At 42.0% G+C, this 144,179-nt stretch overlaps 2 protein-coding genes across 2 annotated transcripts; one reads left to right on the forward strand and one right to left on the reverse strand.

Moving 5' to 3' along the window:
- The first annotated feature begins 36,661 nt into the window (after nt 1-36,661).
- LOC147432601 (uncharacterized) lies at nt 36,662-38,244 on the forward strand. Its single transcript, XM_086492476.1, has 2 exons — nt 36,662-37,112; nt 37,536-38,244. Exons 1-2 carry the CDS (start codon nt 36,783-36,785, stop codon nt 38,019-38,021), a joined length of 816 nt encoding a protein of 271 aa, XP_086348602.1. The 5' UTR covers nt 36,662-36,782; the 3' UTR covers nt 38,022-38,244.
- Nucleotides 38,245-43,342: 5,098 nt separating this feature from the next.
- On the reverse strand, nt 43,343-88,188 carry LOC147432602 (putative serine/threonine-protein kinase PBL7). Its single transcript, XM_086492477.1, has 6 exons — nt 87,992-88,188; nt 87,752-87,847; nt 87,024-87,223; nt 86,230-86,419; nt 85,757-86,148; nt 43,343-44,430 (listed from the first exon to the last, which is right to left on the reverse strand). The coding sequence occupies exons 1-6, from the start codon at nt 88,026-88,028 to the stop codon at nt 43,996-43,998; spliced, it is 1,350 nt and encodes a 449-aa protein (XP_086348603.1). The 5' UTR covers nt 88,029-88,188; the 3' UTR covers nt 43,343-43,995.
- Nucleotides 88,189-144,179: the final 55,991 nt, after the last annotated feature.

Genomic DNA, 144,179 nt, shown 5'->3' on the forward strand with positions numbered 1-144,179 from the left:
AGATGTGGATGCTTGTGGAGACTCCATCGATTGTCTTGACCTAGGAGGATAGCCTCTTGGTTTATAAATTTTGGTTTGTTATGAACATGAGCATATTTTTGTCCATCGTATAATGATTTTTTGTTGGTTTCATAACATATGATGGCTATGTAGCATCATCTATGCTAGTCCAATGAGGATGACCTTCCCCAACATGTGCATTACTCTTAGGTTCTCTTGCATATATTTGGACTAGGTCTTTGTAACATGAAGTTGGTGTGGTGACATTCTTTGATTTGCAAGTGGTTTTACAAGATGTATGTATCTCATGATCTCTTGATTCTCTTGAGGTAAAGGAGATTTTTGGCCTAAAACTGGTTGAGGCTTGTCTCCCCTTTGGGCTACGGAGTTGCTACCTATTTGGTACCTCTGTGGTGGTGGTGGCGATGGTTGCACCCCCGGAGGTCCACATGGCACTGCCCTCTTGTTGTAAAAACACTCATTTGTTTCATGTTTGGTCCATTTTTTTCTCAATCACACACCACTTCAAGATGCGTGGTGTATTTGCTACTGCTAGTCTTGGTTGAGTGTTACACCATGGGGTGGGATGATTGTTATCCATGTGTAAAGATGACTACAAATAGGATTCAATAGTACATCATAACACACAAATAAGGTACAAGAGACCAAATAGAATCAATATTACTTATATCATCATTCTTCTCATACTACATCTTCATCATTAGATATAGCTACATAGAATGCAAAGCATGTCTATCTTTATAGCTCTGCATGAACATAACGGCGGTACAAAAGTTTTGTACCGTTTCTAATCAGCACTGGACTGCCAATTCATACAATAATTAAGGTTTCCGGAGGCCTAAAATTTGGCACACATGAAGCACATGATCCCACATACAAAGAAAATAGTCCTCCTCATCAAAATAATCAGGCTACAGAGGAAAGGGGGGAGGCGGGTTAGGGTTGAGTCGTTGACATAGGGCCGCAAGGCAGCAAAGGGTTGATCACTTGAATAGTGCCACCTTAATAGGTGAGAAGCTTCTTTCCACCAAGGTGGAGCTGAAGGATTATAAAGACTCAAAGAGTAAGCACATTGATTGAGTAAAAACGTAGTACGTCAAAAAAGAGCTTTATATTTCACCACGCTATTCTTCTATTGAGCCACTTCCTCTCGTAGCTACCCTCCTCCTCCTTGCTTAACATCAATTGGATTTTAAAGGTTTCTAGCTTCACCTCCAACATCCAAAGTGCCATTTTCATATTTTGCAACCGATTAGTATTTTGAGTTCTCCACATCAGATACAGGGTTTCTAAAAATAGAAATTTTCCAAATTCAGTCAAAATCATGAGCCTTTTTCTTACCCTGATCCATCAAATCAATAGATGACCCACTTGGTTGATCGTCTAGTGTGGGCAATGATGGAACTCCAAGTGTCAGGACGCCGTCAAGGCCGGACTAGATGAGGCAGGGCCGGGCTAGGTGGTGTGGAACAGGGAGTCCAACTAGGGCAGAGGGCCAAGGGCATGCCTATATAAAGGGTGGTTGGGTGGTGGACTCTCAAGCTCTAGTCACCCCTGTCTTACATTGGTATCAAACCATGGTCTTTTTTGGGCAGGAGGGCCTGGAGCTTTTTGCATGCTCCTCTCTTTGAGGGCGTGAAGAGCTGCCTGCTAAGGGGGACGACGAAGTCCCACTTTGTGAGAAGCACCGCTTGTGCCGGCGGGAGGGAGGCGACCTCGACCTCCACCATATGCGGTGTGGCTTAGCCCGGTGGATGCGTGCTGCAGAGGGGAGGGGTTTACGTCACTGGAGCGACGCCCATAATGCAGCCGACGGGCAGTTCTCTCTCTCCCTCGCCCTCGCGGCACTACCATGGTCGCCATAGCCGACTGCAGAGGTTTTTTTTCACACACAAGGCGCCCAAAGGCCTTTAGCCTTGGGCAATTCATCCAAAAAATCTCAAGCTAGGGTGCATGCCCACCCGGGCACACACCCCATACACAAGCTAGGGTGTTCGACGGTTGTCGGCCAAGATTCGACAAGAGCATAGGCAAGGGGCCACCAAATTCTAGGCAAACTGTCAAAATTACAGAAATTGCAGAAATCGATAGAAGGTAAAGTTTGACGAAGTTGAAGTTTCGAAAGAATATCTATTGCAATTTCTTCCTTCGGGAAGATTCAGTTGTGAACGACGTTTCAAGCAGTACAAATTTTTGTTGGCATCGTCAAGCATAGTTGATTCAACTATCAAGAGCTTGCGGAGTTCCATATACGGCGGACTACTATCAATTTTGACGGAGTTAGCATGGCTACTCTACTTTGCGAGTGCTCCCAATATCAGGTATATTTTTTGAGTACTTCTTTCACCGCACTGTGTAGCCATGGATTCGGATATCAATATGACATTCTATTTTGAGCAGAGTACTCCTGATTCTACCAATGATGGCCCGTGGCTAGATCCTCTCAAGGAGAGTAATCGTGATGCTATGGCAGGAGCAGATACTTATGAGTTGCTTGATATTCAAGAATTTCGTGCACTTTAGACACGCATGACATTCATGGATAAAAATTTTAAAGCTTTAAATGAAAATGTTACTAAACTTTCCACATTAGCAATTCAATTAACGCATCAGCAGTCTAAGAGTCCTACTGACACCCACATGCATGAGCACGTTGGCACACAAGGGCAAGGCCCAATTAATGATACGTTGCATACTCTCACTGCCAAAGAGGTGGATGACTTGTTAAAGAACTTTAAACCACTTGTCTTTAAGGGCAAAGACCGAGACCGCAATAAGGATGCAGTGAACATCTTTCTCAGCAAATGGGATGGAATTCACACCTTACGGCATACTCCGGATGCAGTCAGAGCTCTGCAGACGAGATTAACTCTGGAAGGCAAGGCCTACAAATGGTGGATGTCTCTCAAGGAGAAGAACGTCATAACACAGAGTTGGGCAGCCTTTGAAGCAATGTTTAACAAGGAATTTTTGCCTACAAACGAGGCCGATCGAAATTGGACGGCTTGGGACACATGTTCCATGCGCCAATACCCATCACTCCTTGAATATATCTCTCACTATTGGGACGTTATCCTCAAGTTGGAAGGCTTGGATACCTTTCAACAAGTATGAAGGTTCATATGAGGTCTTACACCTGATCTTAAGAAGTATGTCAAGACCCAAGACCCTAAAACACTTGAGGAAGCCATAGTGAAAGCACATATTCATGATGACCCTGATGAGAAGAAAATACATAATAGTAACGTGCCTACTACATGGTAATTCACGCACTCAGTATGGGCACAATAAAAGAAAATTTCTCATTGCTAATTCAGATGCATCTTAAAAACCCAAGGGGTCCAAGGGTCCTCTTTCTCCTGAGGATTTTGATAAATCCAAGAAAGAGAAGTTATGTTTTCAATGTTTAGGGAGAGGTCATGGAAAAAAGGATTATCCCAAGGGGAAATCTACTACTCAGGGGAAGGAGAAAGCAGTGCACACGGTGCAACTACTACCTCTTGAGTCTTCCTCGAAATTCTCCACAGTGGAAGTAACACACACTGAGGTGGTGCATGAATGCAGTCTCACAGCTTCCATGTGGCAACAAACCTTTGGACCACATGAGTTAGTACGTATGCACGGATATCCGCAAGGGCACAAGGTGCGCATCTTGGTAGAGACAGTGCTACTCACAATTTCATCAATTATGGATTGGTGAAAAAGCTCAAACTGCCTCAAACTCCGAGTACCCACCACTACAAGGTAGCAATGATGAATGGACATGATACTGAAATATGGGATACTCAATGCCGAGCTGTTCCATTGGAAGTACAAGGGTACTCTACTTGTTTGGATTTTCAGGTTATGAACATGGAAAGGGCTGATGTGGTTCTTGGTAGGGAGTAGTTGAATAGCCTAGGACCATCAGTGAAGTGTAGCTATGAGCACAATAGCTTGATGTTTGAATCCCATGGCGCACATGTGTTGTTGTTAGGAGAAAAGGATATACCTTCATCACCACAGATTTGTACCGCTGAGCTTATGCAACTCGTTTCTCATAATGAAATAGATCAGGTTTTCTTGTGTTACTCACTGTCTCATTTTCTTTCTAACATTGAGTTTGTTGAACATTCCTCAACGCCGCATGCTTCTCTCTCCTCTATTCCATCAATTGCTAATTCTAAACAAGCAAATGTTGCTAGTCAATTACAACAATAATTAAAGGAATTCCAAGATGTATTTCCTAATAATTTGCCATCAGGATTACCACTGACATGATCAGTACAGCATAGCATTGACGTGGCTGCAGGTTGTAAACTTGTTAGTAAACCACCTTACCGTATGAGTTACTCAGAGGCTGCTGAGGTGGAATGTCAGCTTTCTAACTACCTTAGCAGAGGGTTTATACAACCGAGTTCTTCACCATGGGCTTCACCAATCCTTTTAGTGAAGAAAAAAGATGGCAGTATGCACATGTGCGTAGACTACCGGGGCTTAAATGCGGTTACGGTTAAGAACAAATACCCATTGCTAAGAGTAGATGAGTTATTTGATAAGCTAACTCATGCTCGCATTTTTACAAAAACCAACTTGCAGTTAGGATATCACCAAGTCCGTATTCGGCTTGAAGCTATACCTAAGACTGCATTCCGAACACGGTTTGGACACTACGAGTTTTTGGTGATGCCCTTTGGGTTAACCAATGCGTCCGCAACATTCATGACACTTATGGATAGTGTCTTGAAGCCATATTTGGACAAATTTGTCATTGTTTTCCTCGATGAAATCCTAGTCTATAGTGCTTCTGAAGAAGAGCACTTACAACATCTCAGGCAGGTGTTTGAGTTGTTACGTACAAACAAGTTATATGCCAAGGAATCTAAATGTGATTTTCTAAAAGATGAAATTCATTATTTTGGGCATGTTATTTCAGCTCATGGCCTATACATGGATCAATCCAAAGTGGATACCATCAAAAAATGGCCTCCTCCTAAAAATCTGGAAGAATTACAGATACTTTTAGGATTTGCAGGTTTTTACCGAAGGTTCATTAAAAACTATGCTCAAATTGTTGTTCCTATGACGGATCAACTTAAAGGCAAAGGAAAAGCTTTTCAATGGGGATCCGCTCAACAGCACAGTTTTGATACGCTCAAGGATGCATTCCACACGAGATGGATGCATTAGCTACAACTCCTATACTGGCTATTGTAGATCCTTTGAAACCATTTGTTTTGGAAACAGATGCCAGTGATTGTGCTATTGGAGCAATCCTGTTACAAGACAGACGGCCGATTGCATTTGAAAGTCAGAAGCTTGATGCAGCTCAGCAAAACTATTCTACTTACGAACGCGAACTCTATGCAATAGAGTTTACCTTAAATACATGGCGGCATTATCTGTATGGTGCTCAGTTCGAGATTGTGTTTGACCATGAAAGCATCAAATGGTTTACACAACAAACAGATTTAAAGGGTCGAAAAGCCAGGTGGACCGAGATCCTTCAGTAATATGATGCCAAGCTAAGGTATCGCAAAGGTCGATACAATGTAGTGGCAGAAGCTCTAAGTAGAATACCAGAGATCAATTCGCTCTTGTTCATGAAACTTGGTAGTGAATTTTTAGATTCTCTCAAGGGCAAATATGAGCGTGATCAAGCATATTCCAAAGTGTGGAGCCATGTTCAAAAGAGGGATCCTTCTCACTCCAATGACGGTAGTGTACAGTTAACCTCCACACCTAGTTCTCCTTTATCAAGTGATGAACTACAGCGATGGAAGCATTTTACCATCGACAATGGGTACCTACTCCACAAGGGGAGAGTTTGTGTATCGACGGACACGGACATTCCACGCCAAATTCTTTATGAATGTCATGATAGTCCAAATGTAGGGCACCCGGGGATTAGAAAAACTTATGCTCTCGTACGACGACAGTTTTACTAGCCAGGTATACATGGCTTTGTTCAAGCTTATGTCTTGCACTGCCAAAAATGTCAAGTTAACAAGGCAGAGCACCTGAAAGCAGGAGGACTCTTACATCCTTTGGAGATTCCCAATGGAAAACGGAAAAGTATCTCTATGGATTTTATTGTAGGTTTACCAACCACTATACGAGGTCATGACTCAGTATGGGTAGTTGTAGACAGGTTGACTAAACTATGTAAGTTTATTCCGACCAAATCAACGGTTAAGACACCAGAACTAGCTAAGTTATTTTTGGATAATCTATACAAATTGTATGGTTTGCCAAGTAACATTGTTAGTGACCGTGATCCCAAGTTTAATAGCAACTTTTGGAGAGCTGTATTTAAACGATTGCGTACACAACTAAACCTCAGTACAGCTAATCATCCAAAAACGGATGGTCAAATGGAACGGGTTAACCAGGTGCTAGAGGATATGCTAAGAGCATAGATCAGCAAAAAACAGTCAGACTGGGAAGAATACTTACCTATCCTCGAGTTTGCCTACAACAGTGCTAAGCATGTCACAACAGGTTTTAGTCCCTTCATGCTAATGTACGGGTTTCAACCTAGGTCACGAGTTACGGTGGGGTTGGCAACCGAAAAACTCCAACAGGTTAAGGATTTTCTCCAAGACCACATGGATATGATGAAATTTGCTCGTCAAACTGTCCGGCAAGCACAGGATCGGTATAGGCACATATCTAATGAGGTAGTAGGCTCATTAGATATGAGCCTACCACCTTAGAACTGTAGAGAGTAAATCTACATTTATTTTAGCTCCAAGCCAGTTTTTAGGTACCAAAGTATTGCAGACACAATTGCGCATGTAACGCCTCTTAAATCCATTCATCCAAAATTTATTAATTGATCTATAAAGCTCCTCATATGCGGCAAAGAGGTCAAATGATGAATAAATGATCAAATGTACCATCCCTACACAAGTATTGAGTGCATTCTTAATTAGTTTGTTGCTATTTCATTTGAAAAACTCAACAAACATAACGTTGAGATGGTCCCGTTTCAAAAAATCGGTCTAATGTCTAATGAAAGATAGTTTGTACGTGTAGTAAGAAAAGAATCAGCCATTGTTACCTATGTAAGGAAGGTGGGATCTACAGAAAGGCATGGTGGATAAATTTCCAACAGGGTATCCCGAAAACATGGGTTATTAATGCTTAACAAATCATCCATATACATGTATGTATTGTTGAAGAGGCCCGTCTTAGCGGGTCTTCTAGCTGCTTAAGTATTCACTTATACTCAAAGAAGAGAAGATACAGATTACACATAACAGCAAGAAAACCCCATTGGAATATCATAAACTTGCCGAAAATAGTAGCTACCTAATTGAATAATGATGTGATTAAGGATCCATTGAATATGTTTAATAACATCATTTTTGTCAAAATGTATTGGGGGCTTTTTTGTCTTTTCTCTAATCCACTTAGGATACTTAACGGGTGGATGCATGAATAGGTGGCCCAGTTTTAACCGGTTGAAAGTTTCTTTTGGAGGCTTAAAATTTAGGGGGTATGAAAGTGGTGTTATGGGCAAGAATTGTTTGAATTAAATATTCGTGTGGAGGATACAAAATCTAAAAAATCATGTGGAGGATTCAAAAACATGTGTGGAGCCCACGTCAGAACGAATGTTCAGTCGAATGTTTTCATGACTGTGACTTCTCTGTATCTTTGTGCCTTTCTCCTTCTGCGCCTTTCTCAGCTCGCTCTACAGCCCCCTGTGCACGCTGCTTATCCTTCGCTATGGATAGCAACCTAAGAAAGAGCCCAAGGAATGCATGCAGCCTGACAAGTCTCCCCCACAAAGACCCGACATTCTCCCACGAAGGTATGTCACCTCTCTCTGTCTCTCTCTGTGTTGTGTACAGCGGACCTGTGTGTAGTAGAGTATTGAGGTGTGGATACATTGAGTAATGAGTATGGATTTATTCCTTTCAGAGACAGAAGTTACAGCCTCCTCCCAAAATCAGCCGCTTTGTTCACCCCAAGGATGTGGAGGTGCCATTAAAGGCATTCTGCACGACAAAGGAGGATTTTCACAAGGAATATGGGTTAAGTCTTGAGGGGAAAGATGTTAGGAAGTTGACAGATGCAGATGTGCCCATATCCGACTGGATGAAAGTTTTCACGTGTCTTCCAGTGAAGGAGAAAAAAGTTCCGATAAAAACAGCAAGGCCGGATCACTACAAGGCACTCTACCAGCTCTACAAGCAGGTGTACCAATCCAAACCAACAAACTATCTGCTGGGAGTCAAGTTTGCACGCGGATATGTTTATTTCGTATGCACAGGTCCGATAAAGTGGGCTGAGTTTGCATCTGAGGTGGTGAAGAATGTGACCAATGAAGGTCACTTAGATAGGAAAAGAGAACAATGGAAGTTAGAGACTTCCCAAGTATCCACAGGTACCCCAAGTGGTTCTGCCATCTTCGTAGTAAATACCCCATCCGGAAGTACACCAGTCGGAAGTGGACTTTTTGCGACCACTCAGTCTGCCTTTAGTGTTGAAGTATCCACTTCCTTGCAAGAACTTCTTATTGAGGTTAGAAAATCTCATGAAAATGTATCAGCCGAGTGTTAGAAGGCTAAGGATTCAGTGGTCAAATCTGTTGTTGATGTGCATCGTTGCGAGGGTGCCCTTGACACCATCCGAATGCACTTCCCTGATGATGCCAATGTACCAATAGGCTTGCTTGACAGCCTCCAAGAAAAATTTGACCAAGCAAAAGCCACCCTACAGCAGGCACAAGTATGCTTTTAACTCCATCTGATTGTAGTATAATACATGCAAAGTACCATACGGTATGATTTTTCATACCAGTAGGATTATATCATATTCGGTAAGGGTAGATGACAATACCGGTAGGATGTTATCATACCGGTAGGATTATACCCTACTGGTATGATTGCATCCTACCGGTATGATTATATCCTACCAGTAGGATGTTATCTTACCGGTAGTATTTAGGAGATAATCCTACCAGTATGATAACATCCTACTGGTATGGTTACATCCGACCGGTATGGTTAGATCCAACCGGTATGATAAAATCCAACCGGTTTGATGTTATGCTTCCGGTATACTGTTATCCTACCAGTATGATGTTACCGGATGTTATCCTACCGGTATGATGTTACCGGATGTTATCCTACCGGTATGATGTTATACTATCCAGTATAATAACATTATACCGGTGGGATAACATCATACCAGCAGGATGTAATCATACCGGTATGATAACATCATTATACCCATTTTCAAGCATTCATACCGATTTTATACCTGTTTGACATTGTCTGATAACAAAGGTCTCTTGCCTACAGGAAGAATTATCCAAATGCTTGGAACGTGAGGAAACCTTTGGTCTCTATGTCATGTTTGTGACAGGCATGATTAGTCAACCAATGCTACCTGAAACCATAGTCTTGCCTGCACGAGTAACAGCTCCTGGACATAGTGTTTTTCTCATTGATGTGTGCAATGCTTGTGGTGTAAGAATTCATGATCACAATCGCTCAAGCCATGTTGCTCTATTGCCTTGTTCACATGCATACCATGCATTCTGCTATGCTCACTTGGCTGAGAAAGGAAAGTGCATGCTTAAGGATTGCCTCGGAGTTATTTCTGCAGAAGACCAATCCCTTCTAAAGAAGAAGCCAGTTGAACCATGCCCAAAAACACGTGAGAAAATTGTTTCAATGGGTAATCAGGTGGTTGATTTTTGTCTTCTATGATGTTTTTTCAGGTGGTTGATTTTTGTCTTCTCTGATGTTTTTTCAGAGTCAAGCTGCTTCAGAACTACTGCCGGTAAAGACACAGGGAACGATGCAGTGACGCCTGCATACAAGACACCTGTGGAGGTATTGCTTGATGAAAATGTCCCTGGTAATGCTGAGAAACCTGTTTCGGAAACAATAGAAGAAGAACAAAACTTTGAGGTAAAGGAGCAGAGTACGACTGGTGCTGAAGAGAAAACCCAGAATGAGGAAGACGATGTGTTTCTAGACAGCGTGCGGGTGACAAGATCAAAGACCCCGAGAAAACGAGGCCAACGTGGCAAGAGTAAGTTTTTTCATTGATTATGGCTCTAATAAGTGATCTCTTGCTGCACAGCTTTCTAAAGCTGATGGTCGTGTAGATGTCAGGCTGGAGGGAAGTCCCGAGGAGACCCTTGCTCAGCATATAAGAAAGGCAAAAAGAAAAAAAAATCGAGAAGACTGGAGATGAGAATCCTGAAATGGAGCAAAAAAGACAGGAAGAGGAAGAGACCTAGGGGCAGCCAGAAGAGGAGATGGACATAGAAGACACTAAGGAGATGCAGAATACCGGCACAAGTTCTGACCCTAAACCCAAAGCCTACAAAAGATTATAGTTTGGCCCCCCATGTTTCTTTTTATGTAACCACTTCTGAAATTAATATAACTTTCTTTCCCATTCAACGTCTCTTTCATCTTGTGCCTAATTTTTGAACATTGTGTGTTTTTATTGTATGATTTCAATCTATAGATATGTCCTAATTGCATATTTAAATTTGAGTCTTGTGTAATTTTGCATCTGCAGATATGTTTTCAGTTGAAGAATGGCGCCTTGCAGATAGGTTCAGGGCTGACAAGCAGAATGGCAGGGCTGACATTCGTGCAATATAGAATTGCGTGTTGTCTCCTGCAGTGCTCGTGTTTCCTCTATGGTATAGACTAATTAAAAGAATCCCACTGATATGGCCAAGGCCACCACCTCCGTTGAGCGTCCAGCGTAGGGTTCTCATTTTGGACCTTAATGGATTACTGCTCAAGAAATTTGATGGAAAATATGGTGAAGAATTGCCCCACTGGCCAAAAATGCGGTATGTTATTGAAGGGGATACACAGTTTTGGGTAAGGCCCGATGCAGAAGTGTTTCTGAATTTTTGTTTCAGATGGTTCGAAGTGTGGATATGGAGCTGCTGCGAGTTTGAGAAGCTCAAACGCACGCTAGCGACAGTGTTCCCTAACCACCACAAAAGATTCAATAGAGTGGTAAGTCAGGCGCAGTGCACAAGGGCCCCTTTTAAATTGGGTGCGACAGATAAACCGGTGTTCCACAAGAATCTCAAAAAATTTCTTGACCTACCACCTGACACACTTATCTTTGATGATTCTGGATATAAGCTAATGTTTAATCCATTGGGGTCATTTCTTGTTTTTCCCAAGCTAGAAAAGCTGTCTAAAGAAGTGCGCGCTTGTTTTTCGTCAACCACTGTCATAAACTGGCTGGCACACTGGTTGTACTCTAAGGACAAAATTGAGTATACAAAGAGGACTGTAATTTGTGGAGACGGACAACTTGACGACACCTATGTGCGTCGTTTTTATTGGAAATGGTGGATTGACTTTTTCAAGAAGAAAGGAACAGATTTTTTATATAAAAAGAAAGCTTCATAAAGTCTGTGAAGTGGGCGACTTTTGTCAATGAATTTTTTTGTCGATGGATGTAAATGGAGAATTACTCAGCCAAAAGGCTCAATCAATGTAACAGAATTCACGTATAATACATTTACAAGCAAGTTGCATGAAAATACGTTGTATTCTATATTTGAAGTATATTGCAAATAAAAGGAGACAGTGAGAGAGAGTGTCTGATAACGGTATTATACTCGGCATGACTGGTATGATACTGAGAAGTGAGAGAGAGAGAGAGAGAAAGAGAGAGACTCGGATACAAAGAAGTGACATGTATGATACCGGTATGATTCTTTCAAGTGACTGGTATGATACAGGTATGATACTGAGAAGTGACCGGTATGATATTGAGAAGTGACACGAGAGAGAGAGAGAAAGAGAGAGAGAGAGAGAGAGAGAGAGAGAGAGAGAGTCTTATAGTGAGAAGTGACTGGTATGATACCGGTATGATACTGTGAAGTGACTAATATGATACAGGTATGATACTGAGGAGTGACCGGTATGATACTGAGGAGTGACAGAGAGAGGGAGAGGGACTGGTATGATACCGGTATGATACTGTGGAGTGACCGGTATGATACTGAGACGTTACACACACACACACACACACACAGAAAGACAGAGGAACTTTTATAATACCGGTATCATACCAATCACTCCTCAGTCTCATACCGGTATGATACTGAGAAATGACTAGTATGATGTTTAGAAATGACAGAGAGAGAGAGAGAGAGAGAGAGAGAGAGAGAGAGAGAGAGAGAGAGAGAGAGAGGGAATGTATGATATGGGTATGATACTAGGAAATGGTTGGTATGATACTGTATCATACCGGTATGATACTGGGAATTGACTGGTATGATACCGGTATGATACTGAGAAATGACTGGTATGATACAGAAATGATACTGAGAAGTGACAAAGAGAGAGAGAGAGAGAGAGAGAGAGAGAGAGAGAGAGAGAGAGGGAGAGAGGGAGAGGGAGACAATTCAGTTTACAGTAATAGGCAGATATACACAAAATTATGCATTATGCATTTCTTAAGATGGTTACAACTCAAAAGGCATACTATTGTAGATAGACTCACTGACATCAAGTGATATTGTATATAGTTTTGAGTTGCTGGGATGGGTTATCATGGGGATTTTGATTGCCCGAACAAGATGTGAATATATGAACACCTCTGGCTTTTTGTCCAAAAGCTCGTAGGTCTGCTCATTTATCATACGATAGTAAAACCCTTTGATAGCATAGGATCCTCACCCAATGATATTGCCCCAGTCATCTTCAGCGTCTGAATGAAACTCTTGAATAGCTACAGTGCATTTCACTATATAGAAATCCACTTTTTCTTCATTGTCATTTGGTGCGGGAACAACAAAATCATCGCCAACAATAAGAGCTTGACTGAGGGTGTCATAGTGTCCTTCATATGCTGCATCCTCATTTATTTCGTCGTCATCGTCTTCCCCTTCTTCTGTAGGCTCCAAAATAAGGTATGTCCAGAAAGGAACGTGTGGCTTGCTCACACATCTCCTCCACTTTTCCTGTTTACATGCACTACAGAAACAAGACAGTGAACGTGTTCTCAAAGCAGTTGTATCATGCTCTGAATATGCAGAAACAGAGTGCACTGAGCGGGTATTTTTTACAGCCTTCACATCCCAATTTTTTCCCCTTTCGACATCTCCCAATTCAATCACCCAAAAAATCCTGCTTACATAACAGGCCTGGGATGCATAGGTGGCTGTAGCACCATCTGACAAGGTCCGTCTCAATAATGCCACAACATCTGTAGCACAATCTATCTTTGGGCAATTTGGCTGCAATTGGTATTGAGTTAAAGACCTTTTTATCACTGCTCCCGCACCGTCGTGTTCTCCCTTACCATGTCTGGATCCAAAAAAGTTCCAAGACATTTTCCATCCCGTAAAAACACTGTATCTGCAATTCATTCAATGGATAGAAGAAGATTAATATACTCTTGGCACGATAAAATTACCAAAAAAAACACGTATTATAATATTACTGATGTTAGACAAGCATTTTATTACAACTTTAATGCCACTATGATAGGTCTCTATATTAAAACCACCTTCAGATAATGTTTGTTAGAACATTGTATACCTGGCAAGGAAATAGAATGGTCTTCTTGATTTGAATTGTGAAGCTGCTCCATCAGACCATACCCAATGATGTTTTATATTTAGACCAAATTGCTTTAGCCATTCCGCATGTTTCAGAAAACAGTGTTGAACAAAATGTGTGTCATGTTGCTTGTCATCTGAAATGAAGAAGTGAATTGTCTTGTGGATGTCACCTGCATAATATAAAAATCAGAAATTATTGAAGGCTTAATACAAAAGAAATAATACTGATCTAGAGTGATGTCGTTACCTACAATTCAGAAATATGTTATGTGCACAAAAATAGTTACTTGATTTGAATACCAGTGCATGGACTAAATCTCATTTTGTTCTTTGAAACTATAATTTTCAGCAAAGTCAACAACTGACACAACAACATCTTCTGGAAAGCTTTGTATACATTCCTTATATTGTTCTGCTTGCCATCTATACACAAAATTATGCATTATGTATTTCTTAAGATGGTCTTTGAACATGACTGAGAGATCCTGGCATGATATTTCCTTATGCAACAAGACTTTCCTTTTCTTCTTCAGACCGTCACGCGCAGTTCCTACTTCTAGGTCCTCAAAAATCTTCACCACAATCTTTTTAGCAATAAATGCAGCCTCTGCAACACAAAAGTCTAACTTATCCGGGCCACACCTTTTACATTGACCACTCAAGCAGGCAAGGCCATGGAAGGTGGACGTATCTGATTTAGAACACAGTATAGAGTCCAATAAGGCTGTTACACTCTTGATAAGGTTTTTTGGTGCCTTGCATCCACCATTGTCTTTGCATATGTTGCATTGACAATGGAAAGCTTTTCCATGCAGATCGAATACAGAACTTCGCATGTGATTTATGGCATCCTTTAGGAAGGACATTTGAACATGTGAAATGCAGCAGCAAGTATATCGGTCTCTCAATTTCCGCACAAAATATGGATTCATGTACTCAAACGCCCGTTGCCTTATTACAATTTCAAGGTATTGTTCTTTGAAGTTGAGAAAGAGCTCCACCTACAATGAAAGACATATATGGTTAAAGAACATTGAAGAAAACTACAGGTTTTGAGGAAAACTGTTACATTACTATAAACCAGTATTTTTATTTCAAACCACTATGTTTTTTCACTTAATTGGTTAGGTAAACCAGTATATATGAACACATGTCCTTGGTACGTACCAGTGGTATATAAGTGTCAACCAGTGCAAATGTTCTTACTGCTGACGTAAACCAATCTTTTCATTTATAACCGGTATATTATTTACCTAACCAGTACAAGTGAGCACTTAACCACGATGTATACCAGTGATAAATAAGTGTTAAAAAGAATGAACACATGCCCTTGGTACGTACCAGTGGTATATAAGTGTCAACCAGTTCAAATGTTCTTACTGCTGATGTAAACCAGTTTTTTCATTTAAAACCGGTATGTTTTTTACCTAACCAGTACATGTGAGCACTTACCCATGATGTGTACCAGTGAAAAATAAGGGTTAAAAAAATGAACACATGTCCTTGGTACATACCAGTGGTATATAAGTGTCAACCAGTTCAAATGTTCTGACTCCTGATGTAAACCAGTCTTTTCATTTAAAACCGGTATGTTATTTACCTAGCCAGTACATGTGAGCACTTAACCACGATGTATACCAGTGAGAAATAAGTGTTAAAGAAAATGAACACATGTCATTGGTACGTACCAGTGGTATATAAGTGTCAACCAGTGTTCTGACTGCTGATGTAACCCAGTCTTTTCATTTAAAACCGGTATGTGATTTACCTAACCAGTACATGTGAGCACTTACCCATGATGTGTACCAGTGAAAAATAAGGGTTAAAAAAATGAACACATGTCCTTGGTACGTTCCAGTGGTATATAAGTGTCACCCAGTGCAAATGTTCTTACTGCTGATGTAAACCAGTCTTTTCATTTAAAACCGGTATGTTATTTACCTAACTAGTACAAGTGAGCACTTAACCACGATGTATACCAGTGAGAAATTAGTGTTAAAAGAAATTAACACATGTCCTTGGTACATACCAGTGGTATATAAGTGTCAACTTGTTCAAATATTCTTACTGCTGATGTAAACCAGTCTTTTCATTTAAAACCGCTATGTTATTTACTAGCCAGTATATGTAAGCACTTAACCACGATGTATACCAGTGAGAAAAATGTGTTAAAAAAAATGAACACATGTCCTTGGTACGTTCCAATGGTATATAAGTATCAACCAGTTCAAATGTTCTGACTGCTAATGTAAACCAGTCTTTTCATTTAAAACCGGTATGTTATTTACCTAACCAGTACATGTGAGGACTTAATCACGATGTATACCAGTGAGAAATAAGTGTACAAAAAAATTTACTGGATATGTAAACCACTATTTTCCTTTCAAACAGATATGTTTTTTACCTATCTGACATGACAAACAGTACATGTGAACACTTGACGAGTACATGTGAACACTTAACCACTATGTATACCAGTGAGAAATAGGTGTTAAAAGATTTTACTGGTTATGTAAACCAGTTTTTTACCTAACCAGTTTATACATATCATACGCGTGTGAAAGTATGCGTCTGCAAACGTATGTTTCAACAAACATACGCGTATGATAAAAACTATGTTTCCATTTATATTCTCCTTCACATCCAATATTTATCTACTCTTAGTCTAGGACCAAATACAGATTCCCCTTATTTCCATTTATAACTTCCTTCATATCCGATTTCATATCTACTCTTATCAACCCATTTATAGAGAATATAGGTCATGAATGCAAATATTAGAAAACAAAAATGGATATGGCGAAGCAAGTTATTACCTGAGATTGATCAAGAAGATGCACAAGATGTTTGACATATGAATTTCTTCCAATACGCTTTCTGCACACATCCTTCTTATTGGGTGAAACACGAGTGTTAGACATCCAAAAAGAGAAGATCAACTCTTTCTCATCAAGTGTTATGAAGCCACGATCCATGGGTTGTCGAGCACACAAAGAGATTGTCAAATTGCCATCACTTGTTGCCCTCAACCGATTCTTTGCAGCTATGAAGTTCCTCTTGTGCAAATTTAGCAACTTAGATGCAGCTGAAACATTCACTTTTGAGGTAGATGTACACTCAACGTTCATAAGCATTGTGGTGATGAACCTTTTAAGAAAGAGCTCATGTCCGCTCTTGGGTAATTTGATTGCATCTATTGTGTTGCGTATGGCTTCAACGAAGGTTGTTTGTGCCCTGGGCATTTCAAGGTCTCCAAGAGAAGGATGATTGACAAACTTGCACAAAATATCTGAGCGTGATGCAACATCGAGGGCCTTTGTACGCAGATTGAAGAGCATAACAAGGTCATTGCAAAGCCTTTGACGCTTTGCATCATGAGCACCATTTTGATCATTATCTTCCTCACGTGCTACCTGCTCAAGCTTGTTCTTAGCACGCTGCTCCCTCTTTCTCCTAGCATGATATTCCTTGACCGCATCAACAGCATACCTAGCACACAGTTCACAGTGAGGCTGAGAGCAATCACATACAGTGTGAGATTCTTGCTCCATGCTAGAGAGGGAGAGATTGAGCGAGGTGATAGGCCTACAGAGAGCAAGAGCAGTATATTACAGCAATAAGATGTGTGATAGGCCTACAAAGTAAAACAGCAATCTGTGCTCCTACACAGAGAGTTAGAGAGAGACGGGAAAACGAGAGAGCAGGAAGACAAAGAGTTGGCTGACGTGCATAGTTAAGAGCTACAAAGCCGTCTTCTATATTTGAAAAAGAGACGTGGAAATAGTAATGGTGTAAAGAGCTGGCTGCGGTGCATAGTTAAAAGGTACAGAGCCGTCTTCTATATTTAACAAAAAGCTGTGGAAATTCTATATTTAATTAAAAATCTGTTCAAAAGAATATATCGAATTGAACTAATAGAGATGGTTTTATGTACCGGTTATAAAACCTCTGTCCGGGACAAGGTTTTTGGTCCACCTATTCATGCATCCACCCTAACCAAGAGATGCATTTCAAGTTATTATGACCTTTGCTACAAAATGACATGTTAATTAAGTCTATTAGAACATTAATAAGACCATAGTCACCAACTAAAGGGATGTTCTCATAGCATTGTGTGATATATGCAATAAACTTAGAATAAATGTTTTTGGGTTCGTTAATAAAGACTTTTGTTGAATTTTTAACTAACCAAAAGGGTTGTATATCAGTTCCAAGGAAGAGATGTGCATCCTGTCTTTTAAGCGCACATATATGACACATTTCTTCTAGAATCGTATTGAGGCAAGAGCTAACATTATTTGTAATATTTGTGGCAATACAGTCAGAAGCATCAAAGAATCCACCAAAACTTGTTTTTATGACTCTTTAAACGTTGGAAAGAGTATCGACAATTTACCGGTTTCCATCGTATATCCAAGATCCTTTAATCCTTCAAGGAGCATGTTAGCAACCTCTACATGATCATCCCAATTCTATAAAACTCCTTCCCATTTAGCATATTAAGTGTAGCTTCATAGGCTAATTTTTTACATATGATAGAGGCTGAGTTAGCAGTCGTGTCCAACCCAACAACAAACAATTCCTCAATCAGTAATCTTATTTGAGCTTGTAGCTCATTAATGAGCCAAGTGGTCTCATGCCTAAGCCACTGTGCTGGTAGTTTTTCTATTAACCCAAAGAAAACAATCTGGAGTCATTTTTCTAAATCCATTTGGAGTGCAGACTCCGGTTGGAGTTTCAAGGCCAAGTTGGCCTGTAACATTTAATGGCCTAGTAAATTTTGTGTAGCGGAAACTAACATGAACATAGTGAGCATTTCATTAGAATAGGTTCCTAATGATCATAGCAAGAGTGCTTGGGTGGAGAGAGCAACAAAAGGCATAACACCTAGTTAGATAGGCATGAACAATACTTCAAAAGAGAGAGAAATTAAGCTATTGACAACAATTGAGGACCGGATTTACATGGAGCCCGTACCCCCTCCAAAAGTCTTTGTATTATAGGTTTCCCCCATCAAGAGAGACATTTTACAATGCAATTCTTTGTGTTCCTTCAATAACTAGCTAGTGCAATGAAGATGGAAACTTTAAGCACTCACCAAAACACTTATAAAACACAACATCAATTCCCTCACAGTCTCAGACCCAAGACCTCACACACCTTTGAAGATGGTGAGAGCTAGCGGGGTATGAGAGTAGCTTGAGAGGAAGAAGGAGTAGTCTTACAAGAAATATGTGCATCTCCTCACATAATCACTCATATTAGCATACCATAGCTTAGTAATTATCATGGTAGAGGAGACTAGCATGCATTGAATCTTGGCTTTTGGTTTGATTTGCAACACAAAGCCAAGAGTTGTTGGTGTAGGCCTCCCTTCTCACAAGCTTGGAGTAGGTGATAAGTTTTTCATTAGAGCTTGATAAGGGGAGAGAGAGAGAGAGAGAGAGAGAGAGAGAGAGAGAGAGAGTCTTCTTGCTCCACACATGAGCTTGTGTGAGTGTGTGTGTGTGTGTGTGTGTGTGTGTGTGTGTGTGATAATGCCTTGACAAATTCAGCCCCCTTTTTCTATTGGTCGACCCCTCTTCCATTTTACTCATGCAGGCACCCCATTGGCCCATGCCAGGCTTAGCCAATGAAAATTGAGAGGCATAAGTGATAGCCTTTTGACATGTGTCCCCCTTTTCCCTTTTGTGAGAGCTTTACGTAATTAATTAATGCAACTAAACTCTCATTGGACCCCTTAGCCAATAGGAATCAGGCAAGCCATTGGGCTGCTGAATGCTCATTGGACCCCTTGGGAGACTGTCCAATAGTCTTCTAGAGAGCTTAATTCTTACTGCTTCTTTTATTAAGTGTTTTTAAGTGGATTAAACTAGATTTAGCCTAATTCTCATTGGTCCACCTCCGTGGCCATCCAATAGGATTTGAGTGCACCTTGTGGGCATCTGGGCTAGGGAGCTGACATGTGTCCCTCATTCCCTTCGTGTAAAAGAAGCTTGTGTGTGTGTGTGTGTGTGTGTGTGTGTGTGTGTGTGTGTGTGTGTGTGTGTGTGTGTGTGTGTGTTTCTCTCTCATCCCCTACTTCCAGAGCTCGCCCCCTCTTATGTAGGAACCTTTGAAGACTTTTTGTAAACACACAAAGCATCCAATTTAACTAAGCTTTGACCAATATTGGACACAACCTTTGAATTTTGAACCTTAGCATTTTGGAAGTCTTAATGGGATGAACCTTAGGGTCTTTAAATCCCATTGTTGCACATTGCTCTTTTGCATATGGCCCTCCCTTTGGATCCCTATTTTCCCTCTTGTGGATCCCTATTGTGGCCGGTCTGCCAGCTTAACCAATATTCTAGCTTTTTCTCCCCTAGCACTTCCCCATATTAAATGATCAGTTTAACATGAGAAAATCATTTAGGAGAATTAGATATTAGTTATTATGACATTACCTCTCTCTCTTGAAATCATAGTCCTCCTCGACTATGGGGTAGAGAAGATAAAGCCTATTCATTAGTCCTTTTTCTAGCGGGTAGAGGATCCCTATGTTAGCCTACGACATCATTCCAGAATGGATGACTAATCCATTTGGTGCTTGAGAACCTAAGCTGCCGCAAGCAGGTCTGCACATTAGTCTTGTCAATCTTCCATAGTAGAGTGACAAGCTCTACTTGGTGTTTGGGAGACGTCGTCTCCGCAAGCTTGATTCTAAGCATGCATACTACTTTACATTTGTGCACAATAAAGAAAAAGAGAGTCTTATAAGACAAAAACTTTATTCACTTTAAACATTTGTACATTTGCTTACTCTAGGGAAGCATTGTAATCATTGACAAGGTTTAGGTTATACTTTAATTGTATGCCTTGTATCCATCTAGCATATTCAAAAGGATAATTCTTAAATGTAATAAGATATCATCGGATAGTCTTACCGCCTCTTAATACCTTGTCTGCATGTCGGAGAATGGACTCTGGCTACAGCACCTCTTCTTGGTCCTTGATCTCCGGTGGGTCTTCAATAGTTTGTTCTTGAGGTAACTCTCCTTTGTAAGGATTTAGTAGGCTCGCATGAAAATCATTGTTTATGAGCCAATGGTTGGGCAACTTGTGTTGATAGGTCATCTTATTGATTGGCCTACGAATCTGGAAGGGATCATAGTACCTTTTTGCTAATTTAGCATAGTACTTTTGGTGTCCCATAGGATTCTTGCCCGTCGTGTGCCTTAATCAGGCCTTCGGAAATTTAACTAAGACCTAATCCTTTTCTTTAAAGGCTTGGCTCTTCTGTGCTTATTAGTAGCAGCCTTTTGCCTTTGCTATGAGATAGAGATAGCATCCTTAATCTTTTGGAAACATTCTTGTAGGTATAGGCTATACTCATCTGCAGAGCGAAGATCTTCCCGTGTACTTTAAGTAGCAGGGGACTTTTTTATCTTTCCTCAATTACTTTGAAAGGTGCTTTTCCTGTGGAAGTATGTACAGTGTTATTATAGGCATACTCCACTAAGGCTAAGTACTTCTCCCATTGGGACCTTTGATCTACTTCTGTTACATAGGCTTTTAGTAGATCAAGATTCTTAGGTTAGTTATTTCACTTTGGCCATCTGTTTGTGGGTGACAGGCCAAAGAGAAATTTAGCCTTGTCCCTAAATTCTCAAAGAGACCCTTCCAAAAATTACTGGTCATTGTAGGATCTCTATTCGACACTATGGACATTGGCAAGCCATGATACTTGAAGATTTGTGAAATGAAGAGGGTTGCCATTTGATGGGCTTTTATAGCCTTTTTAACAAGTATAAATGAGCTTGTTTACTGAACCTATCTACTATCATCCATATTCCCGTATTCCCATGGATAGACTTAGGCAATCCAAAGATAAAATCCATGGATATGCTCTCCCATGGTGAATTAGGGATTGGAAAAGGTTGAAGCAATCCAGGTTGCTTCCCTCTATCAAACTTTGTCTTTTGGCATACCACACATTTAGAAACATACTCTTGTATGTTTGCTTTCATGGTAGGCCACTAGAAATACGTTGCAATCCCTTTTAGGGTAGACTAAATCCCTCTATGCCTTGCATAAGGAGGAGCATGAGATTCATACATTACTTTCTCACATAGTGAGTTAGTAACACATAGTCTATTTGCCATAGAGAAGATAATCATCTTGTAAAGTAAATGGTTCCTCTTTCTTCCTTAGAGCAAGGGCTGAAATCACATCTCTAAAATCGGGATCAATAGCATACTCATCTATCATAGAAGATAGATCATTGTGAGTTGCTATGGAAACCGCATTCACTCTCGGTTGTCTTGAGAGTGCATCAGCTACTTGATTATGCTTGCCAGCAATGTGAGCAATATGGAAATGAAATTTCAAAATGGAAATTTGCCCACCTCATTTTTTTGTCGGAGAGCTTGGCTGCACCATGAAGTACTTAAGGCTTTGGTGATCCGTCCACAGAATGAAAGGAGTCCCCAATAAATAGTGCTTCCATGAGTCTAAGGCATGTAGAACTACGAGGAGTTCCTTTTCATATATGCCTAGAGCTTGCTCAACAGGGTTGAGCCTTCGACTTTCATAGGCTATGGCGTGCCCTTCTTGGAGCAAAATAGCTCTAAGCCAATCACCACAACAGTCACATTGGACCTCAAATGGCTTTGAGAGATCCGACAGTGTAAGCACAGGTTGAGAGATAAGCTTTTCGAAAGCATTTTTCTCCTTGGCAGACCATGTATACCTAACATTTTTCTTTGTTAGGTCATGTAATGGTCCTTCTATTAGTGAGAACTTTTCTATGAAGCGTCTATAGTATGCACACATACCTATAAAGCGTCTTAGTTCATGAAGATTCCTTGGTTTAGGCCATCCTTTTATTACCTCTAACTTTGATGGATCCATTTGGATGCCATCTTGAGAGATAATGTGACCTAAACACTGAATCTCTTGTAAGAAAAACTCAATTTTCTTTTTATTAACATAAAGTTTATTCTCTCTTAAGACTTGAAATATTACCTGGAGGTGTTTCTTGTGTTCGTCTAATGAATTAGAGTAGATGATGATATCATCAAAGAACACTCCAGTAAAGGTTCAGTGAGGCCTGAATAGCTTCTCCATCAAGCGGTTGAATGTGGTTGGTGCATTGGTCAAACCAAAAGGCATGACAATGTATTTGTAAAGACCAAACGTAGTGCAAAATGCGGTCTTTAATGTCTTGATCAAATATCCTTATTTGATGGTATCCACTTTTTAGTTCAATCCTACTGAAGTAGGTCAACCCTTGTAGCTTATCAAATAAGTCTTCTACCCGTGGAATGGGAAACCTATTTTTGATAGTGATCCTATTTAGTGCTCTATAGTCGACACACTTACGATATGTGTCGTCTTTCTTTTGCACTAGTAACACGAGTGAGCAAGATGGAGATGAGCTAGTCCTAACCATGCCCTTCTCAACTAACTCATGCACTTGCCGCATAATCTCCTCTTGCTGTCTTGAGAAACTCTATAAGGAGGTTTATTAGGCGGTGAACTTCCTGGAAGGAGTTCAATTGCATGGTCATGATTGCCTCATTTAGGAGGTAGTTCACAAGGGATGTCGTCAACAAAGACATCTTGAAACCCCTTGAGAAAATTGGATCCTTGTGGTTGTTTATATTTTCTTTTGCTAAAGTATTAGGTTCATTTTGAGAATCTTTAACAAAAATCATGTACATGGAAATAGAGCTCTTTATTGACTTATTGAAAGCTTGCGTATGTACAATGGGTATCGTGTTACCGATTTCCTTAGCATCTATGTACATATCTTTTTCCCTAAACCTAAAGTAGATACGCCTTTCAGGGAATTTAACATTGGCAGCCATGCAATCAAACCATGGTGCCCCTAGGATTACATCCTCGTGCTTGAGAGGAGAGATAAAGAAGTCCTCTTTGTCCACATAGCTTTGGACATGGAGCCTCAATTTCCCAATTAAGGGAGTGACTAAAGCTTCTTGCCCCTTGAAAGCACCATTTGCGGGTAGGACATCTCCCATCTCATAGGCTTGGATGCCTAGCTTGGTGGCCAACTCTGTGGATATAAAATTGTGAGTAGAACCAGGGTCAAATATAATAAAAGCATCATGTTCTCTTACCATTCCCCAAGCATGGCATAGAGGAGATCCTTTGTGGTGAGCTTCCTCTTCTTGGATTTTGACCAAGGTAGCTCTAGGAGGCTCATGGCGGGTATCCTTCTGGGGACAAGCGTGGTACGCATGCCCTTGCTCACCGCACTTGAAACAACGGTTATCCTTGCGATAACGCTCAAGCTCTTCAAGAGAGAGTTTGTTTCTGCCTTTGTAAACTCCCTTCTCCTTAGCTTTGTTGTTATTGGAATTGCCCTTAGAAGACTTCTTGACATTGTCCTTCCCCTTAGGCTCATTGGAACCCTTGTTTTCTGTGGGCTTAGAATTTCTCTTAGTCCCTATTTGTAAATTGATTTGAGAAGCCACCATAGTATGGTGTATAACCGCAGATATGGTGCATGGCCTTTGGGAGTTAACATACTCCGCCATTTCTTCAGTGCCCGCACAAAATTGTTGTTTTTGCTCTCCAAAATCCATTTTTTTTAAGACAGCGGATTTGAGATGTAAATCCCAAAACTTGTCTACATATTTATGAATGGATTCATAGGGAGAGAGCTTCAAGCTTCACCATTTGGTGAGTACTTTGTCTTTGGCATTGGTGGCCAAAAACTGCTTCATAATGGAAGATCTTAAAGCTTTCCATGTTCGTGGAGCTTCACTGTTTGCCCATAGGCTAGACCACCATTGCCTGGCGGACTTTTGAAAGTGCATAGCTACATGATAGCTTAGAGGACTCTGTGAAGCCCTCACCTCCAAACGTTGCATCGAATTGTTGGATAAAGTCCACGCTTTCTCACCTTTTTCTTCTCTTGCTTTTTGTCATCCCTCTTTGAATTATCATTAGGAAATTTCGGAGGTCATTTGGAGGGCCTTCTAAGAAAATGTATTTTTTGCACTCTCTCTCTAGAAAATATGGCGAATAATAGAGGTGGGTCTTTCATGGTAAAAGTTCAAAAAGTGTACTTTAAGTAGATTCTTTACTCTTCTGAACATTCGTCCGTAATGATTGAGGGATAATCTTCTTTTCAGCTACATTGAATGAACCTCGTCCACATGGAGGGAATGAGGCTAACATGGAGGGACGAAGGCGCAGCCGCTATTCACTTTCCATTAAACCTGCACATTTGTCTAATGGCGCACTTCTCAAATGGCACAAATGTTACCCAGAAACGAGCCAAATATCACCTTCAGTACGAAGTTGTCAAATGAAGGACACCATCTTGGGTGGTCGTATCCGAAAGAAGAAATTGCGCAATCTTGAAACATTGCAGGTTGCATCCGGAGGTCTCAAGAAAAGAATCCGAGCATTAAGGTGATGCTTCTTGGTTGGCTACATTGTCTTAGTTAAGTAATCTTTTTGTTTTTTCTTGTTATGCATTGTTTTCATGTGCCTAAATAGTGTTAGTGAAGAAAATTTTCTGTTATTTACTTATGCATTGTCTTCATGTAGAGAGTCAATCTATCCTGACAAGGAAAACATTGACCCCAAAGCCAATATAGGAAAGAGATTGAAGCCACTCATAAGTAGAAGCCTGGCAGCAGATATAGTATATGACAAGAAGTTTAAGGTCCTACAACAAAATGTAGTGGACCGCTTTATTTCAGAGAACTCAGTGCCTGCAAAAGAGATACAAGGCACACTTGATTCACTTGGTGTAAGCAAAAGAGGATATTCGGCTATACAAAAATCTGTCTCATCCGTCTTTGTTAAGAAGGGTATAAAATCCAAACTTTTACCATCAGCCTCAAGTGTTTGGAAAGAGAGGCTTCAGCTTAACAAGGCACAGGGAGACTATCTCGGACAGCCCTTTCATATTAAAGCAACTTACAGTGGCCACGGAGCAAACATGGCATATGATGAGTTCAATAATATTTTTATGGACCTGTAGATGTTACAGAAGAGAATGGTGGAGTTTTACAACATCACATTTGAAGAGTCACGAGGGGTATTACATTTTTTGTTAAAACTGGATGAGTGTGAGCTTGTTAAAGAGAAAAATCTAGAGCGTGTTACGATTACTTTAATGAATAGAGCCCTCTCAAAGTGTCCCAGTGATGATCCTTTGTACTTTAGTGTTTAATCAGAATCTAAAATATGGTGGCTTGGTGCGTTTGAGGTAAGCGAGATTCTCAAGTAAGCTCAAATGTTCACATCTACTTAAGTCTCATTTATTTTGTGTTGCAGGTAAAGAAAGAAGATCATGAGATTCTATATTGGGTGTTCCATCGAACAAATATTCCGGAGGTGATTGATAGACAGACTAACTAGGGAGAGGTACTACATCTAGATGGAAGGGGAGACTTTCAAGTTCAGTGGAATCTTGCAGGTGACCTCAAAACATTAAAATGCATGTATAATTGTGGAATGGGTGCAATGGCAAAGTCGTCGTGTTTGTTCTGCATGGAACCTGCAAAGGTCATGGACCCAAAGTGGTGGAGAAAAGCTCCAACACGTCACATTGAGGACCCTGCTTTTCGACCGGTTTTGAAAATACCACTTGTGAATGTCCACATCTGTACAATGCATGCCCTTTGTAGAATTGTGGAGAAATTGGTCTACTTATATATCGGGTTTGCTTGGAAGATTAAGAACTCAGCAGAGTGACAAGTAGCCCTGCAGTGCTTAGAATTGGTACTGTCGGATATGGGGCTTCATGGTGGCAATGTGAAAATCCAACCGGATGAAAAGAGATCAACTGTTGAGAAGGATGTCCCATGCAAACCATCCATCGGTGGGGTGAAGGCAGGGAGGTTTTTATCTAAACCCCAAGGTACAAGAGATCCGAAGCTAACAAAACATGGAAAAATATATAACACATCTTATGTTAGCAAGGTAGAGTATCAGAGCTGGAAAAAGCTACATATTGCAGTCAAAGACCAAGAACCAACTACTCGTAACGCGAAGGCTGAGGTTTGGCGATCAATAGACATCCTATTTTTGATGTGCGACAAAGATGATTGGTCACAAGGTGATATGAACAAGTTCAAGGAGAATCTCGACCTTCTCAAAAAATCATTCAAGACAGCATGGACAGACACCCAAATTACTCACTACATGGTATTATCATGTATTTGATTCTATTTTATGTGCAACTATGTGAGTGTAAAACATTCTAACTAATCTGTTTTCATATCCAGCACATCATCTTCAATCATTTACCATATTTTATACAAAAGTATGGGAACCCGGCAATATGGAATACCCAAGGGATGGAAAAGTCTCATTACATGGCGAGAAATGCTTATTTCAAGCACACACGACATGGTGGCTCTCGAATCAAGGCTAACACTTTGAGAGAACTATTTGAATGGTTCTATCGTAGAATCATTCATTGAATGCAGGCAAAAGAAGTCTTGGCCTCTTCAGCAACAGCACAAGCCATCAGACATTTACAACAACAAAAAGTTAAAAGATCAATGGCATACAACAACTCCGGTGCTCGTGAAAGTCAACGAAGGTGGAGAGAGACAATGGTGTATGTGAACCACAAGTGGAGAAAGATACTCTGAGTGGATGACATTGTACAAAATTTATGTAATACATGATCTTATACAATTGCTACTTGAAGTGTATCAAGATTTTGAAGGTTCAATTTTGTTTTTTGGCACATCACCCTTGTAACGAATCATGAGATGTTTGCCATACTCTAAAAGTTCATCTGGGTTTTGTCTACCAAGAGCTAGTGCCATTGCTGTGTAAGTGTAGTAATACGCTGCCCGACCACCTGTATAGCCCGAGAAGTAACCAAAACAATCTCTAGCAAACACTTTGTCCACAAGAATGACTTTATCTGCACTTTTGGGCATCACGGGTCCACCTAAGAAGCGTGATAGTGTCTTGAATGTGTAAGTTGCTATTGAACCCTCTTGTGACATGGAATTGTGAAAAACTACTATCGGTGACTCGCAAAGCTTTGAAAGGTACTGCGCTAGGGCCGCATCCCTTCCACGATACTCTCGAGTCCGCCGCCGAAGGAAGTCATCCTTGTCAGCAATCCAAGACTGCACATATCATGTCAGAGTAAGTGACACACACACACACACACACACACAGAGTTACCATGAAGCTCTCATCCTGTAGAAAGAGGTTTTCCTGCCACAGGTCTCCAGATGTAGTTGACCCCTGACCTGAATGGTTAAACCAATCCTCCACTTATTTGTTACTTGTTGATGGTCTTAGGCTTTGTCTTATTGCTTGGAAGGTGGCTTCATCAAGTAGTGTCTCCTTGTATTTTTCAGCTTTCTCAAAGCATCTTCGGAGGCATTCCATTGGATTACTGGATGTTTCCATTGCCTCATCATCACTTCTATCCTCTGAAACAAATCCACTCCTCTCCTCTTGGACTCTGGAAATGATAGCCAGGGAGAAGTCCTCCCTTAAATAAAATATGCTTTGCACATCATGTAAAAAGATATAGGTCCTGTCTCCAATCCTGAAGTCAGGCATAGCAGGCAGCATCATCTGAGCATGCTTCTCAGTGAAGTTACTGACATCCAAAGGTAGTTTGATTTCTGTGGTTTTCACAGAGAGCATCTTACTTCTTTGTACTTCAATTGCCTCAACCTCAAGTTCGACTATATCTTCAACCTCCTCGACTTCTTGTATATGTGTTGTCTCCTCGCATTCTTCATCTGGTGCTGCATCCTGCTCCTCTAACACCTCATCAGGATTCTGCATGAGGAATTCAAACAGGCTGTTCAGGTAAATCATAAATCCAAAGGATTTTTGAATAAGTTTGCACTCTTTTTGGTGCAAAGGGTAGGCTGAATGTCGGCAAGCAGGTGGTAATTCCCTATACTTCTTCAGTCCTTGTCCCTTTGCACCACACTCATTTAAATGCACAACAGTCATAGTGGGTAGAACAACCCTCCCTACCTGCACCATCACTTCAAATTTATCTCTGTAGGACTGCAAGAATTCACTATGCTGAGCTAACAGGGCTTCAATGTCAAACTTTGGGTTAAACATAGAATGAACTAGATCAAATTTGTCCCCAGCACCACAAGATGCTGCAAAATCGAACAGACAGTTGAGGAGCGGATTTACGTGTAGCCGGTCCCCCCTCCAAAAGGCTTTGTATTATAGGTTTCCCCCATCAAGAGACACATTTTACAATACAGTTCTTTGTGTTCCTTCAATAACTCGCTAGTGCAATGAAGATGGAAGCTTCAAGCCGCTCACTAAAACACTTATAAAACACAACATCAATTCCCTCACAGTCTCAGACCCAAGACCTCACACCTTCGAAGATGGTGAGAGCTAGCGGGGTATGAGAGTAGATTGAGAGGAAGAAGGAGTAGTCTTATGAGAAAGTTGTAAATCTCCTCACATAATCACTCATATTAGCATAGCATAGCTTAGTAATTAGCATGGTAGAGGAGATGATCATGCATTGAAGCTTGGCTCTTGGTTGGATTTGCATCACAAAGCCAAGAGTTGTTGGTGTAGGCCTCCTTCTCACAAGCTTGGCGTAGGTGATAAGCTTTCCATTAAAGCTTGAGAAGGAGGGGGAGAGAGAGAGAGAGAGAGAGAGAGAGAGAGAGAGAGAGAGAGTCTTCTTGCTCCAGACATGAGCTTGTATGAGTGTGTGTGTGTGTGTGTGTGTGTGTGTGTGTGATAATGCCTTGACAAATTCAACCCCCTTTCTCTCTTGGTCGACCCCTCTTCCATTTTACTCATGCAGGCACCCCATTGGCCCATGCCAGGCTTAGCCAATGAAAATTGAGAGGCATAAGTGATAGCCTTCTGACATGTGTCCCCCTTTCCCTTTTGTGAGAGCTTTAGGTAATTAATTAATGCAACTAAACTCTCATTGGACCCTTTGTCTCCTAGCCAATAGGAATGAGGCAAGCCATTGGGCTGTTGAATGCTCATTTCTAGAGAGCTTAATTCTTATTGATTCTTTTATTAAGTGTTTTTTAAAAAAATAAACTAGATTTACTCTAGCCTAATTCTCATTGGTTCACCTCCATGGCCATCCAATAGGATTTGAGTGCACCTTGTGGGCATCTAGGCTAGGGAGCTGACATGTGTCCCTCATTCCCTTTGTGTAAAGGAATCTTGTGAGTGTGTGTGTGAGTGTGTGTGTGTGTGTGTGTGTGTGTCTCATCCCCTACTTCCAGGGCTCGCCCCCTCCTATATAGGAACCTTTGAGGACTTTTTGTGCACACACAAAGCATCCAATTTAACTAAGCTTTGACCATTGGACACAACCTTTGAATTTTGAAACCTTAGCATTTTGGAAGTCTTAATGGGCTAAACCTTAGGGTCTTTAAAGCCCATTGTTGCACATCGCTCTTTTGCAGATGGCCCCCCCTTTGGATCCCTATTTTCCCTCCTTTGGATCCCTATTGTGGCCGGTCTCCAGCTTAACCAATATTCTAGCTTTTTCTCCCCTGGCACTTCCCCATATTAAATGATCAGTTTAACATGAGAAATCATTTAGGAGAATTAGATATTAGTTATTATAACACGGCGAGACAATCTCTTAGAGCCAAAAAGGAAGATTGTGGATGAAGTGGATATGTGGGGATATGATTCAAACCTTTTGCGAGAAGACATCTCACTACCAAATTGGGTATAATATGATAATCAGTGGTACACACATGCATCACTAACTCCCCGAAATCCTTAATGAACCGAGAATGACTCCAGCACTGACATGCCATAGGTTTTTCCTTTCTTGGAAAGTCATTCGAGTTTTTTTTTTTTAATGAAGTGTTTCAATATATTTCCAAAACACTAGCTTATTAAGTAAATCATGGTTTCCAAGGACCGTATCCAAACATTGGGAGATAGCCAGCCTTGGTGGAAAATATTCAAGTAATTTATTAGCAAATAAACAATGTACAAAAATATCACTGCCCAGAGCTTCAGCTTTCAAAATCATCAACTTGCCAACCTCGTTGTAGATAACTTGCAAGAAATTTGCAAAAAACTGATATGGTTGCTTCTTTGTGCCTTTTGAAGCACCTGTCAAACATGTTTGTGAAGGCTGTATTTTGGGTAAGATGCACCGTTCAAAGTTTGACCTTCCTCTCCCTCTAGCAAATCTCCTCTAGCGACCCCTTCTACCCACAAACTCAGAAGCAGAAGAAGATGGGGAGAGGAATGAAGTAAATGACGAGCTTGGAGTAGTCAGAGAATTAAGACGTTTGGGTGCTGGATGCTCCTCATCATCAGTGTTGGATTTTAGAAGCCCCAGCATGGTCTTTATACCTTTGTAGTTCTTATATATAGAAAGTAGAAGCCCATATTTTTCAGTAGCAAGCTCTCTTAATAACTCCAAAACCAGCCCCGAAAATCCCTACAATGACCGTGTAATATCTCAAGCCTTGATCTCAAGACCTATGAGGAAAGAGAGAGGCAATTGCTATCTTCTTGGAGTGATTATAGAAACTAAAGTACACCTTGCTCGCTTGTGCGCACACATGCACACACACCAAGAGATATGTGTATTTGTGTGACCCAATAGCCATGCTTTTTTGGCCACAGCAACGTGCGGGTCACACACTATATTATTTAATGTCTCATCACGTTAGTCAAGTTATCTACCTAAAAACAACTACTTTTTTATATGTTTGTTTGTAGAATTGCTAGGCTTTTTCTAGAGCCTTATAAACTTCATAGCTTATTGAACGACAACATCATGCAGCAACCTTTTGTGAAACCTACCAGATATTGATAATCTTGACGAGATAATGTGATTAAATTCTGGATGAGAAGAGCTTTTATAGATTTAGTGCAAGCTAGGTCTCCTTAGACACTCAACATAATCTTACATGCCTAAATTGGTGGTGTTCTTAATTACATCTTGTTTTTGCCAAGCCTCGTGACTTTATCACTTGTTCGTTTAACGTTTTCTTCTCTTTAAAATGTCCTTGCATTAGTCGTGATCAGGGTACTGAGATGGAAGGGCTTGCGGCGTCGGTTAAGGGTACTTTGGGGGTTTGCTTTGCTGTCAGCTAGCCCTGATCTTCTTGGCCAGGGTGTGTGTTGGATTCACCGCCTAGGAGGGAGGGCCTCATACCCGGCCACCATCGCTTTGGTCACGCGCTCAGGATCGCAAAGAGAGCTACTAAGGACGTGCTTAGGATTTGTTGCCTTGGCATCTTAGACTTGATGCAGGGTTGTTTTTCGGCACGTTTTCTATCGCTGAAGCTTCGCGATTATTATTTTTATGTTAATAATCGAGATCATTATCAAAGGCCTATGCTTTTTGGTGTTTTACTTAGGAGTATTGTTTTGCTTCTCAAAGTCTTGGTAGTATCTAGCTTGGAGTCAAAGCGATTATTATCTCCCTTGCTTTTTGTTTAAGTGCTTTAAAGCCTTGTTGCTCCTAGGATCTTGAGGTTAACCAAGTCACTTGATAATGGAACTCTATATTGTTGAATTTTCAAAGATGCTAGCGACTGGTAAAATACCCAAAATGGAGCTAGCCGTGCTGATGTGGATGAAGGCGACGGCTCGGTCTTGAGATCGTTGGATGATGCGACAATGTCGAGCCCCAATTCGCCAAAAGCTTCAACCACGAAAAAGGACAAAATTGTCTTGAAAAGTTTCCTTTGAGGAAACAAGGGAGAAAATGGCCTCAGCTCAAGGGTTCAAATTTGAGGTAAAAACCCTCAAAGACGGGGTCCCTCAGGGTCCCATCTGTATGAACGTTAATAAGGTGTCAAGTGCATCTGCAGCTCGCAGGCCAGGCATCTCATTTACTAGCATACTCAAGGGGCCTAACTCTAAGTATTATGGAAAAGGCTCATCAGAAGGCATGTCGAGTGAAGGAGATATCAAAAAAAATGCAGAATACAAGAGCTAGACTTCAGCAAGAGCTCATGGAAGTCAACAAAATAATTGAGTTCGGCCCTCACAACAACAAAAGAACGTACTCCCAAACAGACTACAATGGGCTGGTTGAAGACGGGTTGGCAGATCGGGCCTATTTTGCTTTAAGAAATCTTTGCCACAGCAGGTGGAGGTTGTCGAGGCTATTACTGTAGCAATTCCACCAACACTTATCAAAAAATAGTTAGCCAGGCAAGCTCAGCTAACGTTGGTATTTGGGTTCAATGGAAGAATCCCGAACAGGTTTGAGATGATTCAATGGCTTCAGGGCCCTCAAATTCTTGGTCATGGAGGAGCAGTTGAAAGTACTTTTTACCTAGCTAAAGGGTTTTGTTCAATGAGATTCAAAGAGGCCTCCGATGTGGAAAGGATCCTCGACAAAGAACCCCTAGTATTTAATAGGACTACGGTTTGTGTGGTGCCTTGGGAGCCAGTGTTCGACTCAGCTGAATCTCTACAAGGGTTTCATCCGGTCTGGGTTGAGTTTGTGGGACTGCCTAGCTAGTTGTGGGATAATCTCAGGATGCTCGCTAGTCAACTGGGCACTCCCGTATTTATACCTAGCAAGAGAGGGTTTGGCAGAACCTCAAAGAGGGTTTATATAGGTTGGGATGTGTCTAAAACGCCACCTAAGAGCATGGTAATCAATGTCGGAGTTGGGCTTATTACTATTCCGCTCAACTTTGGAACATACTTTGGAGCATGTTTTGAATGCAACAACTTTGGACACTTCGCCAAGGATTGCCCCTTGAAGTCTAATGGTACTGCAGCTTCGGCAGCACAGGCCATTAGTGAAATGGAAACCCAGATGGAAGGGCTGGAGAAGCAAGGAGGTAGTAACGAAGGGGAAAATGCAGGGAAGGATAAAGAAGGTATGATGGATTTAAAAATGCAAGAAAATATTGTGGAGGAATCGATTCCCATATAATGAATTTCCGAAGGTGCATGCAATAATAATAAGATCATTACTCCCGCTGCTACCCCGAAATTTATGACAGTGACAATGGTGACGGCTATTCAAGTCCCTGGTTTGAAGAGAGCCAAAAGGGTGAAGGAAGTGGCAAGAGACTCCAAAGTACTTCAAGTCGTGAGAACACTTGAGGTGAAAGGTTCTAGTCCAACCTCCACCCCATTGAAAGGAGGGGGGTTCACTGTCCCACAGCACAATCCATTTGCAGCACTGCAAGAAAAGAAATCCCCAGACTTTGAACCCTCGGATTCTTATGAGACCAAGGAGAGGGCGGAGGGGAATGATTCAGATGCTGAAGAATTCGTTCCTCTTTCCCAATGAACCCCTCATTAATGATGGAGTCTCTCACTATTCAATCTTGGAACGTAAAGGGGTTGAAAACCCGTAAGAAGAGTACCCTATTCTTGGAGGAAATAAAAAAGGGGAAGGCAGTCAACTGCTGGGCCATCCAGGAACACCACTTAGATTCCCATAGCTAAAGAAAGTAGGCGCTAGGAAAGAAACTAGTATTCTATGGAGAAGGAAGTGACGGTTTCAGTGGCGTCCTCAGCATTGTGGACAGAGAATTGAAGCCGAAGTTGGTTCTAAACCACCCATCCGGAAGAATCGTGGGGATTAGAATCAGATGGGAAGGGCATCCCTTCACCATTGTGAATGTGTACAGCCCTTGCAATGCAAAAGATAGAGCTGAACTATGGATGCATCTTAGAGATGCTCCTATTGAAGGTGAGTGGTTGTTGGTTGGTGACTTCAATATGGTAGAAAAGAGCAGGGATAGAACAGGATCCTCCAGTATGCTGGCTAGCTCAGAAAGATCTAAATGGCAAAGTTCGTGCGAAAAATGGGCGATGATCGACTTATGGGAAATCAGCCCATGGAACAACACGCCTGGGTTCACCTACACAAGCCTCCAGTATGCCCGCACTGCCTCTAGGCTAGACAGATGATATTGCTTACACCAAGCTGACTAGATATCCTCGTTGATGGAGATGAAGGTAGTTTCAACAAAATCCTTTCAGATCACATACCTCTGCACATACATTTTAAGAAGAATACAGGGGAGGAGTAGACCCCAAAACGTGGGAAAAAACTGTTAGTAATAGGGGCACACCTATTCAAAGACCCTCTTTTCAGGAATCTAACCAAGAAAAAGCACTAGGTAAGCTCAAAAAAGATGTCGACCTCAGCAAATACAATGCATGGGACCTCTTTGCTTGGAGCATCCAGAAAGCATGAGCCCGTTGGGAATCAGTTGCTCGGACGGGGAATCAAGGAGGCCTCGAATTTCTGAACCCTGTGGCCCATGCAAAAGCTTATTGCGCCAAATTTGTTGTTTCCTTGGCTAAAGAGGATCAAGTTTGGGCTGTCATGATCAAAGATATGATAGAAGCAGCTAAACTTGGCTCGAAAGGTGGAAAGTGGAGAGGGGTGGAGGTTCATGACAAGCTGTTAGCCCTAACGTGGACTACCGTAAGACTGGGGGGCAGCTCAGGAGAATTGGTAAGAAAATGCAATAGAGCAACAGGAGTCTTAAAGTGGGGGGGGGGGGGAACTAGATACTTCAAGAACTCCATTTTGCATTGGTCCCCCTGGCTTTCCAAAGTTGTAGATCCACCACAAATTCTCTATTGGATAGAGACGGCGAGGAAGCTGAATAATAAGGGTCTGAATCGACTGGGGCACTTCTGGGACAGTGACAACAAGAGTTGGAAAACCATTGACCTTCTGGTTACCCAATACCAAGTGAATAGCTTGGAGGTCTTGCTGGTTCACAAAGTGAGAAAAGAGCTTGACAATATAGTGATGCCTATCTATGATTCGAAGTTTGACTGGAATGCCTGGAAATGGCACGAAAGCAGTCTCTTATGGAAACCCCATCCTAAAGACATTTACCATACAATGATGCATAAGAAGAATCGGTATAGCCCCCTTAACAAGATATGGAAAAAACAATGGCTGGAGGAAAGGTGGGAGCAAGTAATGGAGAATATCTGGAAGTCAAAGGTTCCGCAGCACATGAAGGTATTTTTATGGAAGGTAATTTGGGGTGCTCTACCGACGGGGGTGAAGATTCAAGAAAGAGGGATTGGGTCAGATCGATGCTTGGAGTGCAGGTTGGCTAGTGAAGATATGGGCCACCTCTTCATGGATTGCCCAACTATCAAAGGCCTCGTAGGGAAAATATGCAAGTGGGTCCAAAGAACATGGAAAATTGGTTTTTACAAGACTGATCTATTCCTTGGAGGGAAGAATTCAAGTGGTCCTTCCATCCTCATCAGCACTCAAATCGTCAGGTACTTCTTCTTACATAATGTATGGCAAACAAGGAACCACCGTGTGTTTGAAGGAGGTATCGACGTGGCAAGCTTCGTAGAAATTATACAAGAAAGCAAAGTGCTAATATGGACGTTCGGATGCAAGCAACACTCGGAGGATTGGTCTAGGACTACTTGTGCCTTGTTGTCAGCAGAGGTCCCATGCTTAGGACAAGGGAAAACCTTAGCTATTGGTAATTAAAAGATCTCAGAAGAACATGATAATGGACCTTATGTATCAAGGATAAAGAGGCGAGTTGATTGGGATGGCTGTCCTGATAGCCGATGTAATTATGGTCCTTGGATGATGTCATGGCTCAACACGAGCATGACAAGACCTTGTAATTATTTGGGTTGATTAATATAATTCACTCACATTTGTGAGTTTTGTTATAATAAAAAAATGTCATTGCATTATGTACTTGCATTACGCAGATAGTGAAAAAAAAATCATAAAAAACACCTTATATTTTATTTTTGATTAATTTTAAAATAAAAATATTTTAAAAAAGTTGAATGGCGTTTAACGTTAACCAACCAACGAAAGTTTTAGTTTAAGGCAGAGGTCTAAAGAGATAGTTTTTACAAGGGGTTTTTTTTAAGCCCTTTTTGGCTTTTTAGTAAAGTGTTGTATTATTGGTGCAATGTGGCCCATTGGATAAAGCTTACCGATTAGTCCCAAGGACCTCATCATGTGTGCAAAAGAATGTTGATATATCATACGAGCATCAAAAATGGCACCGAATAAGACAAATATTAGGGATGTGGCGGATTCACAACCACGTTACACTCAAAGCAAGCCACCCACAACACACGTACACGACCTTTCTCCCCCCCCCCCCCCCGCCCCACACACACCCACCCACCCGCTCACCCCCAACAACACACACACACACAGACAAACGCGCACAGGTTTTTGCGCATACAAAGTTTTGAAAACGCCCACAAAGCATTAAGAAAAAATATGGCGCTGCTGAAGGTGATGGAGATGATAGTGGCGCACCCAGATCCTGTTGGGCTGCGTGCGGTGCAGGTTTTCAATCTGGTCGGCGCTATCAGGATGGTCTTTGCTGAGCGTCGCGGAGAAAGCATGCCCTACTCCAAATTTGCTCAGACTGATTCCATCAAGGGGCGCATATTTTCGTCAAGGACCGGCATGGCCATCATTTACAGCCCTGCTGCCCTCGTCTGTGCCTGCTTCCTCCTCACCAAGCTCTCATCCCCGGCTCCCGATCACCGCCTAGTTGTGTTTTCCACCGCCCTCACCATTCACTTCATCAAAAGGCTCCTAGAGGTACACTCTGCAGCATGTACATGTGCGCACACACACACTCTTACAGACATACATATACATGTATGTATATATGTATGTATATAATCTATCCAGCCCTGCACTGCCAAGAGGCATATGTATGTATAGATACACAAATTAGGGTGACTATGCATGTGTATGTGCGCCGGATGCACTTGATGTGCATGTGCATGCACATACTCGTGTGTGTGTGTGTGTGTGTGTGTGTGTGTGTGTGTGTGTGTGTGTGTGTGTAATCTCTCCACCCTTGCACTGTCAAGAGGCATATGTGTGTGCATATATAGATATTTGGGGGGACTATGCATGTGAGCGTACGCCGACATGCACTACATGTGTGTGCACGCATGCACGTCTTGTGTGCATGGGATCAGAGTAGAACTCCTCAATTCTTTCTTCTTTATGCAGGTTTTCTTTGTGCATAAGTACTCTGGCTCTATGGAGATGTCATTGAGCTTCACCATATCTATTTTTTATGCACTCGCATCCGCGCAACAACTGTATGCACAACATTTTTCAGTACATCAGCAACCTCCATCAATAGACCTAATGAGGTTTGGCATGGTGCTCTTTCTAGTGGGAATAGTTGGCAATTTCTACCACCATAGCTTGCTAGCTGGCCTTCGGAAGGACGATAAGGACAAAGATGGCAAGAAGTGGTATGTAATCCCTCAAGGCGGGCTCTTCACATGGGTGGTCTGCCCTCATTACCTTTTCGAGAGCATCGGTTTCCTCGGTATTGCACTCATCGGACAAACAACAACTACCTTTGTCAATGCCTTTGCTACTTTTATAACTCTTGCTGCAAGAAGTGAGTCTACCAAGCGGTGGTATGAGAAAAAAATAGAGGGATTTCCCAAAGAGAGAAGGGCTTTTGTGCCATTTCTCTTTTGAAATTCTTAATTTGGATTGAATTTCAGAGGTTGCGATGTGATAGCTAATCGCACTTGGAGTGGTTCATGTTTTGCATGTACCATACATAAATATCAAGAACATGAGTCATAAGTGTGGTGAGCCAGTTGGGAAGTTTCTAACTTGTTAGTGGCTTTGTGATTAACACATATGATTGAGAGCCCCCAAGAGGTTTTAATGTAGAGGTTCAAGTTGTAGAGATGAATGACATTCTCTTCAATTGTAATATGAAATTTGAATGTTGAAGTCCACATTAAAAAGTTACTAAATTGTCAACGTGTCTTTATGATGGACAACCACTCTTGAAAGTTGTTATCCATAAACAAGTCATGTTTTGATGAAATTTCATGAAGTTATACTAGCTTGAAGTGAAATGGTGTCTCATTACTTTAGCATAATGTTGTGACTTGCACCCTGTATCTTGACTATTGGCTAGAACCATTTTGTCGATGTGCATGTGTGGTTGGCTCTCTCGCTCTCTCTATCTATCTATCACACACTCACACACGTCTGTTGGGATTGTACAGCATCTAAAATTATCATTTTCCCTTCTCTTATGCACATAAGCCGAACACACAATGCACATGTATGTAAATTCCCAATCAAGTTAAAGACCTCCACGAGCTTGTAGGTGGAGGGGACGATTCAAAATGTACTTCAGGCCAAGAAGCAAACAATGTTATGCTTTACTCCTTGAAGAACAACTTATTGAACCAGGAAGATCTTCAAGGAGCTATACGAACCTTGGTTTATTTTATGTATTGTTGTCGGTTAATGTGATTGCAAATGTGCCAAGATTATGCAACCAATCGAAGAACATGTTTCACAACTCTTCCATCGGTTTTTGGTTTCTCTATATTAAGGTGTTTTGCACTTGGAACATTCTTGTGTTGTTGTCGGTTAAAGTGATTGCAATGTGCCAAGCTTAGGCGACCAATCGAAGAACATGTTTCACTAATCTTCCATTGGTTTTTGGTTTCTCTATATTAAGGTGTTTTGCACTTGGAACATTCTTAGTTCCTCTATTTTCAATCACTAGTGTTTTATTTCAACTAATTGGAAAAGATGAAGATGATAAATAAAACCATTGACTAATGCCTATGATAAGTATGATGGGAGAGGTGAGGTGAGAAGGGTTTCATTGCCATCTTCTTAAGCTACCCTAAAGTAGGGAACGAACCCCATGATTGATTGGAAGAGTGTGTGGCCTCTCCTCTTGTAGAGTGGTAAATTAAAGTCTCGCCTAGGAAAATAGTGCATTTGAGTCAAAATCTTTACCTAGATATTGCAAAAAAGTGTAGCTATTGATGTATATTCTATGTCAAGGCTCTAGGACTATTACAACATGAAGAGAAACAATGGATAAGAGATAAAACAAGCACCATCTTACAATTCTCCTTGCCAATAACAATTGATGTAATTAATCAATACCTAAAGCAAGTACAGCATTCAATGTATTGATGCAATTACAATACATTCAATGTATTGTAATGTGCTATATGAACAAATCAGTATGCAATGGTAAGGAAAAGACAAAGATAAGGTCACATGCTCCCCTTTTTACACCTACTTCAATGGATGGTAATGTGCTACATCAACAAATCACCATGCAAGGTAAGGAAAAGACAAAACATAAGGCCACATGCTCACCTTTGATACCTACTCCATTATTAGGATTAAAAAAAGGTCAAAGAAGCCAAGGAAAATAATGGCATATGCAAAGACGAAAAGAGGAGCTTAATGTACTAAAGCCCTTGTGTTTCCAACAAAGACACCATTCAAAGTCAAAATGTGACTAACTTGCATAATGCAGCTTTCTCACTCAAAGATCTTTGGCAAGGAGAAATTTAAGCACAAGGTCACAATTACTAAATAACATCCTTTATTATAAGGGAACCTTAGATTTCTTCATGCTTCCAAGTCACAAAAAATTCACTTGAAGACTGTGTAGTTTCGAACATGAATCAAGAAGGGATAGTTGACAATGGATGTCTATATTGCCAAGATATATGCTATAGGAATCGAAGACAACACAAGGATAAATGTACAGAACACAATAGATATGCGGAACAGAGATCTTTATTGATATGAATAAAACCTACAACAGCAAGAGACACCCCTCACGGACCACCCTCGTGCTATCATAGTTTGCATGCGTATTAACAATCACAATCTTGCTCTCAATCACAATCACATTTTCAATCGCAATCTCAAACACATCAAAGTCTCATTAGAAATAGGTGGTTTTGCTATAAGCGAAAGCAATGGCATCCAAACTTCAAAATTAGCCCCAAAAGCAAATATTTCGCTCGTGCATCAATCACTTGCCAAAATTAATCAAAACACGCAACAAAAGGTTAGAAATTTTTTTGATAACTTGTTGAAAAACGACCCTTTTCGAAAGCCAACAATTCAAAAACAAAAGAGTTAAAATCAATCTGTGAAATATCAAAATGTTCATATTTGGTAGCTTAACAACTTTTTGAGATATTCCAGGGACAAAAGCATGATCTTTCTTTCAAATGCTAACTTACAATTTCAAAATAGCTCTAAAATGGCATAAAAACATGTCAAACTACGCACCCACTCACTTTTAGAGCACCAAATTATCATGAAAACCGTAAAAACAAAAAATGCTTAAAGAGACAACTTTTTTGCATAACAAAGCAAACATTTACTCATACTAAACTTCTTCAAATTCTCACTCGAAAGTGCTCAAAGTTTATCTACAAAGTAGGTATTCAACAAAGTGAATAAATTTCATCAAAATTAAACTTTTCCCATAGACTCTAAACATCCTAAAACATGACTTAAAACACTAACTTCATGAAGATATCAAAAAAATATGAATTATGATACTAATTTATTATATTCTACTTAAGTTAAAACGAACTTTGTTTTCAAAGTTAAAAATGAGGAAACTCAAATTGCAAACTACTCAAATTTACCCAAAAGGCATCTTCTACAGGATAAGCATTTCATTTGACCACAACTTCTAGTATGTCTCTATTCTTAAGATGCTTAACTCTCCTATCCAAAATCAAGTCTAGCTCCACTCTTAACAATCCATCATCTTTTAACTAAGAGTTGTCTTGTAGAACATGATCCAAAACCAAGTCATGCTCCACTCTTAACAATCCATCATCTTTTAGCTTAGAGTTATCTTGTAGAACATGGTCAACATTAAGCGCATACCGCTTCAACAAACCGACATGAAAAACAATGTACTTTACCATGTGCAAGCAACTCAAGTTGATATGCAACTGATCCTTCTTTTGAAACTTTTAAATGGCCCAACAAAACGCGAAAAAAATCTTTTATCTTTTTCAAGTATGAGGCTAGATCTTTTTGGATTGACTTTCAAAAAAATCATCTCCGTAAGTTTAAATTCAACGCCTTTTTTTTGTTTGTCATAATACCTTTTCTTCTTCTGAGCTTCTCTAATGTGCCCTCTCGCTTTTTGCAATTCTCCTTTTTATCCGATCAAGCATCTCTTTGGATATCTCTACTTTATTATCAAGGTCACAGAAACTAACTCGAGTAGCATAATTATAACTATGCATTGCTTCAAAAGGGGTCATACAAATGGATGCATGATTAAGAATTATTATATGAAAATTTAACCAAACAAATATTCATTCCAATTATTGTAGTTTTCATTAATTTACATATGCAGCATGTCCTCCAAGACACGATTGACACTCTCAATTTCTCCGTCGGTTTGAAGGTAGAAGATAGTAGGCATACATAATTGTGTACCAATTGCTTTAAATTTGGTTTGCCAAAAGTGTGACATAAATTTTAAATCTCTATCAGACACTGTTTTTAAGCATATCATGCGACAGAAAGATTCTTCTCACAAAAAAATGTGTTAACATTCAAAGCCGTGTCAATCTTTTTTATCAAGAAGAAGTGGACAAATTTGGTCAATCTATTTAGCCCAGCCCCCCGCCCACCCGGTAGGAAGTTTAGTAATGAAGTCTATAGGTCTGAACTCTCACTTATATCCAAGGTTTGTAGTTCTGACATTTGTTTGTGCTCAATTTTAACTTGCTAACATGTGAACCACTCACGCACTTAAGTTTTTGGTTTTGTTTCATTCACGACAAAAGAAAGAACTCTTAATTGTTTATTCAACCCAGAATGACCCAAAAAAGGTGAGCTATAAAATCTAATTTCTGAAATTTGATGTGGATGAAATACAGAGACCATCAAAACAATACAATTTTCTCTTGTACAAATAAAATCTGTTTTCAAATATAACACCAAGATTCTCACGCAAAAAAAAAAAAGAAAGGGAGAGTAAGGATCAGGTTTAATTTACGCATGAATATCATCAATCAAACTTGATCCCACAACAATTTAATAGATTACACATTGCCCTTCGACCCAGAGCATCGGCAACGTTATTCTCTCTTTGCAAAATATTTCAAATCAAAATCATAGTCAGATAATATTTCAAACTCTTATGGTCGGTTTGCAATTCAAATATCACCCCAAGCAAACGATGCCTCTAATTCTTAAATGTGTGAACAACTACAATTCTAAATCATAGGTAGTATAATTAACTTCATGTTTTCTTAATTTCTTGGACTTATGCAACCACTCGTCCTCTTGCACCAACACACACCCCAACTTCTCTCCACTTGCATCACAAGACACGACAAAATGTTCACACATCTCACGCACTTTTAAAACACAATTCTCTGCAACTTTTCCTTTCAATGTAACAAAAGCAGATTTGCATTCAAGGCTCCATACAAAACCCTTTTCTTTCCTAATCATTCCAAACAATGGAATAGCAATTTTAAAACAAAAAATTACGTGTGCTCTCATTGTTTTAAACCAAGAAATTTTTCATATCCTTTAATTCCTGTGTTGGTCAATCAACGATAATTTTAACTTTAATTGGGAGGGTCAAAGTGTATTTCATCCTTTGAAATAGCTATTCCCAAATAAGCAATTTTATCTTCTGCAAAGGAACATTTACTCATTTTTACATGAAGTTTGAGCTCACGTGAAATTTCAAAGAAAAAAATGATGCTCATGATCTTTTTCACATTTTGAATAGACAAACATACCATCCAAGAAGACGAGAACGAAAACATCAAGTTATGTACGAAAAATGCTATTCATGAGATATATAAAAGTGGTGGGAAGGGTTTTTTTTTTGGGAGGGGGGAAAAGATTTTTGAAAGGTAGAAACAATGAGTGACCCACCGCTCGGATAGCACCAGCAAGGCACGACTAAAAAATTGTTTTTAGTTGACAAATTACTGATCTGCGGCACTGGACACGATTACTAGAATCAAAATAGCAAAATACTACCTTCTCAAAATACTATATATATTACACAGAAGGAGCGCCAGAATTGAATAAAGTGCATTAAATCATATATCAATAGGACTAAAGGGCAGCACCAAATACATGCATTGATGGCAGACTAAAATAATGGATTGCTATCCACCATCAATAACTGGGCAGGCTCTTACAACCTCATTACCCAAAACATGTGAAACTACACCAAGCCAATATTACAAGAGCACCTTCTTCCATCTACTCCACACCCATGTGATAACTTAAGCCCAAAACCTATATATTAATACAGGACCCTTGGAGCCACAATTTATTTACGAGCAGATAGGAGCTCACAGATGCAATGCCCCCCTCTATCTGCCACCAATCTCCCCAATTACTTCTGCAGTGGGACACCTAAAATGCAGGTCGCAAAAAAGTTCGATGACGAGCCCAGCCCACAGCTGTCGCGTCACTCATTAAGCAAAAGCAAGAAGCCTGTATTCTTCAACGATACCTCGGGTAACGAACTACACACAACCATCATCTCCTGGCACTCTGTCCTTGCCAAAGCCAATTCTGTTTTACCCCTCGGGTCAATGATAGGATTCCATCATCATCAATCTCAAGCTAATCCAGTACATTTTCTCGTATCATTCCCTTAGTTCTTTCTCCCTGACCCTCCCCGCTCTCTCCGTACTTCGGCGAGAGCACTCTCTTCAACCTTGACATGATCCTTTGATCGCCCATCAGGTGACCTACGATGTTGAGGTGATCTTAAACCTCCCTGCCTTGTTGCTTTAGGTCCAGCCTCTTCCAGTCCACCACTCCCTTTCCTCTCTCTGTCCTTTCCTGGAGTAGGGGAACCAAACCTGCTACTATGAACAGAATGAGCAGCTGGATCATATGCCTGTGATGCAAGATAGGTCAGTGCTGTAACCACGTCCCCTATCAATGGCCGATGGGCTGCCTGTTCTTGAAGGCACATTGCTGCCACTGCAAGGGCTTGGTATAATCCTCGAGTTGGGTACCGGCCTTGAAGCATTGGATCTGCCATTTGTGGGAATTTCCTACGATCTTTGAAGAGTGGGCGGGCCTGGAAAAATCATTTGTAAAAGATCACTTGGCGTAATTGGTATTGAACCACAAAACTTGCATAAAGATGCCTCCCAACAAAACTGAAACAGCAGGCCAGTATCATGCTCACCATGTATTTGGCAGCCTACAAACTTAAAAACTATGACTCTTTTTATTTTAGATATTCATTTAATTTTTATTCAGAGGAAGTAAACTAGGATAAATCCAGGAAAAGCGTAGGTTCACACTGTATAAGAAAGGTGCGGACCACCCCACCCCACCCCACCCACTCAATATTCTTTTCAGGTGATGTGTTGACCCCATCACTGGAGCCAACAAAAAGGAGCACAACTGATGTATTCGAAGGACCCACTGTGGTGAGAAGTCCTAGGCTAACAGGGCTTGCACCCTAGTGGCAAGCTTGAGCATAACCCTGGGCACTGCCGAATTTGATCTCTAATACCTCTCCTCGGCAGCCTGGGCACAAGTACCAAGGATGTGGGATAAGCCTCAAAAACCGTCTTAGTCTGTGCCCTTGGTGAGGAGGTGTCACAAGACGGGGGTGCATAAAAATATCAAATAGTGAAAGAAAGGTAAATCACTAATATAGAAGCCACTGAGAGAGAGAGAGAGAGAGAGAGAGAGAGAGAGAGAGAGAGAGAGAGGCCAGACTGAGGACCAAAATATGTGCTGGTCCCCCAGATTTATGGTGGAACAGTATACACCCTCTGTGCATCACAAAGTGCTGAGCTGGCATGACCTGACCGGACGGGAAGAAGAAAGGGACCTGAGCTGAAGGCAGCACGATTTGCGGCTTGCAACCAAGGGAAAACGCGGCCCGTTTCGCTAGTGCTGATGTGGCAGTCTGTAAACATGCTGACATAGCAGTTCACGACGCTGGGCTGCTTTGCTTTTGAGCGCCAGTTTGGGAAAAGAAGTTGACTTTGGTGCTTCAGCAATTATAATTAAAGCCGCTTTTGGGGGTTGCTTTTGGAACCATGCCTATAAAAGAGAGGCAAGAGTGCGTGGCTTCCTGAATTGTAACTTCAACTTTGGTCTTATAGAACAAAGAAATACCGAAAGGGGCAGCTAGTTGAAGAGCCAATGCTTCTGGGAGTGGAACTCCATCACTCGGTGGCTCTCGTCTACTGTGTTCTCTCGTCCAAGTTCAAGTTTGCTGTTTTGAGTTCGGTATAGTTGCAATGTTTTAAGCTTTGTCAGATGACTTGCTGAATACAATGGTGTCGGAGCTCTGGCAATTATTCTTTTTAAATAATCGGGTCCAGAACTGCAGCAACCAACTAATGAAGCAGGTTGTAGCATCTTCTTATCTTGGGGGAAGAGAAGAGAAAGAAGGTTAGGAGTATGTGGACAAGGAGATTGGGGAGAAAAATTCCTTGACGAAGTTGAAGCAGTTAAGAAGTGGAAGGGGACGCTGGGAAAAAGCAGTTCCAGACTAAGCAAGGTCTACTTCTAGATTTAGATGTCAAAAGCAACAGAATTGAGAGAATAGGTAGCATCGAGCAATCACACTTTCATAACCCTTTGTTCTTTCCTTACATTATTGAACGCAACTTTGCAGTTTCGATGGCGCTTTTTAGATACTTGAGCGAGGATCACAAAGATGAGGTAGAGAGAAAGAGAGAGGAGAAAACACACCGATGGTGCAACGTGCCAACTAAAAAGAAAAGACTAGAACATACTTTTGCACTTAAAGCAATTGAATAGAAAGAGAGAGAAAATCCACACGCGATGGCGGAGTTCCACACCCAGAGAGCACTGGCCCCAAAACCTTGGAACCCCTTTCGGTATTTCTTCATATATGCTTCAACTCGTTACTAGTGTTGGGGCTCCCTCTGCTTCCCTATAATCAGGAATGCCAGAAGGAGACCCCCAGGTTCTTATTTAAAGGCCCTTGGCCCCTAAAAGCAATTGCTATGAAAAGCTAGCTAACACAAAAGCATCACAGCCAAAATTGGCGCCAAAAACAGCCGGCGCGTTTTGCGGCATTTCCGTACATGCCACATCAGCACTGTATGCGAATTCCAGGATTGTCCATACAACCTGGCCACATCAACAATTTGCGCAATATTTGGGTCTTTATCTTCTTTTAGGTCTTAGGCCCCTCCACCATGTCATGAGTTGGGGTTTTTAGATTTCAAAACCCTAACCCATCTACTATCTGCTTCCACGTCAGCAACTTGTGACATACCCCCCTCTTGAAAGAAGAGTAATTGTTCGCGATCACACCTACAAAACTCAATCTGATTCCTTAGCTCCACAATCTGAGGTCATCCAGTCATCTCATCCCACATCGGAGCTCTTGATATTTCGGCATAGCAAAGTTAGCCATCACACCCAGATCGCGCTGATCTTTAAAGGGATATCTCAATGCACTAAGATCACATACCCAAGCAATCTCACCCAATTTGGAGGTATTGGCGCACCAGATTCATATGCTTCACAAATCATTATGCAACACAGATGATCACAGATGCAATGACAAAACATATAGACAAACTCCCCAATGAATACTCCCCCCTAGAACCTAAGTCCCGGCCATGAGATATCCAGAGGCCATATATACAACCGAATGATCCCCAGACCGTAGTCTGCGTCGCTCGGCGGTTTCCATTTAAAACTAAACGCTCCCCAGATCGCAACCTGCGTCATTTAGAGGCCATATACAACTAGATGCTCCCCAGACCACAATCTACGTGTCATCTAGAGTGTTTTTGGATAGCATTGAAGCCAGCATCAAAACCAGAATTAAGCAAACTCAATTGGCACCAAGACAAGTTCAAAACTTATAAATTCTATTTCAAACAAATTACAAATAGTAGTTTCAAACAAAGTTTAAAAAGTCTCTAATACAAAGCAATATTGAAATCATCATGGATTTGTCTTGATCAATCAAACTCAAAAGGACGACTCGCTTTTCATTTTGCACCAAAGTAATGGTTCAGTTGTGGATCTGAATGGCAGCATCGCTCTTGTCGTGCTAAGGCACGTTCAAAAGAGGGTCACAATGCCCTAACTTCATGATGTGGACGTATGCCTTGCCATGGTACCCCTGGATGGTGATCGGAAGAGCACCCATAACAGGCACAACTTTACCGGTTTGCCCTGTGGCTAGCTCAGCCTCGAGTTGTCCAAATTGATCATATTCGAAGTCTATTTGCTTGAGGAACTCTGGATGGATGAAATTCTCAATGGCTCCTAGGTTGATGAAGATCAGTGCCTTGAAGCCATTGATCTTTCCATATGCTCTGCACAATTCTTTAGAAGCACTGGTTAAAGAGATGTCGTAAATATCAAGAACAAGTGCAGTTTTGGCTCTCTTGTTTTCTCTCCTTTATTAGGACATACGTAGGAGGTGGCTTGTCTGGAAACATTTGAAGCAACAGCCTTCTTGTTGTAGAGTTTCCCGTTAGTGAAGTGTCCAACGAGAATCTCGAGAATTTGTACCTTGTTGTCGAGGATTTTTGGTTTGTTGGTTATCTTCCGTGACACATTCCAACCTTCCTTTCATAAGCTTGTAGTCGACCGCAGCATGGTCCATAAGCTCTTGGATCGTAGAAACTTGCTTGGACAAACAATATTCCTATAGAGGCGATGGCAGTCCATGGTTTATCATTCACATTGGTCCTCCAAGCTTATCAGTTTGAAGAAAGACACCAGAAGATAGATATGTAGGAACTTTTGGTTGTAATCTTCCATGGTTGTCCATGGCCAGCATTTTCAAGTTCCCTGTAACAAACTTGGACACCCCAAGTCAAGATTCTACCGCGACACAACAGAGATTCACTTCAAAACAATTCACAAAGACGGCACGGCCCGGTGTAGTTCCGTGCCCATAGGTATTGGCCCCAAAGACTGGCGCCCCTTTCGATATTTCTTTTTATACTAATCTTGGTGCAAAAGTACAAGGGAGCCGGCAGAGATTCACACTCCGACTCTACGTCCAGATACTCTGAGTAATGAGACCCAACCAACTTATTTACTCGTACAAGGGATGCCCAAAAGCAGAGCCCCAAAAGCTTCTCAGACTTAAAGATAATAATCTCCAAAATCTTGGCTCAATAATTAAAGCATAGTTGCACAAAAAGCATCTCAACGCAATTTTTGAAAATCCGTACGGCTGTCAACGTGAAAAGCGAAATGTTTGTACAATTGTCCTTACGGCCTGCCACGCCAGCATGCCAACGCTTTTTGCGGCAAATTTTCCGTTGGCTGCCACGTCAATCTGTCGACGCATTTTCAGGGGTCCGTACACGGCCTACCATGTCACCAATTTGTGACATACCCCCTCTTAAAAGAATTGTGATCGCCCTCGATTACGCCTACAAAACAGACAAAGGCCATAAATTGTCTTAGTAGACACTGACTGTTAGTACCGACGCACTAGACACGGCACATCTAGCACTTGTACAAATTGACAGTCACATCACCGGACATCACATGACAAATCACATTCAAATTCATTCCAAATCTCACACCATGATTAATCGGCAACGTATTTAGTAATCGCGTCTATATCCAATCAGGACCTCACAAATGCCCGATTAACTGATCCTTAATGCAATCATGTCTATAGAGATTTATGAGACCGAAATGCTGCAGTCATTTCATCTTTCAGTTCCTCCACTCAAAGAAGTCAAGTACAAATCAATCAGTTTCATTTTCGTGAAATCCAATTCATAAAGTCATACAGCAATACTGTCAACCCAGTAGTATCCCTGAAACCCAAAGGGACATCAGTGACTCTATATCAAAATCGGGGTAATCCGTTGACAAAGGAGCGGAGTGACTCCCCTCTTGTGCAATCCCGCTGCACTAGATTCACCCATGCTGAAATCGGGGTTCTATCGGAGTAGACTATGCAAATCGAATGCTTCAAGGTAAAGTTTTAAAATCTCAGGAGTATCTACTACGTCCTCCTCCTCCTCCATCCACTTCGCATCCAATGCAGGATAGTTCTTGAATTTAACCAAGAACCGCCTTATCGCTTTACCTTTAATCTTTCTATCCTTGTGTGTCAATATCTGTTTTGGAACGAGTATCTCCTCGCTTTCCTTCACTTCGGGTGGTTGCTCATCTGGCTCCCCATCATTGGGCACATCGCCTTTAAAAGGCTTCAAGAGACTCACATGAAAAGCATTGTGAATCTTCCAAGTATCGGACAGCTTCAATCTCTGAAGGAGACATCATTTATCTTTTCTTTTAATTGGAAAGGTCCATAATATCTCATCCTTGGAGAAGGAGGTTTCTTGATTGCCAATTTGATGGGTGGTTCTGTGGCTTTCTGCCACGTGGTGTGCACTTCTGCGATGGATTGCTAAGACAAAAATTTTGCAAATTTCGGATCCTTCGCAATTTTCATCATCTGCTTTGTGCACTCGTCAACTTGTTGTCGATGTTCCGTCTCTTCATGTTTGTACTAAGTAGGCAGAGGTGGCCCGTACTCTTCCTCTGTTTGATCATTAAAATCTTCTTCATGATCTCCTCCCACATTGGTAGATGCAAAAGAAGTCGACTGATTCTTGTTGGAATCCATAAGTGTCACAAGAAAAGGATCGAATTTCCCGGTAGAAGAGAAATCGGTCGCGCTCTGATACCACTATAACAAACTTGGACACCCAAAGTCAAGATTCTACCACGACACAACAGAGATTCACTTCAAAACAGTCCACAAAGATGACACGGCCGGACGTACTTCCGTGCCTAGAGGTCAACGTAACCGCGAAACGTTTCAAGACCGAAACATTTCACCCTGAAGCGTGGTGTTTCACCACGAAACGTTTCAGTCCAAATTTAAAGCACAATGAAACATGAGACGAAAACGTGTATTTAGCGACTTTGAAATTAAAACTACAGTAACTTGTTGTTCGTGAAACGGTTTGTGTTTCATTTGCTGAGCGAAACGTTTCAAGGCCCGAAATGTTTCACATGTCCTGACCTGTCGAAACACGTTACATGGTGACCAGAGGTATTAGCCCCAAAGACTGGTGCCCCTTTCAGTATTTCTTTTTATATTAATCTTGGTGCAAAAGTACAAGGGAGTCGGTGGGGACTCACACTCAGACTCTGCGTCCAGATGCTCTCAGTAATGAGGCCCAACCAACTTATTTATTGGTACAAGGGATGCTCAAAAACAGAGCCCCAAAAGCTTCTCAAACTTAAAAATAATAATCTCCAAAAGCTTGGCTCAATAATTAAAGCATAGTTGCCCAAAAAGCATCTCAACGCAATTTCCGGAAATCCGTACGATTGTCAACGTGAAAAGTGGAATGTCCGTACAGCTGTTCGTACAGCCTGCCACATCAGCATGTCAACGCTTTTTGCGGCGGATTTTTTGATGGTTGCCACGTCAGTCTGTCGGTGCATTTCAAGGGTCCGTACAGGGCCTGCCATGTCACCAGTTTGTGACACTCCCCATTTCTGCCAACTTAAAAGAGGGATGTCATGTAACTCCGGGAAAAAAATATTCTTGAAACCATGCCAAGTCCTTGGAGCGTGTGGCTTGGTAGTTATAGAACTCCACCACTGCATAGCAAGGGAAGCGACCGCTCGGGAGATCTTTAATTCTTCAATGTAGTTTCCTAGGGCATAGATATTGTCAACTGCTACAAGAACTGTGAGGCTTTCTTTCTATCTTTCACTTTTAAAAAGATGAAAAATTTGACTTTAGATCCACCATCCTTGAAGTCCTTGGGCTGATGCAGTGCAAGTCCAAGATGTGGATAATAGGGATAGGCATACAAGCTCCAACTGCTATACCTAGGTGGCAATGGGGAGATGGTGGCAACGGTGGTGGTAAACGCAATTGCAACGGGTAGAAATCAGATGGTTGGTAGACCATGTTCTTGAAAACTCCCTCAATCTCATTAGAAGACTGTGTAGGTTGTCGAGAGGAGGCCCTTGTGCTTTCTGGTCCCTAAAAGGGAAAACCTGAGGCAACAAAGGCGGCAACATGTAGTTTAGAAATTGTTGAAACGTGCCCGATCCGTTTGGGATTTTTTAGGTCATGCACAAAGGCCGCCTCAAAAAATCAATACAATTTTTTGACCCTTACGCACATCAAATAATTTCTCTCTCTGAACCTCACACATCAGCCTGGCTCCCTCGTCTTTACTTGTACGTTGTTGTAGCTAGCTGCCGACTTACCTTGTTCACCCGTGACTCAAGTCGTGAGCATCTAGATTTTGGTATTTCACGTCTTGACAAGTAAATTTATACGTACATTCAATGTATAGTTATAAGAACATACATATAAAACAAAACCTGTGTTTCACTTTCTTTGAGCTCCGAAACGAAACGTTGCAAAAACCTCGAAACCCCGAAACGTTTCATGTCACACTGCTTGATTCCCAGCTTTGGGTGTTCAAGTCCTATGACAGTGGTATCAAAGCACGGTCGATTTCTCTTTTATCGAGAAATCCGATCCTCTTACCGCGACACACATGGGTTCAAGCGACGAATCCCGCAAGAATCAAATGAACCCTCCTGATACTTCTAAAAAACAGGAGGCGGTACGAAAAATTTGAATGGATTTCCAGCTTCGGGTGCCCAAGTCCTCTAATAGTGGTATCAGAGTATGGTCTATTTCTCTTCTACCAAGAAATCCGATCCTCTTACCGCACGCGCATGGGTTAAAAAACAACGAATCCCGCAAGAATCAAACGAACCCTCCTAATAATTCTCAAAACAGGAGGCGGTACGGAAAATTCGAATGGATTAGCAGATCATGAACACGGGCCACCTCGGCCTACGCAACATCAGCTAATGGAGATGCAACGTCAACAACACGTTGACGAGTGTGCAAAGCAGATGCTCAAATTTGCAAAGGATTCTCAATATGCCAAATTTTTTACACGGCACCCGATTGACGAGTTGCACACTCATTGGCAGAAAGCCATCGATTCCCAAATCAAGTCAGCCCTCAAGCAACCTCCTGCTCCACAGATGTTTACTGAAGATGAACTCAAGGACGTTGTTGAAAAACGAGTCAACCAATTATTGGGGTCAAAAGAAAAGCAACTGAAGAAACGTAACAAGGGAGTTGATTACATGGGCCAAAAGTCTTCTTTTGACAATGCCAGAAAACAGAAGAAGCGTGTAAGCTTCGAAGGATTGCCCAGTTCGTCCTCATCTTCTTCTGACCGCTTGGACACCTCATCTTCTTCTGACTCGAGTGATGACGACAAAAAGGGAAAGAAACGATGGAAAGATCATATGTTTTATGCAAAAAGGAAGCAATTGTACAGAGTCAATCAGTATGATTTCCTCGACAACAAAGGCAAAAAGGCCAAAGAATTCAAAGAGGGAGGACAAGCAGTAAAGTTGAGCACTTTTCAAGGTTTCGAGATGCTCCCAAGGCTTTAGCCTTTATCCAACAGTTTGATATAGCATTTTCTGGAGGCCACTATACAGAGCACTCCAAGATCAAATGGGCCGCATCTTTTCTGAAAGGCAATGCACAGACATGGTGGTCCACTCTTTTGTTAAGGCAACAAGCACCAACAGAGACAAGCACCGACAAAGTGGTTGAAATTCAAGAAACTCTTTATTTCTTCTTGGTTGACTCAGGAGTACGAACGAGATGTGAGAACCGATTGGAACCACCTTCGGACGACCAAGGGTGACACTTTGGATGCTTACTGTGAAAGATTTTGGGATGCTTTCCATCCGACCTCTTCTTTCAAGAAAATAGTTTTAAGGAGCAAATTGAGAGGTTTTGTTGTGGACTTCCCAAAGAAATTCGAGACTATTGTCAATTTGTCTTGAGAAGAAGTCAGAGTACATTCAACAATTGATGGGACATGCTAAGGCGGATTCGCTATGCATTCGGGTAACTTGACTTACCCACCAGATGAACCTTCGACAAGTCACAATAGAAACGGACAACAAAGAGAAACACTATCTCGATTAACAGAAGAACAGAGACTGACAGAAGAACCATAGTAACAGGGAATGGTAGTTTTCATGACTCCATGCCCCGTTCCGCGTTCCCATTTCCCGTTCCGAACCACGTTTCGTGTTACGAACGTGAGTGCTCTAAACAGGGAATGGCAAATTCATGAGCGTTCCCGTTCCCCGTTCCGCGTTCCGACTGCCGTTCTTGGTAACTATGAGAAGAACAGCGAGTCCAATATTTCAAAGCAAGAAAATGTTTTCAATGTGGAGAACAAGGACATATTGTTGCACGGTGCCCCAAGAAGGCACAAGAATGAAAAGGGTTGACAAACCGGAAATAAAATGGGACGAGGAGATACTTGTTCCTTGACAGATACTAGGAAATTATACATAGCATTACTTTGCTTTACGAATAAAATAGATTTTGAAGATGATTTTGAATTTTGAATGAAACTAATGTTGTATGAAAGAACCTGCTACTCCTCCCGCAAATAACCTAAAAAGGTCCGGGCCATGAGATATAGAGGCCTTTACAACCAAACGCCCCCCAGACCGCAGCCTGCGTCGTTTGGAGGTGCTGAGAGTAACCACTGCTCAGACTTCTTAATACTCTCCCCGTAAATAACCAAAAGGGTCCGAGCCATAGTAAAAACAACACTTTTCAATCATTCAATACTCCCCCGCAAATAACCACAAGGGTCTGAGCCATGAGTATGAACAAGCATTCTAAAACTACATTTCTCACTACTCCACCCGAGAGTAAAATCACCAATCATTGAAACCAGTATTAAAATCAGAGTCAAATAATTCAAATCAGCACCAAGACAGGTTCAAAACAGATACCATCTATTTCAAACAAAGTGAGTGGATCCTTCTCTTCCAAGTGATCTTTATGGCTTATGCCCTGTAAGACATGAGCGGTGAAGATGGGAGCGCACTCGATGCACGATGAAGTAAGCGTGGGAGTAGCTAATGAGTCCGAGGTCGAGACCCGAGGATACTTCAAATAAAATTCCAATATTCTCTGGTTTGCTCAGTCTGCTCTTTTGTAGGACCAATATGCTTTCAGAAAAGCACACGCCTGATGCTCTAATACCACTGTCACAAGACGGGCACACGTGCCAATAGAAAAGAACAGACTAAATAGACTTTTAGCACTTCAATAACAACTGAAAGAGAGACGACACGCGACACGGAGTGGCGGAATTCCACCCGAGAGAGTATTGGCCCCCCTTTAGGTATTTCTTTATCATGTAACTGTTTTTTAGACCAAGGGCCTTTAAATATGTGCAGAGGGCTCATTCTTTGGCGCGCTTCAATGAGAAGGTGCAGAGCGCGAGTATCGACATTGTACTAAGTTCAAGTAATATAAAGAAATACCAAAAGGGGCGCCAGGGTTTGGGGCCAGTACTCTCTGGGATGGAATACCACCACTCCGTGTTGCCTATGCTCTCTCTCTCTCTTTTTAGTTCAGTTGTTATTGAAGTGCTAAAAGTTTGTTCAATTTGTTCTTTTCTATTGGCACATGGTGCCCGTCTTGTGACACTAGCAGGACATGTATGCTCAGGCCGATTGTCACAAATTGTTGACGTGTCAAGCCACTGAAGAACGAAGTCAACTTGCAAATCCCGGCCGAGGGGCCTAAACCCTAAGAGAAGCAACAGAAGTAGCAGAAGAAGATCCAACCAACTTAATGTTCCCGCCCGATGGGGCCTAAAGCAAAGCAGCCCACACACACACATACAAAAAAGCGTAGAAGCTGATGCCGTGGCATCCTGTACGGGTGGGGCTGAATGAGAGCTTGCTCGACCCAACAAAAGGCACCTATAAGGGCATCCATGGGGAGCGCTAGAGGAGCAGGCAGTAGGACGAGAAAGGCGAGTGTTTTCCCTTAGCTCTTCCTTAGCGCTTCAGCCCAGAAAGGCCAGTGTTTTCAGCATAGTTACCTGGAACGGAAAATCGGAACGGGGAACGCGGAACGCCAACTCGTATGAAATGCCATTCCCTATATACTCACGTTTGAAACACGAAACAGAGATTCGAAACACAAAGCTAGAATGGGAACAAGGAACGGAGGCTTCAAAATGGCCATTCCGTGTAACTATGGTTTTCAACCCAAGAAAACCAGCGTTTCAGCCCAAAACAGCCAATGTTTTCAGCCAAGACAGCCAACGTTTTCAGCTTTGAAGCACCAGCAAACTTCGGTCCTAGCCTCGTGATGGTTGCAGATTGTAGCCATCGACGTCGCTAACAATTCAACATTCAACCATAGCATCGCCGTCGCCGTGGTCGACACAGTACCCCATCACCTAGTACCCCTTGTGCCATGGCATAGCCCTTGCCTAGCTCAACATAAGGATCCACAGTACCCATCAGAACCTCGTCGTCATAGTCGTCGTCGTAGAACCATCAAAACCTCATCGACATAGAACCCATCAGTACCTCCTCCTCATCGTTATCGTCATCGACACAGAACCAATTCGTACCTCGTCGTCGTCAACATATAACCCATCTTTGTGGTCGTCGTCGACATAGAGCTCATCAGTACCTCATCGACACAAAACCCATCAGTACCCGCAGTACTTCAATAGTATCCCGCATCAGTAGCATCAGTACCCATTAGCACCAACATCTCAGCATTTGGTCATTATAACAGCATTGTGCAAGAAAAAAGAAAAGTACTTGCTCTGACAACAGAGTAAGGGGGCCCTCAAGGTTTGGGGCCCGACATTCAATGTCATCTCTTTTCTTTCTCTTGTGTCTCTCTCTTTCATTCAATTCAGTTCTCTCTCAATCATTCAGTTCAGTTCTCTTCTTTCAAGTGAAGTGTCCCTTGTGTTTCTGCGGAGTACTAGATCCGAGCTAAATCCTTAAACACTACACTGCACCTGACACTGGTATCAGAGCTCTGTGCTGTAAGGTGCAGCGGAATGAATTTGTATTTTCTCAACATTAGTGATCTTTATTTGCTCAAGGTTCCTTTTAGTTCTTAGGGAAAGAGAGAGCTTTCCGTCTTATGGAGAGTGCTATGATCACAAACAAAGTGAGTGGATATTGTACGTGCAAGTGAATGAGACTGAGAGAAGGAGAGAGAAGAGATACGACACCCGAGAGTTTGTAAAACCCTCCTCCGAAGGCCCCACTCTCGTCTGCGAGAGTGGTCTACTTTGATTGCACAAAGGTGTACAATGCGTATGCAATGGACTGATGCAACTTGGACTATGCCGATGACGATGACGGTGATGACGACGACGACTTGGTGGCTGAAATCTGAGATCTTCTTATCGCTGAATTCGAGGACTGTTTCGGTGGCTGAAAATGACTGTTTTGGCTGCGTTTTTATGGCTGAAAATGGGGGAACATCTGCAACCGTCTTGGGGGGGAATCTGCTACTGTGCATAAGGCTGAAAATGCTGTGGTTTGATGCAGTTTAGGGCTGAAAACAAAAACACTGGCTGATCTTATCTCTTGCCAAAAACGCCAGGCAGATCTGGGTCAGAGAACCAAAAACGCTGGGCCTTGGGCTGAAATCGCTGAGGATTTGCAAGGGTTATCTAGCGTTAGTAGAGCCTGCTGCTGCTGCTGGTAAAGGGGAAAACGCCAAGCACTGGGGGATGATGGCAATAGCTACTGAAGATGAAAACGCCAGGGATGAGGGAGGTATGGCGATGGATCTGATGTTGAGGGGGGTACTGCTGAGAAGTTGCCTGTTCAGCGGAAAGCTCCTGCTGCCTCTTCTGCCAGAAAGTGCTAACTTGGGTTTGCTTATATATTAACTTAGCAAAATTGCCCTACCTACTTTTGTTGGAAAGTCACTTAAAAATAATAAGTGAAAATACCAATAAATAGGAAAATAGGTTAAATGCACTGGAAAATTCCCCTAACTGATGCTAATGGATTCTGATGGGAATTCCGATGATCATGCTGTGTGCAACCGAAGGATATGCATCTATGCTAAGTGACTGGGCATGCACGGTCTACGAATAGACTCCCAGAAGTGTCAGATCACTGCTAATCTAAACTGACTGAACCCTGTTGTGGTGTAGCTTGTCCACGGACACATAGGGTTGGGATGTGTCACGTGACATCCCCTCCTTTTCAAAGTGAGGTACTGGTACCGAACTGTATGGCGTCGAGGGAGATCGCCAACAGCATCCGGAATCCTGGAAGGACTCTTCGCCGGCCCACTCTGCTGTGTGGGTCGAGTGGTACTTGAACTTCATAAAGGTCTGCAACGCTTGCTTCTTTGGGCCGCGCCGAAATCAACACAAAGTCTTCTGTGGCTCCTTCAATGCTTCAACTTTGTCTAGAGTCATACTTCTTTCTTCTTCAAGAATCTCCATGGCTGAAAATTCCTGAAACCTTTCCAACACAAAACCATGAACATACCTATTCCATGTAAAGTGAGTAGAAAAAATCTCGTCTTCGCTAAAGACTGTGTATGCACTGTAGATGAACATAGAGACGGAGTGACAACCCGTTCATCAAACACATGCAAACAATGAGGGCTAATCTTTTATGTTTGATCGAAATCAATCAAACTGTGGCAAATCACAATGAAAATACCCATGCTTGGTGTTCATACTATCATGTGCTCTTCCTACAACTATATCATGCCAAGGAAGAAACATGAAATGTGACTTCTTGACATACAGACTTTTCAAGTTTTCATGAACAATCCGCATACATTCGTGCTCATCCATGAGAGTTGAGTGGGAAGCTCATGCTGCCTCTTCTGCCAGAAAGTGCTAACTTGGGTTTGCTTATATATTAACTTAGCAAAATTGCCCTACCTACTTTTGTTGGAAAGTCACTTAAAAATAATAAGTGAAAATACCAATAAATAGGAAAATAGGCTAAATGCACTGGAAAATTCTCCTAACTGATGCTAATGGATTCTGATGGGAATTCCGATGATCATGCTGTGTGCAACCAGACGATATGCATCTATGCTAAGTGACTGGGCATGCACGGTCTACGAATAGACTCACAAAAGTGCCAGATCACTGCTAATCTAAACTGACTGAACCCTGTTGTGGTGTAGCTTGTCCACGGACACATAGGGTTGGGATGTGTCACGTGACATGTGCATGCTTCGGCTTTGCGAACTCAAGGGAAGAACCCCAAGTACCCAAGTATCCGAAGGGCATCAGAACCACCAAGAAGCGAAGCAAACTAAGAACCCAAAGAACCTCTCTCGGTTTTTTTTCCTTAAAGATCTTGTCTTTGGTGCTAAGAATAGGTGGAACCTTCTTGACACCCTCAATAATCTCAAATGGTGCCTTCCACGTAGACATATGGACTTTGTTTTTATAGGCAAACTCCACCAAGGGCAAATACTTCTTCCATCGAGTCTTCTGATCAGAGATCTACGACTTTAACAAGTCCAAGACAATGAATTGGCTACCTCCAACTGCCCATCTGTCTGTGCAGTGTGGGTGAAACGAGGACGAGAATTTGAGCCATGTGCCTATATTCTCCCAGATTGCCCTCCAAAACAAACTCGTGAAAGGGGGATCTCTATCTTAAAGGAGATGAATTTGCTTTAGATTGCTTAAATGGGATGTACACCAAATGCAATACTTCAATGCAAGACATAACTCGACTCGATGGAGGATGATAGTCCGGTAACTCTTCGAAATAAAGCACCTCCTGGGTTGTATGGATGCTCCAATGAGATACTCAGTGTAGGTTGCGGATAGCCACTATGGGGTAGATTTGGGGCTCATTTACACACCCAATCAGGAATATCAAGGGCTGAATGCTGGCTGCAAAAATGCAGATCTGAAAGGAGAAAACGCCATAGATCCGGCAACAATACGCAGTTGAAAAGTTGTGGATAATGGCTGATGATTGCAAACGATGGGTGCCTCCATGGATGCCTGGAGATGGGGTGAATGGGAGGGCTGATGACTGCAGTGGATGACATTGTTCGTTGAAAGACACTGGCAGCAAGAAAATGATAGATTTGCAATTAACCCAAGACTATATGTGCAAATTGCAAAGGGATGGTGCAAGGGTAGGGCGACAAGCACTCCAAACATGTGTTAAGAGTTTTGGAGGCCATTTCCTAGGTTTCGCGGTTTAGATCTTGCGAGTGAGGGCTTCTTTTGTGGCTAGGCCCGGCTAGTGATAAGGAAGATTTTGCCCATATTTTTCTAGTGCGCCACTTGTGGCCTTTTTGTAGGATGCCTTACATTTATTGTAACGTGACACATCCAACCCTATGTGTACGTGGACAAGCTACAGCATGACCAAGGTTCAATTCAGTCAAGTCGGTCTAAATTAGAAAGTGTTCTGGCACTTTTGTGAGTCTGTTCGCAGACCGTGCATGCCCAGGCACTTAGATTAGATGCATATCCTCCGGTTGCACACAGCATGATCATCAGCATTACCATCAGAATCCATCAAAATCCATCAGGAGCATTTTCCAGTGCATTAAACCTATTTTCCCTATTTTTGACATTTTTTGCTTATTATTATTAAGTGACTTTTGTTGGGAACTGGGTAGGGCAATTTGCATAAGATAATATATAAGGAAACCATAGCTAGCACTTTCAGGCAGAAGAGGCAGCAGGAGCACCTTGTTCAACAGGCAACTTCTCAGCAAGACCAACCCCCGCGACAACTCTGGCGTTTTCTCTCCCCAGAAGGCCTAGCGTTTTTACACCAGATCAGCCAATGTTTTTGCACTTGCAGATTCCCGACGACAGTAGACAGCAGATCAGCCCTAGCATTAGCAAATTTCCCCGAAACAGCAGATCAGCCCTAGCGTTGGCAGTTCCATCAGCAAGGACAGATTTCAGCCCTAGAACCAGTGTTTTCAGTTTTCAGCAGTCAATTACCGCAGAAGGAGTCCCGAACTCGCAGATCTCACCTTGCCGCAACAGATCCTCGCCGCACGGTCAAATCCAGCTAGTTTGCAGATTCAGCCCGAAAAACACAGATTTCAGCATCTGTGTTTTCAGCGCGTCGTCGTTGCATCGTCGCCATCAACATCGTCACCGACATAGAGTCAGAACTCAGAAGATAAAGATTTGCAGATTTCAGCCATTAGCATTTTCAGATTTCAGCCCGTCTCGTCGTCGTCCTCATCGTCATCGACATCGTCGGCAAGTCCAAGCATTGTAGAGATTTGTGCAATCAAAAGTAGACCATTCTCGCCATAGAGAGTGGGGCCTTCGGAGGAGGGTTTGACAACTTTCTGGTGTCGTATTCTTCTCTCTATCTCTCAGTCTCAGTAACTTCATTCACGGTGTCATTCACTTTGTTTGTGTCCATTGCACTCTCTCACTAAAGGAACGGAAGGCTCTCCCTTCCGTAAGTAAAAGGAACCCTTGAGCACAATTCGGAGCACTCATCTTGAGCAAAGTTCAACATTCACATCCGCTGCACCTTACATTGGTATCAGAGCTTTGGCAGTGTTCTGTATCACTCAAGGAAAGAATCACAAGAATCACAAGAAAAAAAAAAATCTTGTTGAGGTCGCACGTAACCCAAGTCCTCTTGGGCGTGTCGATTCCTAATCGTGGTTTTGAAGAGTGACAGGAAACCCAAGAAAGAAGGGCTTGTCCAGCCTTCCCTTGTGCCTCTTTTCACTCATAGAGAGCGGGGCCTTCGGAGGAGGGTTTGACAACTTGTCTGGTGTCGTATTCTTCTCTCTCTATCTCTCACTCTCAGCACCTTCATTCACCGTGTTCACCACTTTGTTTGTGTCCATTGCACCCTCTCACTAAAGGAACGGAAGGCTCTCCCTTCCGTAAGTAAAAGGAACCTTGAGCACAGTTCGGAGCACTCATCTGGAGCAAAGTTCAACATTCACTTCCGCTGCACCTTACATTGGTGATGTCACGTGACACATCCAACCCTATGTGTACGTGGACAAGCTACAGCATGACCAGGGTTCAATTCAATCAAGTCAATCTAAATTAGGAAGTGTTCTCGCACTTTTGTGAGTTTGTTCGCAGACAGTGCATGCCCAGGCACTTAGATTAGATGCATATCCTTTGGTTGCACACATTACCATCAGAATCCATCAGGAGCATTTTACAATGCATTAAACCTATTTTCCCTATTTTTGATATTTTTCACTTATTATTATTAAGTGACTTTTGTTGGGAATTGGGTAGGGCAATTTGTATAAGATAATATATAAGGAAACCAGAGCTAGCACTTTCTGGCAGAAGAGGCAGCAGGAGCACCTTGTTCAACAGGCAACTTCTCAGCAAGACCAACCACGCGCCAAAACAGTAAATTTGCAGAAAATTCAGAATTGGACTGTTTTTATGTACACAAATTGAGGTTTATGTACGCCTTTTGTAGGTTTATGCAAGTACGCATTGGGGATACTTGTTAATTGCTGAAATTTTCAGCACATTGTATGCAACGTGCGGTACATTGTGATCACTGAAAATTTTCAGATTTTGTGTAGACAATTTCTGCTGCATTTTTATCCGTACAAATGGCCTCTACTTCCTCGTCGTTTGATGCCAAGAGCTTGATGGAAATCAAGCGATTTGACGGTACAAGTTTCGACCTATGGCAGGACAGGATGCAGGGAATTTTGTTCCTCAAGGATTGTGAGGACTCCCTTTTGGCTGTAAAGCCTGAGGATATGCCGGATGAGGATTGGGCCAAGCTCAACAAGAGGGCAAAGGCCTATATCAAAATGGTTGTGACCGATGACATTCTGGTGGACATAAAGGGCTTGGACACTGCACATGCAATTTGGCATAAGTTGAAGGCCACTTATGAGAATGCCACCCCTGTGAATCAGGTGCATTTGATGCGCAAATTGGTGAACATGATGCTTGACGAAGCCAAGTCGGCTTCTGAGCACTTAAGTGCTTTCACCAGTGTTATGAGTCAGCTACAGGATACTAGGCTTCAACCTTTTGATGACAAGTTGAAAGCCATATTTTTGTTGATGACTTTGCCAGACTCTTGGGAAATGCTTGTGGTTTCTTTGAGTAATAGCCCCAACCTCACATATGATGGAGTGCGAGGCTCCATCTTAAATGAGGAAATCAGACCAAGTCTAGTGGTGGGGAAGGTGGCAGTTCTGCTTACAATGCGAGAGGCAGAAGTCAGAAGCAAAATACAGGTACCAAGACTCAAAACAGGAGCAAAAGCAAGTCTAGGGATAAGGATGTGACTTGTTACCAGTGTGGCAGAAAAGGCCATAAGAAGCCAAATTGCAGGTATTTCAAGAAAGAGCAGGAAAGAAAGAAGGAATCACAGGAGAAGAAGAAGACAGAGGATAAGAAAGGGGAAAAATCAGCAGGTACCTCCTCCAAGGATTCGGAGACTGTCAATGTATCCTCTAGTGTGGTTATCACAGAGTTATCCGACAGTGAGGAGATCTTGGTTGCAGCTTCATGCCCCTCAGATTTTGTTGTAGCAAATGCAGAAGACATGCTTATCTCACGTAGAGATGTCATTGATGCATTGCTAAGTGCAAATGATGACCTTACACAGTCTTGGATAGTAGACTCAGGTGCCTCATTTCATGTGACTCCATCTGTGGAGTGTTTTGCTTCTTATCATGCAGGCAAATATGGCAAGGTTTACCTTGGGGATAACCATGCTTGTGATATTGAAGGAATGGGCATTGTGCGCTTGGCATTAAACAATGGCCAAGAGTTTATGCTTAAAGATGTAAGGTATGTACCAGGCATCAAGAAGAGTCTATTGTCTGTTGGCCAGATGGATGCACAGGGTTATACAACCATTTTTGCTAGGGGTTCATGGAAGTTGCTTAAGAGATCAATGCTCATTGTCAAGGGATGTAAGAGTGGTACATTGTACTATTTACGTGGCAAAGCTTTGCCTGGCAAGTTTCTTGCAGTGGCCGAAGTTGCTTCTCATTTGGAGTTGTGGCACAAAAGACTTGGCCATATGAGCCAGAAGGGACTTGATGTGCTCTCCTCTTTGAAGAGGGTTGATGTAAAGGGCACCAAGCTAGATTTTTGTAATGACTGTTTGTATGGTAAACAAAAGAAGTCTTCTTATTATTCTGGTGTGTCGCGCAAAGCTAATGCTCTTGATTTAATTCACTCCGATGTATGTTCAATGCCTGTTAAGTCTTTTGGTGGTGCATCATACTTTGTTACATTCATTGATGATTGCACTAGGAAAGGCTGGGCATATTTGTTAAAGAATAAGAGAGACATTTAATGCATTTAAGAGGTTTCATGCTTTTGTGACCGCGCAAAAGGGTAGTAAGCTTAAATGTCTGAGATCTGACAATGGGGGGGAGTACACATCTGCTGAATTTCAGCGTTATTGCGAAGAATATGGGATTACAAGGGAGTTGACAGCCCCTTATAATCCATCTTCTAATGGTGTGGCTGAGAGGTATAACCGTACTTTATGTGAGAGAGTGCGTTGCATGTTGTCCACGGCTAATCTCCCTCATGGGTTTTGGGAAGAGGCTTTGAAAACTGCAGTTCATGTATGCAATCGCTCTCCTAACAGTACACTAAAAAATGACATTCCAGAGGAGGTTTGGTCTGGCAAACCTGCCTCTTATGATCATTTGAGAGTGTTTGGCTGCGAGGCTTTTGTCCATGTTCGTAATGACTTGAGGACAAAGCTAGATGCCAAGTCCATCCAAGGACTCTTCCTAGGTTATGGGGAAGAGGGTGAAATGGGCTACAGGATATGGTTGCCTCAGTTTAAGAGGATAGTACGCAGCCGATATGTAGTGTTCAATGAGGCTAAATTGCTGAAAAATGCTACATCTTCTGAAATTGACAAGAAATTGGTCAAATTTCAGCCTCTCTTGCCACCTATTGATGTTGAAAAAGAGTCTCAGGATGCATTACCGCAAGCTGAAATTGATAATCAACCGGTTAACCTTTAGCCAGAAAAGGTAGGACATGATTTAGTGTTGGGGTATAAAGCCCAATGTGGTCGCTCAGGCGAGTGGGCGGGCCGCCAGGTATGTACACATATTCTTTTGTAAAAACCTAATAAGAACTCACTATGCTCTACACATTACAGTAGAGCGAGTTCACCATATCGTCGTGCTCTTCTTCTCGCACTCTCTCTCGCGTCGCACTTCCGCTCGTACTCCTTCAATTGGTATCAGAGCTCAGATCAAGGCTCGGGCAGCACTGCAAGAGGCTAGAGTCACCAACTCAGATTGGAGTGAAATTCGACAAGCGAAGACACGGCCCCAAATCTCGTGGGTGAGCCCGAAGGGCTCGGTGTTGTCAGAATTTCATTCTGAGGTCATCTCGGCCACCATTCGGCTTCGACAAAGGTCTGCGCAGGCCATTTTCGACTACGTGGTCTCGACGGGTGCAGATCCGACTCTGCAAATTTGGGGTTTTCGGCCTACGACTGCAGGTGCTGAGGATATCGACCCTCCCAGAGTGTTGATTTGTGGCTGTCTACACATCGAAGGACGGCTCACAGTTCTTGGAGGCGTGTCACATACGACACGGGCGTATCTACACACAGACTGTAGGCGACATCCACTAGTTCATCAGGTAGCTTGTGTTTGCTGCTTGATATTCCAGATTTCATCCTGACATTGCAGGTACTTCCACATGGGATGTATTGTCAAAGATGATGTATGTCTATTGAGGGTTTGCTGGCTGTGAGTCACGCAGCAAACAACCGCCGCAGCGGTTACAGCATACAGTGGGAAATTTGTGGATGTATGACTTTGTGGGAAGTCTATGTACTGTCAAATTTACTGCAGCCTTTGTTGAGGGTCGAGTGAGGTTTTATTGAGCTGGGGGATTCTCGAATGTTGAGATCCTTTCGGTGATACAGGTCTTGGAGCGATCCCTCGAGCACCCTTAGATAGGCAGCTAGGATGTATTGACTGTGAGTTAGACAGTTGGGATTGCATCTTTGCTTTACTGCCGTTGAGGCAGTGTCGCAGTCTATGCTTACAGGACAGTGACAGGACAATCAGAGACAGTACAGGTGCAGGACACGTTTACCCACAGCTTACAGTGTTAGAGAGACAGTGGTTTTTTGAGCTGTTTTTTTTTTTGGTCTGTTTTTAGTACACCAGAGCCATTTTACAAAGGAGACTCTGCCAAAATTTCTGCAGAATCTGAAGCTTTCTTGGTTCATTTGACAGGTTGATATTGGTTCAGAGGTCAGTTTACAGGGGAAACTCTGCCGAATTTTTCCCAGGAAAGTAAACCACTGTGAAGCGTAGCTATGGATGGATCACAGGACACTGCTCTTTACAATATCAAGAGGCTGGATGGAACCAATTTCCCATTGTGGAAGAAGCAGATTTGGCACGTGTTGGTACAAAAGAAGCAGATAAAACCTATAAAGCTCAAGGGGATAAAACCAGAAGATATGGACGAAGATGAATGGAGCGAAATGGATGAATTGGCACTTTCTACCATTATGCTGACTTTGGCAGAAAGCGTTTACTTCAATGTAGCAGACGAGATGTCGGCTTATCAAGCATGGTTAAAGCTGAGTGATCTTTATGAGAAGCAGAGTGTAGCTTCACAAGTATACTGGCTTAAGAAGCTTGTTGACTTGAAGATGAAAGAAGGGACACCTATGTCCAATCATCTGAATGAATTCAACACAATCTATAGTCAGTTGTCAGCTCAAGGTGTCAAGTTTGATGAACCTGTTAGAGCTATATTCCTGTTGATCACATTGCCGGAAAGTTGGGACACTTTTCGCACAGCTTCGAGTAATTCTGCACCTTCAGATGGTTTGAACATAGCCGGTGTAGAAGGAAGTCTGCTTACTGAAGAAACCAATAGAAAGACAATGGACAAAGGCAAAGGAACAGCCTTCGTTGTCAGGGGAAGGACCAAAGAAAAGTACAAAGGTGGAAAGAGGAATCAGTCTCGTAGCAAGTCCCGCAGTGCTAAAGGCAAGAGTGACATAGAATGCTACCATTGTGGCAAGAAGGGTCACATGAAAAGAGGCTGCAGAGAATGGAAAGCAGAAAAAGGCAAAGAGAAAGCTGAAGACCATGGTGAGAAGAACAAGTCCTCAGTGAAGATTCAAGAAATAAATGTGGCAAACACTGTTGCAGAGGATGACAGTCTAGTGTCAGGAGACATCTACTTCTTGAAGAATACAATGGACTCAGCTCTTCTTACAGCATCTGATGGAAATGCACTGAGTGACTGGATTATAGACTCAGGGGCATCACTTCATGTGTCTCCAAACAAGGAGTGGTTTACCTCTTATGTGACCACTAAAGATCATGTTCGGCTAGGCAATGGGCAGACATGTGAGATTTTAGGTGTTGGAGATGTTCAATTGAAGTTCCAGAATGGCTCTTCTTTCACGCTGAAGAATGTGAGACATGTTCCCGCAATTACAAAGAGCTTGATCAGCACAGGTTTACTTGATGATGCTGGCTACGTCACCACTTTTGGACAGAACATGTGGAAGATATCCAAGGGTTCTATGACAGTAGCACATGGAGTAAAGTCTGGAGGACTTTACATGATTTAAGTATCAAATGTCTCTAAAAATGTAATCAATGTAACCGAGCAGCCGAACGTTTCTTCGTGGCATAGCCGGTTAGGACATATGTCCAAGAAGGGAATGGAAATCTTGTCTCGTTCTGGTTATTTGCCTGGCTTTTCATTTAATGATTTTGAATTCTGTGAACATTGTCTGTATGGTAAGCAAACACAGCAGCCACATAAGCATAGAAGCAGTAGAAGAGATACACAGTTGGCACTTGTTTATAGTGATTTGTGTGGACCTATGCCTAACCTATCTCTAGGGGGAGCTTCTTACTTTATGACATTTATAGATGATTACTCGAGGAAAGTATGGGTTTACTTTCTCAAGCACAAGGATGAAGCGTTTAGTGTTTTCAAAACGTTTGTGACACTTGTGGAGAATCAGAGTGGCAAGAAGCTTAAATGCTTACACACTGACAATGGTGGAGAGTATGTTTCAAAGGCCTTTCATGACTTTTGTGAGTCAAAAGGTATAAAACGTGAACTTACTGCTCCTTACAATCCTCCTCAAAATGGTGTTGCTGAGAGGATGAATAGGACCATACAAGAGAAGGTCAGAAGTATGTTGTCTAATGCACAGCTGCCAAATGGGTTTTGGGCTGAAGCTGTATCAACAGCTATTCATCTTGTAAATAGATCTCCTAGCAAGGTTTTGCAGAAGGATTCAGTGCCAGAGATGGTATGGTCAGGCAAAATGCCCTCATACAAGCATCTCAGAGTCTTTGGCTGGGAGGCATATACTCACGTTCCAAAGGAATTTAGGAACAAACTTGAGCCAAAGAGTAGAAAGTACATCTTTCTAGGCTATGGTAATTCTGGTGAGATGGGGTACAGACTTTGGGATCCCGAATCCAGAAAGGTTGTCCGTAGCAATGATGTTCACTTTAATGAATCCAAATATCATTCTAAACCAGAGAGGGTTGAGGAGATTAGAAGAGTTGTCTTCCAAGAAGATGGACCTGCACGTGCAAGACAAAATGTCAGGGCTCACGAGGAGCAAGGACAGGATAGAGTGAAACCACAGGTTGTGGCTGAGCCTGAGCCACCTATTGTGCGTAGATCTGGACGTGTCACGCGACCTCTTGATAGGTTTGTTCCATCTATGAACTATGTCATGTTGACTGATTGCAATGAGCCTTCATGTTACAAGGAAGCAGTGCAAATGAAGGACTCCGGGAATTGGCAATTGGCCATGCAGTCAGAGATGACAGCTCTGCATAAAAACCAGACATGGAAGCTAGTTAAATTACCACGGGGCAAAAAGGCTCTACCCTGTAAATGGGTTTACAGGTATAAGATCACCGCTCATGATAGTCAGCCAAAGTACAAAGCAAGGCTTGTTGCCAAGGGCTTTAAGCAAGAACAAGGCATTGACTTTGATGAAGTCTTCTCTCTGGTGGTCAAGATGACTACATTGAGATGCTTTCTTGCATTGGTTGCCATATTAGATTTGGTGTTGCACCAAATGGATGTCAAGACAGCGTTCTTGCATGGTGATTTAGATGTGGAAATTTACATGCAGCAGCCAGAAGGGTTTGTTGAGAAAGGCAAGGAAGATTGGGTATGCCAGTTGTTAAAGAGTCTTTATGGCTTAAAACAATCACCGAGGGCATGGTACCATAAATTCCACAAGTTTATGCTTTCTCAAGGCTATAAACGTAGTGAGTTCGATCACTATCTATATACAAAGAAGGCTAAGGATGGCAGTTGGTTGATCCTTATTTTGTATGTGGATGACATGTTGATTGCTGGCAAGCACTTGGAAGAAATTTCAGCTTTGAAGTCAAAGATGGCAAAATCGTTTGACATGAAAGACATGGGTAAGGCAAGTCATATACTTGGTATGCGCATTGAGAGAGACAGATCAAAGAAGTTGATTTGGTTATCTCAAACAGAGTATATTGACAAGGTTTTGCAACGTTTCAATATGGAGAAGGGAAAGGCATTGAGTGTTCCATTGCCACCATATGTGAAACTTAGCAAACAAGATTGTCCTGTGTCTGAGGAAGAACAGGCTGAAATGGATAAGATTCCATATGCGTCTGCAGTGGGTAGTTTGATGTATGCAATGATTGCTACTCGCCCAGACATTGCATTTGCAGTGGGAGTAGTAAGTCGATACATGTCAAACCCATGCAAGAAACATTGGGAGGCAGTGAAAGGAATATTGAGATACCTGCAAAGAGTATGCGTATATGCTATGGGAGTCGGGAGCTAAGTGTAAAGGGTTTTACAGACTCAGATTATGCAGGTGACTTAGACAACCGAAGGTCTACGTCAGGGTATGTCTTTACATTGGCTGGTGGAGCAGTATCATGGCGTTCTAGATTACAAGATTGTGTTACTCAATCTACTACAGAGGCTGAATATGTTGCAGCATCAGAGGCATGCAAAGAATCAATTTGGCTTAATCGACTAGTAACAGATTTGGGAATCAAAGAAGAGATGCCTGTCTTATATTGTGATAGTCAAAGTGCTATACAATTGGCTCGCAATCCAGTTTATCACTCAAAGACAAAGCATGTGGATGTGAAGTATCATTTCATCAGGGAAATGCTCGAGGATAAGCAACTTCAGCTTGTCAAAGTTCACACCACAGAAAATCCTGCTGATCTACTTACAAAAGGACTTCCCTCAGAGAGCTTTGCGCATTTTCGCAACCAGTTAGGTGTAGGGTAGTACATCACTTCTCTACATCTCTTGTATATTAGCTTGTATAGTAGCTTCTCTCACACTTAAAGTACCACATTGGACTTTAAGTGGGAGGTTGTTGGGGTATAAAGCCCAATGTGGTCGCCCAGGTAAGTCGGCGGGCCGCCAGGTATGTACACATATTCTTTTGTAAAAACCTAATAAGAACTCACTATGCTCTACACATTACAATAGAGCGAGTTCACCATATCGTCGTGCTCTTCTTCTCGCACTCTCTCTCGCGTCGCACTTCCGCTCGTACTCCTTCATTTAGATGCTCCAAATGAGGATGGACAGCCACCTGTCATGGCTGAAAATGAGTTGCCTCCTGATGTAGAACCTGTGCCTGAGAATGTAGATCATTGGGTACGCAGGTCTACTCGTGTCAGAAGGTTGATACAGGGCTTTGACCCCTCTTTGCATCATGTTATGTTGACAGATGAGGGAGAGCCTCTTACATATAAAGAGGCAAAATCATGTGGGAGCTTGCGATGCAAGAGGAAATCAAATCTTTGCATGCAAACAATACTTGGGATCTTGTGCCATTGCCTAAAGGAAAAAAGGCTCTTCCTAACAAATGGGTTTACAAGGTCAAATGTGTTGATAGAAAGCCCAAGTATAAAGCAAGGTTAGTTGCCAAAGGGTATGCACAGAAAGAGGGGATTGACTTTCAAGAGATCTTTTCTCTTGTTGTAAAGCTTACGACATTGCGTGTCCTTTTTGCTCTCGCTGCAGTGCTTGACTTAGAATTGAATCAAATGGATGTAAAAACAGCTTTTCTTCATGGTGACATTGATGAAGATATCTACATGAAGCAACCTGAGGGTTTTGTAGTTCCTAATAGAAAGGAACTTGTATGCAAACTAAGAAGGGAATTGTATGGTTTGAGGCAGTCATCACGTCAGTGGTACAAAAAGTTTGATACTTTTATGTTTTCTCAAGGCTTTAAACGCAACCATTCAGACCATTGTTTGTATACAAAGAAGGATAATGATGGAAGTCCTATAATCCTTGTGCTATATGTAGATGATATGTTGATTGTTGGGAAGCATAAGTCTACCATTGATGCTCTTAAACGTCAGCTGAATTCAGCTTTTGCAATGAAGGATTTAGGTGATGTTGAGCACATCTTGGGCATGAGAATCAAGAGAGATAGAAAGCTGAAATTGCTCTTCTTATCTCAAGAAAAGTACTTGACATGTTTAACATGGCTGAAGCTAAGTCACTTGGAGTACCTTTACCTCCACACACAAAACTTAGCAAAGCCGATTGCCCAAAGGATGACGTGGCAATGAATGCTATGAAGGGAATCCCTTATGCATCAGCTTGTGGTTCTCTTATGTATGCTATGGTTGCCACTCGTCCTTACATTGCCCATGCGGTGGGAGTTGTTAGTAGATACATGTCCAATCCCGGCAAAGCACATTGGGAAGCTGTGAAATGCATTCTGAGATACTTGTCAGGTACACAATCTAGGTGTATATGCTATGGCAAAAGTGACCTGAAGTTGCAGGGCTATTGTGATGCAGATATGGCAGGTGACTTGGATACCAGAAAGTCCACTAGTGGCTATGTGTTTGCTATTGCTGTGGTGCTGTCTCTTGGTGTTCACGACTGCAGAAAATTGTGGCATTGAGTACTACTGAGGCTGAATATATTTCAGCCACTGAGGCTTCTAAAGAGGCCATATGGTTGGGCAGACTTGTCAAAGAGCTTGGTATGCCTGCTAGTACTCCTGTCTTGGGATGTGATAGCCAAAGTGCTGTCTATTTGGCCAAGAATGCCATGTTTCATGCACGGACAAAGCACATTGATGTGCGATACCACTTCATACGACAGGTATTGGAGGATGGTCTAGTCACCTTGACTAAGATTCACTCACAGGATAACTCTGCAGATGTTCTCACCAAGAGTCTTGCTAAGGCTCAACATGAGCATTGCATACAGCTGGTGGGAGTTGGTTAACTTAAAGGCGTCATTTATGCCTTTAAGTGGGAGGTTGTTGGGTTAAAGGCCTAAATAACCCCTTTTTGTACATTTTTATACTTTGTCCAGGTTCATATTGAACCTGGACACATTTTTTTAAGGTCACTTATAATAAAAGTGGGAAAACCCAAAACTCACTTATTGAGTTTTCCCCAAAAACGTCAGCTCTCTCTCTCTCTCCCTCTTCGTTCTGCTAGCGCTTCCTCTCCTGCTGGCTTTCGCTACCCCTCTCTGCACACACACTCCACATCTTCGCGTGCTCTATCACTTGCACACACCGCCGTGCGCTCATCAACGCGGTTGCAGTTCTCGTCATCGTTGAACTTGCAAACTGACAGGCAATCTGAGATTGCCAATTCAGTGATTCTAGATTTATTGAAGTAGTATCTCGGATCGGAAGACTCGATGGAAAAAGAACTTACCTTTGGTGGAATTTTCCTACAATAACACGATACACTTTTCGACGGGGAAGACGCCATTTGAGATTGTTGAAAGTGCTACGAAGGTTCCATCCTTCCTGAGCACGAAAGATTAGATATTTGAAGCGGATGAATATTCGCGAGATTTGGATACGGCTTTTGCCAAGGTTCACGAGACTTTACAGGAGCCTCAAGAACGACAGAAAAAGGCAGCGGATCGCCATCGTCGCGACTTGAAATTGAAGGAGGATGATTGGGTGCTCTTACGTTTTGAGAAGGCACGCCTAGGAGAGAAAAAGGGAAAGGAGAGGCTTTTTCCAAAGCTTAGTATGCGATACTACGGACCTTTCCAGGTCACTGAAAAGATAAATGATGTCTCCTTCCGATTGAAACTGCCAGATACTTGGAGGATTCGCAATGCATTGCATGTGAGTCTCTTGAAACATGTTAAGGGTGATGTGTCTGATGATGGGGAGCCTGATGAGCAACCCGAAGACGAGGAGATCCTCGTTCCTGAACAGATTTTGGTACATACGGATATGAAGAAAGGTAAAGTCCAAAGGCGGTTCTTGGTTAAGTTCAAGAACTTTCCTGCATTTGATGCGAAGTGGATGGAGGAGGAGGACCTAGCAGATACTCCTCGGATTGTGAAACTTTACCTCGATGTTTTGGTTTAGCATAGTCTACTCCAAACGGAACCCAGAATTCAGCTTGGCCGGAGATCTGGTGCAATGGGATGCACAAGAGGGGAGTCACTCCGCTCCCTTGTCAACAGATGCCTCGATTTTGATACTAAAGTCACTAATGTCTCTTTGAGCTTCAGGGATACTGATAGCTGACAGTATTCTGCTGGATGACTTTATGAAATGGAATTCCTAATAATGATACTGATTTATTCTTGACTTCTTGTGAGTGCAGGAACTGATAGACGAAATGACTGCAGCATTTTGGTCTACTTGATCTCGAATAGACATGGTTGCAATAGGGGTTAGTCAATCGGACATCGATGAGGTCCCGATTGGACCTAGATGTGATTGCTAGCTACATTGCCGATAAATCATGGTCTAAGATCCGAATGAATGTTGAATGTCGTGTGATGTCTGGTGATGTCCTGTGATGTCGTGTTATGTGACTGTCGATTTTGTACATGTGCTAGATGTGTGTTCCTAGTACGTAGAACAGTCAGTGTCTGCTAAGACGGTTTATGGCTTTTGTCGGTTTTGCAGGCGTAATCGCGGTCGATTACAATGCTTTCAAGAGGGGGGGTATGTCACAAAGTGATGACATGGCGGACAGCAAAAACCCTAAAATTCCTACAAACCCTAATTTCTGACAGAAACCCTAATTTCCGGAAATCGCGAAGGCGAATTTTGCTTTTTTTATAAAAAAAAGAGAAAAAGACTCTCTAAGAGAGAGAGAACTGATGCTTTTTATTTTAAAAGCTTTTGGGGCTCTACTTTTGGGCATCCCTTGTATCTTTAATTAAGTGGTGAGGGCTTCACTTCTCAGAGCATCTGGACGCAGAGTCTGAGAGTGAAACCCTAGCCACTCTCTTGTACTTTGATCTGATTAATATAAAAAGAAATACCGAAAGGGGCGCCAGTATTTGGGGCCAATATCTCTAGGCACGGAACTCCGCCGGGCCAGTGCAAATCTATTGTGATCTATGAATTGTTTTGAAGTGGTTATTTGGTGCTATCGAGGTTGATTCTTGACTTGGAGTGTCCAAGTCTGTTACAACGTCTTGAGCTACAAGAGAGTGAGAGGAGGCACTCACAATATACAAGAGTTTGAAACTTGATTGCAACACACTTAATCTTGATTACAAGACTTAATATTTAATTAAGCGAGCTTTATTACAAGACTTGAATTACAATGCTACAGTAAGAATAAGACAAGAACTCGAAGAGGACTTACCTCGCAGGAGCCTCACAACTAGGGTTGAGAAGACTGAGAGGCTTGTAGCCCAAGACCTGTATTTATATGAGAGTTTAAAGAGGTTAGGAACCTTCTAGGTTCTTCCTCAAGCTTAAGTAGGTTAAGAATTTTCAATGTTCTTCGTCAAGCTTAACATCATTAAGAATCTTCTAAGTTCTTCCTCAAGCTAAAGAAGGTTAAGAAGGTTAAGAACCTTATATACCTAGATGAATCCAAGATAAGCCCAGATTCACCCTTAAAGGAAAGTGCAAGGTATAGACCCATGGTAGTCACTCACAAGACAATATAACCATCAGCTCCATCATGCATAGTATTGACTAAATACCACAACATCCCCACTAACGTCGTCAGTGCCCAATAGTGGGTGTAGAACTAGGTACTAACATATGCTCCCAAACACAACACACACCAACACACACACACATGAGCATACATCAACACAAAATTCAACGTACTGAGTTTGGATTTTTCTTCAAGCTTCTAGAACTTTCTAGAACTCTTCTAAGATCTCGCATCCGTGACACTTATTCAATGCACGGTAATTAGTACACATGCGTCAAGAGACATACTTCTTATGCACTAGAGCACTAGGGAGAAAAAGGGTGAAGAACGAGGTTGAATCGACCCTTTTTCTAACAGCTCCTCTACTTGGAGTCCTAACCACCTATTCGTGGACGAAAAAGGTTTGCCTTGGAACCCCAACAAACTCCACAACATGCAAATGCTCCCTGCCCTCCTGGAACACATAAGGGACCTGGTCTTGAGCCTCAAAAGGCTCTATTGGCTAAGAAAGTTGCCTTGCCTGCTGCGACATTGTCACGTGCACATCTAACCCTATGTGCATGTGGACAAGTTGTTCCTACTTCTAGGGTTTAGGTAGCCTAGGAAGTGTTATGGAAACCTTGTGAGCCTGTACGCGGGCCGTGCATGTCTAGGGCCCAAGCACTTAAGAGTGATTGCATACCCTTTGATTGCACAACCCATGATCACTAGTATTTCATTCAGTACCCAGGATGAGTCATTTAATTAATAAGTGACTTATCATTTCCAGATCGTGGGGCTCCTCTAGCACTGCTCGACCCAAGATGTTTGCACCTATATAAGCAAGGCAAGGGACGCCCAGTAAAAGCAGAAGAAGCAGACACACAAGGAGGGCAGGCACTTAGCAGACCGGCAACACCCTCAAGCATCTCTAACGTTTTCTCCAAAAGCAGCCACCAATGTTTTTGCATCAAAAGATCAGCGTTTTCAGTCCATAAGACCAGCATTTTCAGATCAGCCCTTAGCCTCGCCATACCGCACCATTCCGGTAGCAGATCCTCGCCGTATTTTCCCTATCACAGCAGATCAGCAGCGATCAGAATTCAGCCCATAAAACAGCCAGCGTTTTTCAGTTTTCAGCCATCATCGGCGTCCTCGACCACAGAGCAGCACAATAGCTTCGCCATACGAACCAGAATCCACAGCAATAGACCTAGCGTTTTGTCACAAAACGGGAGCGTACACAAGCACTTAGAAATCTGAAAAATAATATACTTTGCAAAAGGGAGAGAAGGGAGAAGATCGACACAGTATTGGGGACCAGAAGATGGGCTGGTACCCCCCCCCGTTAAGAGTATTCTTTTATTCAGGGAGAATTCTTATACAAGCACGAGAACCCGAGGAAACCCCTCCGTTCTGTAATCTTAGACCCGAGGGTCGTGCTTTCCCGTAAAGGGCTTGGGCACAAGGCCGTCCTTCCCGTAAGGGACTTAGGCGCGAAGCCGTACTTTCCCGTAAGGGACTTAGACGTGAAGCCGTACTTCCCGTGAAGGGCCTTCCCGTAAGACGGGAGATTCCTACAAAACAAACCACACAAACACACGACAACAATTCGTATGGCGAATCCACAATAGATACCTGTCGCTCTTGCGCGGGAAAAGCGACTTCCATGCTTCGTAGTCTCGCGATCTCTTTCGGCAGAGTCTTCTCTTGCTGATGTTGGTACCTTCCGTGAGTGAGGGCATGTGGTGCTTTTATAGCTCCCTGGCCACGGCACGAATAACTGCTCGCGTAGAGATGGCGGCCGGTTTGTTTTTTTTTTTTTTTTTTTGTAGCGCTGTTCTACCCGAAATAGGGAGAGAGAATTTGCTGGTTGGTTTTGTTGCTTTATCTTCTAAGTGGCTGCCCACTTATTAAGTGGGCGGCCGGCATATTTTAAAATTGGTCTGAATCTGCCCAAAAACTCAATAAAACCTTATAAGTTAAAACCAATGCATTTAACAACACTTTCGAGGCGTCCCTGGATGCAACCACATGCACGAATGCAATGCAAACATACATTCCTCGCGGGAAAGCATCTGCCTTCCCGCGATTGTTCCTGCTTTTCGTAAAAAGCTTCATTGAACCCATCTTTATTCTTGTGCTTGCGTTCTTACGCGTATTTTCTTACTCAGTTCGGATTTCCTCCTCAGCCTACGAGATGCCCCCTTACTGATGCACCCGTCACCCATCATGTGACGCATCAGGGACACTCGTAACCCGGCCCTTTCCACAGAACTTACGGAAACTCCTTCACGATGTTTACCGTCACCCATCAAATGACACATCAGAGTTGTCCGTTCTTGATGGCAGTTCCTGTAGCTACAATCTTTTAACAGTTCTTAGTGCACACAATAAAATATCCTAAAAAAGAGATTAATCATTAAAAATAAGAAAATAGTCCAATTAGCAACATCCCTCTGGCTTCTAAACAGTTGACCTCAACAGTTGACCTCAACTGTAGTGCTTGGACATATACCTCCAGTATCTCGGGATAAGCTGCTAATTCCTCCTGCGTCATCCACTGAGCATCTAGATTCGAATAGCTCTTAAACTTAACCAAATACTTCCGTGTTATCTTTCCGATTTGACAGACCGCTCCTGATGACTTACTATCTACTCCGGTTGGAGTATTTCTTCCATTTCCTCAACCTCAGGAGGTTCCTCAGCACTAGGCTGACTCGGAGGCGATCCCACATATGGCCAGAGTAAAATGACATGGAAAGCATTATGGATCCTCCAATTAGGCGGTAGCTCTAATCGGAATGTGACATCATTCACTTGCTCAGTGATCTTAAACGGCCCATAATAACGAGTGGAAAGTTTTACCACCTTCCCTCTATGAGACGCTTGTTTCTTAAGTCTTGCCTTCTCGAACTTGAGTAAGCCAAACTGTCTGACTGTTAAGTCTAGATTCCTCCTGTGCTTGTCTGCAGCTTTCGTATGCTTTTCCTGAGAGCGTAAAATAGCTCTCCTAACTTGCCCGTAGGCTATGTCCAAGTCCCGGACAAATTCATCTGCTGCAAAGATCTTATCCTTAGTTAAAAGGATGGGTGGAAGCAAAGGCTTACCATATAGAATCTCAAAAGGTGCTTTCCCCGTCGATGAGTGTATGGTATTGTTATACGCATACTCGACAAGGGGTAGATACTTCTCCTAGTCAGATTGTCTGTCTGACACATAAGCTTTCAACATATCCAATACTGTGGAATTGGGAATCTCACTCTGCCCATCGGTTTGAGTATGGTATGCAAAAGAAAAATTCCACTTCGTACCAAGATTATCCATCAAGGCACACCAAAAATTTTCTGTCATGCGAGAATCTCGATCACTCACAATAGACTTAGGCATTCCATGATGCTTAAAGATCTGTGCCAGAAAGACCCTAGCCATATGATCTGCTTTTATCGTTTTCTTGATTGGTATGAAGTGTGCTTGCTTGCTAAACCTGTCCACAATTGTCCAGATCATGTCATTTCCAGTCTGAGTTTTAGGGAGGTCCATGATGAAGTCCATGGCAATACTTTCCCAAGGTTCATTAGGCACAGGCAAAGGTTGTAGCAAACCAGGCGTCTTATGCCGATCATACTTCACTTTTTGGCAAACCAAACATTCCCTGACATACTTATCAATGTATGCTTTAAGGCTAGGCCAAAAGAAATATCTTTCCATTGCTAAGGTCGTAGGGAGAATACCCCGATGACCCGCATAAGGCGAAGCGTGTGCTTCATCCATGATCTTCTTTCTTAATGGTTCCGCCACACATATGGCCTGATGGTGATAGAGATAACCGTCCCGAATGGAATAGGGAAACTCATTCTCTCCACAATGTAGCTTTCCCCAAACGGTGGAGAAGTCTGGATCATTCAGATACAAATCCGGTAGTGCTTCTAATTCTTGATGATACACCGAAGTGATAGCGTTCACCCTTGGCCACCTAGACAATGCGTCCGCGACCACATTCTTACTCCCAGCCGTGTGAAGGATCTGGAAGTGAAACATAGACAAAAAGTTTACCCATCTCATCTGCTTCTCAGATAGTTTCCTTTGCGTAAGAAAATACCGCAAACTTTGGTGATCAGTCTTGAACACAAAATCCGCTCCTAGAAGATAGTGCTTCTAGTTGGATAAGGCGTGAATCACAGCCGAGAGTTCCTTTTCGTAGATTGATGCATGCAACTCTCCATCCTTAAGCCGTCTGCTTTCATAAGCCACTGCATGGCCTTCGTGGTTTAACACTGCTCCGATGCAATCGCCTGAAGCATCGCAGTGAACCTCAAATGGTTTCCTTAAGTCAAGCACTATCAAAATGGGTCCATGGCTTAGCAAGTACTTGAGCCGATCAAAAGCTCCTTGTTGTCTCGATCCCCATCTGAAATGAATCTTTTTCTTTGTCAAATCATGAAGTGGTCCTGCTACATAGGCAAATCCTCGGACAAACCTTCGATAATATGAACATAATCCCAGGAAACTACGTACATCATGTACCGTAGTGGGAATAGGCCAATCTTCTACCACTCGGATCTTGGCAGGATCCATACTCACTTGATTGTGAGAGACTATATGGCCGAGATAGTGTATCTCTGAGAGAAAGAACTCGCTCTTCTTTGCATTCACATGCAACTCATGCTTTCGCAATTCTTGAAACACTAAGTCCAAGTGCTTCTGATGTTCCTCTTCTGACTTAGAGAAGATGAGTATGTCGTCAAAGAATACTCCCGTAAAAGCTCGATACGGGCTGAAAATGCAGTCCATCATGCGATTGAACGTCGCAGGAGCATTTGTCAAGCCGAAAGGCATTACCAAAAATTCATATAGTCCAAAGGTTGTGCGGAAGCAGTCTTATGGACATCCTCAGGGGCGATCCGTATCTGATGATACCCACTCTTTAAGTCTATGCGACTAAAGACACTTGCACCCTGCAACTTATCAAGTATATCATCAATCCGAGGGATCGGAAAGCGATTCTTGATTGTGATCTTGTTTAAAGAACGGTAGTCTATGCACATTCGAAACGTGCCATCTTTCTTCCTCTCTGAAAGTTTGAAGTTGAGTAGGAGAAAGGTACTTAGTTCGCTTGCCAGTGCCCTCTTGCTTCTTAGCATGATCATCGTCTCTAGATGGAGGACGTTTTCTTCCTTGGCCCCCTTGGTCATCGTAGACCCCTCTTTGTCTTGCACGATAAGTGCTATGCTCCATCTTTCTGGGCGTCCCAGTTGAGTGCAAATCCTCAGCAATGATTGTTGACTCCATCATCCTCTGCAAAGTATCATGCGGATACACTTTCATACTCTTTCGAAGCTGCGGTTGGAGACCCGCTTCGAACTTTCGTTTCTTTTTCTCGTCGGCAATCTTCATGAAGGGAGTGACCTTCAGAAGAACCGACCAATACTTGTCCACATAAGTCGTTACTCTTTCATGTTCCTTCTGGGCAAGCCAGTCCCATTCCTTCCGTATGTCCTGCTCGAAGTCGGGCGGAAGAAATTGTTCATAAAATTCAGATTTGAAGCTCTCCCAAGTTCTGGCCTGAGAACCTTCCAGAACTTGGCTAACCACCAATTACTTGCCGTTTCCTTGAGGTGCATCCCCACATGGCGTAATTTGGATCTTTCTGTGAAGTGCCCATTGGTAAAGGCGACTTCAAACTGTCTGATGAAGGACAGTGCTTTGGAGATGTCTCTCCGTCCGTTGTAGGTTTCGAACTTGATGTCCTTGTCGCCCGATTTGAAGACTCTCATGCGATGTTGAGACTTGCGACCATGCTTCTTGAATCGAGGTATATCTTTAGGTTGATGTAGGGTAGTGGCAGTAGTAGCGGCTTCCTTCTTCTGACGAGATGATCGAGAAGTAGAAGTATAATCAGGAGAGTAAGATGGAGATGAGATAGAGATGTCCTTGCTCTCGTCTAGCAAAGAGAGCGCTTTTTCCTGGCCTTTCCTTGAAGTACGCCATTCATTCCGATCCGTAGATCCTTTGTGCACCTCGGCACGTTCTTCTTCTCTTGCCTCCTGTGGTCTCACGCCAACAGTGTTGTCTGGATGCTTGGCTGCATCAGTTCCATTCGTTTTCTTCATTCCGCCCAAAAGCTTTTGGACGTCTGGCAACAGTAAAATTTGTTGCAACTCCGCAAGCTGAGCTTGCACTTGTTGAAGCTCCTCTTCAACGCTTCTCCCTTGGCTCGACATGGTTCTTCCCGTTCTTCCCGGAATCGTCCTTCTTTGCAGAGAAAGAGAGGAGTTCGAACTTTGATACCACTGTCACAAAACGGGAGCGTACACGAGCACTTAGAAATCTGAAAAATAATTTACTTTGCAAAAGGGAGAGAAGGGAGAAGATCGACACAATATTGGGGACCAGAAGATGGGCTGGTCCCCCCCCGTTAAGAGTATTCTTTTATTCAGGGAGAATTCTTATACAAGCACGGGAACCCGAGGAAACCCCTCCGTTCTATAATCTTAGACCCGAGGGTCGTGCTTTCCCGTAAAGGGCTTGGGCACAAGGCCGTCCTTCCCGTAAGGGACTTAGGCGCGAAGACGTACTTTCCCGTAAGGGACTTAGGCGTGAAGCCGTACTTTCCCGTAAGGGACTTAGGCGTGAAGCCATACTTCCCGTGAAGGGCCTTCCCGTAAGACGGGAGATTCCTACAAAACAAACCACACAAACACACGACAACAATTCGTATGGCGAATCCACAATAGATACCTGTCGCTCTTGCACGGGAAAAGCGACTTCCGTGCTTCGTAGTCTCGCGATCTCTTGCGGCAGAGTCTTCTCTTGCTGATGTTGGTACCTTCCGTGAGTGAGGGCATGTGGTGCTTTTATAGCTCCCTGGCCACGGCACGAATAATTGCTCGCATAGAGATGGCGGCCGGTTTTTTTTTTTTTTTTTTTTTTGGCGATGTTCTACCAGAAATAGAGAGAGAGAATTCGCTGGCTGGTTTTGTTGCTTTATCTTCTAAGTGGCTGCCCACTTATTAAGTGGGTGGCCGGCATATTTTAAAATTGGTCTGAACCAGCCCAAAAACTCAATAAAACCTTATGAGTTAAAACCAATGCATTTAACAACACTTCCCAGGCGTCCCTGGATGCAACCACATGCACGAATGCAATGCAAACATAGATTCCTCGCGGGAAAGCGTCTGCCTTCCCGCAATTGTTCTTGCTTTTCATAAAAAGCTTCATTGAACCCATCTTTATTCTTGTGCTTGCGTTCTTACGCGTATTTTCTTACTCGGTTCGGATTTCCTCCTTAGCCTACGGGATGCCCCCTTACTGATGCACCCGTCACCCATCATGTGACGCATCAGGGGCACTCGTAACCCGACCCTTTCCACCAAACTTACGGAAACTCCTTCGCGATGTTTACCGTCACCCATCAAATGACACATCAGAGTTGTCCGTTCTTGATGGCAGTTCCTGTAGCTACAATCTTTTAACAGTTCTTAGTGCACACAATAAAATATCCTTAAAAAGAGATTAATCATTAAAAATAAGAAAATAGTCCAATTAGCAACACGTTTTCAGAGTTCAGCCATTAGACTTGCAGATCTCCACCTCGACGACAACACCATCATCGTCATCGTCACAGTCATCGTCATCATTGTCGTCATCGTCAATGACATCGTCGTCATCAAATACCCCAGCATCTAGAAGCATTGTACCAGACCTTTGTGCAATCTAAAGCAAATACCTCTCTAGCACTAGAGAGGGAGCCCTTGGAGGGGGTTTGGGACCCCATCTCCCTCTTCTCTCTCTCTCTCTCTCTCTCTCTCTCTCTCTCTCTCTCTCTCTCTCTCTCTCTAGCACTCTCATGCACTCACTCAGTTTGCATTCTACTCTCTTGTTTTGGTCATTGCACATTCTCTCATTAAGTCGAGGAAGGCTCTCCCTTTAGTAGAAGGAACCTTGAGCACTCACTGTTCACTCATCCTGAGCCATACACCATTCAGTTCCGCTGCACATTACATTGGTACCAGAGTTCTTCGGCAGTGTTCAGTATCATCACTCAAGGAAAGAACCACAAGATGCTTCTTGTGGTCGCACATAACCCAAGACCACTTGCCTAATTTGTGTTTTTGAAGATTGGCAAGTAACCCAAGAAAGAAGGGCTTGTCGAGCCTCCCCTCGTTCCTCTTTTCCACTCATTGAGAGCAGACCTTGCACTTAGCGGCAGGCCAGTCGACGTGAAGTGGGAAAAAGCAATCGTAGTGTGAGCGCAAGGCCGCCAAGGGGTCGTAGGAAGGAGTTGAGCTTGGGTAAGAGAGAAGCCTTCTTAAACACAGATTGCAAGCCAGGAACCTCAAGAACTCAAGAACCTCACGACCCTCAAGAACCCAAGAACCCCAAGTATCCAAGACCTCAATGCATGGTCATCACCCGAAGCGAAATGGATACTTTGCGTGAAGGTAATGAGAGTGGAGTCGGAGAAGACGATGTTTCTACACCAAGAGGATTGTTCCCCGATTCTCCCCACCAACCCCATCAACCCACAGATTGCACCAAACCCTATGGAGGCTTTGGTCAAGTGTATGATGGATATGATGCTACAATAAGAGGCGCAACGCGCCACCATGGACCACGATCGCGAAGCAAGAAGGGCAGCTATGGAGCTTAAGCATGAGCAAGCACGTGAAGCTCAACACTTAGCGGCCGAAGAAAGAAAGGCAATTGTGGAGCTCGAGCGTAAGCAAGCACACGAGGCTCAACGCATAGCGGCCGAAGAGAAGCGAGCGGCTATGGAGTTAAAACGAGATGCGCAAAGGGACCAATGCATGCAAGAGTTGGTCCTACAGGTACTCTCCAGGAAAGGCGAGCCACTCAAGGGGCCTGGTGAGTCATCCCGTAGCACAAGTAGAGGCGGCGACTCCAACAATCCAGTCACTGAGAAGTTGACGTTTAGTAAGTATGATGGTAAGATGGATACATCTGTGATTCATTCTTGGTTGCATCAATTTAAAGCTTACTTTGCAACTAACAAGAAAACAAGTAGCAGTGAAGTTTTGACGGGTGCCATGTATCTAGCAGGTAATTCCATTAATTGGAATCAAGCTTGGCAGGAGTCGAAGTTGACTGAGAACCTTGAGCATGCCGAGGAAGGCGTATCCCTCTTTCAGTTGGGGCGACTTCCAAGATGAGCTCAAGGCTCGCTTCATGCCACCATAGTACCTTGATCGGTTAAAAGAAGATTGGTGTGGTCTAAAGCAAAATGGCACTCATGTTATGTCTTTTTCTAACCGTATTTTGCAAATTGGCGTTCAACTGCACAAATCGGATGCCGAACAAAAAGAGGCTTTCCTTTTTGGGTTAGACGAGTACATCACGTCCGATGTGCACCCTACGGACTACAATGAAGCTGTCAAAATTGCTTTGGCACCGAAGAAGTGGGATCTCACTAGGGTTTGGATGTCATCGCCCCTCTCTATAAGTCTACAAGTCGTAAGAAGTATGTGGTAGTAGCTATTGACTACATCACTAGGTGGGTTGAAGCAAGAGCAATTAAGGAGGTGAATGGACATGAGGTAGCCCAATTTGTCTTTGATAACATTCGTTGCCGTCTTTTAGTACCGTGGGTGCTTGTTTCTAATAGGGGTCAGGGATTTAGAAGCAAGCTTATGCGTGCATTGGTCGAGAAGCTAAGGATTCAACACCGGTTTTCCTCACCCTATCATCCAAAATGCAATGGTCTAATAGAGTGCGCCAATGGGCAGATCATCAAGATGCTAACAAAGTACGTGTACAAGCAGGAAACAAAATGGGAGACCAACCTAGAGAAGTGTCTATGGGCATACATAGCACTCACACGACATCATAAAAAGTGGCTACAAATTTCACTCCATTTGAGTTGGTCTATGGTAAGGAGGCAGAGCTGCCAGTGATGTGCTCACCATCCCAAGTATTCTTGGCATGTATCTTACCATTGTATGCAAATCCTTAGAAACAATTCAAAACATTTTGCATAAGAATTCAACAACATTTCATTAAGTTGTGCTTTTTGCAAGACACTTCTTGAGAATATGGTAAATTGATGTATTTGGCTAAGCTAAACAATGCTACTCTCTCTTTGATATCCTTTGATACACTCTCTTTGATATCCTTTATGAACATATACTTAGGTCTTTCTCAATGACATTAATGAAACCACTTGCATCCACAAAAATGTTGTCCCCGTTCATTCTTCACAAGCATGCAGTGAAAGAGACAACATTCCTTTTTTTTTTTGCAAAACTCACGATTTGTGAGTGAATTGTATTAAGCACTCCATAAGATAACAAGAAAACCTCAAGCTCAAGCTAAGCCTTGAGGTGTTGAAGATTACACGTTGGATGCCTATCGCCTCTCATCAAGGCTCATCATCACCGGCTTATCAAAAGGGGTGAATTGTCGTACTAGGCTTTACTTAGCGTAGGTTGACAACACGGCATGGTTAGCCCTATACCAGTCTTTCGAGTCTTGTTGCGTCTGAGCGTACAAATCACCACTTTGCTTTCTTGTATAATCTTTGAGAAGCTTGCCATGTCAAGATCACCTTCAAATACATGACGGTTCCTCACCTGCCATATATGATGAAAGTAACTGAAAGTTTGAGTGCAGATGAGAAGAGCAGGCCTTGCCAACTTCTGGCCACCAAGGAACAGATCAGTCTTGAAGAATCTGATCTGCCATGTCCTTTGGACCCACTTGCAAATTTTTCCTACCAAGCCTCTGATAGCCTGGAATTCCATGAATAGGTGGGCCAAATCCTCAGTAGCTCTCCTGCACCCCAGGCATCGATCTGACCCAATTCCTCTCTATATTTGCGCCTGTTGGTAGAGCACCCACATCACCTTCCACAAATATGACGTAGTGGACCTCAGCATGGGCAACTGACTCCTATCTGGCCCACTGCCATGGTGTGGAGGATTTCGTGTTTTTTCCTCATAAAAATCTTTTTAATGGTTTTAAAAACTCTCTAGTGAAGGCAATATAGGGAAGCATAAATGAATTTAACACCCCGGCTTGGAAATGGGAGAAGGTGTAACAAACTTGGACACCCCAAGTCTAGATTCTACCGCGACACAGCAAAGATTCACTTCAAAACAGTCCACAAAAAACGACACGGGCCGGCGTAGTTCGGTGCCAAGAAGTATTGGCCCCAAAGACTGCGCCCCTTTCGATATTTCTTTTTATATTAGAACTGGACATGTTGGTTTCGCTATGTGGCCAGAGGCAAACAGAGCTTTTGGCAGATTTGTGTAGGTCTCTTACTGCCAGAGAGCTTCATCACCACTTCCTGACTAGAGTATCTTATCCCCTGATGTATCCTACAGTTTGTATGGGATTTTTTCCCATCTTTCAGGGTTATTCCCATATTTCCTGTGTATGGACCTATGATCGCTTTTTATGTATGATAGGGTTACAAGCCCCACTTTTTGCTCAAAAGAAAAATGCATGGTGTCCTTGTGTGTGTGTGTTTGCCACTTAGCTTGGCACGCTAAAGGTACTGCAATATCTAATTAGCAACACTCAAAGACACTAATGTACCATTGCTTGTTAACCCTTAATCAGCATCAATCTTACAAAATGTCCTGACTTATTTGCTAAACTTATTCAGCAAAGAAAGAAATTGGCAAATACACACCCATGCAACAAGGTTGTGCTCTCCTGTGGCCCTAGTATTGTCAATCGCCTTCCTGCCAGTGATAAGTTCAAGCAAGACAACACCAAAACTGTACACATCTGATTTCAAAGTAAGCTGGCCAGTCATAGCATACTCTGGAGCACAATATCCATAAGTCCCCATCACTCGGGTGGAAACATGTGTTTTATCTCCTACAGGTCCAAGCTTGGCCAAACCAAAATCTGAGAGCTTGGGAAAAAATCCAACATCTAATAGGATGTTCGAGGACTTTAGGTCGCGATAAATTACAGGCGGGTTTGCTTTATCATGTAAATATTCCAAACCTCTAGCTGCACCTGCTGCTACTTTCATTCTAGTGTTCCAATCGAGCGGCTCCCTCTCAGGCGCCAAGTCTACAAAACAAAGAAAGGGCTCCGTTACCTTTGCTTGAATAATACTTTTAGGTGAAAACAAAACTGAGGCATGTGGTATACCATAAAGATGATCCTCTAGAGATCCAAGAGGCATGAATTCATAAACCAGTAACCGCTGGTCCCCATCAGCACAGTACCCAATAAGGTTTACAAGGTTTGGGTGATGCAGAAGACTGAGCATCAATACCTCAACTAGAAATTCTCTGTTTCCTTGCAAACCATTCCGGTCAAGCTGTTTGATAGCCACAACCTGCCCATACATGCAACGAGAACTCTTTCAGAATAATCAAGTAAGCTGTTTACAAAACATACACTAAAACCGGAGGGCTATAAATATAGAGAAACCCAATCATAAATGCAACCAAAAATAGCAAGGTTGGTTAGTGCTAACTGCCCATAAAAACGAATGTGATGCTCTGAAGGAGCAGATACAGAAGTTCTATCTAATGTCTAGAGTTCATCCTAAGGCTAGCCATATAATCCTCCACGATACCAGTGCCCACCTTGATCTAGACAAGCCACCACTCGCAAAGGTGGACCTCACCAAAGTGATGGTGCTACCAAGACTGCAACAAGATAGATTCCATTAGGTTTTACAATGCAGAAGGCCCTAGCATATTGATGTCCTAATTGATGCTCACAACTGATTATAAAACTTCCAAATAGTTTACAACTGCGAAACATCAGTCCGATAAGCTTCTCATTCAATATGACAAATCATCTATGCATGCTTTTTTACTTTTCCACATGGCTACGGTATTAAATGGAGCATATGCCATTCAATAACCTTGCTTATCAAAACCATGTCACGATATTAGATAGCTTTCATGGTCTGAATGTATCTGCCCTCTTACCTGGCCAGTGCTATCTAAGCGTCCCTTGAAGACTCTTCCAAAACCACCTTCACCTATCAGACACTCTGATCTGAAATTCTTGGTGGCAGCTGCTAGCTCCTTGAATGTGAAAGTCTTGGCAGCAATATGCTGTGGGTTACCATCTTTATGGCCTTCCTTCTCTTTCTTGCTGTCTAGAGAATTTTTTGACTTAAACTTATCTGCGAGCAAAAATGAAATGCTAAATTCAATTGACAGTGCCGATAAAACATCACAACTTTCAAACAAAAGACTTATAATAAAAAGTCCCTAGGAACTTTCCCTGAACAACATTGTGTGCTTTAACAGCCAGGTTCTTGTATTATACTGCTTTGCTATTATTTACATACAAAAGCAATGTGCGAGTCATTCTGCAGACATGATAGTTCACTGCTTGAAATTAAAAAGCTGGGACTGCTCTGACATCAATAAGCTACTGGTTTTTTTGCATTATGCACTACACCCATATTAAAAACCTGAACAACATAAGGAGGGGAATCTGTAATTTGCCCAAACCTTAGCTCTGCCCTAATGAAGGGGCTCGTTCCAATTCAGCTCTCTACTGCTCGCTGATTTCATAGATTAGCAAAGAACTAAGGCTTTGGTGGATAATATATCATATAATCCTTTCTCACCATAAGGATTTCACCTCCTAAACTGTGATCAATACTATGCTACTTGTCCTTTCAAGACTTGAGTTGGATCATCACCTGCAAGTGTTTTGCTGCTTAGCTGAGATGCCAAAAAGTGTGTGGAATCCTTGATGCTGCTGTCTTTGTTCAAAGAAGATGAGATGGTGTTTGGCCCTTTGGAAGCAAGACAGCCCATCTCTCTCTCTCTCTCTCTCTCTCTCTCTCTCTCTCTCTCTCTCTCTCTCTCTCTCTCTCTCTCTGTGTGTGTGTGTGTGTGTGTGTGTGTGTGTGTGTGTGTGTAGAAAAGTCGTTCTCTACTTCTCATATCAAGACATCGCCCGTGTGCTTTGCGCATAGGAAGCCCACTACTCAGATCTGTGGATCCGACTGGCCATGGCAGGTTGATCAACTTCTAAAGTACCTGCACAAGATGAAAATGGCGAGCTGAAGTAAAGACATCTTGCGGTCCCTCAAGAGAGAGAGAGAGTTGTCAAGGGACAAGCATCGAAGCGAGAGAGAGCGAGCAAGGGGCGCCTCAAATTAATATTATATTATATATTATATATAAAACATAGTATGGGGTACCCAATCCTAGAAAATAAAAAAATCGCTCATTAGGTGGAGGTAGAAAAGGGGAAGGGTTGAAGAAAGGGGTGAGCCAAGTGGAGTCGGGCCATGTCTGTCAGTTGGAGTCGGCCATGCGCCTTCTATAAGGAGTCCACCTCTCTCTCTCTCTCTCTCTCCTCTTCCTTCGTTCGTACTCTCTATACGTTCAATTGCAGGGGCGCAGGGCGATGGCTCTCTCTCTCTCTCTCTCTCTCTCTCTCTCTCTCTCTCTCTCTCTCTCTCTCTCTCTCTCTCTCTCGCGTCAAGAGAGCTCTCACTCTCACAACCCTACATCAACCCCCTCCTCTGAGTATGGGATACCCAGCTGTAAAAAATGATAAAACATCCCCTCAAAAGCGAATCTTCGTTTTCGAGCGCAGACGAGAAGGGCTTACAGGCGAAAGAAAAGGGTAGGAAGGGGGTTAGGCCAGGTGGCTTTTCTTTCTGTTTTCATCTCTCTCTCTCTCTCTCTTTCTCATGCAACCTGTTGTGCTCGCCTCTCTTCTCTCTTGGCTTGCTAACGTGAAGGCTATCTCTCATACGCGACCCCTCAAGTTCCAGGAAGCCATTGCCCGCATCCAGACAACAACTCACATGATCGAGTGGGATCCAACAACAATCGCCTCCATCACACACGAGCATCGCACCAATCATGCGATCCTCACTTTCAAAACAAAAGTGGACCGAATTAAACTCCTTGAACAATCAAGGCTTCTCAAAGGCACTAAAGTCTGGTTCGCATACGATCTTACCCCCGGCCAACTCAAGCAGAAGAAGGCAGAACTACAAAAGGTACGAGCAACACGCACGGCAGGAAAATGGGCAGTCTATCGAGGAGGAAAAGCCATCATTCAGGAGTTCCGAACTCCTAAAATGGTTCCCCTCTCCCCTACCCCCCCTTCGGTTTTAAGTTTTGTTCATCCCATTTTATCTTTTGTTCACCCCTCACTGGACCTTGAGTCCTTAACTGAGATGTATCTGCCCTTCACTTAGAAGGAATCTTTGTAATGCGTTGTTTTTCGGTCCCATAGGTCATATCTGACCTCCGTGGACGATAATTCAATCTCTCTCTCTCTCTCTCTCTCTCTCTCTCTCTCTCTCTCTCTCTCTCTCTCTCTCTCTCTCTCTCTCTCTCTCTCTCTCAATACAGCGGCCTATGTAGAGGGTTGAGCAAGTGGCGGCCACGAATGGATGAGGGCAAAGGAGCACGGGGGGGGTGGGGGTGGGTTTGGCGGGGTTTAGAATATTTGCAGGGTGCTTCTTTTGGCAGCACATGTCGCATACCAACATGCGATCACCTCTCTGCCGATATGTATGTGTCGGGTGCGCAGAGGTAGGAGGGGACAGAGATCGAGGCAAAAGAACGGGGCTAAGGTAGTCTCCACAGAGGAGAACTTCGAGGGAGGACGACAGGAGGGAGAACAACAGAGCTTCACGAGGAGCAGACGGGGCGGGGGGGGGGGGTGTTCGCTACGTGGAATTTTTTTAGGGGTTGGGAGAGAGAATATTGGGGCAGCATCTATGAAGAGATTGAATTTCTTTATTCGTATCCCAGTAGTAGCAAACGGACCCACATGAGCCGTTGCTGACAATTAGATTTCGCACAGTGGAGGTCTGACAGGGCGCACGCGCGTGGGGGGGGGGGAGAGAGAGAGAGAGAGAGAGAGAGAGAGAGAGAGAGAGAGAGAGAGAGAGAGAGAGAGAGAGAGAGAGAGAGAGCCATGGCCCTGCGAAGGCTGTAGGCTATGGACGGTTCTGCAGGTCGATGAGGGCCATGCAAACAGAGGCGAAAGGGAGGAGAGGGACACCGAGGCGAATGAAAGTGAGAAAGGGGGGGAGAGGGAATATTCATGACTAATGGAATTTCCTTAATGTGAGCCAGTAGAAGGGGTATTTTGTACATGCATATGCAAAATTGTAACCTCGAGTCTCAAGAAAAACGGAACAGTTGGCCACAATTGAAATGATAAGAGGAGGTCTGTAGTGTAGGCCTAAGTTTTCCTGTTGAAAATAGAAGAACTCGGTTGTAATTCCATTGAACCTTGATTCTCAAGATCCAAAATTGGGTATTTTAGTTACAAATCTTAGAAAATGCCCCAGATTTTGGCATAAATCTCGATTGTCTGACTAGTTTGCCCTTAAAATACATAGCAAAGAAATGGTTCTTTCAAGCACTAAAGAGAAGTTATACAAAGCCTACGATAATTGGCGCATTCGTATTTGTTAGCCATGTTAACGCCTTGCATAATGCAATATTATTACCTTCAAGATACACTCACAATCAATGTTCGAGAAAAGTGTCTCCCAGCTTAGCCTTGAGCTAGTTAGAGATTCAAGACAATTGATGGAGTGAAGAGTGAAAAGAACAAAATTTGCCAAGACTTTGCAGAAATAGTGTAAATATTGCTAAAATAATTGTTTGGTTTGCAAATTTTCTGCCTAAGATGTGAGATCGGGGTGTCTAGAACCTCCCTCATCTCCCAGCCTCTTGCTCTTATATAGGCAGTCCCCAAGCTCAATTCCAACTTTCATCATGCTCATATTTGCTCTTTAGAGATTCCAAAAATTCACTTCGAAGCTTTGTGAAGAGAAGAGAGTTAATCTCAGGCACACAACTAAGAGCATCAACTACCACATTGTATCGTCCTTTATGATATCATAGCTTTGCATCATGCTCTTGAAGAGTCTCAATCGACTTAGCCTTTCGACCCTTCGAATCAAATTGTTCTGTAAACCATTTTATACTTTCATAGTCAAACACAGTCTCAAATTGAGTCCCATACAAAAAATGCCGCCATGTTTTCAAAGCAAACAATATTGCATAGAGTTCTCTTTCATAAGCTAAATAATTCTGCTGTGCAAAATCAAGCTTCTTGCTTTCAAGTGCAGCTGGCCTTCCATCATGTAGAAGAACTTCTCCAATAGCACGATTACTAGCATTCGTTTCTAGCACAAATGGTTTCATAGAGTCCACCGTAGCTAAAATAAGGGCCATAGCAACCTTGAGAGTGTTGAAACTTTGTTGTTGAGCTTCTCCTCACTAAAAGGGTTTTCCCTCGGCTTTCAATTGGTCCGTCGTCAAATCAGTAATATGAGCATAGTTTTTAGCGAACCGTCATTAAAAACCTGCAAATCCCAAGAAATCTGTAGCTCTTCCAAATTTTTGGGAGAAGGCCATCTTCTAATGGGATTCCTTGGCATATAAATCGTTTTGCTATAACAACTCAAATACTTGCTTTAGATGTTGTAAGTGCTCTTCATCAGAGGCATTGTACACTATAATGTCATCGAGGAAAATGATAACAATGTTGTGAAAAGAGGGGGAGATCGACCGCTTAAAATACTCAACACAAGCTTCCAAGCAATCACCATCAAATTGTCCACCTCTTCTTCCAATTTCCAAGTACACACACTCACCTAAACTATGACACACACACACACACACACACACACACACACACACAGGAATCATAGAATTGATATAGACAAGCTTGTAAGAGATGTGTAAGAGATAGAGACTAGATTAGAGAGTACACAACAAATAACCATAGCTTAAGAGAGTAGAGAAGAGAATTTGCAAGAGAAAGGCCTAAATCTAGCCCCAAACTCCACGGCACCTCTCTTGTAGAGTTGGTATTTAAAATATTATTTTGAGTTTAAGGTGCCAAAATTTGAAGCCCCTCTTTTTACAACCACTTTACTTTTGCAAATGAGTGAAGCTCATTAGTTCTTGCATGACCTATAAGGGGAGTTCCCACTACAACTATTTACAGAGCCATAGTGGCTTATTGAAATGATGTTCTAGGATACTGTGCAAATATAAAATGGCCAAGAGTAATTGTCGTCGCCTCTTCATCAACTCCCTGCATTCCACTCTACAAAATCATCATCAACTCAATTAGTAAAATAAATAGACAGCACATAATTAACCATTACGCCCAGCTATCCCAATTGCAGCTAACCACTACAACAGGAGGGTGCCCAGTCTCGTAACATCCCTCCCACCAGGGATAGCAACTGTCCTCAGTTGCTCAATAGAAATTCAATTGGACCATGAGTGATGGAAAGTGTGGAGAAGGTCGGGAAAGTTGCGAAAGAACTTTTCAGGTATCCATTTGGCATCCTCTCTAGGGTGGCCCTTGAAAGTCAAAAGGTAACGGTTATAAACCATTCCAGTGCGGGTAGTGGTGGTCTCATGGTCAACTATTTTATCGGGGGTGAGTTGCTCTTCTTGGTCTACAAGTGAAGGTGGGTCTTCATAAATGTGGTGTGTAGGTAGGGGTCCTCGGAATGGGTGTAAAAGACTAATGTGAAAGAAATTGTGAATTTGCCAATGCGTAGGTAGTTCTAAACGAAAAGAAACATCATTAATGACAACTGAAATTTTAAAAGGTCCATAAAAACGAGGAGCAAGCTTCACAAATACATTTGTATCAACACTTTTGATCCTGTGTTTTTCAATGCGAAGTAAAACATGATCACCTTCTTTGAATTGGTGTGCCTTGCGGTGCTTGTTAGCATGCTTGGTGTAAAGTTCTTGTGAGTGTTTAATGGCAGAATGCACACTTGCATAAATATCATGAAAGTCAGTAGTGAAATCATCAGCGGCAGCAGACACAACATTAGAAAGACGTGAAGCAAGAGTAGAAAGAGTGACCATATACAATTTCAAATGGAGACTTACCCGTGGCACTGTGAGTGGTGTTGTTGTATGCAAATTGCAAAATATATAGGTAATCATCCCATTTCTTAGGTTGAGAAGAAACATAAGCCTTTAACAAGTCAATAATAGTGCGATTCGTGACTTTGGTTTGACCATTAGATTCATGATGAAATGCAGCAGTGAAGTCAAGTGTAGTGCCAAGATTTTCAAACACAGTAGCCCAAAAAGCAGTACAAAATTTTGAATCGCGATCAGAAATAATCACTTTAGGCAAACCATGATGTGGAAAAACAGTTTTAAGAAACAAAAGTGTAGCTTGATGTGTTGTGGGTGTTTTCTTACATGGAACAAAATACGCTTGTTTAGAGAAACGATCAATAATAGTCCATATTATGTCATGTTTGTGCGTTGTGAGTGGGAAACCAGTAACAAAATCCATTGAAATATGTTCCCAAGGTCTTTCAGGAATGGGGAGAGGGTGTAAAAGTCCCAGTTTCTTACCTGTAGCTGCTTTGATTTTTTGACAAATCAAACAAGTGGACACATACTGTTTAACATCCATTCTCATAGTAGGCCAATAGAAATCACGACACAAATTTTGAAAAGTTGCAGCAAATCCTCTATGTCCAACGTAAGGAGGTTTGTGCAATTCTTCAATAATTAATGTACGGAAAGGTTTAGTCACACACAATTTTTGTTTGAAATAAAGGAAGTGTACAGAATATCAAGCATGTGCAACCATGTCGTTTTGAAGTCATCATCATGTGCATAAGTGTCAGGCATAGTGTCAAGTGAAGTTCCCATAATGGTTGATAGATGATTAAGTGAGGGTCTTCGACTCAAAGCATCAGCTACAACGTTTTCTTTACCAGGTTGGTATTGAATGTTGGGCTGAAAACTTTGAATAAAAGCGGCCCACTTGATATGTCTATCATCTATTAAGGGCTGAAAGAGTAAATATTTGATACTTTGTTGATCAGTTTTAATGATCAAGTCAGTACCCATTACATTGTGTTTCCAAATTTTCAATGCATGTACCACAACAATCAACTCTTTATCATAAGTATTGAACTTTGTTTCAGACGGTTTGAATTTACAACTTTCGAAAGAAATTGGATGGTTATCTTGCATGAGGACTGCACCGATACCTTTTCCACTAGCATCAGTGACTACCACAAAGAATGGTCTTTCAAAATCAGACAATTGCAATATAGGTGCATTAGTCAAAGCATGTTTAAGTGCATTAAATGAGCTTTCTTGCAAATCAGTCCATTCATAAGGCGTGTTTTTCTTCAACAAGAGAGTCAAATAATGTGCTTTGTAAGCAAAATTACAAACAAATTTCCTGTAATAGCTACAAAGACCAATAAAAGATCGTAGCTCATGCAAGTTTTTGGGTCTAGGCCATGATTGAATGGCTTTAATTTTCTTTGGATCGACGTGTATTCCCTTACCCGATACAATGTGTCCCAAATATTCAATTTCAGATTGGAAAAATGAACTCTTTTCAGGATTCAAATACAAGTGATTTTGTGCCAACATATCAAATACACATGTTAAATGTTGCTTATGCTCTTCTTCAGATTTACTGAATACCAAAATGTCATCAAAAAATACAATTACAAAATCTTGATGGTCAATGAAGATTCGATTCATCATGCGTGTGAATTTTGCTGGTGCATTTGTCAAACCAAATGGCATGACAAGAAATTCATAGTATCCAGTTTGTGTTCTAAAAGCAGTTTTGTAGACATTGTGTTCAAACATTTTGACTCGATGATACCCTGATTTAAGGTCAATTTTGCTAAAGATGTGTGCCCCTTTCAGTTTGTCTAGTAGATCATACACTCTAGGAATTGGAAACCTATTCTTAATGGTGATCTTGTTTAAAGCCCTGTAGTCGATACACATGCAAAAGGTTCCATTTTTCTTCTTGACAAGAAGTACTGGAGCTCCGTATGGTGAACTACTAAGTCGGATTAGGCCTCGGTCAAGTAAATCAGTGATTTGAGTTTGTATTTCTCTGTGTGCGGTAGGATTTACACGATAAGGTGCTCTACAAGGAGGTTCACTACCCGGTATGATGTCAATTTTGTGGTCTTCTGGACGCGATGGTGGAATTTCAGGTGGCAAATCATGCATGAAACAATCTTTGAATTGTGAGATAAATTCATCGTGTGTGGAATTACGTGAAGTTTCAGTTTCAGCAGAATTTTGATTTACCAGTACTAGGTATGTTTTCCCCTGTTTTCGAATTGCTCGTTTGGCTTGAGTGTGAGAGAGGAGTGGAAAGTTTTGATGTGCCAGTGTTGCTTGAATGGAGAAATTTTTATTATTATGAGTGAGAGACATTGTACGTGTTTTATAATTAATCAACGGGTCAAATTCATGACGAAATGGCATTCCCAAAATCATATCAAGACCATGCAATGGTGCTACCAAAAATGTACGTGCTTGTGTGAATTTACCAATGCAAACTTCAAGAGCGACTTGAGTTTTACAATTAAAACTTTGATTATTAAAAACAGTTTTGACCTTGTGAGGTGATGAAATTTCAGAGAGTGACAGTTGTTGTGCCAATCGCGTGGAAATGAAATCATGGCTACTACCATCATCTAGCATAATGGTGACAATTTCACCCTTAACAGTGCCTTGCACTTTAAACAAAGTGTGAGGAGATATAGGAGTACCTGAGGATGGGTTGTCATCGTTATCATAATCAAGATCATATCCCTCACCGTAGTTAACTTCCACTTCGTTGTCGTCGGGTATAGCATCTTCGATGAGGTTAAGAGTAGCTCCGTTGGGGCGGTTGTTGTTGAAGGGTTTTTGATTTGAATTCCTGTTGACTCCATTTGAATGGCCATTGGATTGACCATTGCCCTTAGCATGACCATTTGGGCACTTATCTGCATAGTGACCATACTGAAAGCATTTAAAACACTTCACCTTTTTGTTACCATTAGAATTTGGTGGAGAACGCTGGTAGGAAGGATGTTGGTTGCCTCGTTGCCGAGTGTTGTTGTTGTTGTTGCTCGTATGAGGTTGAGCAGTGGTAGGAGGATTGTCAAATCTTTGTGTTTTGAAAAAGGTATGGCTTTGGTGTTTGCTACTGTCAAAGTTAGGAGAGAAAGGAGGTCTCTTGTTGCGGTTAGTGTTAGCATGTTGATCAGTGTGAGAGGAATGTCCACCTTTCTTCTTTTCTGCGTTGAGAGCCAAATTAATGGCCTTTGACAGAGAGCACTAATTTGTAGTGCCAAATCCTGATGTGTAATTTCGCTTCAATTTCCTGCGACTAACATGTTCAATAGCTTGCAATTGAATTAGACAATTCCAAAAACGGTCAGTGTAACCCTGTACATCTTCATTTCTACCCTGTCGAATTAAATCCCATTGACGTCGTGCCTTAGCTTTGTACTGTGCGGGCAAAAATTGGGATAAAAACACTTTTTTAAATGCATTCCAGGTGCGTGGTCTTCTTCCATGTTGTTTGGTGGCGTTCCACCACAATGCAGCGCTGCTAGTGAGATGATTTGATGCACATTTTACCATTTCACGCTCGGGAAAGTCTTCATCATGAAAATAGTCATCTAACTGACTAACCCATGCTAGAACCGTGCTAGCATCTTTAGTGCCATCAAAATCTTTGAAAGTGAAGGCTTTTTTGCTAATTTTGTTTTTCTTGGGTGCCGGTGCAGATTCGGTGCGTGCAGAATGCAATAATTTATCTTCAAGTTCTTGCCTTTGCATGCGTTCATATGTGAGTGACTGCTGCAAATTTTGAAGTTGCTCTACAATCGTGGGTGCCTGAGGAAGGTGTGCCATGATTGCGTGCTTATATATATATATATATATATATATAAATACTTAAATGGTAATGCTGAAAAAGGCTATTTGGTAATATTCACAGATGCAATATGCGGAAAATAAAATAAATAACAGAAATGTAAGGTACTTAGTTGAGAAATAGCGGTGGCGTCCAGTCCGGAATGGCGATGCGCTAGGAAATTGCCAGAGAAGTAGACGGTCCGACGGTGCTTTACCGAGCCAGTTGAATTTTGTAGCGTGCGTCTCCTTATTTCAAAAGATAGTGGTAATTTTAACTTTCACCCCAAAGGTCGTCGAAGATGTTCGGCGAAGAATGGACGGCCAATATTCCCCTTTGAACAGCGAAATAGAAAGCTTGTGCGGCCAAAGGAGTCAGTCGAACTGGTTTTAATACAGTCGGTGACTTATTGTTGATTTGGATTGGTGGAGACCGACCAGGCGATGATAGAAGGGTGTCGAGTCCTTAATGAAAGAGGCCAACTTAATACTTAAGTTGAAACGGCCACAATTGAATTGGAAAGCCTTTAGAGGCTTGGGTTAAATGAGTGTGAAGGTTTATTTTTGAAACGGGACCATATGCTGCAGTGGGAGGCCGGGGAGGAACAATGGGCGGCCAAGCTTTAAATAGTAAGACTTGTAAGCTTTTTTTTTTTTGGGTGCAGTGGGCGGCCAGCCAGAACTCAATTGCTTTAAGGCTTTAAGCCACACTTTTTGATTAAAGTGTGTACTCCAATTACATGGTGGCGTGCAGTCAGGGCTGCCGACAATGCGAGGGATTGCAGGGTCTGCTACGGCCTGTAGAAGGCTTCTCGGCCCGCGAGCAAGAAGGACCAAGTGTACACATCCCCTGGGCGACCAGTTTGAGGGCAAGTCCGACAGGTTTCAAGCAAGTCGACAGAGGAGCTTTTTCGGTTGTAGGCGTTGATTCCCACGGAGACTCGGCAGTAATGTTGAGAACCAAAAATTGTTGGTTTTTGAGCTAAACTTGCTCCCTTATCGGCTCGCGTCTTCTTCGTTTGCCTCAACCTTCGAGTTTCCGTAACAAGCTTTTATTTCCTCCTCTCTCCTTCAATCCGTCTCTGTTTCCTCCTTAACTAAGCTTTCCGACATCGTCCATATGACAAAGTAATTACTCGATTGCAACTAGCTTTTCGAAATCAAGAATTTCTCGACTCTCCAAGCTTTTATGCTTTCTTCTTGCCTTCACAATCCGCAAGGATTATGCATTAAATTTGAAAGTTGAGACTCGACATACCGTATTTTGACCATCATGAAGCCGAAATTGAAAATCAGTTACCGACTAGCCACCAATTAACAATCGAGTTTTCTTCTGCAAATTCGATCAATTGTACTTCGAATTTCCACGAGCCCTTGAATCCTTGAATTGCAAGGTTGATGAATTGCAATTGGGATTTTGTCGATTAGAGGAACTCCTTCTTAAAATTGAAATCTGGTGTCGATTTATCCTTGAACTTGAAGCTTTGATACCATTGTCGTGAAAAGAGGGGGATATCGACCGCTTAAAATACTCAACACAAGCTTCCAAGCAATCACCATCAAACTGTCCACCTCTTCTTCCAATTTCCAAGCACACACACTCACCTACACTATGACACACACACACACACACACAGTAATCATAGAATTGACATAGACAAGCTTGTAAGAGAGTGTAAGAGATGTGTAAGAGATGGAGACTAGATTAGAGAGTACACAACAAATAACCATAGCTTAAGAGAGTAGAGAAGAGAATCTGCAGAGAAAGGCCTAAATTTAGTCCCAAACTCCACTACACCTCTCTTGTGGAGTTGGTATTTAATATATTATTTTGAGTTTAAGGTGCCAAAATTTGAGGCCCCTTTTTTTACAACCACTTTACTTTTGCAAATGAGTGAAGCTCCTTAGTTCTTGCATGACCTATAAGGGGAGTTCCCACTACAACTATTTACAGAGCCATAGTGGCTTATTGACATGATGTTCCAGGATACTTTGCAAATATAAAATGGCCAAGAGTAATTGCCGTCGCCTCTTCATCAACTCCCTGCATTCCACTCTACAAAATCATCATCAACTCAATTAGTAAAATAAATAAACAACACATAATTAACCATTACGCACAGCTATCCCAATTGCAGCTAACCACTACAACACGAGGGTGCCCGTCTCGTAACAAACAAACTTGCTCAGATATGGTTTCAACACACTGTCCATAAGCGTCATGAAAGTAGTTGGTGCATTTGTTAGAGGTGGGAACCCAAAGAGCTAACCAACAACTACGGGCAGTTAGAACTAGCAGTTACCACAACAAAGAAATAAAGGGACAAGGGCGGGTAAACGGAGGGGAGGGGGGGGGGGGGGGGGGTGTTTGTGAGGCACTGCGGGTGTGCAAGTGCGGCGCAATGTAGAGGAGATCACATGTGGTGGAGATCTAAGTGAAAATTTCTCACCACTTCTTATTCTGTCATTATATCCAAAGAATAAGTTAGTATGGTTAGTGATGGGCGGCCAACCACTTAGCTTGAACTCTAACAATCTCCCACTTGAAGGCCAACATGGCCCAAGTGGCTATAAGTGTAAGAGTTAGTATATACAACTATACAAGTGTGAAGCATGACCATAGCTTCACCCTACGCCCATCATCTCGATGCAATGTGGAAACCGCTCTAAAGATAGGCTCTTTGTCAGAGCATCCGTTGGGTTCTCATCTGTGTGTATTTTGCCTAACTCAATGCGTTTGCTAGCCAAAATATCATGTATCACATGATACATGACCTTGATTTGAAATGAAACACGGGGTTCTTTGCTAACGCAATCGCACTATAGCTATCACAAGGTAACACTGGAGTCTGGTGTATACTAAGGTCTCCCCACTAGACAAGATAACCACATAGCTTGTTGACACTGGAAACTACAAAATACTCAGCCTTAGTGCTGGAAGACAAAGTGCAATTTTGCAGACACAGTCTCTAAGAGAATGTTGCTCCAGCAAACAAAAAAATGTAGTTAGATGAGGATCTCCTAATGACCAAACAACCCGCTTAATCAGAATCTATGTATCCAACTATGGCTGCATCATTATTCCCAAAACATAAGCACTTGCTGGTTGAACCCTTGATGTATCTCAAGATATTCTTCATTGCTTATCAATGCCGTCTGCCCAGATTTTTCATATACTTGTTGACCACTCCCACTGCAAATGCAATGTTTGGTCGCGTGCTAACCATGGTGTACATAAGACTGCCAACTGCCAAAGAATATGGCACCTTTTTCATCTCTGTCTTTTTAGCATCCGATTTGGGGCAATCATTCTTGCTAAGTTCTACATATGTAGCCATTAGGGTACTCAATGCTTTCCCTCCTTGCATGTTAAAATGTTGCAAGAGCTTGCGAATATACTCTTTATGTGATAGTTCAAGTATTCTATGCTTACTATCTCTCTTGATACGCGTACTAAGAAAATGATGTGCATTGCCCAAATCTTTCAAGGAAAAATGCTTGCTTAAGGCATCCTTGATAAGTGCAATCTATTATTTTGACTTTCTGGCTATAAGAATATCATCCACATACAAGATTAGAATGATGAGTAACCATTGTTCAACCTTCTTGTGTACAAGTATTGATCCTCTTTGCTTCGTACATAACCTTGGGATTAAATGTACTTATCAAACTTGATGTACCACTGCCTTGGAGCCTTATTTTAGTCCATACAAAGCTTTCTTGAGTCTACACACCAACTCTACCCTGGTTGGCTTCTGAGGCTTTATCTCAAAACCTTCTGGCTACATCATGTAGCCATCTTCTTTTTTATCCCCATAAAGAAACATCGTCTTTACATCCATTTGGACCAATCCCATGTAATTTGTGGCTATTAAACCAAGCACAAGACGCAATGTAGTCATCTTGACCATTGGGAAAAATATCTCATCGAAGTCTACACCTTTCTTCTACTTGAATGCTTTAGCAACCAATCTACCCTTATACTTAAATCTTTTTCCATATACTTCTTCTTGTACGCCCATTTTCAAGGCAGTGTTTGTTTATCCTCTGTTAACTTGTCAATTCCCAAGTCTCACTAGCTAAGATCAAGTTATACTCAAATTGCATAGCCTGCTCCCACTTCACTCTATCTTCCATCTGAATAGCTTCTCTAATAATAATTGGGCTCACCGCAGTCAGTGACTAACAAATAATCCAATCTTGGCTTAAAACACTCAGGTGCATGAGATATACGAGTAGATCTTCTAAGTGCTTGACTGCTGGATTCCTCTCTCTTTGGAGCAACATTTGTATATGGACCAGTGGAAGGTGCATCACTAGCACGTCCAACATTCTGTGTAGCTGGTGGCGAGGCAACATCCTCAAACCTTAATTTGTGATATTCAATCTCTTACACTAGCTATCTATGCATCTTAGAATCATTGAATATCACTTGTGAGCTGCATATGACCTTCTTGATTTTGGGTGCCAAAGATTACATCCTATCTCTGTGTCCACACCATATCCAATGAAGATGCACTTGTGTGATTTGGGACAACTTCTACCTAAGCTCTTTTGGCACATGTGAGGATGCCTCACACCCAATACATGTAACTTATCGTAATTAGGTTGCTTGCTCGTCCACATCTCCTACGAAATTTTATACTGCAGTCGTGTACTAGGTAACCGGTTTATCAAGTAAACAGCCGTCATAACAGCCCAAAAATCTTGAGGTAAAGTGGTCGAAGACAACATAGAAGTGACTCGTTCTTGGATAGTCCTATTCATCCTTTTTGCCACACCATTCTAAGTGGGTGTGTAAGGAGTGGTGAATTGTCTTCTAATGCCTTGTTTATTGTAGAAGTCCTTGAACTCAGAGGAGATATACTCGTCTCCATTATCAATATGCAAAGCTTTAAGCTTTCTACCTGAATGATTTTCTACCATTCCTAAGAACTTATGGACACTAAAGACTTCACTCTTTTGCTTCAAGAAATAAACCCACACCTTTCTAGTAGAGTCATCTATGAATGTTAGAAAGTATAGTGCCCCCTAGAGACTTAACATGCATAGGTCCGCATAAGTTGCTATGAACAAGATCTAGAGGGTTTCCTAACTCCTTGTCTAAAGGCATTGAGGTCAACCTAGTCTGTTTTCCATAAATGGAGTGCTCACATAAAGAAAAATCAGAGTAATATAGCACAAGGATACCAGAAAATTGTAGTACTTTCATTCCATTCTGACTCATATGTCCCAACCGGCTATGCCGCAACTCTGTAGACAACATCTCGGCTACACAAATAGAATTCTCTTTCTCTGAAGAGACATGGAGTGAATACAATGAGCTGAACTTCTTGCCTTTAAGCATGACCAGGTTTCCTTTCTCGATTATCCAGCTTGATTATCCAGTAACATCAAACTCTTTATCAATTTGGGTACATGTCTAACATTTTTCAGCATAAACTCGGTGCCATTATGCATACAAAGTTCTATGGGCCCAATATCGCATGTATCAAACTCATAAAAACTACCCAGTTTCATTGTACCATGTGTAGTGTTATATGTGGAGAACCACTCCTTATGAGGAGTCACATGAAAGCTAGCACTTGAGTCCACCATCCAATTCCGGGCATAACTCGTCAAGAGCTAACAGTGCATCAGGACTCAAATTTGAGGTGAAGATCAACACATTTGATGGCTTTGTCACATCAGAAACAATCTCAACAGTTGGAGACTCAACAACATTAAGTTCTTCTATCTTCATAGTGCTCTTAGGTGTGTCACACTTCACTTTTTCTTTGCCCTTTTCACATTGTAATGCACGGCAATCCTTCTTCACGTGTCCCTTTTTATGGCAGTGATAAATGTCTCTTCCACGACTCTTGCTAGGACTGTTCTTACGATCTTGACAACGACGGCAACTACGACCACACTTCTTTGTCTTGTCACAATTGCACTAGCCATATACGCATCACCATGCCCACTCGCATCAAGAGACTAATGTCTAATCTCCTCAGTGAGAAACGCGCTAGTAACGTCATTGAGCACTAGCTTCCCGCCAGGTGTTGAGTTACTTATGGCTGTATTGAAGGTATCCCATGACGATGGCAATGAACATAGCAAGAAGATGGCCTTCATCACATTATCAAAGTTAAGACCTTTGCAAGTAACCCGCAAAAATACATCGTTGAACTCATTCAAATGAGAGTTAATACTGTTGCCTTCTTTCATGTTCATGCGCATAATTTTCTTCATGAGAAAAACCTTATTCGAGGCACTTTTACCACCCCATGTTGCACATAAGGCATTCCATAAATCTTTGGCATTGGTCTTATCCATTATTGTGAAGTAAATGGATTCACCGAGGGGCAAAAAAATGGTCGCCATAGCACGCTCATTCAAATCTTCCCACTGATCATCAATGTATGCATTCTCTTTTCTCTCACATTGTGGTGCAATCAAGCCCTTATTGATCAATAGATCTTTGCATGTGCTGCTTCCACATTGCAAATTTTGTACCATCAAACTTCTTAATGTAGTACTCATCCTTTTCTGAATCATTACTAGTAGCCTTACTTCTAGGGAGTGTGACAAAAGACTTATGGCAAAATTTCTAAGAGAATTTTGACAGAATCTCCCCTGACGGGAGAAAAAATGTAGCAAATTCACTGTGTGAACAATCAAGTGTGCCAAGAACGCGTATTGACAACTCGCGGGAAAAGTCCGACAGAGTCTCCTCTGTTTTGTGAGCAAGATCTCAATCCAAAATAGACGTGCAGCAACGCATAAACGAGATCAAATGCTGTCAAAGCATATACTCGCATAAAATGGTAGCATAAACCGCTGACAGAGCACAGACGACCTCCAACTCAGCATAAAAAATACTTATATTGAAAGAGCATAGGGAGATAGACATGCCAATAACCACCCAACCATACCTATATATAGGCCCTTGGCCCTCCTATATATAGCCCATGTACCGCATGTGTATCCATCGACCCTTGGCCAGGGACGTGACCTCCTATAGTCCTACCCTTGGCATGACATTACTCCCCCCTTGGAGAAGCATTTTCGTCCGCAAAAACAAAAGTGGTAGGATCTTTGTAAGAACACTAATGTTTTCCAAAGTGGTATCCGTCATGGATCCAGTTGTTTGTTTAATCAAAACACAGTGCAGTAGGAGGTTCAATGAAATCAATAATAACATCGTGATTTTGCACATTGTTGTCCTTTTGGAACCATCTAGTGTGTAGACTCCATTTAGAATGCACATGAGCATGCTTAAACGAGTTATCACAATAAAGATGTACCTAAAAGAGTACCACTTTTCACTTTCTGTGAAAGTAACTTGCTCACATAACTCATCAGCCAAGTATAAGTCCTTGACTTGTTCTCAAATTCCATCAGTAAACAACCCCACCATAACTAGTGTTCAAGGTTGAGAACCTGATTTAAACATGAAGAAACTAAACCTAATCACAAACATGCTTTATCTGATGGTAAACAAACTCCAAGTAGAGCAATAAATGCTTATTAATTGGATTGTGTGCTGCTAATGTACGCACTTTGCATATCCTTTAGCACAAGATTACACTTTTTAATTTTCCTATCCCCTTGGATAACTGACAGTATTGAGGTGTGTTTCCCCCATGGTTTACAAACAGTCATCCCAGATGACTGAGAATCAACAATGTACCATCGTGGTTAACTTGAAAAATCCACAAGCACCCAAACCAAGCCATGACCTCTGTTGGTGATTGGTAGACTCAAAAGTAATCTCATAGAGATACTGCACATAGAGTGCAAAATGCACAACAACTGGAAGAATACGCATGCCGTTCCCAATCAGCTTTTGCTAAACACTAGGGCCCATAACACCTAGTGTGCATGCATTTAGCAAAAAATAGATCCGATCCTATATATCCATGATCATCCTTACCAATACTTATGGCAAATGTGATGCGCCTAGCATACCTTAAAGTGGAATGTAAATAGTTCTGAAAAGAAACTAAATACTTTCAGTTGCAATCATTTGCAAGCCTTGCTGAAACGTCTGAACCATAAAAGAATGTGAGACAATGATCACTTCTAGGTACAAACAATGAAACTTTTTCATTAACAACTTAGAGCCTTTCTATATGTATAAACAACCATATATAATGTTGTTTAGCAGTACTTGTATCTAAACAAGTCATTCTAAATATCCGTCAATTGTTTGCCATCAAAATTGCTCCTGATACGTCGTGATGAAAATGGTCTAGAAAACTGATTTGACGAGCACCTAGGGACTTTGTCATGACACATACTTGAAATAATAGGCACCAGTGTCAGTCCAGAGACTCATATTCTCCACATGTGGAATATGTCTCATGTAAGGATGTTTAAAAAAGAACATCCTTCAAGTACAAGATGTACTTGTGTGTGGAGGTAACTCTAAACACTCTGCGACAAGAGTGAGAGGGACCCTCGTTCATTGCTCGACATTGGCTAAACCGAACTCCTTGAGTCCCTAGACCATGTTGTATCCCATGTGACAACATGTACCAAATCGAATCTGCAGTGGTATTGACTACCAACACACATTTGTAGTTGTAGACTTGGAAAGAAGTCTATGAGTTTATATTGGGGTGTCCTTTCTCCAACCAACTAAAAATTATCCAAGAATGGGGATATGATTACTACATCTACCTCAGGCAAGTGGGATCCATCACTCACATTAATCTAAACAACCATAACTATAAGGATGTGGCACATAGCTTGATTGAGGAATTTGATAGTATCAATGGCAAATATGATTTTCCATCTTGGCTAAACAAAAAGATAGAGCTATGAGCATGTGGAGCATCTCATAAGGGGATCCTACAAAAAGAAGATCACATTTTTTAATGTGATATTCAAGACGAGGCATACATATGAGAACATTTCCCAGAACACCTATTTGAGCCATTTGAATGAACTCACGTTCTTGTAACGATGGATATTTGTGTCAATGAGTCTACCCAAACTAAATTTTAAGATGAACAAGAAAACAACGTAACGTCATTAATGGTGGTGGTTGTAAATGAATCTTTAGCACAAATGACAGAAGACCATGTGGATCAAAGTCCAGATAATGAACTAAATAGTGACCCATACATGCTTACATTGATGTGGGAAGCTCTTTAAACCTTTAGCTTTGAGACATGGAACAAACTAGAAAAGGCAACCATCAAGCCAAAGAAAACCAAATGTCAAGAAGTTTTGGGGAAAAAACTTGTTTTCTTAGAACACCAGTGTTCGAGGTCAAAGTTAATGATTGCATTTGTTTGCACAAGTTATACATTGTCTATAGAAAAACTAGTAGAAATAGTTTTTCTTTGAAGACCGTGGATGTAAAAGCATGACATCCATGTGAGTTGAACTAAATAGAGAGTTCACTTCTAGCATGCAATTGAAACCATTTTCATTAAATGCACGGAATTACAAGAGGATTAAAGATAGATTCAAGAGTTTTCAAAACACGACTAAAGCAAATAATATTTTGCATGAAGTTTGTCGAAGTAGAACCATCTAAAGAGACATGTTTTGTCAAGGAACAACATAACCAACTACTATTGGAACTAGGTTTGAGGGGATGCACACACAACTTGGAGAAGATGAAGAAGCTCAAGGCACACAACAAAGAGTATATTGCTTAGCGTGAAAATACAAGATAAGATAGCCCTAGAGTAACGGGCGTATATACAAAGCATGCGGACAATAACCTCCTAGTGAGGGAAAAAATTGCCCCGATTTTCCTAAGTGTGTTCTCACACATCACTACCATATACATGGCAGCAAATCCCCCCTGGGAGTGATACAATGAACAAGAGATGACACATAGAGTATAGGGAAATGCCATGCCCTATGGACATGAAAAGTCACAATGGGAAGTAAACCCAAAGATTTGTAAAAAGATTTAAAGTTATTATGAGGCGATGCCTTTGTGAACAGATCTGCAAGGTTGTCTTGTGTTGGCACGTAAGTTAAGTTGATCTCTCTAGCTGAGAGTATCTACCTAACAAAGTGACAATGCACCTCAATGTGCTATGACGAGCATAAAAAATTGGGTTTTTCGCAGTTGCCAATGCGCTCTGACTGCTAATGTATATGATTTTGGTAGTGTCTTATCCAACACCCAAATCAGCCATAAGGTGTCTGAACATACACACTCAACTATAGCTATGAAGATTTCCATGTACTCAACTTCACAATTGGAAGTGGCCACAAGTATGTTACTTCTTTCTCAACCATGATATGCATGAACTGATGAGCATGAAATAAAAACCACTTGTGGACACGCATGTGTCATAACAAATAGCCCAATCCGAGTCTAAAAAAGCATGCAAATCTGTCGGAAATGACCCCTCCCTTGGAAGAAAACAACCCAAGATGTAAATTTCCACTCAAGTAGTAAAAGATCCTTTTAATAGCCTACTAGTGCTTAGACCCTGGGCTATGTATAAATATGCTGACCTGTGAGATTGCAAACTGAATACCTAGCCTCCTATTGCATACATAGATATGGCATCCAACATTAGTCTAAAGAGTGATATTAACAACATCTCGAACATCATGAAGGCTAAATTTCAAATCCGTTTCCATTGGAGTATCAATAGGTTTACAACCCTCAAGTCCAAACTTACATAGTAATGTCTCCATGTCTCTTACTTGACACAAAGCAATACCTCTATCTCACTTCTTAAACTGTATGCCAAGTAATGATGCAAAAACCACAAGTCTTTCATCTTGAAAAAGTAGGTTGTTTCTAAAGCATACAACACCCTTAATCACTACTAATAACAAGGCTAGTCAAATCTAGCTAGAGTCCATGTCTATGCCAGCACTAGAAACATAGGTGAAAAACCACTCCCTGAGATGTACAACTAAAGACCAACTCTCCGCATTTAGCCAAAGTTCTAACCCTCTTTTTCCTGGCAGCTCTGTCTTGATTTTCTTGATGTGTGGCTATGACCCACATGAGATCTTGTTCACGGTTAGGGTGGATGCCTTCTTTTACCTAGTCATTATAGGGTTTTGCTCTTTTAGTCTCTCTTCTTTCTAGAAGCTCTATGGTTTAGGAAATGGGTTGAATTAATTTGCATATTTTTGGGACCTTGACCCTTTCAAATAGGTGAAGCCTCTAGTGATTGCATCTTCCTCCTTGTGTATTCCACCACTGTTGGATTAGATCTTATCCTTGCTCTTGCTACCTGAGTGCACCAGTAAGTTGTTGGCAACCAAGTCCAAAGATTATACGATTGGTTTCCACCCTTGATTTCTATAGCCTCTCTACCAACTATTGCATATCTAGCTCCATGTTTCTTGCTTCTTTGGCAACATGTTTTGCGCTAAAATGTGATGTTGTACCACAATATTGCACAACTTGGCCATCTTGTTTTGATGCTGAGCCCATTCTACAAGGATATTTTTGAAGTATCCCTCTCTAGATTTTTGTGAATTATCTACTTTATACCATTATGGTTTTTGATGTTGAGCCTATTCTACAAGGATATCTTTGAAGGTATCTCTCTCTAGATTTTTGTGAAGTATCTACTTTATGACCTTGTGGTTTTCTTCCATTTGCTCGCCCCATTCAGTAAATCTCTCTACTAGCACGATGTACTCTTCAGCATCTGCTAACTCTGTGACCCTTGGGTATAGCACTGGATAGAATCTTGGTAAGGCTTCAGCTGATAGTGCTATGGAATACAGCTGCTTGAAATTATCTAGGAGTTACCTTAGTCATCAAGCATGACAAGCACCTCAAGCACCTTAATCATCAAGCATGACAAGCACCTCAAGACTTTGACCGGGGACTCTCCTAGACACTCGCATCATTCTTATCCAGTGAAATCTCCTAGTTCTGTATTTCTTGTTCTAAGCCTACTTTGTTTAGCTAAGCTTGCAAGTTGATTTCCTTGATAGCTTGTTTACAATCTTCCATACATATGTACTTGGGCCTATCCCCCAGTAGTAATTCTAGGTTTAGTCCCAGGCTCTCCATAATGAAAGTGGTCCCCTTGGATCTTGGTTCCAGTTCCTTAGGTTTAGTCCCAGGCTCTCCAAAATGAAAGTGGTCCCCTTGGATCTTGGTCCCATTTCCTTAGGTGGCCTCTCTAGTACTTGAATACATGAGGGATGAGGGGGTAATTGGCATTTGGTCTTATCATTGGGACATCACCCTGGCCACTTCTTGAAGAAATTTTTGACCATGTGCTTTAACTTTGCCAGTTTCTCCTCATATTTTACCCCTTCATTGGTTATTTTGCTGAGGTTGGCATCCCTTCTAAATTGGTTCAACTCCTTTTGTTCCTCTATCAACCTACTAATTGATTTGAAAATGAATGGTTTCGTTTTATACCAAGTATCAACTTCATTTCTCTTTTTCTATTCTTTAGATGTCCCTTTTTGGTGTCTCTTGTTTTTGTCCAAAGTGTCCTCCTATGTTTTTTCCTTCTCTGGTTTCTCCTCGAACATTAATTACCCGTTATTTTGTTGCTTGTTTATTTCTCCCCTTGATCCTCCTTTCTCATCATCATCGTCATTGTTGTTAGAATCCTTTTTCTTTATCCTCCTTATCCTCATCTTTATCCTCATTCTCATCATCATATTCATTCTTTTGTGGGCTGGTTGGTTGCCTTGTTTCCTTCTTGCTCAATTGCTATAATAGCTCCTGACTATGTGTTAGCAGCAAGTTAACTCGGATACCATTTTTCGGAGCTTTTATTGTAAAAACACTTATTATTTTGATGAATCATGAATATTATAACTCCTACTTTTTAGATAAACATTGTAATTGATGAGCCGGGGCTACAAGCTTCCAGATTGTATCAACTTGACTTTAGTTAGAGCTCTTAGATTATTAGTTTTGACCACTAAAAATCTTGGCTAAGGTACAAAAGCCAATTTTTGTAAGTTTTTTATAAGTTTTGGATAATAGAAACATAGCGTGAGCTAACGGCGCTCACTTCTCTCCTTCTCATGCTTCATACTCCCTCCCCGGTTGTCACATTGCAATGCAGTCTGTTGCGTTGCAACCGCAGGTAAGAGCTCTACGCATTGACGTAAGCATTTCGTGGTAATCCATAGCTTTTGACGTTGTCATCCGCGGCCTAATTTCATCATAAGTAGGAATTTAAGCTTTAAAATTGTAAACTAAGTATAGGTAGCATATTGGGGCATCATTGCTAAGCATTTAGATGCATTCTGGGTCGAAAACAACTAGGTCACAAACTCACTGCTGTTAATAATCGCGATTTTTGCACTTGACTTAAAGTGAGATTTGAGACCATAAGCATGTGTGCTTAGGTATTATAAATATGTTCTAGAAGTTTCATAATGTTCGGATGTCGTTTGATGCTGTAACGGATGTGATTTGTTTGCCGATAAGTGATTAGCTTTTGGTGATTTCAGTCATTTGAGTGTAGCTTGAGGTAGATGCGAGTTGTTTTTGTTTTCCAAGAGATTGACAACCTCTTGTAGCCTCTATGCACTAGTTGAGTCAGCTTCATCCCATGGATTGACAATTATATTCGTGGTTCTTGCTACGTTTGCAATAAGATAGGAGTGAGGTTAGACACCCGTCCCACATTTAGCGTTGTTGCCGGGGATCGAAGAGACCTAAACCAGGAAAGAACATGAGCGTCTTGTGAAGTTATCCTTTAACTTCCTCTAGGATTACCTAAAGTCAAAACTTTCTTTTTAAAATCGCTTAGCTTAAGATTGTCGTCTTTTGTTGTGTAGAGGTAGCTTGAAAGTAGGTTATACTTGCTAAGCACCTTTAGGATTGTAGGATTATATTAGGATTTTTAGAATGATTGATGGATGAGACAAGTCTTGAGATCAAGGCTCAGAAAACCATAAAAAACAAGAAAATGAGTGTTTGTGGACACTTTCCAGAACCCCATTGCAGTAGAATCTAGGAGTAGGGTAAGTAGAATCCGAGGTGACTTTTAGAGCATTGCTCTCTCCAAAAGAATCAATTGCGAGTGTTTATGTGAAGTTGTAGAATTTCAGGTCTACGGATAGAAATATCACCAAAAGGCTGTCAACCACTGAATCCGACTGGAGAGCATGCTTTAAAAGTTGTATGAACCAGTGGGGGTAAGCTTAAGGACGCATTGAGGTAAAAATTTCAAGAGTTTGCAAAAACTCACAATATTTACTTTTTCTTGATATTTTAGGCCAAATTAAGTTTTGACTTGACTCAGAGGCTTAAAATAGCTCATGAAAAGACTGTCCAGTGAAAAGTTTAAAAAAATGCTCATTTTAGGCCTAAAGTAAATAATCACAATTATTTACTTTCAACTCAAAAGTGACCAAGGTTGATACTAGAGACTCTATGCATGTGTACAAACATCTTTTGTAAAGGCCCATAGAATTTGAATCACCAAACCGACAAAAAACTTGGTAGAAACTACATTCTGTACTTACTTTCGAGAACTTGAGTGTAAATTGGGAAACTTTTGTTCAAACAAAGTGAAACTTAACTCATAGGCTTATATTGATGTGATAAACAAGTGTACATGCTCATTTGACCAAAAAGATGCAAAATTTGCCAGAAGTAAATAATCGTGATTATTTACTTTTGTCCTTTTTTTTTGACCAACTCAGCATACCACTAGTTTTAGCATGTTATAATAAGCCCACAAATCAAATTTGGTAAGACTTGGATCATTGAAGTGAAAATTGTGGCCAAATTTGCAAAGTCATTCTGCAGACACAAAACTATTGACCATTTGAACAGGAATTATCCAAACTTGATGAAACTTGACTAGGGAGCTTAAGTTAAGCTGCTTAACAGATCTGTGTCAAGATTGTGGGAAAAATTTGCATAAAAATAGCAGGAGTAAATAATCGTGATTATTTACATCTGCTACAAAATTGGACATTTTTGCATATTTGAGTATACCACAAGGTCAAGCATATCAAGTAGACCACGCAAATCAATTTTTGGTGAAATTTGGATCACAAAATTGAGACTTAAGCCAGATTCTTGAAAACTGAGTCTCGGACACAAAACAGGTGATAACTAAAACAAATTTTGTTCAAACTTAGTGAAACTTGTCCAGAGACCTTAACAAGTTGCATACTTGGCAAATCAAGCAATAAGCCACTATGGCTTGCTTGTAAATAATTAGTGACAACTCACCCCAAAGAGGGTCATGCTCCACTCTTAAACTAAAGTGCAACTAAGTGTAAAAGATTGGCCTCCAATTTTTGGCACCAATAAGCAATATCAAATATTAAATACCAAACTCCACAAGAGGTGCCGTGGAGTTTGGGGCTACAATACTTAGGCCATTGCTTTGAAAGATTTCTCTCTCTCTCTCTCTGTGCCTCTCTCTCTCTCTCTCTATGTTATGCTATGTTGTGTACTCTCTAGTTTTGTCTACATCACCTTCTCCTTACCACCTTTCATTATCAAGTCTATGATTTGTGTGTATGTGTGTGTGTGTGTGTGGTGTCATAGTCTAGATGCAAGTACTTGGATTTTGGGAGAGATGGTGAGAGTTTGATAGGGAAGTGTGTGAGCAATTGGAATTGTGGAAGCAATTGTTCTCCCCTCTTCTCTCAACAGGTAGTGAGGGAAATAGCAGCATATAGAGTGGTTGACCATGGCTTGGCATACCTGGAACTATAGCTGATGGTATACTAAGGGGTGGAGCAGATGGCACAATCGATGGAGCTAGCTATGACTATATTGAACGTGATACCTCGCTGTTAGACAAGGGGAACTAGAACCTAGGAGTCCACCACCCAACCACCCACTATATAGCATGGCTCCTAGCCCTTTGCCCTAGTTGGACTCCCTTTCCACACTGCCTAGCCCGGCCTTGCCCTTGTCTTGACATTACTCCCCCCTTAAAGAAGAGTTTTGGTCCTCGAAAAAATTGGGGAACTTCTTCTTAAGAACACTAATGTTTTCCCAAGTGGCACCTTCCTCAGGTCGTTCTTTCCACTTGATTAAGGCTTATTGACGTACATGATGATGCATACGTAACTCATGATAGTCGAGAACACGTTCAGGTTCATGTGGTAAGGTAGGAGGTTCAACGAAATCAACCAAAATCTGTTGGTCAATGTCATTGTCATCCCCATGTAATTGCTTACGTAAACGGCTTACATGAAACACCGGATGAATATGAGAATGTGTAGGTAGCAATAATTTGTAGGCACGATCACCTACTTGCTTGAGTAATTTGAAAGGCCCACAATATCGGGGAGATAATTTAGGTGTTGGCCCAGTATTCAGACTTTCTGAATGTTCTGGCACACGTAAAATTACTTCCTCCCCTTCCTCGAAGGTAACTTTCCGACGTGTCTCATCAGCAGTAAACAACGCCACCATAACTAATGTTCAAGGTTGAGAACTTGATTTATACATGAAGAGACTACTCTTAGTCGCAAACATGCTTTAATTGATGGTAAGCAAAATCCAAGTAGAGCAATAAATGCTTACTGATTGGATCGCTTGGTGCTAACATACGCACTTTGCATATCCTTCAGCACAAGATTACACTTTGTAATCTGCCTATCCCCTTGGATAATTGATAGTACTGAGGTGTGTTTTCCCTCATGGTTTACAGACAGTCTTCCCAGATGGCTAGTAAATGGGAATCACAATATCGTGTAACACTGTTGGGGAATCAACAATGTCCGGAATAACCGTCGTGGTTAACTTGAAAAATCCACAAACACCCAAACCGAGCCATGACCTCTATTGGTGATTAGTAGACCCAAAAGTAATCTCATAGAGATACTGCACATAGAGTGCAAAATGCTTCATAAGCAACAACTTGAGGAATATGCATGCTGTTCCAAATCAGCCTTTGCGAAACACTAGGGCCCATAACACCTAGCATGCATGCATTTAGCAAAAAACAGATCCAAACCTATATATCCATGATCCTCCTTGCCAGTACTTATGGCGAATGTGATGTGTGTAGCACACAGTAAAGAGGAATGTAAATAGTTCCGAAAAGAAACTAAATACTTGCAGTGGTAATCATTTTCAAGCCTTGCTGAAATGTTTGAACCATAATAGAAGATGAAGCATTAATCACTTCTAGGGACAACAATGAAACTTTTTCATGAACCACTGAGAGCCTTGCTATATGTATAAACAACCATCTGTAATGTTGTTTAGCAATACTTGTAGCTGAACAAGTCATTCTAAGTATCCGACAATTTCTGGCCACTGAAATTCCTCCTGATACGTCGTGCTGAAAATGGTCTAGAAAATAGATTTGACCAGCACCTAGGGACTTTGTCGTGACACATAATTTGAAATAATGGCACCAGTGTCAGTCCAGAGACTCAGATTCGCCACATGTAGAATATGTTTCATGTGAGGATGTGTAAAAAAGAACATCCTTCAAGTACAAGATGTACTTGTGTGTGGAGGTAACTCTAAACACTTTGCGACAAGAGTGAGAGGGACCCTCATTCATTGATCCACACTGGCTAAACCTAACTCCTTGAGTCCGTAGACCATGTTTTATCCCATTTGACAACATGTGCCTAATCGAATCCTACAAGTGGATTCATAACAGCATCATGTACTTTGGACACTACGGCCCAAAATACTTGTTTCGACATGCCCTTGGCATGGCCCTGGGGATTGAACTGAAAGTTTAGTTACCCGTATTCAACTGCACAGGAGTACATCTCCACCTATGAAAAAATCAAGCAACATTGCACTGGGAACCCTGGGTGTTGCCTTCGCAATCCAAACCCATTGGGTAAAATCTACGAAGTCAAACCACTTGGTAAGACCCTTTTGTAGAAACTGCTCAACTAGCAGGTAGCGGTAACCAACATAGTTAACCGTGCACAAAATGATGAGAATCAACTTGAAAAGTTGAATTTTTTCGCTACCGCATGATAGATTGCGAAATTCTTTCCTTGAAAGTTTAACGGGAATAGATCAAACTGTGATCCTCAATGCCTATGGGGTGATTTAATAAGCACTCGCGGGGTCTTACCCCAACACAATGCGTCCATAGACACTCGTAGTGCTATAGAGAGAGAGCAAGAGATTTATAGAAGGGGAAAGCCTAGCTCTTATGGACAGCCATGCTGTCGCAACGGTATGTTGCCTCTAAAATTCGTGGTAGAAATCAGCTGAGTTGAGTTTATGGTTATCAAAAACTCAACTCGCGTGTCGCACTGAAACCATGTCGTGCAAAAATGACACCGTAAACATCCATAATGACAAGCCTCTTGCTTGTCCATTAATGTCGTTGTGTAGTCCAGTGGGTAGATGTGTTCGATCTTAAGAACAATCACCCAAGGAATGCCAACAGTTGGGTCATACCCGAGATCTGCCAATGACTTTGAGCCAGTGTGTGTGGCTCATAGCTAATGTAGAGGGCGTCTTGCCCAATTTTGAGTTGGGAGTTAGAGCACCTTGGCTCATGCTGACTCCCAAACAAAACATGTATCAAAAACTGCATAGAAAGTTTTCATTATTCATAGAGAGAAATAAGAAAGAGAGAGAGAAAATGCTGGCTGAGGAACTTTCCTTAAGTGACGATTTTGCATATGTTGTGCCCAATCTCGTGTGCATCTTATGCGTAGCGTGCAGTTTATCATATAAGCGTGCCATAGTTTTTTGCTATGACTCTCTCATCTAAAGAGGTAACAGAAAAACTGAAACAAGTCATCGACTGACCCACCTACCATGTATGTGGTTGTGACGATAGTAGTGTGACCTAATGTACGCACTTTACCTTTGAATTAAGTCCTTGATTTAGGTGGTTTTTAGTGTCCTTGACAAAGTGTCTTGTGTCATAGCGGAAACGTGTTTCAGGAGGCGGTAGGAGTAAATCCACCTAGCTAGCATGCCATGCATACATAAACTTAAGCCCTTGGCAAAAACAATGACCTTAGACGTTAGAGCGAAAATCATAAGTGCCTTGCACAGTTTAAATTGATAGGGATTCTGTGAGCTAAGATTCCCTATTTTTTCCAGTCTCCCGAACTTGTGTGTCAATGCCCTTGATGCCAAGTCATTGGGCAGTACCTTAGCACAAGGAAGAAGCCTTGCTTCGTGTAAAATTTTCAAAGCACATTGCTTTGCAGAAAAGCGGTAGTTTCCCATCAAAGATGTAAAGATGGAAAAATAAGAAGAACATAAAATTGACTTACCTGGTCGTTGCTGTAACCAGTTGGCTCGAGATTTCGTGGAAGAAAACTTGCTTAAAAATGGCTCATAGCCATATCGGCTACAAGGGTGGGAGCTGTTGTATATACATATACGTTCCTTGTATCATATACGCCCATCTGACACGGAATGAAATAACCTGCGAGCATATTGCCAAATCCTTCCCTAGTTTGTATGCTCATAGCATATGCCGAACATGGGTAGTCTCAATGCAAGATGCGTAAATGGAAGCCTTGCTGATAGCCAACTGAGGCTGTTGTTAACATACTGATATGAGGACAAAAAGAATCGACCTTGTTGAGAAATTCAATTGAGCTAATATTGTGTAGCAAGCATCCTCTGGCAGCTATTAGAAACAATGACAAGGAGTCGGCCATGCCAAGCAACTTGCCCCTCGCCTCAAGTCAAGCAACAGGATGTGCCTATCTTCTTGAGAGATCAAAACTTTGCAAATTTGCTATGCAGTTGCCTCAAATTGAACCGCCGTCAAACTGTGCTTCAATTCAAGGCGGTAGAGACTCAAGCCATGCGTGAGGCTAATTGATATTGTCCCTATGCCAAAAACGTATGCCAGTAACACCATAGTAGATGCATACATTCGACAAATACTTATCATTTTCAAAGTCAATACAAGCTGTGCTTGTCTCCAATCCTCAAAAGTGTAATGTGGTATGTCATGCATTAAACAAATCGTGCAAATGATAAGAATATCGCGGACGCATAAACCGTATGCATGTGCAAAGCTGTAAAAGAATGATCAATCATACTTGACAAACAATGCCGAGAATCGGAATTGGCTAGCTCCAGTAGCCTTGCTGTAAAGACCTGCAAGCTATGCTTGAAAATCCAATACACCCCTTGGGCGGCAATCACAACACAAATTGGCATTTGCAAACCCAACAAAGTGCACATGATTTCATGACCAAATCAGCAGTAAAGTGTAAACAAGAAACGAGTACCTAAAAGTTTGTCAGATTTCCAGTATGCGTCTTAGTACGCCGAAAGACCGTTAGCAAGTATCAATTCCACCTGAATTCTTGACCGCGCTATCCCTTGGATAACCATAATTGGAAATTCCTGTCCATATGTCGACTATTGCTATCTCCTGCACAACAGCTTGTCGCATGTTGTGCATGCGATACCAAGATCCTTGAGGACACATGCCTGATATGCCCTTGATAGGCTGGGCATACCCGTCAATCCTTGTGAGTTGTTGATCCCCGAAGTCTGCAAAATCTCTTGTATCTACAGCTTAGAACTAGAAAATCCGATTTGCCGAGGCTAAGGCATCGATGCCTACCTTCCTACCTTTAGGCTGCCAAACGAGGTGGCTCTGCCATGGGCTAAGGCCCTTAGATAAAGGTGCCCAAACTTGGGCGCCTGTGTGTGGACCCTCAAAAAAAAAAGAGAGAACAAAACGGCGATGCCGTTCTTTGTCGCGCTACCGAGAGCAGGGAGGCTTGCCAGTCGCTATGCATGGCTCGATTGCGCCCGCCCCACTGACGGGATCTCCTCAGCTTGGACGTGCGCTCCTATCAAGCTCTACAACGGCTGATTTGGAGCCGGTCGATATACCCCCTCCCCTCGCCTCAAGGGGTCCTGCACACGGGGTCACCACTTCATCGTCGTCTCTGAGTGACAAGAGTTCATGCACACGCTGTAAACTCTGACCCCAGTTTGCATGTAGCATGCAACGTCATGCCAAGAACTCCACGGCCTTCTTCTTCCCAAGGCCCTTGGCCATGCCTGTCCTTGCTCCTCCGCATGCAAGACATGCAAAAAGCTCCCCAAACGTGAGAGCCACGCCCTCCATAGCTCGCAAGAGAGAGATTGCCTTCCTCTTCGATCGAGAGAGAGAGAGAGGGAGATCTTCTCCACGATTCTCCATGAACGATCGAGAGAGAGAAAGAGAGAGAGATGCACAAGCCATGCAAGGCCCCCTTCGTCCATAGCTCTCCCCCCCGAGCTCTGATATCAATGTTAGACAAGGGGAACTAGAACCTAGGAGTCCACCACCCAACCAACCACCATATAGCATGGCTCCTAGCCCTTTGCCCTAGTTGGACTCCCTTTCCACACTGCCTATAGTCCGACCTTGCCCTTGTTTAGTCCGCCCTTGCTGTTGTCCTGACACTCGCCCACATGAAGAGTTAATCCTAGACTACTAGGAAGTCGATGCTACGGTTGAACACGTGCTAGAAACAATTTGCAATCTTACTCAATGCTGATGCAATGTTGTTGTACATGCTCCCACTCCATTGCCAAGCTGACACATTCAGTAAGACAATCCAATACTGCATTGCCAACCTTTGTGAAGGTACCCAGCAACCACCTAATTAGAGAAACACAAACATTAGTGGACATTGCAATGACAACTACCTAGCAAAGAAGTTCACTCCTCGACTTACCGCGAAAACAACTCGCTCTTCTCCACTTCATGCCAAAATGGTGCTCCGAGACCATCTAGCATCCAGGGTGCCTCTTGGGGTGGCTCTCAGATACTGTCACTGTCAAATTCAAAACCATCATTGTTGGCTGCCACATCTCCTACCTGGAGATCATATAATGGAATAACGGGATGCCCTTCAATTTTACGTGTGAATGTGGTGAGCACCAAGTTATCCACCTACAACATGGTTAACATCTAAAACAAAAACACACCAATATCTCCTATGAAACTCGTGGAGAAATGGTTAAGAACTTACTGGATTTGCGAAGTCATCTATAACAGCGTATGTGCGTGAAAACATCCGGAGGAAGTTGGTACAAAGATGGCAAAAATCGCACAAGCGAGCCTTCTCGGTGACGAGTGCCAAGTGGAATGCTTGGCATGCCACAACTATTGCACCAACTGGTAGTAAAAACTCTACATCTAGGGTGAACACATTGGCAATGAACTCGGTAGAGAATACATTCCATCGGGGTATGCAACCAATGTTGGCTTCAAGTTTGCAATGTGTGGGTAGGTCTGTCCACACAAGCTACACCCCTCCAAGCCATTGATCAGCCTCCATTTTGTCTAAGTGTGGAGAGACCCAAGCAAATGGCGGATCACTCAGAGGCTCTTGCAATGCACAAGACCATGTGTAAGAAGATTGATTGAGTACTCAACAACTTCAAAATTGAAGTTAGATACCAAAGTATCATAAACTTACTCAAGATTGAATTTTGGATCCATGAGTGCCTCTCATAGATGGTCTATATCAAAAAGTACTGTAAGATGTTCGGGAACCACTCCGACACTTACAATTTTTGACATTTTTGTGTCAAAATGAGCCAACTTTGCATCACATCCAAATTTTAATTAAATGTTAGGAACCATTAATTTTTTTTAAATGCATTGGTTTGCGGTTGCTTTTTTACCTAGTGGAAAGGAAGCAAGTGGTTTGAGTGGCCTTGCCGAAAGTGGGTGACTGGCCTCACTTTGCCCATTAGCAATGGATATGGTTGCATCAAACCTTGGGATCTTGAACCACAAGATGGACTAGACCTCCGTGATTTTGAGTGCTGCTTGGAGTCACCCTACTCATAATCTAACCAGCCACCTTGCTGCTCGCTCCTTTCACTCTGATGCTTTTCCAAAAACTCCTCAAATTCCTTGATGACTAGTCATCCTCTCTTCTTACCTTATGTAGGTCTACCAACTGCAGTTTTTGGGCTTGGACATCCCTTGGCTGTGCTAGGGGAAATGGCATCCATGGGAGGCACTTCCGCTTTTGCCCTTTCCCCTAACCTTCTTTTCTAATGCTACAAGTTCCCAAAAAGAGCGAGGACACTATACCAAATTAAACCACATTAGTTGCACAAGAAACACATAACTTATCATTGTATACTTTGAATTTGTTTTAGGGAAACTCACCATCGACATAGTCCAAGAACCATGGACATTCTCTCCACGTATCTTTACCATGGAGCTTGTCTATCCAATCGTTGGGATACATCTCACTTTACTCTCTCTTAGACTCTGTCCACGCATCGCTAGGATGCTTCGTGTATGGACCATGAATATCTTTCTTAAAAATGCTCAACCACCATATACAAATTACAATTACAACTCCATCATTAAAAACACACAATTTGAATCATAAATCCTAATAAATCTATATAGTTCAATACATATATTGCAAGCATTGAATAATATATGAAAAATGTGGCTGCTCCTCTATGCTGTGTGTGGCTCGTATGGTTGGCTTCCACCGCACAAAGCCTGCATTGCCTCACCAAGAGACATGCCACAATCGTGTGCGGTGTGTGCATATAGCTATAGGATAGCTGCTTCACCATGGAGTTCTCGGCTTCCATCTTCTCTACCAATCTCAATACACACATGCACTACAAGCATTAGTAATGTTGTAATACTAGATATGATCCCGTACTCTGATGTTACTATCCTCACCTTTCTAGCTGCCACCAATAAATGTGCATTCTCAACCACTACAAGAATGGCTTCTCTTGAGTTGGAATATATGCCTCTATCAACGACAGATTGCCCTTGGTCAATATGTTGATCAGGCAACATTTGCTGCAATGTATCATTGGACACCATCTTAGACAATTAAAAGAAACAAATTGTGCATTCAAAAGCAAATAATACATATTCTACAAGATTGATGCGTGTTCATGCAACATCGAACACTCTAAAGGGGGTCATTTTTTCAAACCTTCTCTCCCCACCCACAAAATAAATGCATTTTCTATTGGGATGTGGGCTTTTGTTGCATCTCTTGTGTGAACAATCTCTTCCACCTAGACCCACGTAAAGAACCTCTTACAAACCATGTATGAAAACTAGCCACTTGTGTTTGTGCATAGGCAGCCACATCTTATGCTCATGTGTCAAAAGGATGTCTTTTTGTATATGCCTATATAAAGGCACATTATGTTGAATAAAAATCAAGTCTATCATTTGCAACTATACTCTATTGTACTGTGTGTCCAATATCAAGCCCTAAGCTAACTGTATTCTAATCATGTTTATGTCATGAGTGGCACACTATACTTCACATCCATGAAGAGTGACTTCACACTTGAAAAACAATGATTGTAATTTTCTTCGGCAATCAGTGTATAACTAACATGAGTACTAGACACTGCTCTTATTATAGCGTAAGACCTTCCTCCACATCACTTAAGGTGCACAACAATGGGCAAGAAAACATCGACAAATTTAACGACCATGGTTTTCACATGTGGCAAGCAAAAACTAAGGGCTACTTAATGCAAAAGAAATTATGGTCCGGGTCATTAAGCCGATAAGTGACAATGACAGAGTAGAAACATGACAAAGCCTAGCACACTTTGCAGCTAAAGATGAGCAAGCTCTCGGCATTCTGCTCACCTCACTTGATGACAACTTTGTGCATTATTTGGATGATTGCACCACTACATATAAAGCAGGGATAACCTTAGAACAACATTTTGGCACTATTGCCAAGCAGTCTAAAATTGCACTAAAGATGCAACTTTACGGATTTCTTATGGAGCCTGAAGAAGATGTTTATCTCTCATCAATAGGCTCAAAAGTATCTGCACTCAGCTGACATATATAAAATGCCCTGTAGATAATGAAGACCAAATTGATGTGCTTCTCAAAGCAGTATCAAATGCAGATTTTGGCCAAATTGTAACAATGCTTAAAGAGAAAGACCCAATCCGTAAAATTGAAGATGTAATAAACTCTGTTCAAGAGCATGAAAAGAAACTCAAAGGCAATAAAAAATGGACCAATGGTGCTTTTGTGGTCTCATCAAACCACTACAATTGATGTCACAAAAAGAACTTAAAGTGCATAAACTATGGTAGAACCAATCACCTTTAAAAGGATTGCTAAGAAATCAACCCTTGTTGCATTTGTGGCAAGAACAACCATGCTACAAAGTATTGCAAGTTTAAAGATAAATCTTCACAAGTAACCAATCACAAAGAGAATTTCAAAGATCTTTAAAGCAAAAGCAAAAATCAACCTCGCCATACCAATGAAGATTCTAACGACAAGAACGACAATAATGCTGGCTTGGTATATGATGATATATTGTGAGCATCCTCTCAATTGTACCTTACCCTCTATTTGTGTCGGTATGGCTTGTGTGTGTGTGTGTGCCTACACCCTGATATTTTGTGTGTCTACACCCTTTGTGTTTAGGGGAGACATATTTGTGTTCAAGGGGAGGCTTGTGTTTTGTGTGCCTCACCCTAGTGTGTTTTGAGGGGAGGATGTGTGAGTGATATGCAACCAAAACCCACAGAGGGGAGGGTTGTCGGGATGCGGGCTTTTGTTGCATCTCTTGTGTGAACAATCTCTTCCACCTAGACCCATGTGAAGAACCTTTTACAATTCATGCGTAAAGACTAGCCACTTGTGTTTGTGCATAGGAAGCCACATCTTATGCTCATGTGTCAAAAGGCTGTCTCTTTGTATATGCTTATATAAAGGCACATTATACTGAATAAAAAATCAAATTTATCATTTGCAACTATATTCTATTGTATTGTGTGTCAACAAATTTAAATCCCTAAGCTAACTCTATTCCAATCATGTTTATGCCATGAATGGAACAATAACCTATCCACCTTAACCTAACATTTTCAAAACAACTCGGCACCATTCTCGGGATTGGCTATGAGTGCTATCTCCAATCCCTTCTTACGCACAAAAAAGTTCTCGGTCCATTAGGAAGAGGATGGGGTCTAAGAGGGCCTCTTTATTTGCCACGAGATTATGGAGGTGATTAATATTTTGAAAAATATGTGCATGCCATGTGTACAAGAATGGTGGGTGTGTAAGAGAGGTGTAAGTGGTCAAAGGATGTACTTTTCTCCCAAAGAGGAGGTGGACATTTTTGTGATTTTTGGTCTTGGATAGCTTCTACATATGATCTCCAAGTTGAGTGGAGATTATAGATCTGTGATCTACGTGCCAAGAACTTTTCATAAACATGCTACATGAGATGGTCTTACCTACTAGATTTTCAATTTCATTTTGGAGAGAAAATTTGAATTCAAATAAACTAGACGTTTTGCATGCTTGAATTCAAAAGCTATCCTTTGATTGCTTTCTTAATTCTAAAAGTTTAATTCCCTTAAGCTGCCAAATAAAGAGGCCCTCCTAGACCCCATTCTCTTCCGTATGTCTCTTTTTGCCAAATCATAGCTTGCCTTGTAATCATCTTCATTTGAAAAGTACTCTCTACTTCCCTTGGTTGGTAAATTTTGCGTTTTGAGCTGATACATTAAATCAAGCTCTTGCTACAATACAAATAAAAAAGACAAAGTGATTTTCAAGCAAAACAACATGTATTCATCTAGTGCATGTGTATTATAAATTAAAATCACCTTCCACAGTAGTTGTGTTAACAAAGACATAGGTAGTCTAAGCCATTTTGATCGGTTCATTGTAATGCCAGGAAGTGCCCTCTTAGCTTTTGCCCTATCCTCTTCATTGAATTTATCCAATAAGGACTGTGGGTTGGCAAACACTATTTTTTTCATCATAAAGATGCCATGGGTAGTGGTGTGAGACACATGGACTCGTGTAACCCTATTTTTGAATGTAAAATTATACTAACAATTTAAAACTAAAGTGCACCAATAGAATTGTGAAGGAACTTACTTGTTGATCATGTCGAACACTAACAAAAATTCTACCATCTCCTCTGGGTCAAACTTCACAATTGTGCACTCAACCTTTGGGGTGGAGAATTTATCTAATCCCCCCTGCAACGCCCAATCTTTCCACGCATGGAGCCAATGATTACCGTCTTATACAATGTGAGAGAGCTTGATAATGTTTTAAATTTGGTCATCAAACATGGTGAATTTGGACTTATGTGTAGGATCTGATAGGGTGCTCTCTCGTTGCTAGTCGCTCCTGCTTTTTTTTTTTTTGCTAGAACTAGTATAAGACTATGTATATACAGTCCCTCAATTGCAGAGTCCAGATGTTGGGGAAGAAAATTTAAGAGGATGGGGATCCAAAATATTGACGTGAGTGAGGACTCCCCCCTTCCTTGGGTAGGTCATACTGTTTGAAATGTGGTCGTCACCCTTTGAAACCAATTGTTCCAGTTGGTAATAGGTGAGGATTTTTGCCAGTAGTTTTCTATTATCGTAGGTGCCTCATCAAGTTGCAAGGGTGGTAAGGTACTCTCCCAGGATCGAACTTGAAGTGGTTCATCAGGTGATTGTTGAACACTGGGAGGTGTGGATTCCTTTGTAGCTTCATGGAGGTCCACTATTTTAGGTGGAGGCTGTGGAGAAGCTTTTACCTCTATCTATGCATTACATGAGGAGCTAGAAGCTTCATGGGACTCCCCCCTTCCTGAGCTAGGTGGAATAATTTGGTTTTGCCTTGGAACCCAAAGTAGCTCTGGAATAGGTGTGTAGCATTCTGTGATCTTTTCCTTTCCACGGTCTGCCATTGGCTTTGGAGTTACACTGATTGACTCACATGGTTTTGTAGGTGATAGAGAAAGACACATTTTACATTTAGGTACCCAAGTTTGATCATTTCCATCATAGTAGCCTTGGACTTCTAATAGTCGTTTTGGAATCCATCGTGATTTGGTCTTGACTCTGTTAGAGCGCGCTCTTGGTTTTCCATGAGAAGTTTTTCTTGAAGTGGATGGAAGGGTTGAGGTATCAGGAAGTAAGGCCTTGGGGTCCCATTGATATGTACTCTTAGGTCATGCAGATTGAGTACTTGCAATATTACTGCTTACTGCAACTACAAGTGTTGAAGTGCTAGGTTCATGGGCAGCCGACAAGGAGGAGTAAACCACTTTGGTTTGTGAATCTTGGCTATCCTGCAACTTTGCTAGAGTGTGCAACATAGGTAACTTTGCTTCAATGATAGGGGTAAGAGTCGGTGGTCGCGTCGTGACACTACCAGTACCCCAACCAATAGTGCATTTGGTTGCCAACATCCACGTGCCTCCAAGGTTTATGTTGCCCTCCATAGTTCCAGTAGGCATGACCAAAAATTCTTGAGCTACAACCCCATTGTCATAACTGACAGAAGTGTGCCAGATAGCCAAAAATTGTGGTTTTTTTCCTGTTGACACCCTTGACTTGGATAATTCTCTCAGATAGAGATGGCTTTCCTAATTGACACCACACTCCATATGATAACAGATTATACTTAGCACCCGTGCTCAATAAGGCGTTATATAGTAATTTTCCATAGGCGCTGTTTAGCTCAATAGGGTATCGTAGAGGTGTGTCAGAGTCCAACCAATCCTCGTCAGTTTCAACATGAAATGCATGTGTAACTCCAAGGTTAGCCTCTCATTGACATCTTATGCGTTGTTGTTGCTCCTTAGCCTCAGCTTGAGCTTGTATCTTCTTCAATTCTGTTTGTGCCTTGGCTGCCTTTTTTTGATGGACGACACGTAGTCCCTCTTGGCTTAAAGGATCATAGTATCTTTTAAATTTTCTCCCATTGAGGAATTCAATGGTTTCAACTCCATCAAGAGTATCCACACGAATGGTCCCTTATGGGGTAATTTCACATACTCTATATGGTCTTTTCCCCGCATATTTCAACTTTTTCTTTTCTTTACGCACTCCATACATAAGGACTTCATCACCAACATTGATATCCTTGTTCTTTAGATGATGGGCAAACCATTTCTTCCTCCTATCTTTCTCCACAAGTGCGTTTTGCACAACCAATTGCCTTTCTTCATCTAGCCTTTCAAGGATATATAAGCGCTCAATTAAAGGGTTACCATCCCAACCTTCTTGTGAAGCTACACATAGACTAGGAATTACAAACTCCCATGGCATAACTGCTTCTTGGCCATATACCATTTTGAATGGTGTACAATCAATAGCCACTTTGTACGAAGTACGATAAGCCCATAGGGCTGAAGTCAGCTTCAAATTCCAATTTGTGCGATGAGCTTCTACCATTTTGGTAAAGATAGAGATTAAGGTCTTGTTGGTGCTCTCAACTTGGCCATTTGCTTGTGGATAATAAGGTGTGGACTTATGGTGAGCTATCATGAAGTTGGTAGTGAGTTATTTTATCACTCCATTTATAAAATGAGTGCCATTGTCACTCACAATCTCAAAGGGACAACCATCTCTTGTAATAATGTTCTCAAAGAGAAACTTGGCAGTTGACCTTGCATCAGCCTAATGTGTCGCCCTGGCTTCCGTCCACTTTGTCACATAGTCAGTGGCAACGATAATATACCAAAATTGAGTGCTACGAGCTGCCAGACTAATTGGGCCTACAAAGTCCAACCCCCATTTTTCAAATGGTTGTCACTTTAATAGGATAAGGGCATCTTATCCTTCCGTTATGTGATCTTGTAATGTTGGCATTCATCACATCCTTTTGCAAAAAGTGATGCATCTTTGAATAAGGTAGGCCACCAATAGCCTGATTGCAACACCTTTCTAGCTGCTAGTTTCCCTGAGAAATGTCCTCCGGCTATACCCATGTGGGCTTCTTGTAGTATGTATAAATACTCATCCTCATGGGAACAACGTCTAAGAATATCATCCTTCCCTAGCCTGTAGAGAGTTCTTGTGATGAGAGAATAAGGTTCACACTCTTTTAACAGTTTTTGAGCTGTGTCCTTACAAAGTTCTTTGGGTGGCAAACCGTTAACTAAAAACTTCACAATCTTCTCACTCCATTCAGGTATGGTCTTGACTAGGAATAGAGAAGTATCAGGCAATTCATCATCGACTCCAATAGGGGCTTCACCATTGGGTATGTGAGACAAATGATCTACCATGACATGTCTTTTACCAGGTCTCACCACAACGGTAAAATCAAACTCAAGGAGAATTAACAACCATTGTGTAATTCTTCCCGTGGAACAAGGTTTATATACTAGATACAACAAGGCTTGATGATCCACATAGAAAACAAACTTGTTGGCAAGAAGGTAGTAGCGGAATTTCTTCACTGCATAAATCATAACTAAACCTTCTTGCTGTGTACTGGTGTAGTTTCTCTCAAAATCATTCAATTGATGACTTGCAAAGCTAATGGGGTAGTCCAGTTTATGTTCTCCTGGTTGAGCTAGAACACACCCAATAGCAAAGTTCGATGCATCAATATGCACATGGAAAATTACATTCTAATCGGACACTCATAGAATAGGAGCGCTAGTCAAGGTCCTTTCAATGACTCATAAGCATGGTCACACTCCGTGGTCCAGTGAAACTCAATAAGAAGCGTATACAAAGGACGAGCTATCTTGGAAAAGTTTAAAATAAACCATCGGTTATAACCAACATGGCCCATGAACCTTTGAACTCCTTTATAGTTTGTAGGTGGTGGCAATCCCATTTTTGGACACATTTGCTCTCATCTTTGGAAATCCCATTTTTGGACACATGCGCCCTAAAATGACTCCATGTTTAATCCAAAATTGGCATTTGAAAGGGTTTAAGGAGATGCGATACAATCAACACTTCTCAAACACTTTTTGTAAGCATGGTAGATGTTCTTTCCAAGAGGAATAAACAAAAAGGTCATCTAAGAAAGCTTCGGAAAACTCCCTCAAATATTCTCTAAAAGCAGTGTTTATTAATCTTCGAAAGGTAGCAGGGGCATTGGTTAAGCCAAAAGCCATAACATGAAATGCGAACACTCCAAATTTGGTTATAAAGGTTGTTTTAGCTTGGTCCTCTAGCGCAATTGTGATTTGATTGTAGCCAGAGTATCCATCTAAAAAGCTATAAGCTTCCTTCCCTGCAACTCTTTCAAGCACATGTTCTGAATATGGCAAGGGATAATGGTCCCTCGTAGTGGCGACATTGACCTTCTTGAGATCCACGCACACTTTGAGTTTCCCATTCTTTTTTGGCACAATCACTATTGGAGAGACCCATTCTGAGTGCTCAATAGGGTATATGAATCCGCAGTTCACAAGCTTTTCAATCTCTTCTTGAACGATCTTTGCATATTTAGGATTCATTGGGTAAGGTCGTTGCTGAACTGGTTTAGCCATGCTATTCATGGGGATTGTGTGTTGCACCACGGAAGGTGGAACATCTTTCATATCATGATATGTCTAGGAAAATCTATCCCTGAATTCCTTGAGAAGTTCTTTAAGTACACACTCCTCCGTCTCTGTCAGATCTTGGGCAATGAAAACAGGTTTGGATTCTTCTCCTGGGTCTGCTAACTCTATTTCCTTAACTATCATTGGGGATAGTCATAAACTCCATTGCTTCCATCAAAAGGTTTTCTTTGAGCTTTTGTATACACAACCTTACATTCCTCTATGGTGTAGGATTTGAAATGTTCAGGTGCAGGGTGTAAGTCTGTGGGGTCTTGTTGTTTTGTGGACTGTAATTTCACTTTGGATTCCTTTTGTTGTTGAGCTAACTCTCGATTTTGTCGTCTCCTTACGGTACAACTCAACTTTGGCTTCTTTGTAGCCTCTAGTTGTGTGAAGTCAATGGGTTGTGGACTACACCACATAATGCTTTGAAGGTATTCACCCCAGTTATCTGCCAACTTTTGATGAGCATCACATGCCCCTATATAATTAAGCCATTCTACGGTAGATTTCTTTTCCTTTATTCTAGCACGCACATTTGCTCGATATCGTCGCCTCTTATATCTCTTACTCTTCTTGTCTAATTTTTGATTATGATCGATCTCTAGTGAAGAGTCACTAGATGAATCGCTACTTGTGTCTTCTGCTCCCTTGGATAGTTTGTCATCTAGGGTACCACTGGGCCCTGAATGGCTTGTCCCCACATTTTCACTAAGATTTAACTCAGATTCTTCGTCCTCATAGTCAATTTCAATTGATGATTCTGACCCAAAATTGTGTTGGCTATAGTCTTGTTAGACGCTACTGGTTCCAATGCCAGTCAGACCTTCATCTTGTAGTTCATCAGAAGCTATATGCATTGCTTCTAGCATATTTAAGGGTACGAGTGGTGGCATTTCATCCCCCTTAGGTGTTACCCAGGTCGTCCCCCTGTTTCCCAAGTGTCTATGGTTGTTGCTAGGTGGACCCAATCTACATTGTCCGACTCAGTCATCCCAGTTATTACATCCATATAAGGAGAATCTTCCCTAACATCAGTGTCCGCTTTACACGTGTAACAATACTGCAATGGGGCCAAGTGAACTGTGGTGTCAGATCTATGATCGATTATAAACCTGTTTCCTAGAGGATGTGCTCGACCAATTACAAGATCCACTCGAATGAAAAAACCTTGGAACTGCAAGTAGGCATGGTTTTTAGACCAATCATGCACCATTTTTGCTTCCCTCATGAAAGGACGTCCTAAGATCATCTCAGATGTCATATTGTGCTTGAAGAAATCCATAACAATGAAGGTAGTTCTTATTTTATGTCCAAAGACCTTGATCTTGAGATCTTCTAGCATCCCTATAGGTTTAACAATAGACCCATTGGCCATCTTTACTACTATGGTTGTGGTTCCAAGGTGAGGTCTTCCCATAGTTTCCCAACAATTTTTAGTCACAATGCTAACCCCAACGTCACCATCAAGGATTCCCTTCACAGTTAATCCCTTAATAGTGATTAGTATGGTTGCATTGGATTCATCGTCCTCAAAGTATTGTCCCAACTTGTTAACAGGCATTTCTACAACAAGGTTTTCATCTAGGTTGGGTTGTGGATCTAAGTGTTCCTCCTCTATTGGCATATCCCTAGCTGATCCATCCATTTGTGCAAGTGTGATAGCCCAACCTTCAGTTCTCCATTGAGGAAAGATCAAAGAGCTAAGACTAGCTCAAGGTCTCTATATAGTTTGGACATGATGGTGGTTCTAACTTCTGAAGACATGAAATCCATCAATTGGCAATGTCTAACGACACCTTTTGGGCTTCAGTCCAGCCACTGCACGTTATAATCCAAAAAGGTAATGGAAAAGACCGCACTAGACTGGCAATGCTCCACAGCTTGTAGAGTTCCTCTTGAACTCGAAAACTGGCACCACAAATAAATGCAAACTCCTTAATCACTTAAACTAGAGTTCCAGCAATATCAACAAACTCTGATAAATAGACTTTATCACTTAGATAGGAGCCAAACTGAACTGGGGAGAGAGAGAGAGAGAGAGAGAGAGAGAGAGAGAGAGAGAGAGAGAAGAGAAGAAAAGTTGACGTGGGGAAGATGGGATCTCCATTTATTCGATAGGGTCTAGTAGTCCCTCTGTAAACATTCTTTCCAACAAGAAGTGAGTACTCCCACTTTCCCATGACTTTAAATCACTTTCTTCTTGGATGACACTAGGTATGGCTAAGGGTCTATGGACTTGGTGAGGTTGTTGTTGCGTAGGGAACACTATGTCTATAATCTGGATCTGTGTAGGTGTTGGTTCTAGATCCCTTTGGGTATCTTCTACCAAACTCCTTAATTGCTTGACTCGCTCGATCTCCTCTGTAGGGTTTGGATAAGTTCCGATCTTCTTCTTGGATCCTGGCCATTGGGGCTCCTGACGATCTTCCTTATTGCTTTCTACCTTAGTGGTCGTTTTTGTCTCCATGGTTTCACCCGAATCAGAATCCTCTTCAGCATCGTTCATATATACGGGGTCGTCACCAGTCCCTATGTTGGTCTTTGAACTGGGGTCTGGACTTTGCTGCTTTTTGCGATCTCTTCCTTTGTGTTTTCTTCTTCTTCTGAGATTGGGCAATTGATGCTCTGTCTCTTTCTTTGAGAAGATAATTTTGTTTTTGGAGCATTGATCGTGTGAGTACGTTTACGGGTATCACAGGTGTACGTTGTGATGGCTCCTCGGTAACCTCAATCAAGTTTAATGGCGTGATCTTTGACGCATTTGGATTATTCGGACATTGGGCAATCAAATGATCTATGCCACATCGATTACACATGAGTATCGGCATTGTAGACGTGCTCGCTTGATTGGTTTGCATTAGTGTGGCATTCTTTTGTAGCCTAATAGGACACTCGGCTACACGATGTGGACCTCCACACTCATAGCATTGAAGAGGTGGTCTCTCGGCAGTGTAATTGATATTTGGGCCTCTTGCAGTAAGAGTAGTTACTTGATAGACATGTTTGAATTGTCCCCAATAGTCCTCCATATAGTATTGTAGACTTTCTTCAAGCGCATCAATCCCATAGGCAATATTAGGGTCTATATCTTCCTCACAGCCTTCCAAACAAGCAATAGATGACTCACAACCCACTTGATTTACAGAAGTGATTCTCGAATGTGGTGGTTGCGGTCCTAGCACTGGAGGTGGTAAGGGTGTTGTTTGAATAACATTTTGGGCCGTAAGGACCATGTGTTGTGACGTTTGTTCAAGAGATGGGGACGACATCAATGCAGGCACTCAAGGTATGTCTGTCCATGCTAAGTTTGGTCTAGTGGCCATCGCGTGCTTAAATACCATGAAATCCTTAGCTTGATGACCATACCTCCCACAGGCATTGCAATTCCCATTGAATTTTACTCTAAAAGTAGGGCATTCACTGGTACTATGTGGACCATAGCATACTGAGCACCATTGTTGCTCCCTTATTGGATACATATGATTGTTTTGCGGAGCACGATTGTCTCTAAGACTCTCTTGAATGGCCTTGGTGAGATCTGCTAAAGTCATCTCAGATATCTTTGGCTCCTTAGCAATAGGCTTTAGGGTCATTGGCTGATGCCCTGATGCTTGCGAGCTAATAGTTTAGGCTCAACAGACACTCTTTCTCCTTGACTCATTAAATTATCTTCCAATTGGATCGCATTGGTGGTGACCGCTTCCTAAGTGATGATACCTCTAATGACTAGGCCATTGTAGATATCCTCATGTCGTAATCCCCTAATGAATCTATCAAGCAATTGATTATTATTGAAGCACTCATTTGGATTACAATGAGAATTCAAATGCTTCAAGCGACTAATAAAGTCTCTCACCGACTCTCCTTCCTCTCATTGGGATTTATGGAGTTGAGAGGCTACACCCCAAAGCACTCTCTCTCGTATGTATTCTTTCAAGAACAGTCTCCTAAGAGTAGGGTAAATTGTTTTTTCTTCCACCCTTAGGGTTCTATACCAATCCCCATCCTTCCTACTTAAGGTTAGGTTTAAAGCACATTGTGTTCTCCTAGAGAATCGGCTCTGAAGTGCCTGCCTCTTTCTGCGTGTCTGGCTTTCCATCTCGGAGGAGTTGATTTATCCACTTGAGTTCTGCTATCTCCTTTAGAAGCTCCTCCTCTCTCTGAACCCGCATCAATGCCAGGTCCCTGTGCTGTGATTGTTCGAGCTTTAATTCCAGTTCTAGGTCTTTGTTTTTCTTTTCAAGTGCCTTATAGACTTTGTCAGTTCCTTTGATCGAGGCCACGGTTGGATTTTCTCTAATTTGTCGTAAGAAAATGGCATGATCATTGATTCTCTATTCAGAATATTGTAGAGAAGCATTGGAAACATCTAACTGCACCTGAATTTTCTGTGCTGACAGAGAGGTCGTAAGAAGTTCATTCGTAACTTCTGTCAGCTGCTCATCTTTTATTTGTAGGCATGAGATAATTTGGTGAGTAGATCACCTAACTCCTTCATTTCTTTTTGTTGTTTATCTCTGGCCAACTGATGCTGTTTCGCTTCTGCCTTCAGCTCTTGCACCTGCCTTTGGAGATCAGTGATGACAGTCATTCTGTCTTCTAGCTCTCCTTGAAGAGCGTCGATCACCATTTCTAGTTCCTTGGCCTTTGTGCTGCGGTTTAAAGCTGCTGAACGGGGTCTCTCCGTCATTTCCTGCATCTGACGTACATATTCATTGACATGTACAATTACTTCATCGTTTGTCTTCCACTCCTCCTGTCGTGCCAGCTAAGATGTGCCTGTAGCCTCATGTGTTGCTTCTTGCTGCGTCGTAGCTGCTGGTGGTTCTTGTGTGGAGGTAAATGGTCGGTCTCCTTCTTGGCCATCCTGAGGCTTTGATGCCTCGGCAATTTCTGGCTGAGTAGAAGTGGAGGGTGTTGTCTCAACCCTTGCTGTCTCTTTAGGTGCTGGCCTATCTTCCTTCTTTGGCTCGAGCTCCGTCTCATGTGCAGTGGTAGATGCTTTTCCCACATCTTCTTCTTTATCAGTCTCTTTTTCAGATCTACTGGACTGTTCCTCGTCTGGCTTTTGAGTATCTTCAACTGCCTTCTCCAATTCCGGCTCGGCTTCTTTTTCTTTGTGTCCGTCATAGTGGTTAGCTTCTTATGTAGATTCTGTTTGTTGGGTGGACTCAAAATGTTTCTCTTTGTCAGGCTATGCTTCTTCATTGGTGTCTTTGCCTGCAGATGATGGTGGTGGACTAGGCATGGGATGGTCTTGTTGTTCTGGAGGCGGTGATGTGGATCGAGGAGATCCATGACTTTGCTCTTGGCTAGCCGTCTCCTCGGCTTGCCTTTGGTCTTCTGCTTCCTGGGCTCTCTTTGCATCTTCTTCTGCTTCCTTCAACTTTAACGCTTCAGCCTCTTGGTACATTCTTTGTAATTACTCTGTAGGATCATCCACCTCTTTTCTTGTGTGATGCTTTGTTTGAGGTCCTTTCAGTCCTGTGGGTACCCATTTTTCTGGGTCCTTGCCTTGTGCTTGCCTACTGCACTGGTACGACTGTTTCTCTCTTTCAAATTGCGCTTGTTTTTAGTTGGTTCCTCTTGGTGTGCAGCCATAGCTTTCCTTTTCATCTCTTCTCTCCAAGCTCTCTTTTCTTCATTGTCAGAGCTCTCGCTGCTGTGCCGTTCCGGCGAGTTGTCAACTGACTCATCATCAGATTTATGTGATCTTTTACCTGACCTTGTAGCTCGTGGAGAGGGTTGTGCTGCCAAGATCCATGTATTCTGATCAGGGGCAGGCAGTAGGTTGTCGGCCATGCCGATACCATGATATGCTATTCTAGTCAACACCTCTCGTGCACCCAAGTACGTGATTTTGCCTTCCTTTTTGGTGCCCTTCAAGGTTGTCAAGACGTATTGCGCGTGGTCCACTAGCTGTCTTGTTGTCGACTTAAGAACCTGAGTGAATGTGGTGGCCACGACATGATTTGGTGTTGTGTACCTTGGTGGCCTTTTTGCCAAAAAATGGAAGTGTTGGTGGTACAAACGGGCTGGCTCTTCCACCTGTTTGTGGATAAGATCGGCGAATGTAGCCGTGGCTGTCTCTTTGGTAAATGTGCATGCGGTTTTCCTGTCTCTTGCCCGCATGGTCATTCCTTCAGTGGGCAATCTGAGTGCCTTTGCCACTATTTCTTTTGTGATCACTACTTCGACCTTGTTCCCTTGAGTGTCGGATATCTGTGCGGTTCCGTCCTCTTTGATGGTGGATAGAAGCTCGTAAGCTTTCTGAAAGTCCACTCTGCAAGGCTCTTGTTCGTAGAAATGCCTGAGCCCCAACCTGCAGTTAGCCTCTTTTGTCTCTGGCTTGACAGCTACATCATAGACTTCTTTGGGTAGGAGTTGCAACTCCACATGATGCCCCTCTTTACTCTTGAACCAACCAGTGAAGACCATAGTGTGGTGCTCTTCCAGCTGTTCTCTAGAAAGGTAGGATGCCTTTGCCGCATTGACTGACTCGGGGTCCAGTTGATACGCAGGCAGTTCTTGTAGTTTCTCTTATGGTTTAGCTTCTTCTTGGCCCTCTCCGCTGCTTGCATTGCTCCTGTTCAGTGAATAGAGTGCAAAGTTAGCAGATTTGTCGGCTTTTTCTCTGAAATGTCCTTTTCGACTGAAATGCTGACAATTTGGTCCGATTTGCTTCAAATCAAATTTTGAACAAGCAAAGATGCATAAAAACATGCAAGGAATAAAACTGTATGGTCAAAACCAAAATTTGCAACCAAAGTAAATAATCGCGATTATTTACAGCTAAGAAAAATTTCCAGCTTTTTGTAGACTTGGGTTTATAGGCTTGAAGTATATACCAAATACATGCTCTGAGTGGAATATGGGTTCATTTGGATGCACATGGTGAAAATGGTACCAGATTTTGGCTTTAGGTCTCTGAAACAGTAGATATAAATAAAATTTGAGATTTTGAACTCCAAATTGATTCAAAATTGGCTAGTGGGCTTAACACATCATGTACTTTGGATGTATGATGACAAAATATCCAAATTTCCCAATTTTGACCAAAAAGTAAATAATCACGATTATTAACTTTTCTTCCAAAATTGACATTTTTTGGTACAAATTAGTTCTAGGCATTGTATAGACCTTGTAGATAAGATATGAGGTGATTTGGATCAAGAAAAGTTGTTCATAACCCAAATTTTGGCTTGCAAAGACTTCTTTGCGTTTTTTGGCAATTTTACAAGTAATGGGTGGTCATTTTGGCTCATACTTGATTTTTGGCATGTAACGGGTGTGTACACATGATAGGTGAGGTGATTTGACAATTTTCAAGCAAAATTGATGCAAAAGTAAATAATCGCAATTATTTACAACAGTGACAAAAACTTTGCAAAACCTACAAATTCTTACCTAGACATGTTTCATACACCTAATACAAATCCTAAATTGAATTTGGTCAAGTTTGGTCATGCCTGCATCACTTTGTGCTCTGTCGACTCTGAAATCATTGTTTTTTGTGACTACTATGTCTGTTGGGTTGGTCGGTCAACTTTGAGGCTTTGAACTTGTCCGTAACATAGTCGTGAAGCAACCTGTCCAATTATGGCTCATTTGGAGTCAGTTTGACCTCATATGTCGAATTTGACGCTTTGTAACCTTCGAGCCATTTTCTGCTTTTCAAGGGCTTTGCTTGATGGATTTCACCAAACCAATCATATCCATTGTATATGGACCTCATGAGCAAGCCATCTGTGGAGTCAGGTCAGAATTCTGGCATTTGCCAAAAACCTAACTTTTCTACTGGGGACCCCCTTGACCCCAGTCGAATGGTCATCTGATGGTATAGAAAGGTTCTATTATGTTGGGGCATGCTATGCTTCAAATCCCATCCGATTTGGTCAAGCTGGCAGGCCGCTATGGTCAGTTTTAGGTCGTAGGTCTTCGTGCACTGCTCGATTTCTAGGGTTTTTTCTAGGGCTTTAGACTAGCTACCGGCCGTATAAAATGGATCAATGTCGAGTAAAGAACTTGCCCCTCATGTCTCGTGTGAGACGGCACTGAAAATGGTCAACTGTGGGATCTGAAAAAGACGCGCGAAAGAGGCCGAAATCTCTCTTTGCAAAGGCTCCAAGTGGAAATGAGGTGGTTTTAGCCTACCTTGGATATCTATACCCGGACTTCCCGAACCAAATTTCCCCAGATTCCCCTGTTAGTCCTACTAGGCCGTGAAATCTATGTTACACTCAAAAATTTTCCTGATCGGATTTCTATAGCTCATTCTGCAAGAATTTTGCAAAAGTAGGCCTGGCCACCTAATTTAGGCTTCCCGCTTCCATCTTCTGATTTTATTGAAAATTTTTGTGCTTGTCCGCCTTGTCTTTTGGATCACCATTGTGTCTCCCATTTTTCCATATGAGCTTCCCTGCTATTTATTATTAATTTTGACATGTTTATTTGAAAAAATAAAAAAATAGCAAAATGCTCTAAAAAAGTAAAGTAAAAATCCAATAATTAAGAAAATCCCTTGAAAAACACAGCTTTATTGTTTTTTGTTGGATTTCTCCATTTTTAAGCCTCATTATCAACAAAAATGATGAAAAATACAAAAGAAAGGACTATTTTTGATGATTTTTTAATAGTATATACACTATTTACACTCATCGAGAAGATATTATCAGTGAATTTTTCCTTGATGATGAATTATAAAGACATTATTAGGTAATTTTGCAAAAAATCACACATTAACAAAGAACTTTTTCCTCCCTCTTCAAACATTGCCGTTAATTACTTAGTACTTAGTGCCCTTCCACCCCTCCTAGATAGCGTACTCCAAGACGACTGTGTGCATGGATTGAACAATCGTGTCTATGCATAGCCGTGAGTGGCTCTACCATGATATGAAGATCAATGCAATTCAAACCAATATGCTGTGCAAGAGTTGGGTTTTGAGTAGTTAACTCAAGGGTTTTCGATGTCAAGGTTTGCTGTTGATGTCGTCCAAAGAGCAAATCTTGTAGTTTGTGTGCTCTCTGTTTGATTGTACCATCAAGATGCTTTAGCACGTTGATTACTTGAGTTGTTGGTAGTACTTTTGACCGTTGTCGAGCTTTTTCTCTCCATTGGTAGCTCGGTCGGCTTGGTGCTGCATGGTGTTGAGACTTAACTTGCCATTGCTTGATTGGTTTCGCGGATTGTGGAGAAGATAAGTGCTCCTTTTTCTTCCAAATCATTTCCATGTTAGGTTTCTTGCTCGGAGATGCTCGTCTCTGTGTTTTAATCCTTGGAACCTTCTTTTGTTTTGTAGGTGAAGTTTTAGGCACCCATATCTGAATCGGTTTATCCTTAAGCTGTGCTTTTGGTTCCCAAATTTTCCTGACTCCTTGCATGCTACATGTAGCATTTGATTGTAGAGGGGATGGAGAGGATTGACTTTGTGGATTGGTCTGCTGATTGCCTCTTCTCCATTCCTCCTTGCTTGGTGCAATTGCAACAATGAGTTGCCCTCCTTTAGGTGATAGCTTAAGTTGATTCGTATACCAATTTGGTACTGCTTTGTATGTACGCATCCAGGGAATTCCAAGAATCATCGTCTCATTCATGTGTTCATTTGGCAAGCATACAAACTGATGAGGACATGAACATCCATGTACTATCACGTTCAAGTTGACTACTCCCATTGTTGGAGTTGGGTTCTTGTTGCATCCTTTGATTGTCGCTATTCCTGCCACCATCAATGCTTGACTTGTGGCCTTCTTGTATGTGGAATAACTGACTGCATTTACTCTAGCTCCTGTGTCGACCAAAGCATTGGTGCTATGATTGTTGAGCTGTACTTTGATGCGCAGATCCATTCCATCTAACCAGTCATCATCTGTTGAAACTGTGTCTTTAGGTAATTCCCATTGTCGATCATCTATTTCCAAAGTGTTGATGGGAATTGGTATCTGTTGATTCTTGAGAGCAGCTCTCCGCTTGAGTACCCGAAGCCTAGCTTCCTCTTGGGATTCATCAATAACTTGTTGTCGTTTGATCTTCTTTTATTTGGCTTCATGCATTCTCTCTAGCAATTCATTGGTTAGTGGCAAATTGTATTCTTGAAAAGACATTCACTAATCCAATTAGCCATTGGTTCACCATCCAGGGTGGACAATTTTACTGCTCCACTTGGAGATACACTTCAATGATAAAGGGTCCGTTTCCCTTTTTCTTAAACTTGGGAATGTGTTGCTTAAGGGAATAGGCTAGAACTAAGTCCCCTTTCTTGAAGATTTTTGTGATTAAGTGGGAATCAAAAAACTATTTTTGTTTCCGCTTTTGTGCATAGATATGAGCTACAGTAGTTAGCGTTTGCTCGTCTAGATTTTCCAAATCTTCGAATCTTTCTGACAATTCATGTCCAGTCCACTCAAGATTCTGTGCTACCCTTAATGTCAGCAATAGAAATACTATTGGCAGTATGGCATCAAGACCATAAACAAGGTTAAAGGGTGTAGCATTTAGAGTTGTTTTGAATGAAACTCGATAAGCCCATAGAGCAGCATGGAGATTCATTTCCCAGTCCGTCCTTCCTGAACTAACCACTTTAGTCAGCAACGAGCTAAGAATTTTATTCGTATGCTCAGGTTGTCTGTTTGCTTGTGGGTGATATGGAGCTGAATTGTTATGGATGACCATAAACTCATTAAGCAAATACTCTATTACCTCATTGAGGAAATGAGTTTCCCGATCACTGACAATGTCTATTGGCAATCCATATCTCGTAAATACATACTCATATAAGAATACAACAGTGGTTATGGCATCATGCTTTTGAGTCACGCTTGCTTCAGTTTCAATTTCTCTTTGATGGTGTTTACTCATATCCTCAAGAAATGTTCGGCTCGATAAGTAAGTAACCAGATAATTACTCCACTTAGGAACATGTGACATTTGAAACAATGTTACGTGAGGTATGGGTGTTTTTTTTTGACATTGAGGGCAATCCTTTACAAAGGATCAAACATCTCTCCTCATAGTGGGCTAAAATACTCCAAGTCTCAAGATTCATTGCATAGTTTGGTCTTCCGCAAAGTGAAGTCCTACTATGGTAACATGTGCTTGACTTAGGTATTGTTCTTTTTCTTCAGGGTTAATGCATAAAAACAATATCGCGTCCCGATTTCTTTTGTATAGCCTCCCAGCTAGTAATTGATACATAGCTAATTGCTTAATTAATCCGATTGTGATAGGAAGTGGTATTTGTGAATCCACTTGAGCTATAGTCATTAATGCTCCATGTCGAAGTGAACCAAGATGCAAAAGCGGTAGCAAATGTGGAGGTTCCGGTACGGATTGAAGAGGTAAAGCATGCTCTTGTTGAAAGTTTGCATGAAAAGGTAGAAGACTGCAATCGAGATGCAGATACCGAGGGTTCAGAAGCTGATGAAGAAAGTTTGCAAAGTGGTGAAGATGGTCAAGCTTTTGTGGAGCAGCAAGTGGATGCAAATGCTGATACGGAGTCGGTATATGATGCTGATGCCGATGATGATACAAGCTCGATTTGCTGGGAGACAAGTGAGGAGGATAGAGCAGATGAGTCCACATCCTATGACGAAGAGACGGAATCTGGTGAACCCAAACTGGTAAAGGTAAAGCTGCCCTCTTATATGTTTGATGATATGGTAATAGCACATGTGCAAGAAGAGCAGGGAACAAAGCAAGCCGAGAGGCTTGATGACAGCCAAGTGGAGCGGTCTAGACCTACAGATGATGGAATGTAGGTGAAGGTGGTGTGTGGTGCCATGCTAATGGCTGTGATGATGAAAGTAGCGGTGGAATGTGCCATGGTGGTGCAACATGTGCAGACTTTTGCCAAGAGGGATAAAGCAGCCGTGTCTATGGAGGAGCAGGAGACTGAAGCTGGACAGAAGGAAGTGCTGAGCGACCTTGAAGGGCCAATCAATGATGAAGGGCTTGATGAAAATGTAAGTGAGTTCGAAGAGGGGGTGCAAGAGAGCATGAAGCCAATGCAAGAGATGTGTTCTATGGCATATGGAGGAGGTTCCCAAGATGTGTCCAAGCTCTCAAAACAGATATGCAACCCATGGTTGAAAGGTATGCTTGTAAATGCAACTGCGCAGTATGTTATCCATCAGATATGGGGTTCCTTTGAGAGGAGCTCTACTTTATTTGGTCGGGAGGGAGGGTCAGATATGTGCTGTAGCTTGGTGTCAGGTACATGTTTTATTGATGATGATATGCTTGGTGCTGCTTGGTATGGAGTAGACAGGTTGCAAAGGAATGCATGGAGTGCAGAAGATAGGCTATGGGCAGCCTACACACATGGTGGTCTAGGTGCTTGGGTAGGGCACTATTGGAGGTTGTTGTAGATGGATGAAAGTGAACAGAGCAAGTGTTTGATCCAGGTGGAAGCTATGTGATGCAGGGGGTGGGGCAACCCACTTGAAGGTTTGACAATAGGGTGCAATAAAACTATGTACATATGGTTTTAGTTTTCTCATAGTGTGTGCCAGGTTTTGCAGTTTATAGGAGAATAAATCTTTTGTGGTTGAGCATAAATGCTCAACAGGGGGGTGGGCAATGATGGTGCAGCCAAAGTGTGTCGACTATAGAAGGTGGCATGGACAGGTGTGTACAGGCAAGCAAAAGCATGGCAAAGGGATGAAGCAGCTACGAAGATCTGGGGATGGCAGGTGGCATCGGAAGTGTATGCATGATGCGGCTTATAGGGCAGGGAATGCTCCATAATGGGCTAATTGGGGTAGCAGGTGGCAAAGATGCAAAGTGCAGTCTTTGGGTCCGGAAATGAAGAGCTTGAAGTGCTGAGGGAATAGGTCCAAACGGTTCATCAAACCGAGCTACGGAGCCCAAGTTATTGAAGGTTGAAGTTTCAGTGGTTTGCAGATTCTTGCCAGACAGGGCAGCGTGAGACAGATGGTCCAAGTGGAACTTAGGTATAGATGTGTAGAGCTCAATTCATGGAGCATACCCATCTTTTTGGATTGCGGATCGGAGCCATAGTTTGCAAGATATGATCAGTTGAAGTTTTCTCGGGGGCTCGGGTCTGAGCCCACTTGGTCACATTGGAGAGTGTGCCATCTGACATCTTTTGAGCACCGACGAAGTTCTAGAGCAGGGTGTACATCATACGGAGCTAGCAGGAAGTGACTGCATGCCAAACGAAGTCCGGAGCAAGGAGTTATGGCAGTCGAAAGCTGGGGTGCCTTTGCCCAAAGTTGATGGCAGATCATTTGAGCGTGTGTTGGTGGCTCGGATCTAGGGACTGGAAGGGTCGAGTAGCGGTGCGGATTATGGAAAATCAAGGCGGTAGTGCAAGCTTTCACCCGGGCTTTGCGGCTTGGCAATAGGATATGGGAGCAGAGTATGGAAGCTTGGTGAAGGCAGGTCAAAAAAAGATTTTTGGTTAAAAAGATAATGGGTGTTTTTTTGAAGTTCAAAAGGCTCAAGGCCTATGGAGCCACCACGTGGCAGCCTCAAAATTCCATATGCGCAGTGAAAAGCCCGAAGGCCGCGGTATATAACCTACAGCGTGACCTTCCCATTAGTATCCAAGAGAGGGTGAGGGGAGCTCCCCTCCCCCTAGTTATGGCATCCGTTGGTCGGCGCTGCACAGGCACTGCAGTGGTGTATGGCGGCAGTGGCCAGTGGTGCAAGGTGATGGTGCGCCCGTGGGCGGCCGCATGGCGGTGATTTCTGTGATGACGTGGTAGTGGATAGGGGGCGGTGCCCGCGCTCGTAAGCGGCAAAGTTTTTTGAGGGGAAGCCCCCCCCCCCCCCCCCCCCCCCCCATAGGAACATCGCTATTGTTTTGGTAGGGGAGGGTCCCGCTGCAGCAAAGAGGTGCCGGTAAAGGCAAAGGCTAAAGGCACTCAAAGGCCAAGAGAAAGGGAAGTCCGGGCGGCCGGATCGGATAAGGACAAGAGATGAGGCATGCAAAGCTTTCAAAAATAAACTAAGCCAAGTGTTGGCAATGCATAAAAGTTCTAAAAGAAGCTCCAAATGAAGTGCATGACATGGAAGACTCACCCATTTTTTCTTTTTTGGGACTCCTAGGCACATCCCTATAAAAGGAGGTTTTTGTTCATTTTAGGGTCTTTTGACCTGTTGGCTTTTTTGCCTGTGTGAGTAAGTGAAATCTTGAAAATTGTGTGTTGCTAAGCTTGCTATTGAAGCTGCATACATTGGTTGTACTACTATCTATGCAATAATACCACTCACTTGCCCCAATCTCGTGTGTTGCTTCTCCCCATCCCCCTCCTCTTCTCTCGCTCTTCGTGTATTGGTCATTGCTTGCAGAGGGTTTTCTTGCAGCTCGGAAGGTGCTACCAAGAGGGCAGATTAGGAGTGTTTTGTGATTCGGAAAGGGTGAGTTGAGCAGTGTGGGTGCTTTTGTGTTGTGGGTGTTCTTTGCAGGGTGTGAGGTAGTTGTTTTGTATGCTAAAGCGGAGTTGTTAGTGCAAATAAGCCAATTTGAAGGTGTTTTTTGAGAGGTTAGGGGTGCTGTGGAATCCCTGGGCTATAGAGAGGCAAGTATTTTGTGTGCTGGGTGTGTTCCCTATTCCCCCTCTCCAACGAGTATATTCCGATTATAGAACAAGCACATGCTGGATTAGCTGGAGGTCACTTTTGTAGTGAGACCACCACAAGAGCAATCTTGATGGCAGGCATATGGTGGCCAACACTTTTGCAAATGCCAAAGAATATGTTCGAATGTGTGATGCTTGTCAACGAGCAAAAATGACAACACGTGTAGATAGCATGTCCTTAAGACCAATGATGGGGGCTAGAGCTTTCGCAAAATGGGGTATAGATTTAGCTGGGCCAATACAGCCACCTGCTTATAGAACCCAATCTCAATATATCATTGTAGCTACAGACTATTTGACCAAGTGGGCCAAGGCCAAAGCAACTCAAAAGAATGATGCCAGAACTAGTGCTGCATTCTTGTACGAGTATGTATCCACGAGATATGGACTGCCAATAGAAATTGTCTGTGATCGGGGAACTCATTTCCTCAATGAGGTAATCAAGTATTTGCTTAATGAGTTTATGGTCATCCATAACAAATCAGCTCCCAAACGGACAAGTTGAGCATACAAATAAAAGTCTTAGCTCGGCGTTGACTAAAGTGGTTAGTTCAGGAAGGACAGACTAGAAAATGAAACTCCATGCTGCTCTATGGGCTTATCAAGTTTCATTCAAAACAGCTTTAAATGCTACACCCTTTAACCTTGTTAATGGTCTTGATGCCATACTTCTAATAGAATTTCTATTGCCGACATTAAGGGTAGCACAGAATCTTGACTAGACTGGACATGAATTGTCAGAAAGACTTGAAGACTTAGAAAAGCTAGATGAGCAAAGGCTAAATGTTGTAGCTCACATCTATGCACAAAAGCGGAAACAAAAATAGTTTTTTGATTCCCACTTAATCACAAAAATCTTCAAGAAAGGGGACTTAGCTTTAGTCTATTCCCTTAAGCAACACATTCCCAAGTTTAAGAAAAAGGAAAACGGACCGTTTATCATTGAAGATGTATCTCCAAGTGGAGCAGTAAAATTATCCACCTTAGATGGTGAACCAATGGCTAATTGGATTAGTGGATGTCGTTTAAAGAAATACAATTTGCCGCTAACCAATGAATTGCTAGAAAGAATGCATGCAGCCAAGCAAAGGAAGATTAAACGACCGCAGGTTATTGATGAAGCCCAAGAGGAAGCTCGGCTTCAGGTACTCAAGCGGAAAGCTGCTCTCAGAAATCAACAAATAACGATTCCCATCAACACTCTGGAAATAGATGACCGACAATGGGAATTACCTAAAGACGCAGTTTCAACATATGATGACTGGTTAGACGGAATGGACCTGCGCATCAATGTACATCTCAACAATCATAGCACCAATGCTTTGGTCGACACAGGAGCTAGAGTAAATGCAGTAATTTATTCCACGTACAAGAAGGCAACAAGGCAGGCATTGACGGCAGGAACAACGACAATCAAAGGATGCAACAAGAACCCAACCCCAACATTGGGAGTAGTCAACTTGAACGTGATAGTACATGGATGTTCATGTCCTCATCAGTTTGTATGCTTACCAAATGAACACATGAATGAAACGATGATTCTTGGAATTCCCTAGATGCGGACATACAAAGCAGTACCAGATTGGGATACAAATAAGCTAAAGCTATCACCTAA

This window comes from Adiantum capillus-veneris, chromosome 20, assembly GCF_014529385.1.
Source record: "Adiantum capillus-veneris isolate H3 chromosome 20, ASM1452938v2, whole genome shotgun sequence".
NCBI lineage: Eukaryota > Viridiplantae > Streptophyta > Polypodiopsida > Polypodiales > Pteridaceae > Adiantum > Adiantum capillus-veneris.

What these genes read in the sequence shown, in the direction of transcription:
- LOC147432601 (XM_086492476.1), top strand. Translation starts at nt 36,783, where the DNA reads ATGGCGCTGCTGAAGGTGATGGAGATGATAGTGGCGCACCCAGATCCT. An exon ending in TCATCAAAAGGCTCCTAGAG is followed by an intron (nt 37,113 to 37,535) that starts GTACACTCTGCA and finishes TTCTTTATGCAG; the next exon opens with GTTTTCTTTGTGCATAAGTA.
- LOC147432602 (XM_086492477.1), bottom strand. Translation starts at nt 88,028, where the DNA reads ATGCGCAAAGCACACGGGCGATGTCTTGATATGAGAA. An exon ending in GCGATGTCTTGATATGAGAA is followed by an intron (nt 87,848 to 87,991) that starts GTAGAGAACGAC and finishes TTGCTTCCAAAG; the next exon opens with GGCCAAACACCATCTCATCT. An exon ending in AAGCAGCAAAACACTTGCAG is followed by an intron (nt 87,224 to 87,751) that starts GTGATGATCCAA and finishes TTTTGCTCGCAG; the next exon opens with ATAAGTTTAAGTCAAAAAAT.